A 127,301-nucleotide genomic window follows, 5' to 3' on the forward strand; every position below is an offset into this window, starting at 1 on the left:
AGCACATCTTGAGGCCGAATTCACACGGCCGTGTTCCGCGGCCGAAAGCTGTCCGTGGTATGCCGGGCTGGATTCCTGTTCAGAGCAGGAGAGCACAGCGTCATTGGTTGCTATGACGCCGTGCGCTTCATGCCGCCGCTGCTGTACAGTAATACACTATACGAATGTATTACTCGACAGCATCGGCGGCATGAAGCACATGACGTCATAGCAACCAATGACGCTGTGCGCTCCTGGTCTGAACAGGAATCCAGCCCGCGAAACACGGCCATGTGCATTCGGCCTGAAGGTAAGTGCCTGCATTGGCTTAGTGATGAGCCTCTGTGTTCTGGAATAGAGAAGGCCACTGTGACACTATCCACGATGGTTGGACAACCTCAGAGTGGGAGCATAGATCTGCCTTCATTATTATTATTATTTATTATTATTAAAGCGCCATTCATTCCATAGCGCTGTACATATGAGAAGAGGTATACATACATAATACAGACAACTGCACGAAGCATAAACAAGACGAGTTACAGACTGGTACAGAAGGAGAGCGGGCCCTGCCCATGAGGGCTTACAATCTACATGGTATGGGAGAAGGACACAGTAGGTGCGGGTGAAGTTGGTCATGGCAGTATAGAGGCAGCAGGGTCACTGGTTGTAGGCTTTAGAGAAGCAAAGTGGTCCCACCTCCTTGTCATGGCATTTCATATTTGCATATAGGCACTGTCAATTTCTGGGTGCCATAAAAGCTGCCTTACTCAGGGGACCAGCAGGATTTAGCTGGTGTAGACAGTCAACATTCTTCAAAATGGTGACAGTTCCTCTTTGAGTCAGGTGAGTGATAGCAGACTTAGGCCTCTTTCACACAGGCGTGTGAACCGCATTTGCGGATCCGCAATACACGGGTGCCGTTCCGTGGGCATTCCGCATCACGGATGCTGACCCATTCACTTGAATGGGTCCGCAAATGCGGAGATGCGGAATGGTGCGGAACAGAACCCTACGGTAGCACTACGGAGTGGTTCCATGGGGTTTCGTCCCATACTTCCGTTCTGCAAAAAGATAGAACATGTCCTATCTTTTTGCATAACGGCCGGATCGCGGACCCATTCAAGTGAATGGGTCCGCGATCTGCTGCGGCTGCCCCACGGACTGTGCTTGTGCATTGCGGCCGGACAAGAGCACAGATGTGATATAAATGGCATATAACAGCTATACAGATATTGCACAATTTCCTTCCTACTTTACGAGGATTGTATTTGCAAATTCCTGTACAGTGCATATCATGATCCTCCATTGTTGTCGTCTTGTTACGTTGCGTGCTTTTGAATGTTTACAGATTCATGCCATTGATTGCCTTCATTCACATACCTAAAAACAATGTTACAAGATACACAATGAAAATTATGGAAACTTAATATTACATCAACAGATGACTACAGGACAGGTGGTGGAGGAAGGGTTAAGTCAGCCCCCCCCATTCATCAGCCAGAAGGAAGTGCAGCTACACATAAGATATGCCATAAAAGTGCAATAGATGTGGGTCCCACCTATCTCAAGACCGGGGGCCATTTTGCCGGCTGCAGTGTATGGAGAGGTGGCTGGCATGTGCAACTTTTTGAGCTTCTTGCCACATTTCTAAGGCTACTTTCACACTGGCGTTTTGGTTTCCGTTTGTGAGATCCGTTCAGGGCTCTCACAAGTGGTCCAAAACGGATCAGTTTTGCCCTTAATGCATTCTGAATTGATTTGGATCTGCTCAGAATGCATTAGTTTGCCTCTGTTCCGTCTCCATTCCGCTTTGGAAGCGAACACCAAAACGCTGCTTGCAGCGTTTCGGTGTCCGTCTGACGAAACTGAGCCAAACGGATCCGTCCTGACACACAATGTAAGTCAATGGGGATGGATCCGTTTTCACTGACACAATAGAAAACGTATCCGTCCTCTATTGACTTTCAATAGTGTTTAAGACGGATCTGTTTTGGCTGTGTTACAGATAATACAAACGGATCCGTTCTGAATGGATGGATGCGGTTGTATTATCTGAACGGATGCGTTTGTGCAGATCCATGACAGATCCGCACCAAACGAGAGTGTGAAAGTAGCCTAAAGTAGTAAGAAAAGGGGAGGGCTTGGAAGGGGCGATGCCCCTGTGTTCCCCCGGATTTACTATAATTAGCACAAGCCTACACCAGCCCCTATCTGGCATAGATTTGAATTTGTAGCGCACGGAGTACCAGAGGTGCCTCTTAATAAATTAGGTGCATCTCACTCCAGTTCACATGAGATCAAGACAGGTGTAGGAAACATCAGTGATACATCTCTCCCACAGTGGATCCAAATGCATCCTACTGATCATTCATTTCCATTGGGAAAGATTTATCAAAACTTTTGAAAATGAAAAGAGGAGCAAAAATAATAATCAATCACCTTCCAGCTCTCATGTTTTTTTTTTTTTTATCGACTGCTATCACTTTAGATGCTAAATACAGAACCTCGGTGTCCTGAAAGCATAATAAATCCATGCTGAGGCTTGTAGTCCTACAGCAACATCCTCTTGATGTGCCTGAGTGACGCTAGAGCAATAGTTGTTAGGTGTGACAGACATGGTAACATCTTTCTATCTGAGGAGAAGCTTATAGTTTTACCGTCCGCTGTCATCAGACATATGGCGATCTGTCACGGTTTTGTGATGCGGTTATTGGCGTCGCTGTGAAACATGTAAGATAAATGTGTCTCTTATGTGAAATGTGTGACTGTGGTAAAAAACGCCAACATTTTTTTCCAGTACACCCGCAGCTGTCTATGTAATATAACGTGACGTAGAGCACCCCGCCATTGCATCTGACCCCTCCTGCAGTCAGTCCCTCTTTAGGACCTGTGCTCACCTGTTACTATCTTCACATCTATACAAAGGTTGTTCTCATACACGCCCTACTGCACCGTGCTAGTCCTCCTAACTTTTATCTCCAAGAACCTTCACCGAACACTTTGCCTGTTCCTTTCCTTCCTTCTCAACCTTCCAAGCTTTCCAGCCCTCCCTCACTTCCTCCCCTCACCTCCCCCTTCTATCTCAGTAGCCTCTGTCATCCATCCCACCCTCATCCCCTCCTCTCACATCTCTGCCCTCCCCTATGCCTCACCTTTCCACTTACTCAGCCGGCCTCTCCTTCCCTTTCCCCTCCCTGCTTCTCTTACCTCTCAGCCTCCCTATTCCCCACCTCTCCCCTCTCTCCTCCTCTCACCTCTCCCACACACTCTTCCTGGTCTCTTTATGGATGGAGAGAAGTTTGAGCAGCAGTTTACCCAGACTGCTTACTTCTTCCTGAACTGACAGTGCCCTTCTTGAGGGACTCTACCTGCACTGAAACTTGCGGCACTACCATCATTTCTTGCATTGAGACCTTTATTTTCATGAAGGAGACATCCCATCTGTACTACTCGTGTGATCCTCTAAAAACTTCCATCCTCTAGAAATTCCTCTGAGATCCTTTTACTTGAGGACATTTCGTCATACTTCCAAGAAGCTTTAATTCCTCTTGAGAGAGCTATCACCTGCTAAGAGACATCTACATCCCAGAGGCTTTGGGCACTTGCAGATCACACACCTGGGATGACCAGGAATCGCATACAGTCAGGGTGTGACGGAGATAGTCTGTGCTCCTGCAGGCAGGGTGCACCAGTGTCGTATATTGTGTAATTTTCTACATTTGTGTCGTTGTGCACTGAGCTTTTGGATATCGTTTTTAATCTTGCAATTGTGTCAGACGGAATCGGTGGTGGTAGCCCATCATGGCGGTACAAGAAGGCTTGCAGTATGGCAAGGCAGACTTTGTTCTTATGGACTCTGTCACGTTACCAGAATTCATGGATAACCTGAAACTCAGGTAAGTACACCTACTTCCAGAAACGTCCTATGCCCTTATTTCACATTGTGGAATTTGTCCCTTTCAGTAGTAGATGGAATGTACAGTATTTTTTTTATCCTTTGTGCATCATCATCATATTTATCTCTTCAGTAGCTCCAGCAATGGTAAAAATATCTATGGTGGCTTTGAGGGATATAGGTTTTATGAGACGGAAATGTCAAGGATGTTGCAAGCTGTGACTTCATCCAATGGTCGCACCGTGTTTCCACTAAAGCCATAACTGCTCTGCCATTTCCACCTGATTTGTATATTTTCCCTTCATCGTACACCCATATATCCGTGTTTGACAGGACCCTATTAAATGTCTAAAAGTCATGTTTAGTTAATAGACCGGGCGTTGTAATCAGGTTCCCCTCTTGTAGCTAAAGCCGAAAACTGCTTCTTTTCTATCTCCTGGAACTGGAGGACCATCTAATATATAACAGGGGTTGTGAACATCAGTAAACAGCAGCTTGTTGATGGTTTCCACTACAAAAACTGAAAAATAATGAAGATATACAGTAATACATAGATTCAGAATTTTACACTTGCCATTATTAGGCACACCTACAGCATTTCTCCACCAAATGAATCCACTGTTCCCAATGTTTACTATGGCATGACAAACACCATGGAGGAATTTATTTAATACTCCATACACCAGTTTTAACTGGGGTAAGATGTACCAACGTTATTAAGAAGCGCATGCTCTCTGGGGGTTTGTGCGGTAGTAAATCAATGCTAGCAAGTACCTGGTGCAGATTTCTGTTGTAATTTACTCCAATTTTGTTAGGCTACTTTCACACTAGCGTTTTTCTTTTCCGGCACAGAGTTCCATCCTAGGGGCTCAATACCAGAAAATAACTGATCAGTTTTATCCTAAGGTTATTTTCACACTTGCGGCAGGACGGATCTGACAGGCTGTTCACCCTGTCGGATCCGTCCTGCCGCTATTTCGCCGTGCCGCCGGACTGCCGCTCCATCCCCATTGACTATGATGGGGGCGGGGGCGGAGCTCTGGCTCAGCATGGCGAAAGGCTGCCGGAGTAAAAGTACTGCATGTCCGACTTTTTCGTCCGGGGGGCCTCTCACCGCGAACTGTCGTGCTGCGCCAAAGCTCCGCCCCGTCCCATTATAGTCAATGGGGACGGAGCGGGGGTCCGGCGGCACAGCGAAATAGCGGCAGGACGGATCCGACAGGGTGAACAGCCTGTCGGATCCGTCATGCCGGTAGTGTGAAAGTACCCTAATGCATTCTGAATGGAGAGCAATCCGTTCAGGATGTCGTCAGTTCAGTCTTTTTGCCTTTTCAGGACAGAGATAATACCGCAGCATGCTACGGTTTTATCTCCGTCCAAAATTCCGGAACACTTGCCGGAATACCAGATCCGAGTGTTTTTGCGGTCTAAGCATTTTGCGGTCTGAGCATGCGTAAAAAATAAAAAATAAATAAATGCCCGATCTGTTTTTCCGGATGACACCGGAGAGACGGATCCGCCATTTCAATGCATTTGTCAGACGGAGCAGGATCCTGATCCGTCTGACAAATGCCATCAGTTTGTATAAGTTTTGACGGATCCGGCAGGCAGTTCCCGCAACGGAATCCTCTGCCACAAGTGTGAAAGTAGCCTTAAAAGGCTTGTACAACCCTTTACAAGTCATGGCCTATCCTAAGAATAGGCCATCACGGTCTGATCAGTAGAGGTCCGACACCCTGCACCCCCACCGATCAGCTGCTCTGCAGTAGTTTCCAGCGCCAGAACTACTTAGCTCCGTTCGATGTTCAGTGGACGAAGCTTGTTACTGCAGCTCTGCTCCCATTGACGTGAACGGGAGCTACGCGTCAATGGCCAGCTATGTCACTGCACAATGAATAAGGCTACTTTCACACTAGCGTTTGGGGCTCCGCTTGCGAGTTCCGTTTGAAGGCTCTCACAAGCCTCAAGGCAAACGGATCCGTCCAGACTTACAATGTAAGTCAATGGGGACGGATCCGAAGTTGACACAATATGGCTCAATTTCAAACGGATCCGTCCCCCATTGACTTTCAATGTAAAGTCTGGACGGATCCGTCTGAGCAACTTTCACACTTAGAATTTTTTTCTAAAATATAATGCAGACGGATCCGTCTGAGCAACTTTCACACTTAGAATTTTTTTCTAAAATATAATGCAGACGGATCCGTTCTGAACGGATCCATCGTCTGCATTATATGAGCAGACACTAGACGGATACGCTCTGAACGCAAGTGTGAAAGTAGCCTAAAGCTGTGTAGTACTGGCATGGAGTGTCGGAGCTACTGTAGAATAGCTGATCCGCTTGGGTGTGGGGTGTCCGACCTCTACCGATAAATCATGATGTCCTATTCTAGAAATAGGGTATCATTTGTAAAGAGATGGACAACCCCTTTGAGCAAATAATGGTAAATCTGTCGAGACATGTAGTTTCCCCCATTCCACTCATGTGAACTCTGCGCCTGTGACAGGACTGCACAGCATTATAATAATTTATAATGCTGCGTGTCTCTGCCTGACATCGGCTGCAATGATTTGTACTAATGGCATTATGTGAATACAAATCATTACACTGGATGTCAGGCAGAGACACACAGCATTGTGATGCTGTGGGGTTCTGTCACAGGAAAAGTGTCTAGTCCAGGAAATCATGCTCCCACACTGAGTGTGTTTCCGCCAATGGACACGATCATCTGAAATTGCCCAATCTCTTTTTTGGTCATTGGCTGTCCAGCAAAACCAGCATGCGGTTTTTGGCTATGCTGCGATTTGGCAATTGTAAAAACACCCTTGACCTTTTCCACATTTTTTTCAGGTTACACCCACCAAAGAATGTATTTTATTGGGATTTTATGTGATAGACTAACACAAAGTAGCAAGTATGTGCGAAGTGAAAAGAAAACGATACATGGTTTTCAAAATTTTTAATAAAAAAAAAATCTGGAATGTGTTGTGGGCATTTGTATTCAGCCCCCCTGAGTCAATACTTTATAGGACCACCATTCGCTGTAATTACAGCTACAAGTCTTTTGGGGTACGTCTCTACCAGCTTTGCACATCTAGAGGCTAAAATTTTTGCCTATTTTTCTTTGCAAAATAGCTCAAGATCAGTCAGATTGGATGGAGAGCGTCTATGAACAGAAATGTTGAAGTTTTGCCACAGATTTTTCAATAGGATTTAGGTCTAGACTTTGACTGGGACATTCTAACACGTGAATATGCTTTGATCTAAACCATTCCATTGTATCTGGCTCTATGTTTAGGGTCGTTGTCCTGCTGGAAGATGAACCTCTGCCCCAGTCTCAAGTCTTTTGCAGCCTCTACCATGTTTTCCTTCAGGATTGTCCTGTATTTAGCTCTATACATCTTTTTATCAACTTTGACCAGCATCCCTGTCCCTGCTGAAGAAAAGCATCCTCACAGCATGATGCTGCCACCACCATGTTTCACGGTGGGGATGATGGGCTCGGGGTGATGCGCAGTTTCAGCCATAACATAGCATTTTGCATTTAGGCCAAAAAGTTCAACTTTGGTCTCATCCGACCAGAGCACCGTCTTCCACATGTTTGCTGTGTCCCCTACATGGCTTGTGGCAACTGCAAATAAGGCTTGCTTTGAAAAATGGCTTTCTTCTTGACACTCTTCCATAAAGGTCAGATTTGTGGAGTACACCACTAATAGTTATCCTGTGGACAGATTCTCCCATCTGAGCTGCAGATCTCTGCAGCTCCTCCAGAGTGACCGTGGGCATCCAGAGTGACCATGGGCTGCTACTTTAATTAGTGATCTCCTTGCCTGGACTGTCAGTTTAGGTGGACGGCCATCTTGGTAGGTTTTAATTTGTGCCACACTTCTTCCAATTTGGAAGGATGATGGATTGAACAGTGCTTCATGAGATGTTCAGAGCTTGGGATACTTTTCTATAACCTAATCCTGCTTTATACTTCTCCGCAACTTTATCCCTGACCTGTCTGGTGTGTTTCTTGGTTTTCATAATGCTGTTTGATCACCAGTGTTCACTAACAAACCTCTGAGGCCTTCACAGAACAGCTCTAGTTATACTAAGGCCTCATGCACACGACAGTATTTTTTCACGGCCCGCAAAAACGGGGTCCGTAGGTCCGTGATCTGTGACCGTTTTTTCGTCCGTGGGTCTTCCTTGATTTTTGGAGGATCCACGGACATGAAAAAAAAGTCGTTTTGGTGTCCGCCTGGCCGTGCGGAGCCAAACGGATCCGTCCTGAATTACAATGCAAGTCAATGGGGACGGATCCGTTTGACGTTGACACAATATGCTGCCATTTCAAACGGATCTGTCCCCATTGACTTTCAATGTAAAGTCTGGAGTTGTTTTATACCATCGGATTGGAGTTTTCTCCAATCCGATGGTATATTTTAACTTGAAGCGTCCCCATCACCATGGGAACGCCTCTATGTTAGAATATACTGTCGGATATGAGCTACATCGTGAAACTCAGATACGACAGTATATTCTAACACAGAGGCGTTCCCATGGTGATGGGGACGCTTCAGGTTAGAATATACTGAAAAACTGTGTACAGACCCCCCCCTCCCCCTGTTTTTAACTCATTGGTGGCCAGTGCGGCCGCCCTCCCCTGTAGTTAACTCATTGGTGTCCAGTGGGCCCCCACTCCCTCCCCTGTAGTTAACTCATTGGCGTCCAGTGGGCCCCCCCTCCCTCCCCTGTAGTTAAATCATTGGTGTCCAGTGGGCCCCCCCTCCCTCCCCTGTAGTTAACTCGTTGGTGGCCAGTAGGCCCTCTCCCCTCCCTCCCCCTCCTAATTAAAATAGCCCCCCCCCCTATCATTGGTGGCAGTGGAGAGTACCGATCGGAGTCCCAGTGTAATTGCTGGGGCTCCGATCGGTAACCATGGCAACCGAGACGCTACTGCAGTCCCGGTTGCCATGGTAGCTTAGCAATTTGTAGAAGCTTCATACTTACCTGAAGAGCTGCGATGTCTGTGACCGGACGGGAGCTCCTCCTACTGGTAAGTGAAATGTCTGTGCGGCGCATTGCCTATAGCACAGACCTGTCACTTACCAGTAGGAGGAGCTCCCGGCCGGTCACAGACATCGCTGCTCGCAGGTAAGTATGAAGCTTCTACATACTTGCTAGGCTACCATGGCAACCGGGACTGCAGTAGAGTCCCGGTTGCCATGGTTACCGATCGGAGCCCCAGCGATTACACTGGGACTCCGATCGGTACTCACCACTGCCACCAATGATAGGGGGGGGGGGCGATTTTAATTAGGAGGGGGAGGGAGGGGAGAGGGCCCACTGGCCACCAACGAGTTATCTACAGGGGAGGGAGGGGGGGCCCACTGGCCACCAATGAGTTAACTACAGGGGAGGGAGGGGGGCCCACTGGCCACCAATGAGTTAACTACAGGGGGGGGGGTCTGCCCCCTGCTGCCTGGCAGCACCTGCCAGGCAGCAGGGGGCAGTCATGTACACAGTTTTTCAGTATATTCTAACCTGAAGCGTCCCCATCACCATGGGAACGCCTCTGTGTTAGAATATACTGTCGGATCTGAGTTTTCACGAAGCTTTTATGCAGACGGATCTTCGGATCCGTCTGTATGAAAGTAAACTACGGCCACGGATCACGGGCACGGATGCCAATCTTGTGTGCATCCGTGTTCTTTCACGGACCCATTGACTTGAATGGGTCCGTGAACCGTTGTCCGACAAAAAAATAGGACAGGTCATATTTTTTTGACGGACAGGAAACACGGATCACGGTCTCGGCTGCAAAACGGTGCATTTTCCGATTTTTCCACGGACCCATTGAAAGTCAATGGGTCCGCGAAAAAAACGGAAAACTGCACAACGGCCACGGATGCACACAACGGTCGTGTGCATGAGGCCTAAGAATAATAGTTACTAATTAGGTGACTTCTGAAGTAATTGGTCACACTAGATTTTATTTAGGGGTATCAGAGTACAGGGGGCTGAATACAAATGCACACCACACTTTTCAAAATTTTTGATTAAATAAAATTTTTAAAACCATGTATCATTTTCCTTTCACTTCACGCATACTTACTACTTTGTATTAGTGTGTCACATAAAATCCCAATAAAATTAATTTGTTTGTTGGTGTAACATGAAAAATTTTGGAAAAGTTCAAGGGGTATGAATACTTTTTTCAAGGCACTGTAGCAATTACCCTCCTTTGCTCCACTGATGAATGTTTCCACCTTTTTTTACTGTTCAACTGCATTGACTATAACGCAGCTGAACAGGAAAAGAAGCTGCCGCACCTGATGGAGACCCTGGTGGAAGATCCCGCAGTGTGTGCGAGCGCAGGGGAGACAACGAAGTCAGTGGAGCGAGGGAGGGTAATTACTATGTAGAATATCTCTCCACAACAGGTAAGTAAAAAGTGCTTGTTAGGGAAAATGTGCGGCGATCCCCTTTAAGTTAAAAATCGGTAGAATAAATGCACATTTACCATTTTATTACAAGATTAGAATGTAAAAAGGACATATGGTTTGCTGCTATATACATGGACATCTACTCTACTGACAGTCTGTTATACAGATGTGACAGATGTTCTACAGTTGTTATTATGTAGAAGACATTTTTCCCATGAAAAACATGGATAAAATAATTGGTAAGTAGCTCAGCTTCAAATGATTCATAACAGAGAAGAAATACTTCAACTGTTACGTTCTGCCCAACAGAGTATTATGGCGACATGGACACCTAGGGGGTCATTAAATTTGGGAAGTACGCCACTTTTTGGCGTACTTTTGTCGCAGATTTGGTCACAAAAGGTATTTGCAGCGTATAGGTCATCAGGTGCATGATGATACCACTTTTTCACAAAATAAGCGGCGCCATACATTATACCCTGCTCTATTGAAATAACATACATTATAGGCTCAGGGCTGATAAGAGGCTACCCTGTAATCACTTGTCCTTCAGTAGTCATGTGTCGTGATGGGCAGCAGAGTAGTTCACCACTGGAGGACTACATGCAGAAAGCTAAACTATGTGAACAGAACAAGCTGGCAAGAGACCGTTCTCAGGTGCACTGGTCCATGTTCCATCCAGACAGCAATGGATTGGAGGAAGAAGAAGAGAGTTGGCCATCATCTACTTCTGTACAAGATTTAACTTACGCCTCTGTATGATTGCACGGAGGATCTGAAAAAGACCCCTGTGAGGAGGAGGCGTAACTTGAAGTAAACGTGACCATCTAATGGGTTAAACTATGTAAAACAGGAAATGTATAGGATCTGTAAGGTGGGGAATGTGATGGCCTGCAGACGCATTGCAGAATTGTGCCCTGACTGCATTTTTCTCCCTCTCTGCAGCCCACTTATTAGATTAACACACCTCATTCCTCATGCAAATGTCATTTAGTATAGCTGCTTGCTTTCCAGCCTCCCTATAATACAGCGGAGTAAACCTGTAAATCTCCATAGAAAACCCTAATATATTCTCCATGTTTTGGTCTTATTTTTAGTGATGATCTGCAGGACTCGGTCCTCCTCCTCATTCAGCCGGTCCGCCCCGTTCTGCCCCTGCTCTCTCTTGGCACTGAGTCATAGGTGTACGCCAAGTGGCATTTTCTTGTGATTTAACGTCTGGGAGCTCAGGAACCGGATAGGAAATGACGATGCAAGAACACAATCCCTATATTGTCACTGCAAAATGTCCACTTCTTTTTCCTTAACTTTTTGTTTATTCTTTCTGATTTAAAAGGGTAAGCGACTCCTCCACGAGACGTCGGAAATCTTTTTTTTTTTTTTAAACGATAGAAACTGTAATGTTTGCTTGTAAAGAGCGGCAGCTTTTTTTTTTTTAGAGTTGACTAATGTCAGTGACATGTTTGATTGACCTCCCTCTCGAGTCCAAAGTGTATGAATGGTAACGACACACTCATGCAGGGGGGCAGTGTTAAATCTATAGGTAGGATTTGGAAATCATTAGCCTGATCCTTTGTTCGCAAGGACTTTTTAGATACTTGTGAGCTGGAACTTTTGAAATATTGAGTTGCTTTTCTTGAAGACACAATGCACTTTCCTGTGTGATTGTGTTGGACAGTGTAAGCATGAAGGAGTTGTAAGCATGAAGGTCTTTTTTGGCACAAATGCCACCTATGGCCCTAGTCTATGCCTGGTGTATTGCAAATCGTCTTCTTCAGGTGACTAGGGCTGAGCTGTAATACCAGACACAGCCATGAACAAGAGTGGCGCTCTTGAATTTTGGACTACCTCATACAAAACCTCTCTCATCAGGATACGTTACCGTTAAACATCTCAACAACGTCCTTTCAAAGACGTGTTAGTTGCATGCTAGCATCCACTGAATATCCCCACAAAGTTTCTAACCCCAAAAAGCCTTGATTAGAAGCGGTCGACGCTACAGTAATGTGCTGAGGATAGGCTATAAATGTGTTTCCTCTCATAAACTGGCATTTTGGCAGGATATGCCATCAACCTCTGGGACCACCGTGGATCTTGACAACGAAGGGGCTGCAGTGCTGATTCAGCACTTTGGTTGCTTCACAGTCTTTCCCTGCGTAGTGGCACCCCAGCCACCTGCTGCGCAGCAGAACTGCAGCACAGCTACATTTGAGTCAGTGGGGCTGGCTGCAGTGCCCTGTGCAGTCAGGTGGCTGGTGTGCTGCTACTTTCACACCCGCGTTTTGGCTTTCAGTTTGTGAGATCCGTTCAGGGCTCTCACAAGCGGTCCAAAACAGATCAGTTTTGCCCTAATGCATTCTGAATGGAAAAGGATCTGCTCAGAATGCTTCAGTTTGCCATCGATCAGTCACCATTCCGCTCTGGAGGTGAACACCAAAACGCTGCCTGCAGCTTTTTGCTGTCCGCCTGATGAAGCAGAGCCAAACGGATCCATCCTGGCACACAATGTAAGTCAATGGGGATGGATCAGTTTTCTCTGACACAATATGACACAATAGAAAATGGAACCGTCCCCCATTGAATTTCAATAGTGTTCAAGACGGATCCGTCATGGCTATAGAAGACATAATACAAACGGATCCGTTCATAACGGATGCATGCGGTTGTATTATTTTAATGGAAGCGTTTTTGCAGATCTATGACGGATCCGCAAAAAATGATAGTTTGAAAGTAGCCAAAGACTGTGAAGCGACCAAGGTGCTGAATCAGCACTGCAGCCCCTTAATTCTCAGAACTGTTGGGGGGTCCCAAAAGTAACCCCTACCAATCATAAAGAGATGGCATAATACCTGTTCAGGTAGTGAGTTCTTCTCATGGTGGTCCAGTAGAAAGCCTAAGTTTGATGGTGGACAGCAGATGGGCAGGTCAGTATTTCGTATAGTTGCAAACAATCCTGAATTTGCAGACACTGTCCCCAATTTCGTCTCTTTCACACGAGCGCGTCCCTTGCAGGAATCACGCTGCATGCTTTTTGTAACAGAATAATACTGACATAAAGCTGTCAGTATGATTCTGTTACAGAAAGATCACGCAGAGGCACACAGTATTATCAATCACGATAATGCCATGCGCTTCCTAAGTCCAGAACGCACGATCACTCTCTCTCACACGAAGCGTGATTCTCGCAAGGGACACACTCGTGTGAAAGAGCCCATAGTCCTTGAAAATTCTGGCTTTCCAGGGCCATAAATGGGTTGTGTAATCCCCACCTATAAACATGTGGTTCAGCATGGTTTGGGGTCATTCCTTGGGGTGAGGTCTATTTGTCCCCAATTTACCAACTGCAGAGTTGGTAAGCATGCTTTCTTCACTCATACATCACATACATGTATCTGATTGTCCAGATCTTGCTACATTGAACAACAATGTGAACCGTGATGTGACCAAATATCGGTATTACCTATACTCGGGTCATGGTCCCCTCATACAGTATCAACCAGCTTTACTGTTCAGTGGCTTTCTGAAATTCTCTCCGACAATTTTATTACATTCTTGTCATAAAAGACTTGCTCAACTCCTACAAAGAGATCCAAAGGTTCTGTTTATTGCCTCATTTATCTCCTGCAAACACTGGAGTTGGTGACTTACAAACCCTGTAAAACTTTATATAAGAACCTGTCGGGATCCGTATGCGTTGTCTAATCTTCCTTAAATACTAAACGCCCAGATAAACAACACAAAGCCGTCCGCGGTTACTCATTCCATCGCTGACACGTCTTAGCTTCTGGGTGGTTGTTCCCGCCATTGTTTAATCTGACACCTCCTGTGCCATTGTCTTGTCTTTTAATATAGAGATTGAGAAAGTAAAGTGTCTTATTCGCTGTAAAGGCCGTATTACACCAACAGATTATCTGTCCAATCAGACCAATAGTTGGTGTGTAATAGGCCATGTGACCAATGATCTGTTGGTGTAATACAGCCCTAAATAAACCGAATGTAGAGTTCACCACTAAATCTAATATATATGTGACTTACATGAAGGCGCTTTCATGAAATGGCAGAAGGTGACTTGTATTAACCCATGTGTGCAGTCATGTACTGTATGAGCTGTATCATTGATTAGGCAATTTATCTGCCCGTGTAAAAGAATTCTTGGCCTGCAAAAGAACACATTGAAAAAAAACCCTCAGTATGCATCAAAGGCATAGAAGGTATAGTATGGTCCGTAGACATACTGTGTGGGTGAAGTATTATGACCTGTACAACTTGGACCTTGCATGACAGTGCAATACGTCCTTGTGTGAAGTCCTAAGGACACATTTCTTTGCACTTACAGCACTCAATGGAAATGTGAAGCTTTGCACTAGGGCAGGGATGGGCAAACTACGGCTCTCCAGCTGTTGTAAAACTACAAATCCCATCATGCCCTGCTGTAGGCTGATAGCTGTAGGCAGACTGGGCATACTGGGAGTTGTAGTTTTACAACAGCTGGAGAGCCGCAGTTTGCCCATCCCTGCACTAGGGAGTCATAAGATATCTGTGCACCACAGTACAAGCTGTATGCAGAGGTAGATTTGGCCGCTACACAGACAACGCAATTGCATGGGGCCCCAGAGATCACCTGCCCCCGGAAGCCTGGTTCCCCCAGCAGAGGCACCACTTTCAGCTGTCCTCAGGATGCAGATACAGTTGAATACAATGATGAAGCAGTGAGCCGTTAGCTCCCTGCTCTACCATTCACCCTGCGATCAGGTGTAGTGGCGGCAGACGCGATAAAGTGATGTCATCACTCCTGCTTTGCCTAGCTATCATGTGGCTAGGAAAGTATTTCTTTTGGAGACACTTAAAGAGCACTATATTGTGTTGGGGGCCCCATATTGTTTTGGGTCACATAAGGGCCACCATATTGCATAAGGGGGCATTATGCTGTGTGAGGGACACATACAGTGCATCACGGACATATGAGGGGTCACCATATTTGCAGTGTGATGGAGTAGAGCTTGGCAGTGCAACAGGTCAAAGCTTATCTGTGTGACAGGGGCCCCGCCTTTGCCAAATCTGCCCCTGGGTCCATGCATACAGTTCTGCTTTTTGCAGGAGCCCTAACACTGTGTTTGATTTCATGGCGGCTCTAAGATTCTGTAAGCCATGTGCCATGGCTCTCCAGTTGAGCTAAGCCCCAGTCCTCGTGTGGCTGTTCACTGTTTTATAGAGTTGGCTAAAGGCTCCCGTTACTAAAGACCCATTTACACTGGGCAAACTGTCCATTCCCGATAATTGCCTGATCTCTGATCTGAGGGGAAGAGCTGCATTTACATGCAGCAATCTTCCCCTCTGGACAGGGATGAACAATTACTACTGTGATCAATCGCCCACATACATTCATTGTTTACCAGCAATTTATACCTGATTGAGCAGGGCAAGCAATACTTTTATATGCTGCATAAAAGATGGGATTTATCGATGGCCAAGCTTTTGCTCATTCATCTGGTGAACTGCGGTACCATTTACACAGGACAATTAGCAAGAATAAGTTAACACTTATTCCCGATAATTGCCCTCATCCTCCCCTGTGTAAAAAGGCTTTAGGAAGACTTAATTAAGTTATTTTTGTAGCTTTTGTACATCGTAGTTGGCCTTCTAATAGGCCAAAGTCTTGGTGTTTTAAACCTGTATTTTTCTATATCTCTGCTTGTATTCATTATCATGTTGGAGTTTTTTTTTACCATCACAGAATAAATAAAAAAATTGTAGTTCCATTTGCTGAAAAACGCAATCAATAACTAACTTTTTCACTATTTTTTGTTTTCACTAATCATTGGAAAAGTTATTATGCATTTTTGATTTCGGAATATACATGACTCGTAAGTTTGTTCTAAAGAGTTGAGATAACCTGATGGGACAACCCTTCCATAAGTGCCCAAAATGTCATAGAGGGAAGATGTCAACATAGGGCAACCTGTAGATGTTGCATCTAGCTGTAGGGAAATACTTGCTTGGCTGACAGCTATTCCTCTCGGCTCTCCCCTAACCTGAGATAAATGTGTTGTGCGTGAGGAGAGGGGAGTAAGCTACTGCCAGACACTTCTGCTGGCGATTTCTCTCCCAAGAGAGCAAAACGATCAGGCATATGAATATCAGCCAGTCCTGCTGAAATTATTGGGGTCTGCCAACATTTAAGGAGTTATCCAGGAACGGATAGTGATGACCTATCCTCAGGATAGGTCATCATTATCATATCAGTGGAGGTCTGATTCCCGGCATCCCTGCCGATCAGCTGTTTCAGGGAGCTTCCACGCTCACCGGAGCTCTGGTTAGCACAGTCAGCTCCCTTCAGCTGTTCAAGCACAGTGCCATACACAGTATATCAGCTGTGCTTGATATTGCAGGCCTTTCCCATTAACGTGAATGGGGCTGAATGTCACACTTCAGTGTGGGAGGTAAACACCACACCGAGCATAGGAGGGAAGGGGGGGGGGGGGACAGGGAATCAGGCCTTAGAACTAGGGAAAGAAGATGGACACCTCCTAGTAAAACCCTAACCAAAATCCTGACTGACTATCAGTATGAACCGACCCCATAGGTAGGTGTGTTCATATGCAGGAATATCTAGAGCCCTATATAGCCGTATAGGACCCTGGTACTAATGGCAGGGACCAGACTACCTGTTCTTTCAAAAGGAAGGACGAACAAGAGTCTCCCACAGGTCTAATACAAACAATAAGGAATTGCAACACACAGAACCCAAACAAAATACAAAAGGGAAAGGAAAGACTTAACTTCAAAAGGGCTATGGAAGCGCCACAGGTCCAACAGAAGTTATAAATCGCACAGCATTGTGGGAGAAGCAACTATAAATAAGGAAGGTTAAATGACCAAATTAGCAACACCTGGAGGCAAGGGGAGTGGCCATTACAAGAAACAACACAGACGCCTATTGATCCACAAGGAAAACCTGTCAGATCAAACCTCGCATTGCCAGTCTCAGTTCTCCTGCCACTCACTGTCCCCAGGACGTCCGTATGTCTCGGTACGTCCGTGACACTGAGCTGCAACTAGGTCATGTGACCAATGTACGATGACGTCACATGGTCTAGGAAGAGGCCGTGGTGCTTCTTCTAACAGCTGATCAGCGGGGTCCAGGGGGTCATACCCCCACTGATCTGATATTGAGGCAGTAGGCATCAGGATCTCCAGGAATCTAATACCTATGTAGGATGTTGGACCCTCACTAAATTAAGGGCTCTTTGACAAGGACAAACCGAACTGGCAGTGAACAGTAATGAGAACATTCATTCCCGGTCATTGCCCCCTCATTAGTTGAATGTACATGCAGTAATTATTGCTGATGCATGGAGATGAGTGATCATTACTGCAATTGTTCATCCCCATATCATTTCTTTGCTTGTGTGCAGTACCTGCCTGATGGTAGTTGGGGTGCCCAGCGTATGATATGAGTCAGAAAACCAGGCCAGAGATAGAAGAATAAATGTCTCTCTTTATTATAGTCCAAAATAGGGGTCATAGTAGCTCCAACAACAATCTGGCCACAAATTATTTCCCTAGATTGCGAGGTATAGAGGCTGGCAAAGTGGCAAATAATGGCACTCATAGTATGCTATCCAGCTAAAGTCTTTCACTAAAATCTTGGGCTGGTAACTGTGACAGTTATGGCTGTAGTGTCCACTGCAGGATACAGGCACATCTGGCCAGGATGTGGTTAAATGTGAAGGGTGTCTTAACTGTAATCCCTTCACAAGCAGCAAAGTCTAGTTTTCTATAGTCGCAGGTTACCTAGTTGACTCTTATGCTTGGCCATGCAGATTCAAAATTATTCTTTATTTCTCTCTCTCCTGCTGTAGCAGAAGTAGTAACTCTTGCAGAGATCTGTAGAACCAGCACATTCCTGCCCCTCCAGGGAAGTGTGTAACAGGATGTTTAACCCTGTCTCTACCAACCATACTGGTCATACTGTGTGTACATTACATTACAATACATACCCCCTGGGGTACTGCACACATCCCTCAGGTGATATGTGGCGCCTTCGCATTGCCTAAAAGTCTTCATAGGAATGTTCCTTCCTGAACTAGTGCTTTGCCAGAACTGATGCTTGACATGTGTAAAAGAGTCCTAACACGCTGTTTGGACCAACCAAGACTATTCATGGAAGAATCAGACATTCAAATTAAGATTTATTTTGGCGTCACCACCTATCCTCCCCATGTAGAAGAACATTTTACCTTCATTAAAATGAGATAAATATTTGTAATGCAAACAAAACGTCGCTCTGAGCACCATGTTTCAAAGAACATCTCTTACGTCACTGTATACTGTTTTGTATATTTCTTTTCAGAAAATCCAGAGTAACATGAATATGTTCTCATGAATGGTGCCTGAGAATAAAAGAATTCATATTTTAACTTCTCCATTTTCTATAATGTAATGGTCTAGTATCTGCAGACCAACAGGGTGGCCACAAAGTTTAGGCAGCTAATTTCTGAACAACAACCCAGATGTACATGCACATAGATGATCTTGATTGTCCATTTTGTAGGTCTGCAGCGATGACAAACATCCATTTTAAAAAATTAGCTTTTTTGTATTATTGTAGGATTAAAACCACAGACTATTCCTGAGGGTATATGAAATCTTTGGTCTTAAAGTAATAATAAAACTTAGAAGTGAAAAGCAAATTTGAAGGCATGTGATGTAAAACCATAGACATCTGTTTGGTTCGACCATGATGTCACCTAACTGTGCCTTGCAAATCAAAAATTGGCAGAATTTATGCTAAACTAATGTTGGCCATACACCTTTAAATGATTGTGGCCAGATCCCACATGGGAGGGTCAGTGTGACAAAAGACTATAGATCTACATCCCCAAGCAATACATTTCTTCCAGATCAAACACAGAGCAAGGGAGCCTTTATACGTAAAACAAACCATACTTCAATTCAGATAAAAGGTAAAAAAAAAGTTTTTGCGATAAAAACATGTTTATGGGGACCTCCTGGCTGTTCTCTGATCAGATTTTGGGACCAAATATATATTGGCCATGTTTAATCTCCAGTCCTTTATTTCAGCTGGAGATAATCTGGTATCACCTCATTCAAATCCTCCCACTGAAATGTACAGGACTGCTTGGCCGAGCAGGATGTGCTTGCTTGTGGGGGAGTCGGGAGAACAACTTGGAATAAAAGTTAATCAAACTTGTTGGTTTTGTCATCTGATATGTATGAAAGCCTCTGGGCATCTTGGGTTTCAATGGTCCTGGTTGATCTCTCATTGATAAAACATGCACAATCACTATGGAGTCAGCTGAATGGGTGTTGGCAAGCTGGTGTTGAGGGATATAGCTTGCTTACCCAACAGAAATCTTGCTCATTGACCAACTTTAGTCCAGTATGATTGACGAGGCATATTCTGTTGGAATGATGATATAGGGGCCTTTTTAAACTAGTTGTTCAGGTACATAAAAGATTTTCCAGAAACATTTAGGGGGATGTTTGTAGCATGGTAGATCAACCCCAAGTCTAAAATGCTGTTGTACCAGACACAACTGTTAAGGTGGATTTATATGGCCCAATCTTCGGGCCAATTATAGGAAACAAATGTTCCTATGAACTCTCGTCCCGATAATCGTTCAATAAGGTGCCGCAGATCACCCAATGAATGAGTTAAACGTTTGTTCATCAGGTGGAATGATCGGAGGTGCAGACACTTCAGTCATCGTTCCCGGGCAGCAGATTCTGCCTTTTAAACAGCAATGAATTTGTATTGGGTTGAGTGATAGCAGCAGCCATCGCTCATCCTCATACTGTGGAGGTGATCGCAGCATGTAAATGCAGTGCTTTACCTCCACTTAATCAGGAGCCGACTGTCGGGAAGAAATGCTTAGTTCCCGACAATCGGCTTCTCCTCCCGCCATGTAAATCCACCTTTAGACTGGAGTGTTCCTGTCTCTGGACAAAAAGGACAACATTTTGTAATGCTTCCTTTTTAGAGGTGGAAATCTTAGGGCTCCTGCACACAACCATATGTATTTTGCGGTCTGCAAAACAAAGATCCGCAAAAAAATACTGATGACGTCTGTGTGCATTCCATATTTTGCGGAACGGAGCAGCTGGCCCATAATAGAACAGTCCTATCCTTGTCTGTAATGTGGACAATAGTAGGACATGTTCTATCATTTTGAGGAAAGGACATATGGAAACGGAATGCACAGGGAGTAACTTCTGTTTTTCTTGCGGACCCGTTCAAATGAATGGTTCCGCATACGGTCCGCAAAATAAATGGAATGGAATACGTTTGTGTGCATGAGACCTTACTAGGGATAAATTTGTGACTGCTTTAGCTGGTGGATGCAGAGGTACACCTCTGGAGTGTGGAGTGGTTACATTTTAGATTGAGGCCGTCGTGTTATCATTTAGAAAGAAGGAAGCGCATTATTCAGTGGTCTTTACCTCTTTTTGACGCTAAACTCTCAATTTATCATGAATGCCTCATTACATTGTATGGCTTTGACTTTGCAACTTTAGGAGTTTTCTAATTCTTCTCCTCGCTGATGAAATCAAAGATATTGCTATCTTCTTGATGGGACGTTTTCAATAAATAACTAGACAGTAACTGATTTATCTTCAGGATGTGTTATTACCATTGATTGCATTGTAAATGGGGCTTTTTACCTTGTCTTCTGAAGCTGTCACTAACATTTTGCAGGTTTATTACAAGAAGGTATTTCTTCCACAGTTGATCATTATCATAAGCTCCAATGTGGTGAGAGAATTTTTCAAGAGTGATGGAAGTGTTGCCAAACACCTGTACTCACTTTTATTTTCCAAGAAAGATTTGCATTATTGTATCTGTGTGTCTTGTGTTTTTATACTGAAGTTTAAAACCTAAAGGAGAAAGCCGCCATGCGTGGTTCCTTTTTGCCCTGTAGAAAAAGGCTGTTTCTTTACAGCTCCCGATGGGTGCTGCTAGACTCTGAAGACGTCTGAGGCGCCATGGGTCACTGGTGGGCCAATGTGTATTTCTGCACTCAGAGCCTGACACTCCACCAAGAGTTGCACGAGGACTAACCCCATTGTTCTTCAATGGGGCTGATTTGCCTGACTACATGATCCTCCATCAACAGCCATTTTATGGACAGGACCTTTGTGTGGACAGCACAAAAGACTTGACCAACAGGGAGGAGACATTATAAAATATAGAAAATGGAGCAGAATTTCAACAAAGGCTATATCAGGCAATATCACTAAGGAGCCAGCCTCTTTAAGGTCAAGAACATTTAAGATCATGCAGGCAGGGGCGTAGCTAAAAGCTCATAGGCCCTGGTGCAAGAGTTCAGCTTGGGCCCCCGTCCCTCAGTGCTTGTTGGCAAGGGGCAGGGGAGCACGTAGCCTTCCTGCTACCAGAGGCAAATATTGAAAGGGCACCCCCTCATGCCAAATTCTTAACCTAACCCCTCCCCTCCAGCCAGAGGTATAAATTGACCAGTATGCACGTTCTATAATGTCAGTGTCTTATGTGGCAAAAGGGTCTTTGGGCCCCCTCAGGCTCCTGGGCCCGGTAGCGACTGCTACCTCTGCACCCCCTATAGCTACGCCCCTGCATGCAGGATAAGGTTTATAAGGTACCGCTCGTTTATGGCAACAGACTTTACTGCTGTAGAAAGGGTTTCTTGCCTCCAGCCTCGCCACAGTTTGAGATGGACTGGCCGTCTGGGTCTGGATCTAGATCTGCATCTCGCAGTGGGGACTTCAGTACTGTGTTTGCATGCCTGTGGTTATTCGGAAAGATTGCAAAGTGTTGTGAGCGAGTGAGACTTGGGGACTACTGCTACTATCAATTACCACTGCCTATACCAAACTGGGCCTGGTCATTGACTCCACCATCCGCCCACCTGCCCCTGCATCTAACCTCCTGCCTTGAACACTGCCAACTATCCACCATCAAGGGCACTCCGACTACCACCAAAAAGGTGTCCCAATGCCAGGGGAAAGGGTGCAGCCTTCATTCACTGCTTGGCCCAGAGAGAGCTGGGGGTGAGGACTGCCACCCTGACAGCTACTACTCCCATCATTGCAAATTCCACTCCTCCTATCCTAACCTCCCCTCCGGGTGGCTGCACGCGTTGTGACTGATCAGTATCTTATGCGTATGGACTGGTTAACCAAAATATGTGCATTATCTAATTAGCCTATAGTTCACTGGTTACTACATCTGGTCAGTAGAGTTTTGTGCAGAGGAAATTATATTTTATGGTTTTCAGAGGCAAAGTCCAGACTCCTCTGAAATCATCCGGTGTGTGTCCTGTCTGCATTACCTGTTTACTGAGGTAATAAAAGTATTGCAGCCTTGTTCTGGGTACAGATTTTACCCTTGAGCGAATACCCTTTGAGCTAGAAGTGCTAAAGGCGTCTTGCTATGTATTACCGGAATGACATCCATTCATCCTTCCGCCATCACATGGTTCTTGCAGGCGCGTTTCCTGGCAGCGTGTTCTGTGTACACAGCTTTTTATTCCTGTACAGGGCACTCGATACATGATACAATAGAAAAACACGTAGCTTTTGTGAGCGGAGCTCTTGAATCTTTTGTGTTGGTTTAACACTTACCGTTCTGTATCGTCATTCACGCTAGTAGTGGCCTGCCCTAGTTTCACATTAGACCCATTATTGTCGGTTGTCATTATCCTGCTAAGGATATGTTCACACTTCTATCAGGAGAGAAAAAATGTATTTTTTTTCCCCCCAGTAAAATGATGGAGACCATTAGAGAATCCTCATGGATCCCATCATAAATCAGTGGGGCCTGTCATATGATGTATTCTGCATTCCATTATTTTTGTTTCTCTGCTCCTACTGTATGATGGCAGAGGTGTGAACAGAGCGTGAATCTGATATCCCCTCCATTTATCCCAAGAATGGGATAAAACTGCTGAAAAAAACACAACTTTTTATTTGCGCCATTCTCATCCATTAAACATTGTACTCTGACCTCAGACAAAGGAGAAGTAATATGTCGGGACTGCCGGGAGTCAGACCCCTGCCGATCTAATATAGATGACCTATCCTAAGGATAGGTCATCAATATGAAAAAACCCGGAGAGCCTCTTGAAGCTAACCCCAATACTGTGCCTGTTGTGCTCCCTCCAATGTCCACAAACACTATACTATACACTAAGACTGCCCTCATTAGTAATGGTGCCCCCAATAGTGATAATACTCCCCAAGATAGCCCTCCACATTGCGCCAAATAATAATAACGCCCCTAAAGTACTCTAGTAGTAATAATATAACCATAATGCTCCCAGTGGCTCTAATGTCCCCCTGTAGTGCCCCCCACTAGTTCCATCCTATAATGCTTCCCCCCCCATAGTGCCAATATATATATATATATATATATATATATATATATGTTCCACCATAGTGCCAGTATGTATCTAATGCTCCTCCATTCCGCCACAGTAGTGCCAAGTATATATAATGATCTCCTTCCCCCATCCCTGGTACCCCCAGCAGTGTGGACATTTTGTATAAAAAAAGAAACCTGCCTCCCTCCCGTCACCCCGCCGCTGTCTGTGATGCAGACCACAGTTTTATCTGTGGCTTATGTTGCTGCGTTCTGATGCATGCTGTCCCAATGACATCACCACTCCTACTGCGGGTCTCACGTGATGACGTCATCATGCGAGACCCAGAGCAGGTGGTTGCAGTGATGTCATTTCGGCTTCTTGCTCTCACAGGCTTGAGGGCTAGTGGCCTGAGGCTTGTGAAGTTGGACCGCCATGAGTGTGCCCCCCTTTATGGGTAGTAAAGTGGCACCCTAGGCGGATGACTACCCTCTCCTATCAATCATCCCGGCCCTAATTCAGATTCACATTACTGCAGGAGGACTACAAGAGAGGACTATAACTCCCAGCATATCTATTATTTAATATCAGAGCACATTACTGTGGGAGGTATAAGAGGATGGGACTACAACTCCCAGCATGTCCAAGCCGTTAGTATGTAATATCAGAATAGATTACAATAGGAGGTATAAGAGAAGACTACAACTCCCAGCATATCCAAACAGTTATTATGTAATATCAGAGTACATTATAAGAGAAGGTATACAACCCCCAGCATATCCAGGGTGTTGTAATGTACCCTGATATTATATAATAATGGCCTGGACATGCTGAGAGTCGTAGTCCTCTCCTCATACCTTCTCTTGTAATGTACTCTGATATTACATAATAGGAGGTATAAGAGGAAGACTACAACTCCCAGCATTTCTTTGGCACTTACATTGAATCCATACTTCTTTACATGCATCACTGATCTTCTTCTTCTTCATTACTTTACTGCACTGCTGAGCTCCACCTCCTGTTCTGGTCACATGAATGCGAGGTCACTGCAGGTCCTTCATCCCCTCTTCTCTGCTGAGCTCCGCCTCCTGTCTTGGTCACATGATGGCGAGGTCACCGCAGGTCCTTCATCCCCTCTTCTCTGCTGAGCTCCGCCTCCTGCATCTGACGTTATGGCAGGTCCTGTCAGCACTGTGGTAATGATTTTTCTTATATGTGAGGGAGGGGACCTTACACTGCATTGTAAAGCCAGGCTGTTCAGCTGTCCGCCCGTTTGCTTCCTCAGACGTTAAGCTGAACAGCAGAACTGAAGCAGGGTGCCCCTTAGACAATAGGGACCCTGGGCAATTGCCCAGTTTGCCCCCACCCCCAACGCTGACCCTGCATAATACGTAGGCCTAGACTTAGTTGTGGGGCAACAGCGATTGAAGGTGTGTGGATAACTTTAAAGGGGTTTTCCCAAGACTAATGTAAAAAATGTAAATATTACATGACAATCTCTTTCTAACAAACCTAGGGTTCGTTCATACGTCTGTAGGTGTTTTGCAGTCTGCAAATTGTGTATTCACAAAACACGGACACCGGCAATGTGTGTTCCGCATTTCGCGGACCGCACATCACCGACACTATAATACAAAATGCCTTTTCTTGTCCGCAGTTGCGGACAAGAATAGGACATGTTCTATTTTTTTCGGGAACGGAATTGCGGATCAGGAAGTGCAGATCCGGAAATGCGGATGTGGACAGCACATAGTGTGCTGTCCGCATCCGTTCTGGCCCCACTGGTCCGGACCCGAGGTGCGGACGTGTCAATGGACCCTTAGAACCAGCCCTGTACCTCACATGGATCCAGAGATCTCCCCATTCATTGCTCTGCTAGAGTTACAGTTGCAAGAAAAAGTATGTGAACCCTTTGGAATGATATGGATTTCTGCACAAATTAACTGTTACCATGTTTTTATTGAACACGCCATTGACACGTGCAGGTGGAAAAAGTATGTGAACCCTTGGATTTAATAACTGGTTGAACCTCCTTTGGCAGCAATAATTCAACCAAATGTTTCCTGTAGTTGCAGATCAGACGTGCACAACGGTCAGGAGTAGAGTTGAGCGAACACCTGGATGTTCGGGTTCGAGAAGTTCGGCCGAACATCCCGGAAATGTTCGGGTTCGGGATCCGAACCCGATCCGAACTTCGTCCCGAACCCGAACCCCATTGAAGTCAATGGGGACCCGAACTTTTCGGCACTAAAACGGCTGTAAAACAGCCCAGGAAAGGGCTAGAGGGCTGCAAAAGGCAGCAACATGTAGGTAAATCCCCTGCAAACAAATGTGGATAGGGAAATTAATTAAAATAAAAATTAAATAAATAAAAATTAACCAAAATCAATTGGAGAGAGGTTCCATAGCAGAGAATCTGGCTTCCCGTCACCCACCACTGGAACAGTCCATTCTCAGATATTTAGGCCCCGGCACCCAGGCAGAGGAGAGAGGTCCCGTAACAGAGAATCTGTCTTCATGTCAGCAGAGAATTAGTCTGCATGTCATAGCAGAGAATGAGGCTTCACGTCAGCCACCACTGCAACAGTCCATTGGCATATATTTAGGCCTAGCACACAGGCAGAGGAGAGAGGTCCCGTAACAGAGAATCTGGCTTCATGTCAGCAGAGAATCAGTCTGCATGTCATAGCAGAGAATGAGGCTTCACGTCAGCCACCACTGCAACAGTCCATTGGCATATATTTAGGCCCAGCACACACACAGGCAGAGGAGAGAGGTCCCGTAACAGAGAATCTGGCTTCATGTCAGCAGAGAATCAGTCTGCATGTCATAGCAGAGAATGAGGCTTCACGTCAGCCACCACTGCAACAGTCCATTGGCATATATTTAGGCCCAGCACACACACAGGCAGAGGAGAGAGGTCCCGTAACAGAGAATCTGGCTTCATGTCAGCAGAGAATCAGTCTGCATGTCATAGCAGAGAATGAGGCTTCACGTCAGCCACCACTGCAACAGTCCATTGGCATATATTTAGGCCCAGCACACACACAGGCAGAGGAGAGAGGTCCCGTAACAGAGAATCTGGCTTCATGTCAGCAGAGAATCAGTCTGCATGTCATAGCAGAGAATGAGGCTTCACGTCAGCCACCACTGCAACAGTCCATTGGCATATATTTAGGCCCAGCACACACACAGGCAGAGGAGAGAGGTCCCGTAACAGAGAATCTGTCTTCATGTCAGCAGAGAATTAGTCTGCATGTCATAGCAGAGAATGAGGCTTCACGTCACCCACCACTGCAACAGTCCATTGGCATATATTTAGGCCTAGCACACAGGCAGAGCAGAGAGGTCCCGTAACAGACAATCTGGCTTCATGACAGCAGAGAATCAGTCTGCATGTCATAGCAGAGAATGAGGCTTCACGTCACCCACCACTGCAACAGTCCATTGGCATATATTTAGGCCTAGCACACAGGCAGAGCAGAGAGGTCCCGTAACAGACAAGCTGGCTTCATGTCAGCAGAGAATCAGTCTGCATGTCATAGCAGAGAATGAGGCTTCACGTCACCCACCACTGCAACAGTCCATTGGCATATATTTAGGCCTAGCACACAGGCAGAGCAGAGAGGTCCCGTAACAGACAATCTGGCTTCATGACAGCAGAGAATCAGTCTGCATGTCATAGCAGAGAATGAGGCTTCACGTCACCCACCACTGCAACAGTCCATTGGCATATATTTAGGCCTAGCACACAGGCAGAGCAGAGAGGTCCCGTAACAGACAATCTGGCTTCATGTCAGCAGAGAATCAGTCTGCATGTCATAGCAGAGAATGAGGCTTCACGTCACCCACCACTGCAACAGTCCATTGGCATATATTTAGGCCTAGCACACAGGCAGAGCAGAGAGGTCCCGTAACAGACGATCTGGCTTCATGTCAGCAGAGAATCAGTCTGCATGTCATAGCAGAGAATCAGGCTTCACGTCAGCCACCACTGCAACAGTCCATTGTCATAAATTTAGGCCCAGCACCCAGGCAGAGGAGAGAGGTCCCGTAACAGACAATCTGGCTTCATGTCAGCAGAGAATTAGTCTGCATGTCATAGCAGAGAATCAGGCTTCATGTCAGCCACCACTGCAACAGTCCATTGGCATATATTTAGGCCTAGCACACAGGCAGAGGAGAGGTTCATTCAACTTTGGGTAGCATCGCAATATAATGGTAAAATGAAAATAAAAATAGGATTGAATGAGGAAGTGCCCTGGAGTCCAATAATATATGGTTATGGGGAGGTAGTTAATGTCTAATCTGGACAAGGGACGGACAGGTCCTGTGGGATCCATGCCTGGTTCATTTTTATGAACGTCAGCTTGTCCACATTGGCTGTAGACAGGCGGCTGCGTTTGTCTGTAATGACGCCCCCTGCCGTGCTGAATACACGTTCAGACAAAACGCTGGCTGCCGGGCAGGCCAGCACCTCCAAGGCATAAAAGGCTAGCTCTGGCCACGTGGACAATTTAGAGACCCAGAAGTTGAATGGGGCCGAACCATCAGTCAGTACGTGGAGGGGTGTGCACACGTACTGTTCCACCATGTTAGTGAAATGTTGCCTCCTGCTAACACGTTGCGTATCAGGTGGTGGTGCAGTTAGCTGTGGCGTGTTGACAAAAGTTTTCCACATCTCTGCCATGCTAACCCTGCCCTCAGAGGAGCTGGCCGTGACACAGCTGCCTTGGCGACCTCTTGCTCCTCCTCTGCCTTGGCCTTGGGCTTCCACTTGTTCCCCTGTGACATTTGGGAATGCTCTCAGTAGCGCGTCTACCAACGTGCGCTTGTACTCGCGCATCTTCCTATCACGCTCCAGTGCAGGAAGTAAGGTGGGCACATTGTCTTTGTAGCGTGGATCCAGCAGGGTGGCAACCCAGTAGTCCGCACAGGTTAAAATGTGGGCAACTCTGCTGTCGTTGCGCAGGCACTGCAGCATGTAGTCGCTCATGTGTGCCAGGCTGCCCAGGGGTAAGGACAAGCTGTCCTCTGTGGGAGGCGTATCGTCATCGTCCTGCCTTTCCCCCCAGCCACGCACCAGTGATGGACCCGAGCTGCGTTGGGTGCCACCCCGCTGTGACCATGCTTCATCCTCATCCTCCTCCACCTCCTCCTCATCCTCGTCCTCCTCGTCCTCCAGTAGTGGGCCCTGGCTGGCCACATTTGTACCTGGCCTCTGCTGTTGCAAAAAACCTCCCTCTGAGTCACTTCGAAGAGACTGGCCTGAAAGTGCTAAAAATGACCCCTCTTCCTCATCCTCCTCCTCCTCCTCCTGGGCCACCTCCTGTTCCATCATCGCCCTAAGTGTTTTCTCAAGGAGACATAGAAGTGGTATTGTAACGCTGATAACGGTGTCATCGCCACTGGCCATGTTGGTGGAGTACTCGAAACAGCGCAACAGGGCACACAGGTCTCGCATGGAGGCCCAGTCATTGGTGGTGAAGTGGTGCTGTTCTGTAGTGCGACTGACCCGTGCGTGCTGCAGCTGAAACTCCACTATGGCCTGCTGCTGCTCGCACAGTCTGTCCAGCATGTGCAAGGTGGAGTTCCACCTGGTGGGCACGTCGCATATGAGGCGGTGAGCGGGAAGGCCGAAGTTACGCTGTAGCGCAGACAGGCGAGCAGCGGCAGGATGTGAACGCCGGAAGCGCGAACAGACGGCCCGCACTTTATGCAGCAGCTCTGACATGTCGGGGTAGTTGTGAATGAACTTCTGCACCACCAAATTCAGCACATGCGCCAAGCAAGGGATGTGCGTCAAATTGGCTAGTCCCAGAGCTGCAACGAGATTTCGCCCATTATCACACACCACCAGGCCGGGCTTGAGGCTCACCGGCAGCAACCACTCGTCGGTCTGTTGTTCAATACCCCGCCACAACTCCTGTGCGGTGTGGGGCCTGTCCCCCAAACATATGAGTTTCAGAATGGCCTGCTGACGTTTACCCCGGGCTGTGCTGAAGTTGGTGGTGAAGGTGTGTGGCTGACTGGATGAGCAGGTGGAAGAAGAGGAGGAGGAAGCCGAGAAGGAGGAGGTGGCAACAGGAGGCAAAGAATGTTGCCCTGCGATCCTTGGCGGCGGCAGGACGTGCGCCAAACAGCTCTCCGCCTGGGGCCCAGCTGCCACTACATTTACCCAGTGTGCAGTTAGGGAGATATAGCGTCCCTGGCCGTGCTTACTGGTCCACGTATCTGTGGTTAGGTGGACCTTGCTACAGATGGCGTTGCGCAGTGCACACTTGATTTTATCGGATACTTGGTTGTGCAGGGAAGGCACGGCTCTCTTGGAGAAGTAGTGCCGGCTGGGAACAACATACTGTGGGACAGCAAGCGACATGAGCTGTTTGAAGCTGTCTGTGTCCACCAGCCTAAATGACAGCATTTCATAGGCCAGTAGTTTAGAAATGCTGGCATTCAGGGCCAGGGATCGAGGGTGGCTAGGTGGGAATTTACGCTTTCTATCAAATGTTTGTGAGATGGAGAGCTGAACGCTGGCGTGTGACATGGTTGAGACGCTTGGTGACGGAGGTGGTGGTGGTGGTGTTGGTGGTACATCCCCTGTTTGCTGGGCGGCAGGTGCCAACGTTCCTCCAGAGGCGGAGGAAGAGGCCGAGGCGGCAGCAGCAGAATAGGCCGAGGCGGCAGCAGCAGAAGAGGTAGCAGGGGGAGCCTGAGTGACTTCCTTGGTTTTAAGGTGTTTACTCCACTGCAGTTCATGCTTTGCATGCAGGTGCCTGATCATGCAGGTTGTGCTCAGGTTCAGAACGTTAATGCCTCGCTTCAGGCTCTGATGGCACAGCGTGCAAACCACTCGGGTCTTGTCGTCAGCACATTGTTTGAAGAAGTGCCATGCCAGGGAACTCCTTGAAGCTGCCTTTGGGGTGCTCGGTCCCAGATGGCGGCGGTCAGTAGCAGGCGGAGTCTCTTGGCGGCGGGTGTTCTGCTTTTGCCCACTGCTCCCTCTTTTGCTACGCTGTTGGCTCGGTCTCACCACTGCCTCTTCCTCCGAACTGTGAAAGTCAGTGGCACGACCTTCATTCCATGTGGGGTCTAGGACCTCATCGTCCCCTGCATCGTCTTCCACCCAGTCTTGATCCCTGACCTCCTGTTCAGTCTGCACACTGCAGAAAGACGCAGCAGTTGGCACCTGTGTTTCGTCATCATCAGAGACATGCTGAGGTGGTATTCCCATGTCCTCATCATCAGGAAACATAAGTGGTTGTGCGTCAGTGCATTCTATGTCTTTCACCGCTGGGGAAGGGCTAGGTGGATGCCCTTGGGAAACCCTGCCAGCGGAGTCTTCAAACAGCATAAGAGACTGCTGCATAACTTGAGGCTGAGACAGTTTCCCTGGTATGCATGGGGGTGATGTGACAGACTGATGGGGTTGGTTTTCAGGCGCCATCTGTGCGCTTTCTGCAGAAGACTGGGTGGGAGATAATGTGAACGTGCTGGATCCACTGTCGGCCACCCAATTGACTAATGCCTGTACCTGCTCAGGCCTTACCATCCTTAGAACGGCATTGGGCCCCACCATATATCGCTGTAAATTCTGGCGGCTACTGGGACCTGAGGTAGTTGGTACACTAGGACGTGTGGATGTGGCAGAACGGCCACGTCCTCTCCCAGCACCAGAGGGTCCACTAACACCACCACGACCATGTCCACGTCCGCGTCCCTTACTAGATGTTTTTCTCATTGTTATGGTTCACCACAACAACAAATATATTATTTGGCCCAATGTATTGTATTCAAATTCAGCGGGATATAAATTTGAGGCCTAGTATTTAGGCGCTGGGTGACCGGTATGGATTTAGTGACAGAATTAGACTTGGAAATGCACAGAAGCGTGTGTGTGAAGTTATTCTGAATGACCCAATGTGCACCTTGAATATTATATACCCTTTTTGGGATAGATTTCAAATAGCTCTGATATAGCAGGAACCACTAAATTATGAAATTGCTAAATTGGGAATTGTACTTCAACCCAGAACAAAAAATGTGCTTTGACGGGCACTAAATAACTTTCCCAGCTACAACAGTACAGCGGTAACGAGAGATTTAGAGGGATTTAAATTTGAGGCCTAGTATTTAGGCGCTGGGTGACAGGTATGGGTTTAGTGACAGAATTAGACTTGGAAATACACAGTAGCGGGTGTGTGTGAAGTTATTCTGAATGACCCAATGTGCACCTTCAATATTATATACCCTTTTTGGGATAGATTTCAAATAGCTCTGATATAGCAGGAACCACTAAATTATGAAATTGCTAAATTGGGAATTGTATTTCAACCCAGAACAAGAAATGTGCTTGAACGGACACTAAATAACTCGCCCAGCTACAGCACTAGGGACAGATTTAGCTGGATATAAATTTGAGGCCTAGTATTTAGGCGCTGGGTGACCGGTATGGATTTAGTGACAGAATTAGACTGGGATATGGCCAAAAAATGAACAGACTATTGCTGGTTAAATGCACTTGGTGTGACAGCTTCACCCTGATGTAGGCTTTAGCCAAAAAACAACCACACCATTGAGGGTTAAATGCACTTGGTGACAGGCGCAGCTTGCCCCTGATTTTGTATATGGCCAAAAAATGAACAGACTATTGCTGGTTAAATGCACTTGGTGTGACAGCTTCACCCTGATGTAGGCTTTAGCCAAAAAACAACCACACCATTGAGGGTTAAATGCACTTGGTGACAGGCGCAGCTTGCCCCTGATGTTGTATATGGCCAAAAAATGAACAGACTATTGCTGGTTAAATGCACTTGGTGTGACAGCTTCACCCTGATGTAGGCTTTAGCCAAAAAACAACCACACCATTGAGGGTTAAATGCACTTGGTGACAGGCGCAGCTTGCCCCTGATTTTGTATATGGCCAAAAAATGAACAGACTATTGCTGGTTAAATGCACTTGGTGTGACAGCTTCACCCTGATGTAGGCTTTAGCCAAAAAACAACCACACCATTGAGGGTTAAATGCACTTGGTCGCAGCTTGTGCTGGCGCACCACAAGACACAAAATGGCCGCCGATCACCCCAGAAAAATGAGACTGACAAACGGTCTGTGCAGCCTAAAAACAGTGAGCAATTGAGGATCAGCAGCTCAATGATCCACAGCTGCAGATCGATCAGTTAATCAAGTCCTTTGGAGGAGTTAATCTGCCTAATCTCGCCCTACTGTCGCAGCCGCAACCTCTCCCTACGCTAATCAGAGCAGAGTGACGGGCGGCGCTATGTGACTCCAGCTTAAATAGAGGCTGGGTCACATGGTGCTCTGGCCAATCACAGCCATGCCAATAGTAGGCATGGCTGTGATGGCCTCTTGGGGCAAGTAGTATGACGCTTGTTGATTGGCTGCTTTGCAGCCTTTCAAAAAGCGCCAAGAAAGCGTCACAAAAGCGCGAAGAAAGCGACGAACACCGAACCCGAACCCGGACTTTTACGAAAATGTCCGGGTTCGGGTCCGTGTCACGGACACCCCAAAATTCGGTACGAACCCGAACTATACAGTTCGAGTTCGCTCATCCCTAGTCAGGAGTAATTCTTGACCATTCCTCTTTACAGAACTGTTTCAGTTCAGCAATATTCTTGGGCTGTCTGGTGTGAATCGCTATCTTGAGGTCATGCCACAGCATCTCAATCGGGTTAAGGTCAGAACTCTGACTGGGCCACTCCAGAAGGCGTATTTTCTTCTGTTTAAGGGCTCTTTCACACTTGCGTTGTCCGGATCCGGCGTGTACTCCATTTGCCGGAATTACACGCCGGATCCGGAAAAACACAAGTGAACTGAAAGCATTTGAAGACGGATCAGTCTTCAGAATGCGTTCAGTGTTACTATGGCAGCCAGGACTCTATTAAAGTCCTGGTTGCCATAGTAGTAGTGGGGAGCGGGGGAGCAGTATACTTACCATGCGTGCGGCTCCCGGGGCGCTCCAGAATGACGTCAGAGCGCCCCATGCGCATGGATGACGTGATCCATGCGATCACGTCATCCATGCACATGTGGCGCCCTGACGTCACTCTGAAGCGCCCCGGGAGCCGCACGGACGGTAAGTATGCTGCTCCCCCGCTCCCCACTACACTTTACCATGGCAAACAGGACTTTAGCCTCCTGGCAGCCATGGTAACCATTCAGAAAAAGCTAAACGTCGGATCCGGTAATGCACCGAAACGACGTTAAGCTTAAGGCCGGATCCGGATTAATGCCTTTCAATGGGCATTAATTCCGGATCCGGCCTTGCGGCAAGTGTTCAGGATTTTTGGCCAGAGCAAAAAGCGCAGCATGCTGCGGTATTTTCTCCGGCCAAAAAACGTTCCGGTCCTGAACTGAAGACATCCTGATGCATCCTGAACGGATTTCTCTCCATTCAGAATGCATTGGGATAATCCTGATCAGGATTCTTCCGGCATAGAGCCCCGACGACGGAACTCTATGCCGGAAAAGAACAACGCAGGTGTGAAAGAGCCCAAAGCCATTCTGTTGTTGATTTACTTCTAAGTTGTCCAGTTGCAACACCCATCTTCTGTTGAGCTTCAGCTGGTGGACAGATGGCCTTAAGTTCTCCTGCAAAATATCTTGATAAACTTGGGAATTCATTTTTCCTTCGATGATAGCAATCCATCCAGGCCCTGACTCAGCAAAGCAGCCCCAAACCATGATGCCCCCACCACCATACTTCACAGTTGGGATGAGGTTTTGATGTTGGTGTGCTGTGCCTCTTTTTCTCCACACATAGTGTTGTGTGTTTCTTCCAAACAACTCAACTTTGGTTTCATCTGTCCACAGAATATGTTGCCAGTACTGCTGTGGAACATCCAGGTGCTCTTGTGCAAACTGTAAACGTGCAGCAATGTTTTTTTTTTTTTACAGCATTGGCTTCCTCTGTGGTATCCTCCCATGAAATCCATTCTTGTTTAGTGTTTTACATATCGTAGATTCGCTAACAGGGATGTTAGCATATGCCAGAGACTTTTGTAAGTCTTTAGCTGACACTCTAGAATTCTTCTTCACCTCATTGAGCAGTCTGTGCTGTGCTCTTGCAGTCATCTTTACAGGACGGCCACTCCTAGGGAAAGTAGCAGCAGTGCTGAACTTTCTCCATTTATAGACAATTTGTCTTACCGTGGACTGATAAACAGCAAGGCTTTTGGAGATACTTTTATAACCCTTGGATAAGAAATACTGGGCACTCTCAATATATTGGGACCATACGAATTTATTGATAAGTGAAATATACACTTGTGAGTAACAATAGATAAAATAGCCTAACTACCAAATAAAAAGTTTAAATACCAAATAAAAAGTTGATACCGTAAAATATCAAAATGCATACAAATATCCTAAATACCAAGTAAAATCCACCTAGGTTCGGGTTAATAATACATATACGAATATGTAGGGCGGGATGGTACAGTATTAGTGGCTCAACGGTAGGTATACCTGTATTATTAGTGAGGTCAGCAAGGTCAAAGAGCAGTAGTCTTTAATAGTAAAACTTTGCCTTTATTTGTACAGTATCAGATTCTTACAACTGTCTTATGGAGGCTCTACCTATCACAGCTCAGGAGGCAGTTGAAGGATGAGACTGAGCATGTGCGACCTTCTCAGTGAGCAGGACAAAGAAATAAGAAAAAAACTAACATCTGGTGGTGCTATACATTTTATTGAATAACTCAGTGGCTAATGCAGCTATAATGTAATAAAATGATGACAAAAAGTCCATAAGTGTTTTGTGGTATGCAAATTGCGGATCCGCAAAACATGGATACCGGCCTTATGCGTTCCTCATTTTGCAGACCGCACATGGCCGGCCCTATGATAAAAATGCAATTGCGGACAAGAATAGGACATGCTCTATCTTTTTTGCGGGCCACGGAACAGTGTACTGTCCGCATCTTTTTCAGCCCCATTGAATGAATAGGTCCGCACCCGTTCCGCAATTTTGCGGACCCAGAACAACGAACGTGTGAATGGACCCTTATGGTGTAGAATCGGCCAGCTTTTCCCGTAGCTAGATATATCATGATGGATACTTACAGCACAGAACAAAGATATTGGGCTGGCATCTCCCATTTCAAAGGTAATTCTCCTCATATGTAATCTTTGTTTCTGGTGTTGTGACCGCACACTTACTCTGCAATTAGCCAAATCCTAAAATAGACAGGGGTGACTATGCTTCAGGATGGGTGTGCTCATATAACCATTTATGCTCCAGACTGGAAACCAGCTCACATAGCAGGTGTCCACCAAAGATCCACTGCTTCAGCAATTACTATCGACAGTCCATCAACATCGAGACTGGCACAAATGACATAAGTTCCCAAATCCTGTCATTGTGTTTCAGATCATTTCCTGTGACTCGTCCAGTTCCTTCTCTGCTGCGAATACAGGCGTATAGACACACCGGAAGTCCTCGTTAAAAGGGGGTCTCCACTTTGGACAATTCAAAGCCCCTTGACAAAAAGCTCATAATAAAGTGCTCCTGTGCTGGTTCTTCTAATGGTCTGCTGTAATTGGCAGAGAAACCTGTCAGTAATCGCTCAGTTTTTCCCTGCAGCGCCACCACAGGAGAAGTGAAGCATTACACAGTTTTTTATCAAATCAATTGTCTTTGTAAAGCAGGAGAGGTCCTCTGTATAACTCCTGTCCACTCTGGCCCAGAGATGAGGACCCCCCATAGGGTATATAGGGTTGTCTAAACTATATAACCCCTTCAACATTAAGATATATAGGGGCGGACACAGACAGTAGTGGGCCCCTGTGCAACAATAGTATGTCGGCCTCTTGTTGTTTTAGCTAATTTTTTAAAAGAGAAGGTCTCATCATGGTGCAACATATCCCTTAGGCTGAATGCACACGGCCGTGGAACACGGACGTGAGCGGTCCGTGGTATCCCGGCCTGACATCCTGCTGACAGCAGGAGCGCACAGCGTCATTGGTTCCTATGAAGCTGTGCGCTTCATGCCACCGCTGCACTACAGGAATACACTCGTTGCAAAACTACAACTGCCAGCATGCCTGGACAGCTTAGGACATGTTCTAGCATTTGCGGCGCAGTGTCAGACTCAGAAACGCATGGAAGGGCTTCTATCTTTTGCGCAGCAGAGGCACAGACATGGAGGCACATGGAAGGGCTTCCATGTGTTTGTGTGCTTCCGGGTCCGTGCCTCAGTGCCACAAAAGATAAGACATGTCCTATCTTTTGCCGCACCTTGAGGATCACAGACCCATTGAAGTCAAGGGGTCCACACCAGGATGTAAAGTGCACACGGCCGGTGCCCGTGTTTTGCGGATCAGTGGTCCGTGTAAATTAATACAATAAAATATGAGGCAATAACATTTGGGGCAAGGGGGGTATGCCACCCAGGCTAGACATTCTGGGGGGAGCACTATTCAGGGATGGGCCCTTTTGGGGGAAAAAATAACCCTTGGCAGAGCTAATGTGGCTGACGAATGTAAGTGCTTCTTGTCCCAAAAACTGAAGGCAGGACTTCACTCAGTTATTGCACACAAGGATTCAGGAGCATGGTCACATTTACATTTTTGGCTTGAGACAAGCTTACGGTAAATTTAGGTCAGTGTGATCCGTGTATTCTGATGAAGATTACATGGTAGGGACTTTGAAATGTTTCATTCACTTAGTTTATGGAGCATATAGTTAGTGGGCTTCATAAAATATACTCAGCGGTGGACATATTGGTGCATGGGCAAATACAGACACTGCCGCTTTCCTGCCCAGCCCCTAGTGTCTTATTTGTTCAGGTAAACAATGATTATAATGGAGTCTGAAATGTGTCATAATAGCTGTATTTAGGATTTTGTGGGTTTTCTCCATATAGTAATTTAAAGGCGTATTTCCATCTCAAACATTTGACACATGACCCCCATTATGTTAGGTGAAGCAGCCCTTTCATACAGGCAGAGAGTGAGTATAGAGGATGCCATATTTTATCTGGTACCACTTTACTTGAATAGAGAGACGCACGCATTTTCCTGTTAAAGGGGTCGTGCACGCAATATATATTGATGACCTATCCTTGGGGGGGTTGACACTCGTCACCCCTCCAATCAGTTTCAAGAAGAGGAGGCAGTCCATGCGAGCGCCTAGGATTGGATCCATTTGCATTATCTGTGACATAGCCAAGATGGATCGGTCTTGAACACCATTGAAAGTCAATAGAGAACGGATCCGTTTTCTATTGTGCCAGTGAAAACGGATCCGTCCCCATTGACTTACATTGTGTGCCAGGACGAATCTGTTTGGCTCGGTTTCATCAGACGGACACCAAAACACTGCAAGCAGCGTTCTGGTGTCCATCTCCAAAGTGGAATGGAGACGGCATGGAGGCAAACTGATGCATTCTGAGCGGATCCTTTTCCATTTAGAATGCATTGGGGCTGAACTGATCCGTTTTGGACCGCTTGTAAGAGCCCTGAACAGATTTCACAAATGGAAACCCAAAACGCGAGTGTGAAAGTAGCCTTACTTGAATAAATGTTTCTCCAAACTGTTTACAGGCTTTATCTTGGTTCCAGCAGGCGTTAGCATTAACTGTGGCAGGCAAACTCTTCTCTGCTACATCTGTTTCTCTCTGGCTCTGCTGTGCTCACAGGATGGTTATAGAACTCCAGCTTTTTCTTTATGCTGTACTTAACTTTGTAGTCTTGTCTGCAGGGGCGTAACTACCATAGCGGCAGACCATGCGAGTGCTATGGGGCCCAGGTCAAGAACGGGCCCAGTATTAGTTGGAATTATCCCCACTTCTACTGGGGGTGAAAACTTGGTTAGGACTCCTATCTCTAAAGGAACAACTTTTAGCAAATGAAGAAGTGGAAAAATGGGTCCAGGGGTCATTGAAAGGGGTTTAGGCAGAAACCCTTCTGTCCCCTGTGTGTGTTTGATCCTTGCTATGGGGCTCTTACCTTCTCTATGTACGCCACTGCTGGTCTGTCTCTAGATTTGTCCAGGGAAAACTTTCTCCTCCTGGCTCTTGAGGCTTCAAGCTGTGGCCTCCATATCTAGTAGAGCTGAAGGTGCTCTAGCTGGCTTGGCAAGGCACGTGCATCTGCTTCTTTCCCCTAGCAGGGGGTAAGCTAGACTGACTTCTAACTACAACTCCACCCTCCCTGCAGCAAGTAGGACTCGCCCCCCCCCCCCTACACACACACACACACACACACACACACCACAGAGTGAGGGGGGGGGGGAGAATAGAAAGGAAAGCTATATTCTATGTACCTGTAGCTCTGCCATTTATGCTGCCACCTGCTGGTGAACCAGGCATATTACACTTGAACACAACAGTTGCATAGAAATAGATATGCACATTATACATGGTAATAAATACATAGAATGACATTAGGTTAACCATAGGAGATAGTAGCGAGGTGCAGAAGTGGTAATGCCATTCTGGGGCGTTACATAAGTATTTGTAATTAGACTGCACCGCTGCTGCAAGGGAGACAACCCACAGTGTAATGAAGAGGAAGCAGCGCTCGCATCGATTGCCTTTTCTTCAAACAGCTGATCGGCGTGACCCCCATAGATCACCTACTGGGTCACAGGATCCCTGTTCTCAGAAAAATGTCAGTCCCAGAGTTTTTCCACTTTGGTTCGTGATGCAGACCAAACACGCCCATTAAAGTTTATGGGTCTGTGAAAACCACTGATAGAACGTGGATGGCATCCATTTCTGTCAGCGGTTTTCACTGACCATTAGTAGGACATGCTTTGGAAATCCACTTTCAGCCTAGCAGTGGGCAAAGAACAGACACGAGGACCAAGGTCACAGACGTGTGAATGAGGAACCCTTGATGCTTTCACTTAGCCTAAACATTTAACCCTGCAGCGGCTCCTCAGAATGAGTTAAAAAGGTGCTGGCAAAGGCCTGCGCAGGAATTCAAGTCTCTCTTTTTTCCTCTGTGGAATAAGCCAACTGTACCACAAAAATGTTCCTTCTAAGTGGAAACACATTGCAGGATCGGAGAGGCCGGGTGGAGCTGTGCACGTGGATCCATGTAAATAGATTTACACATATAAAGAAGAGGATCGTGTGCTTGTTGTCTGAACCTGGTCACATTGCTGGACGAGAGGAGCAGAAAATGCGCCGTATGTCGCACGTCGTGCCTGCAGCCTGTTCTTGTGTGGACATTGGTTTAATGGATGTCATACATAATGCATGATACTCTGGGTTTATATACATATGCTTAGAGCGTTGTGCGCGTGTTGTATTTATCTATAGGATTTAACACTACAATTCCCAGTAAGCATTGCAGACTTGTTAGGCCAGTCAGCCGTCTTATCCAAAGGCAGACACTGAGAAGACAGCATTTTCTTTTTCTTAAAGGGGTTTTCCAGGATTCCTATTATTTTTATTTTTAAAAATATATGTAGTTGCTTACCTCATGTATATCTTCACCATGCTTTTTTCTATTCAGTTTTGACTCTTCTGACCCCTTTTCACCATGTCTGTAAATCACTCTGGTTTGTTTCCATCCTGTATGTAGCATTTCATGATTCCTGTTGTTGTATCCAACCAAACCCATGATGCACTTCTCCTTTCTCTGCCACAGCTCCAGCACTGCCCTTAAAGGGGTTCTCCGGGAATTTAGAAAATGAAAATACTTAAATATTACTTTATTGTAAATATATTCCCATATACCTTTCATTATTTATAATGGCTCATTTTGTTTAGGGAGCAATCATTAGGAGAAACAAAATGGCCACTATCCTAATAATACACACAAAACCTGTCCTCATCATACAGGAGAACATGTTACTTCTGAGAACTGATGTAAAGAGCTGCCTCATCCTCCTCTCCTACTTGTCAGGGGTTATGATCCTGAATACAGATTATAAGAACTTTAACTGAATCTCTGTGGGAATAGAGGAGACATGAGGTCACGAGGAGACATGAAGTACAGAGAGGACGGACAGGACAGACTGTGGTAATGGAGACTGCATACAAATGCTGCTGCTCATTATCCACATCACCCCCACCCTCCTCTCTCTACTTCATGCCCCCTCATTAACTTCATTTCTACAGAAATGCTGAAGATCATATTAAACTGTATTCAGGATCACAGAAGAAGATGAGGCAGCTCTTTGGCTCACTGCTCTGAAGTAGCATGTCCTTCTGTGTGATTAGGACAGGTTCTGTTTGTACTAATAGGATAGCGGCCATTTTATTTCTCCTAATGATTGCTCTCTAGACAAAACGAGCCATCATAACTAAAGAAAGGTATTTAGAAATATTTATAATAAAGTAATATTAAGTATTTTTATTTTCCTAGTTCCTGGATAACCCCTTTAACAACATCCAGCTAGTTTATAGCTCCTCCCATCCAGCTATTTACATAGACACTCCCCTATCACTGCCCCACCCATGGACATAACATAACAGGAAATAAGAAAGAGCTGCATGGACATGGTCATGTGACCACAGGCCAGAATGGAAGATAGAAGCAATAAAGGTAAAAATATAAATAAATAAAATATAAAAAATAAATAAAATATACAGCTACTTTCTTAAATGATTAGTTTAAAAGATGTTGATGCAGATCCGAAAACCCCTTTAAAGACAATCTGCAGGGTCCTGAAACAGTCTAGTAACAATCTGGTGGAGAAAACGGGCGTCTTTTGCCTGCTCTGCATACCTCCCAACCATGCTAAATCTGGCAGAACAGTCCCATATTTCAGCAGCTGTCCTGTGGTCCCTGGATAGCTGAGATATGTTCCCATCCTGAGGATGCAGATACAGTTGAATGTAATGGTGAAGCAGAGGGCAGCCTGATTCAGCAGTTACTTCCCTGCGCTCTCCCCAGCAGCAGGCACAATGCTGTGATGTCATTTCGCCTGCTGGGTGTGTTGGAGGAGTGCAAAAGCTGGGAAACATTCTCCGGCTGGGGAATCGGCCTGTGCACATTTGTGCCCAGCTCAGCAGGTGCAATGGCATCGCCACATTGTGCCTGCCGCTTGGGAGAACAGGAAGTGCTCTGTTGATTGGGGGAATGGGGCTAGGTGAGTATTACTGGTTTTATTGTATTAACACTAAGGAGCAACACTACTGTACGGGGGCAAGATTATTGTAAAGCGGCATAACTACTGATTGGGGTCACTAGGCCATAAATACTGTGTTGGGACATGAAGAGATATAACTTCTGTGTGGGGGCATTATGAGAGCATAAATACTGTGAGGGCACTAAGGGGTATAACCACTGTGAAAGGGGCACTAATGGGGGCATAACTACTTTGTGAGGACACTATGGGGCATATCTACAGTGTGGAGGCACTAAGGGGACTGGATGTGTACAGATAGGCATTGGACAGAGATAAGCATGGCTTAGTGTGAAGAAAAGAAATTGCAGTGGCGTGCTACGTGTCCTGATGCTATTGTTCCTCTTTGCAGGGGCGTAGCTATAGGAAAAGCAGGGAAAGCGGCTGCTTTGGGGCCCTGACCCCGAAGGGGCCCATCCAGGAGGAGGAGGACTAAAAATTTTTGTCAGGGCCCCCTCAACAGTATTACACAATGAAATGATATACAGTGACAGTATAGACAGTGTAGAAAACGGATGGAACAGCTGCCGGGCCTGGTCTGAGAGAGCGATCTTTACTAGCCACAGGAATGGGGGCGGCATGAATGGAAGGGGTTGTGAAAAAATTACTGGGGGAGGGGGCCCCATTCAAAAATTTGCTGTGGGGCCCAGTCATTTCTAGCTACACCACTGCCTCTTTGGATTATTCCAAAGTTAGGAGGTATAGAGGACATCTCTGTACCTTTGTCTATTAAGAGGTGGGACTTCAGCTAGTTTCAACAACAGGGAACCTGCCGGAGCCCTCTGGACGCTACCTGAATGCCACAACCCGGAAAATATGCTGAGAATTGGCCGGACAAATACCTTCGTTTCTCTAGTCCAACCTCCGGCACTCCAGCTGTTAAAGGGATTCTGTCACCAGTTTTTTGCCCCTCCATTTAAAAATATGGTTATGTTCAGGGAGCTTCAGTGATTCCTAATGTGGTCTTATAACTGAAATCTGTAGGCTCATTTTGTCTACAAAACGTTATAACTAACCTGTCATTCATCCAACTAAGGTGCCCAAGGGGATGTGCATATGTGGCATGTCTTCCAGATGCCGCCCGCACCCGCCGCCGTTCGTGCCCTGCTCCTCCTTTTCTGACATCAGCGCCGCCTCAGAATCCTTTGTTACGCCTCCGGCTCTCCCTCACTCCCCCCTCCTTCTTCTCTAACATCTCGCGCGTGCGCACAGGCTGGCGCCAGTGTTCAGGTCATCGGGAGGTTGAGCAAAGTGCCGGCGCATGCGCACTTCGCTCCATGAAGCCGAACGGAGAAGTCCGCACGGGCGCATCAGGCACAGGCGAGATGTTAGAGAAGAAGGAGGGGGGGGTGAGGGAGTTGGATGAATGACAGGTTAGTTATAACGTTTTTTAGACAAAATGAGCCTACAGATTTCAGTTATAAGACCACATTAGGAATCACTAAAGCTCCCTGAACATAACCATATTTTTAAATGGAGGGGCAAAAAAACGGTGACAGAATCCCTTTAAACTACAGCTCACAGTATTCTCCATTCACTACGATGGGCATTTTGAGAACAGCCAAGCAAGTTTGTGTGCTGGTCTGGATATTGTAGTTTCACAACAGCTGGAGTGCCAGAGGTTGCTGACCCCTGCTCAGGTCCTTCACTATAACCAGAGCAGGGACCATGGTTTCTGCAGCAGCAAGCTACCTCCCATATAAGACTGCTATAGCCACATCTTCACTAGATGTACCAGCTCCAATCTCCTTATCTCTACTCTTATTTGGCACCAGGTAGTTTGTTTTCCACTGTGGATATGGTAACTGGTGGTTTGGTGGTGACTCTTCTCTTGGGCCAAGCATTATTCAGCTGTGCGCTCCTATAACCTTCATGGTACTGGCTTGGCTTACTGGGAACCTTCTTGGATGTTGTACTACAAAAGAACCAAGTACCAGGTACTATATGGAACAGTGGCCTAGTAGAACAATGGAAAAACAGGATAGAGTGGGTTACAGTCGAGCCAGTTCCATGTAATGGAAAAGGGTTTTTTTTTTAAACATTTTTTTCACATTTTTTCCAATCTCTGTAAAGAGTACAGAATAATTAAATAAGAGGTGATACAATGAGAAGAGTTATTAGTATACTTCTGCTTATTTTGGTAACTTTAGTGTCCCCGCCATCTTCTGCGATTCTCAAGGCCTCAGGAAGTACAGAGCAGCTTATGGGTTAATTATTGTAATTTCTAGGGTGGATTTTATATTATTTTATTATAGTCTTTAAGAGAACAATTTGAGAAGTAAAAGCAGAGCTGTACGACCAGGGAGTGGTCACATTAGACAGCATGCGGAGATCAAGGAAGTGTTTGTCATGTACAAATTACCTGTCAGGCAAGAAAACGTATAGGAATAGCACAAAAGTACAAGAGCCCTTCCTCATTTGTCAACTACTTGTCTTAAAGTGCGCCAGTCGCCTGGGCTCAGGGGAGACAGAGGGTTTATCCCATGATTAGTGTAAAAAAATATAAATCAGACATAGTACATGGCAATCAGCTAGAACCAGCCCTGTACCTAGGATGGCTTCACCCCAGAAAGCCGGACCTTACCGCCCACGCCCCCAAACAGATAAACCACCCCCCTTTTCCCTGAAGCCACGCCCTATCACAGGCTATAAAAAAAACAAATTGAAGAAGAGATAAGAACTTTCTGAGGGGAGGGTGAGTTGGGGGCAGCCGGGGTGCTTCTCTCCCCCTCAGTCAGCCATGTCTGCGGCTCTAGTGACTGGGGGTGGGTAAGAGAAGCCTCAGTCATTGCTGCAGCTCACGTTTAGACAACCCAGTGCTGCTCTCTGAGCGTGAGCTACTGAAAGGGTGGACATCCCTGTGTCCGTCCAGGCACTGCACCAGAAGAAGGACAGGGAGCCTGAAAACCGGACGTCTGGCCACCCTACCTGTACCTCACATGGATCCAGAGATCCCCCATTCATTTCTCCAATTACTCTACTGAATTTATTTCAGACTGGCAGCTCAGAAGGCATGTCCTTTCTGCTGCAGCTCTCCCCCTATTACAGCTCGGGGGTGTCCTTTCTGCTGCAGGTCTTTTCCTATCACAGCTTAGGAGGCATGTCCTTTCTGCTGCAGCTCTCCCCCTATTACAGCTCGGGGGTGTCCTTTCTGCTGCAGGTCTTTTCCTATCACAGCTTAGGAGGCATGTCCTTTCGCAGGGGGTGTGTTCTTTCTGCATGCAGCTCTCTCCCTATCACAGCTCTGCATGACTGCTCTCCTGTTGGACAGGCCTATGATAGAACACATTATTGTAATAGCCCATAGTAAATGTGAGTATCAGTGGGGGCGGCAAAATTTTTCAGCAGATACTAAAATACAGGAAGTTTTGCTGCCTGTATCTGTGTATGCAAAGTGCCCCATAGGATGACTGCAAAAGGTTAATTACTGTAAAAAGGGTTAATTTTAAGGGGTTATCCCATGAATACTGTAAAAAATGAAAATCAGACCTCATATAGTACATGGGAACCACTTTTTAACAATGCTATCCAGAGATCTTCTCATTCATTGCTCTGCTAGATTTATAGGGGAGTGTCTTTTCTACTGTAGCTAGGGGGGCATGGTCCATGCTCTGCCTATCACAGCTCAGGAGGTGTGTCCATGCTCTGCCTATCACAGCTCAGGAGGTGTGTCCATGCTCTGCCTATCACAGCTCAGGAGGCAGTTAAAGGATGAAACTGAGCATGTGCGGCCATCTCAGTGAGCAGGACAAAGAAATAAGAAAAATACAAGCAGCAGGTGGCGCTATAAAGATACATTTTATTGAATAACTCAGTGGCTATACAAAAATTTTAATTACATGCAATTACAAAAGTGTTCAGATCCAGGTGCTGGTTTGAAAACTGTAGAATATTTTTCGTGGGACGACCCCTTTTAATGTTGCTACGTTAAATGTTGTGATTTGTTGTTACCGTACTTATTTCCATATGCACTGTGTATACCTAATAGCAAAGTATGGGCAATATATAGTTTAGGGCGGGTTCACATTAACGTTATGAATTCCGTTATTGCTTTCCGTTATAACATGGTTAAAACGGAATTCGTAAGACGGAATTCAAATCGGAAACCTTTAGAGGCATTCCGTTTTGATCCGTCATAATAGAGGTCTATGGGCAAAATAGTTCCCGTTATGCAGGACAGAAAAGAAAGTCCTGTCGACAGGACTCCTAGGGCTCCTGCCTGAAGGTAGCTTGTCCCCTATCATGTGGCCAGCAGATACTTTTTATTGCTGGGAAAACTCGGAACTGGATGCAGCCCGAGACAGCCAAGGAAGCAGTGCAGAAATCACGTGATCAGCACCATCTTATGTACTATCAATAATGAGACCACAGCTCTCCAGTGTTTACATAACCCACACATGGGCCACAGGAGGTCTTCAACAGAAGGGCCTCCGGTAAGGGCAAATACAGTTTTATATGCCACAACATCATGTATGGCCTTTTAGGATGTTTTGCGATTAAAGTGATCAATTCCTTTAAGTACCATCTTTTCAGAAAGTTTACCACAGATGAATCAGTGGTTCCTGCTGTGCTTGAACTGTATAGAAGAGTGGTATTGTCTATCTACCTGCTGCGTGGGAGCCTGAAAGTACGTGCGATATTAGCATAAGTTGCGTGGTTATATGCAAATCGAATTGCTGAATAGCGTGATCACGAGTAAGTGCTGTCGTTTTATATCAGGATCACTGTAATCTAGTATCCGATAATCCAGAAATTCTGATAGTCCACCACTTGTCCCCTTTTGGCAGGTTCTTAAATATTCTGGTCAGCCATTCTATTGTTATCTCTGGTTCTAGGAAAGCTGGATAATTACCAGTACTGCCATTATTACAATTCCTTCACTCAGTGAATCTGCCTAGTTTTTTCATCAGATCTGTAATAAAAATCATATTGGTGGTCAACCAGCTTTCTGCTGAAGCATACAACAGTCTTGAGATTATGTTCAGGATATAATACTTGTCTGTAGAAAAGATCGTATGAGCGTGGTCACCTTTATTTACATACCTATGTATTCCCTGTAATATAACAATTCTAGAGCATGCTTTCTTATAATTCTGTTATTCCTCCTAGAAACCTATGGCTAAACTGACCACTGGATGTTATCATTTGGGGGGGGAGGGGTCCCTACACAGACTGACATTGTCCAATCAGACCTGACAGTGTCAGACAATTTAGGCCTCTTGCACACGGCCGTTGTGCTCCCGTGGCCGTATATACGGCGGTTCCGCAATACATGGGGCACCGTCCGTGTGCATTCCGCATTACGAATGTGGACCCAGTCACTTGAATGGGTGCGCAAATCCAGAGATGCGGTGCTGTGCGGAACCCCACAGAGGCACTACGGAGGGCTTCCGTGGGGTTCTGATACGAGCTTCCATTCCGCCAAAAAAATAGAACTTGTTCTATCTTTTTGCAGAACGGACATATCATGGACCCTTTCAACGGTCAAGTGCAAGAGGACTTAGGGAGACGAGTATAAGGATACTGGTAACACCCAGTTGTTTACTTATTCATATATTTCTAGGAGGAATAAAAGAGGAATGACACATTACAGATTGACAAGAAAAGAGGCTCCAGGATTGCTGTGTCATGGGGAATAAATGTATAAATATAATCTAAATGTAAAAAGTTTGTGATTATACTGTATTACTTACCTTGTTTTGATCCTGAGCTACAGCCTGCATTATACATTTTCTGGTCACTAATGGAAACCATCAGCAAGACTGTCACCACTTAGCTAAGCTCCTTTCTTGCAGCTTTCTGTAGATTAAATTACAGTAGAGTGCCTAGTAAAAGGATGATGGTTCCCAAAATGCAAATCTCTACATTCTTTTTTTACAGTGTTGTCCTAGGGTAAGGCCAAACGATGCGACCACCTGCACGCCGCAGGCTACACCCACCCTAAGCAAGCAATGGCAGCACTATTTTGATGTGGGTGGGCATGTCTTGCTGCACCTTTTGGTTTTACCCTTAGGCAGGGAGTCAATAGTGCGCCTTCCATTGCTATCATATGGAGCATTAGTCAGGACAGGATGTGTGTGTATTCAACTAGCAGACTACCCTTATCAATCAGTCTGATGAGAGTACTCCTGCGGTGGTGGTGCATGATTTTACCAGATTCCACCACCATTCTCCTTATGTACCACTAAATGGTATGAATACCCAGCCTATTAGATCACACGCTGGCACAGCCGGAGCCCACTCTGCTCATTCATTCCTTGCCTTGAGGGGAAGGTAATCAAGAAGGGTTTTGTAATCTAGAAGGAACGACTTCTCCTCCTGCCGCACCCCAGAACAGGATGGGAGAGTCTCCAAACATCGCGCTGTCACATATTTCTTACACAACCTGTAATTTTTATTCTTCTGCCACTTGGTTTTGGCCAATTTTAACTGGTAGTTAAAGAATTATATTTACATCACGTTTTTGCCATCCGTTTAATGTATGCAAAAAAACGTATACATTAACAGATGCCTCGGCCTAATTCACTATAGAGCTCCATTGTAAAAAAAAAAAAAGGATATATTAACGTATAAGTTTTTTTTGCAGGACTGGATGAAAAGCGCAGTTACCACAATTTTCTGGAATTCTGGAAAGTCCATAAAAAAAACCCCCTTTTTTTTTTTTTTTACAGTGGAACTCGATGGTGACAGATGCCACAGTATCTGTCATAAGTTGTTTTTTTTTGTATACATTAAACATATGACAAAAACGTGATGTGAACCCAGCCTAATACTACTGCTGTTTGCATGGAAATATTGTAATGGAACCGCCATGTGCAACTGTTTGGATAGCTTAGGCTGGGTTCACATAATGTTTTTCCCATTCGTTTAATGTATACAAAAAGCGTATACGTTAAACAGACGCAGACTGATGCCATACAGTGGCATTCTTTCACTATAAATTTCCATTGTAAAAAAAAGTATACTTTTTTTTTTTACCAGACTCTGAAGGACACAAGAACGTGCTGTGCTGCATGTTTGTATCCTTTTTTTCTAACGTATATGTCAAACGGAGGCGTAAAATGTGATGTAAATCCACCCTTATTCTGTATGCTGAGCCGTCGTGCAGGTTTTCATTTATTGTGTGTGAATAAAAACACCCAAAACCTTGAAATTCAGATGTTACTGCTGTTAAAGCGGTTTTCCGAGATTTTACTACTGATCCTGGGGAAAGGTCATCAGTATCTGATCGGTGGGGGTCCGACACGATTAGTTGTTTGAGAAGGCACCAGTGCTCTGGTGAGCGCCGCCGCCTTCTCACAGCTTTTCCTAGACCAGTGACGACACGTTCATCAGCCACATGGCCTAGGAGGAGCTCTGCCCCAGAGAAGAAAACAGGGCTGAGCTGCGATACCAAGTACAGACGCTATACTATGTACGGCACTGTGCTTAGTGAGCACGGAGAAGGCCGCAGCGTTCACAGGAGCACCGGTGCCTTCTCATACAGTTGATCAGCGGGGTCCCGGGTGTCGGATAGGTCATCATCGGTGGGGGTCGGACACGCTGATCAGCTGGTTGAAGAGAAGGCAGCTTGCCATGCGAGCGCAGCATCCCTTTATTGCAATTACATCTAAGCAGTCCCATTCACTTCTATGTGACGGCTCCTTCCTGTTTAAATGTATGGGAACAAACTGTTCCATAGAAGTGAATGGGACGTTCATCAATATTAAAATCCTGGAAAACCGCTTTAAGCATTGTTTAAACTGTCATGATCTAGTAGTCACATCTCTGGCCAGAATTTGCAATTGGCAGCAGAAAATGTAGGCTCAGGCACAGCCATGGATAGATGATTTATATTTTTGGGATAACCTCATTAATGGGGTTTCCTCCTTTTTTTTATTTTTTTATTTGCACCTCAGCCACATGCACTGCTGCAGGTAATGACTGGCCTGAACGGTTATGTGCTTGGGGACATGTCACTGCTGAGGCCAGTCACTGGCTGCAGTGGCCGATGTGACAGCTGGAATGGTGGAGCGTGGGGAGATGGTGAGTATGGATTGTCCAACAAGTTCAGCTGGCTGTGGTGCAAATAAAAAAAAAAATATCTGGGCAGCCCTTTTAACCACTTGACAGCCCCGTCACAGTGATCTGCGGCGGCACGGGCATACACTCCCGCCGCGACGTAGAAAGTCGTGCGGAGGTAGGCTCTTATCTGTGATCTGAATGCATAGCTGTATTTCCGTGCTACCGCAGATCGCTGTGACTGTGTTTTCATTAGACAGATGTACTCACAGGGAGGTGTGCAGTGGCCAGCGGGACCGGTGTGGTTGTAATACATGCTTGTAGCACTCTGCTACAAGCATGTATTACATTGAAGAAGTTGAAAGCCGACAGGGAGCGCTTTTTCTTATGTAAGAGCGCCACCTGCTGGCTTTAAAGGGAATCTGTCACTAGCATATTAGCAAAAATCCATGTGAATCCATGTGTAATAAAGTACCTTATTTCCATATGTCTTGTTCTTTTTTTCTGCGTCTTGTCATTTCTTTAAAAAAACGCTTTTATGATATTCAAATGTAAGGAGCCCAGAGGGGCGTTATTCTTTGTCCACGGTGCCGGCGATTGTCTGCGTGATAAGACGACTGAGGGCAACAGCTTCAACAGCGTCACTAGGCATGCACCGATCCCAGTGACGGGTTCGCTGTTTCCTCAGTCGTCTTATCATCGCGCAGGAGTTCTTAGTTTTCGTTGTCTGACATGGACGATATCGGTCATTAAATCTGTGCAGAAGGTCTCCTGTAATGTGCTACCTGTTCATGTAGACTTGGCGTTCTTGACCTTTATGAGGAGGACATTGGGTATTTGACTATTAAAAGCACATTGAGTCTGAATTTTTGTACCGTTGAGTAGAGTAAGCTGTGAAATGGCACTATATGGAGATTCAGTATGCCTGACCTTCAGCTTGTCCACGTCCCTCAAGATATACACGTGTCTAGTCAGAGCTTCGTGTATCCCAGTTATGGTGACCCAGGAGGTGTTAGACTGACCCTTTAACCCACACAGTCCTATTAGCTTGCTTCCAACCTTCCCGCTGGCTCTGGGCCTCTCTCTCTCTCGCTCAGTGTGCTCCTGCTGACTTTGAGGTATAAAGAGGCATTATATAAAATTTGGGAAAGGAAACTCAACCTATTTATAGCCTGTATTCCAAATCCATTTCAGCTTTCCCTGGTTTTAACCCCAGAGCCGCCTTGAGGTTTGCAGCTCTTGGTCACTGTCTGCTAGAAATAGCAGTGGTCATTTTCTGAAATTTTAGCTTTGTGGCTGGGGCATGAGAGATGACTGGATGTCATTAGTCAAAGTCTGTTTTATGTTTAAAGGGGCAGTAGCGAAATTAGAATTATTATGTGCCGTCAAGTTGAGTTTTACTCCTGGCAACCCTACCCGCAGTGTTCATCCACAACGCCCTGTCTTCTGTTTGGTGCCCAGGCTTGTCAATGCTGTGTTGTTTTATGCTTGCATTCCTCTATTACATTTTGTCACTGTCCGTCTTTCTCTTTACTCTTATCCTTCAGGCTTGTCATTTGGGTTTCAAGTCATTTGGGTTTTGAGTTGGTCAGGTTCTCAAAGATTTCTGCTACTCTCAAAATTTTACATGTGTCAAAGCATTCCTCGTCCGTTCTGCTTCTTACTTGTGAAATTCAGCAGGTTGCAGGGGAGGCACGATGGCTTGCTGGAGGCCAGTTGGGTATGGGAGTGGTGGTGGATGAAGATGGTTGTAGTCCTTCATGGGGGCTAATCCCTCTAAAGCTCCCTTGGTTGCACATGCAGTGAAAGAAGGGTGTACCTTTTCTTCCCATGGGGCACACCCTGGTATTGAGGCCCCTGTACATTGGTAGTTGGGGTGGCCTTGATGTTAAAGGTTTTGGCCACTTTCTGGTTATTGTGACACTTACTAATAAAGTCATTGTTGAAATTCTGCGCCATTTTCTATATTTCATGAGGTACGGTATGCTAATGTGACCAGGCAAATCACCTTCATGTGATGCAAAATATTTGAATGGAGGAGACATCACATGGAGGTGACATGACTCTCCATCAGCAGCCATCTTATGGACAGGACCTCCGTGTGAACAGCACAAAAGAATTTGCAAACAAGGGAGCATACCTCATGAAATATAGAAAATGGCGCAGAATTTCAACAAAGGCTGAATTAGTAAGTGCCACATAACCATCTTACAAGCCCTTTAAATGTGTGTGGTAATGGGGTGCAAGGCAGGAGGACAGGTGCAGGGCTGGAGGAAGACTGATGGAGTCAATGACCAGGTCCATTAGGTTGCAATAAATAAAGTCTTTCTTCACTGAGCAGATGATGAGAGTAGTAGTTCTGGAGTATATTACAGAGTAGGCAGATCCTGGATCCGGATGGCCAGTCTATCTTAAAGTGTAGTGGATGCCGAAGCAATATACCTTTTCTACAAGCACTAAAGTCTTATTGCCCTAAATGTGCAGTACCTTACTGTCTGAATCCAGTGCACTGCACACTTTGGTGGTTCTAAACCTTCTGAGATGTTTGGTCTCTTAGGGTTGGTGTTTCCTGGATTAGGCTTCTCTTTGGGCCTACTTGGCAAGAGCTCTCCCATGTAGATTTTGCCCCTAGCTTTACTCAACTAAGACTCACACCAGCCAGGGGGGCAGGACCAGCCCATCACCATGGAAACTAGCCAGGGTTAACTGTTTGTTGTTCATTCACAACCATTTGGGATGTGCACAGTGCATAAGCAAATAAGTGCTTTTAACAACGTTTAAAGGGGTTGTCCGGGTTCAGAGCTGAACCTGGACATATCCCTATTTTAACCCAGGCAGCACCCCTGACTTAAGCATTGGAGCAGTTCATGCTCCGATGCTCTCCTTTGCCCTGCGCTAAATCGCGCAGGGCAAAAGCATTTGCTGGAGTTCTGGTGACGAACTAGGCTCTCCATAGGGCTGCCAGGCGGAGGCTTCCACACCCAGCAGTGAGCCCGGTGACGTCACCAGCACTGATAGGCGGGCTTTAGCGCTGCCCTAGCCTGTAAAACTCATTTTGGTCTAAAAATATATTTTTTCAATTGGTATTTATTTACTTTTTTAGCAGTTTTCTTTTTTAATAAAAGGTGAAGTTTTAGTCTCCTCACACAGATTAAGGCGCTCACCCCAAAGCCTAGTTGTGAGGATCTTACTTTCACTTTCAGCCATCATCTGACAGCTGTAGTCCTTATCTCCAAACTATTAACATCTCATAAACACTTATGTAAGCCATATTCTTATCAGTAACGTAAGAATTGAGCTATAATGGTATTTATGAGCTCTTATAGGAGATCAGAGATAAGCTTCACATAAGCCATCATTTGAGCTCCCAGACGGGACACAGTGTAAACAGGGCCTGCTAACAGAGAATCTCCACCCTGTACAGAGAAAGGAGCTTACATTTTTTAACGAAGCCGAATTGAAAAAAAGTTTTTTAGCTTAAAATGAGTAGAATGCAATAATAAAATTGCCCCATAGCCTTTAACTATTGAAAAGCAATTAACTTTTAGCAGTGATCCACTGGACACTGTATACTGCCCACATCTTCCTTCTGTAGAAAATCATTGAAGATACTCAGGGTTGGACTGGCCTGAGTACCAGAGGATCCTCCGGTGGGCCCAGTTTCTGAAGCCTTTGTGGGCCCCAAAGTTCCAGGAGAAAAATCCCATTTGGAGCTAATTGCTTGCCACTAGGGTCTATATATTAGATTTTATTGATGACATAGGTGTTGGGCCTGAGAATCATTTCCTCTGGTGCGCCCAGGTTACCTCATTCCAACACTATAGATATTGAAGAGAAAAAATAATATTTTGTCTTTTTTTTTTGTGCCCTAATAATATGTTATGTGAATATTATTGCTATAGAAAGAAAACACACAGGGTCACCTGTGGATGCTAGTAGAGGCAGCTGTGACCCTTTCCAGTTGAGACCTCTGACCAGATCTGAAGAAGACCTGCTTATACAAACTTGCAGAATGACATATGTAACCTGATCGTTTGGTCCCATTGTAAAAACTGGCATGGAGTCCACGTGATTAGGTCCATCTCAGGTGGCTAGGTGTTTCAGGATTTCAGCTACAATTATCTTGATTGATGATGTAACAATCATACAAAATGGGGCATTTTCTTCTGATCTTTCCACCATTTCTCTGCCCCGTGTGTGTTATACCCCTTCCCTTAGCCTCTCAGTACTCTACATGTCTTTTTGCACACTCCATGTTCACACTTGCTCTTTTCTCATGTGGAGCCCAACATCTTTGTAGAAAAAAGCATGGAATAAATAGGACAATGACAGTATTATAAGGGTTAGCACTTTTCTGTTTGCTGTAGAAGCAGTTGCAAGTCTTGACCCCGGTGTCCTCTATCATGATATGATACATGATCATATCCAATAGACACTTCATTTTGAGTAGCATCTACATAACACTACAATGTTTGAGGCAAGGTAGGATAGATTAGTGTGCAGTTTGCAATTTTTGTGGTACATTTTATATATCTATTGTAGAACAGCTCCCTCTTGTGGGGCTATAGCTGACATGGCAGTTTATTAACTTTTTTTTCTGACATCTTCAAGGGAATATATCAACTTTTTTTTTCTAAATCAAACCAGATACTGAAAAGTATTATTTTTTTCCATTCTGTTTTTATTTTCTGATTGGAGATATATCATTTCTTTTTATTCTGTATACATGAATATGGGGCCGCCATTTTTTCACACTATCTAGCTTTCAGTTTCACACTGACCAGTCAGGTTGCTGTTCTGACGGTTTGATGTGTAGCCCTTGTCTCTAAATTCCTGGCAACTCATAAACACATTATAGCTAAACTCTTATCAAACTAACAATAATATGGCTTAAAAGGGTTGTCCCATAAAAATAAAAATAAATCTACCTTTTTCAAACCAGCCCCTGGATCTGAATACTTATTTAAAAGGGGTTGTCCGGGCTTTTAATATTAATGACCTATCCTCAGAATTGGTCATCAATATCCGATCGACACCTTGCATCCCCGTTGATCAGCTGTATGAGGAGACGGCGCTCGCAGTGCGCCGCACACTATGTCTCCCGTCTCTCTTCCAGTTCACCACTGCTGTCTGACCCCCGCCGATCTGATATTGATGACCTGTCCTGAGGATAGGACATCAATATTAAAAGCCTGGACAACCCTATTAATTGCACTTAATTAAAAATTTAACACAGCCACTGCGTTATTTACTGAAATCCATCTGTATAGCACCCATGCCCTTTTTTTTTCTAAATTCTCTATCGTGCTCACTGAGGTTGACATACATGCTCAGTTCCATCCTTCAACTGCCACCAGCTTCAGCAGAAAGGACACGACCCCTGAGCTGCCATCTTGAAATAAAATTAGCAGAACAATTGTAGCAATGAATGGGCAGATCTCTGGATCCAGGGCTGGTTCTAAGATGGTTAAAGACTGTCATTTACTATATGATATCTGATTTTCATTTCCATTAAATTAGTGTTTATGAGCTGTCAGGAGTTCAGAGATAAGGACTAGAGTTGTCAGAGTAGCAACCTGACTAGTCAGTGTGAAACAGAAAGAAAGATACTCTGCAGATAGACTGAAACTTAAGGTCCATTCACACCTCCGTAAGTGTTTTGCGGATCCGCAAATTGAGGATCCGCAAAACACGGACTCCTGCAATGTGCGATGTGCAATTTGCAGACTGCACATCACAGACACTATAATAGAAAATGCCTTTTCTGATCTGCAATTGCGGTCAAGAATAGGACATGTTCTATTTTTTTCAGGAACGGAATTGCGGATCCCGAAAAAATGGATGCAGATCCCGGAAATGCGGAGTCGCATCCATTCCAGCCCCATTGAAAGTGAATGGGTCCGCAAATTGCGGAATGAATGCGGACCCAAATTACGGACGTGTGAATGGACCCTTAAACCTGTAGAACAAAAGCTGTTGAACATTTTTAATAAAGACCAACTGAAATAATTGAAAACATGATTTTTTTTGCCCAAAATGAGTAAATTGCACTCATAAAAAAAAATTGTTCCCAAAGGTGGTGTTAGCCTTTAATTGTTATTTCTTGTCTGAGATAACAGATTATTCTCTTTCTTTTGGTGAGGTTGAGACTGGGACATGTTCAGACTCTATAGTGTGCTCCTGCATTTGGCCTCCTATATATACATTCCTAAGCCATAAGCAATGAATGATCAAGCCTCCAATATACAGAAGGGAGTGTCAATATTTCCCCCACCTGGCGTATTAGACACCCCAGGAAAGTATTTTACATGTTTTACATGTGATTTGTATTGGCCTCTCCTTTATAAAAATTCTGCATACAGCAACGAATGGCCTATGGTCAGAGTTATCGGTATCGGTTAAATAAACTGCTAATAGTCCTGGAGATTTTTCTGTCGGTTAGCTGGTGTATTACGTCTTTTAAGAATGCAGGGTGCCTTTGTCTTACTCAAGGTTGTCAGAAGATTGCTGTAATATCTTAATATCTTTTTATTCTTTTGGTTCAGGTTTGAGAAGGGGCGTATCTATACATTTATCGGGGAGGTGGTGGTCTCCGTGAACCCCTACAAGAGTCTTCCAATCTATGGGAAGGATACAATAGAACAATATAAAGGAAGAGAGCTGTATGAAAGACCTCCACATCTCTTCTCCATCGCAGACGCAGCTTACAAGGCCATGAAGAGACGGTGCAAAGACACGTGCATAGTAATATCAGGTACTATTGCTGTAGTCACTCTTCATCTTTTGTGTCACAACATACTAAATGCTATCAAGACCTGGTGGGCTATTATATTAAACACCACTATGAGGAGCACAGCAGTTGATACATATAACAATACATTGAACTCAATAATTGAGTAGTATGCAATACATTCCTTAGCTCCCCCTAGTGCTGACAGCAAGCAGCCAATATCATTCAAATGGGTTGTCCAACATTTGTGGAAAAATGACCAAAAGCTCTGCATGTGAGGAACAGAAAGTACTTAGTAGATACATCTCACACTGAACCATCTCCTCCATTCTTGCCTGTCTCCTCCATCCTTGCCTGAAACAGCTCCTGGATCTTCAGATATCAACATCTGGTTTGATGTGTTCACTTGGGCAATGACTGCCACAGCGGTGACAGATGGGTGACACGTCACCACTGTGACAAGTCATTGGCTGCAGCGGCCACACAGCCCTCATGAAACAGGATCAGGTCTATATGATTCCTACTGCTGGTCCGGCCATGCTGGGGGGTCTGCAAAAAAGGTCCCCAGAGGTGAACATTGTTGACTTTTTCATCCTCATCATTTTTACCTCCTGTAGGTATTCCGTATTCATTTAATTCTATACTGGCTTATTTTTTGTATTGCAGGAGAAAGTGGTGCTGGGAAGACTGAAGCCAGTAAATACATAATGCAGTACATAGCCGCCATTACTAATCCAAGCCAGCGAGCCGAGGTGGAGAGGTATATAACCAGACGGCCCTGCTAAAATCTGTTTTTATTATTTCTTGGACACCATATAGATCCACTGTCTCCTATACAATTCCACAGGGTGAAGAATATGCTGCTTAAGTCTAACTGCGTCCTAGAAGCATTTGGAAATGCTAAAACTAATCGCAATGACAACTCCAGCCGATTTGGAAAATATATGGACATTAACTTTGACTTCAAAGGGGATCCTATTGGGGGACACATAAGTAATTACCTATTGGAGAAAGTAAGCAACAAATACTGAATGGTGGGAGCACTGTGGTGGGTGTTTTGACCATGCTAAACTTTTCACAGCACCAGGTGGGGGCTGGGGAGAGCCAGACAGATGTACCTTTTGTGAAGATTTTCTCCTCAGAAGTAGTTTGAATATGAAGTTTTATTCTGCCAAACCTTACTCCTGCAAGTGCCCAGGGTGGGGCTTCATTGTCAGGTGCTTTTTCCATTAAAGCGCTTCACAGCCTCTCTGTGCTCTTACTAATAGATGTACTGGTCACCTGGTTGGATGCTACACCTGTCACTCATAGCAGCTCAATTTAGCGAGCACTTGACATTGAAACCCTCCACTTGGCATTTGCAAGAGCAAAATCAGTCAAAATAAAACTTCATATTCACACTACTCCTGATAATAAAAGCTCCACAAAACGTATAATTGTATTGCTCTCTCCAGCCCCTACCTAGTGCTGTCAGCAGTTCTGCATGGTCAAAACTGCTGACAGACTCCCTTAAAGTCTTCAGTTTCTATAATAGAATTGTCCATTTATATGCAGTGCTGCTGGGGTTTAAACTTGTAGTTATGGCATTGTATATATTAATATGTTCTACCATTTAAAGGTCTGCTATATGGCCTATCTGATGAATAGTGGTCAAGTATCAAAGACCTATTAACTTATCTTAAATGGGTTGTCCCATAAAGGTCACTTGTCACCTATCTACAGGAATGGAGCGGTGGTCATTCAGGAGAACTGTCCCTCCATTCAATGCACTGTTCTAAAGATTGAATGGAGTGGCAGTTGGAATGCCCACTACTGTATTCAAACTCCTCCTTGCATCGAGGAGGAACAGAGGTGGCTCTGGACCCAGTTCAAGTGATCGATGGGACCCCCAGCAATCAGAAATTTTATCATTTGATAGGTGATAAATATTGTGTAGACACCCCCTTGAATTAAAAAAACATTGCCACTGGTCCTGATGAAAAATCTGTAATAAGCTCCCGCCTACCACTTGTCATTTATAATATTGGTGTCTTCTTATGTGGCAGAGGGGCCTTTGGGCCTCCTCAGGCACCGAAGCCCAGGTGCGGCTAGCACCTCTGTACCCTCTGTAGCTGCAACCCTGTTGCTAATGTGAAATAGTTAGTGAATTCATATTTCCATGTCTTTTCTTCTAGTCTCGGGTGATTGTTCAGCAGCTGGGAGAGAGGAATTTTCACTCCTTTTATCAGGTTGGTTTTTCCTGTTGATTAGAAACCTCAGTATTCCATATGAACTCATTTTTCTCTCCATATGTCTTCCTACCTCACAGTACATTCCTATATGATGCACAAAACAACAATTTCTTTCACACTGTACAGGCTTAGAATCTATCCAACCTGTCTCTTCATAGTGAGAGACGGGAGGGTGCTCTCTCTTTAAGACTCCATTCACACGTCCGTAATAATGGGTCCGCATCCGTTCCACAAATTGCGGAACGGGTGTGGACCCATTCATTCTCTATGGGGACGGAATAAATGCAGATAGCACACAGTGTGCTGTTTGCATCCGCATTTCTGGAGGGCGCCGACGTTCTTCTGGTCCGCAGCTCCAGAAAAAATAGAGCATGTCCTATTCTTGTCCGCAGTTGCCAGGGAATGCTAAAAGGGGAGGGGAAGGAAATTTTATGTGACCAGGTGACAAGAAAGTAGCCCCATGACTAATCTAATATGGCTATTTATGGCTATTTCTTATTTTGTAAAGGGAGGAGAAGGCAAGTACATTAAAGATTGGACTTACAAGTCTGCACAAAGTTACTGCATATAAGGATTAAAGGGGTTCTCCAAGATTTGCTAAAATCTGGCAGGGAGCAGGGGGCTTTATAGATTTAAAAAAAAAACTTAAAGAGGTTATTCAATGACTAATGTAAAAATGAAAATCAGACATCATATAGTACATGACAATCTCTTTCTAGCAAAGCTAGAACCAGCCCTGTACCTCACATGGATCCAGAGATCTCCCCATTCATTGCTCTGCTAGATTTATTTCAAGCTGACAGCTCAAGGGCAGTGTCTTTTCTGCTGCAGCTCAGGAGGCGTGTCAATGCTCTGCCTATCACAGCTCAGGAGACAGTTGAAGGATGAAACTGAGCATGTGCGGCCATCTCAGTGAGCATGACAAAGAAATGAGAAGAAGAAAAAACAGCAGATGGCGCTATACAGATACATTTTATTGAATAACTCAGTGGCTTCGCAAAATTTTTAATTACATGCAATTACATGGCCATTATATCATTTGTATCTGGCATTTTTAGCAATTTTCCTCTGGACATAATGAACATCTAGTTTGCAGTTCTCCCAGACATGATCCTTCCCCAAACAGAATTCAAAGCATTTTTCAAAGTGAAAAGCAATAAGCAGGGGGGAGGAGAGGTAAACAGCTGATAACATAAGAACTAGACATTTTTCACTGATAAAACATATTGCAAAGTTTCTCGTGGTCGCTTGTACTATTGATTTATGTAAAGTTTTGTGAAAGTACAGTGACTCTTTTTAAAGGTAAGTAAATGTTTTATTTTCTTTTACAAAGCCCTTTGTTCCCTGCCAAATTCTAACATATCTTGAAGATATCCTGTAAGCAGCCAAGTCACAACCAAATCTTATACAGTCCCTTGGAAATAATTTATTTCCTGCATCTCTAATTCATCATCAACATACAATGTTAGATTCTGATTTTCTTTTTATCTTTCTAGTTGATATTGGGATCACCTGAGCAGACCCTGCGTTCCCTTCACCTCCAGAAGGATCTCTCATCTTACACCTACACCCGATCCATGGTGCAGATGAAGGTGAGAACAGGTTATGAAAATATTACCTTTTAAACACATGAGCCCAGTGCCAATCCAAGTTCCTAATATTTTGCCCATAACTGTGATGGCTACGTACAATACGTACCTAATGCTATTCACCTCGCTTCTCATCCAGTCTTCCGTAAATGATGTTGGAGAATTCAAAGAAGTGTCAGAAGCCATGAAAGTGATTGGGTTCAAACCAGAGGAGATCCAGACTGTCTACAAAGTCTTGGCTGCTATTCTACATCTGGTGAGTAAGTAAGTGTGAGTATGTGGTGGAGAAACAGGAAAAAGTGTCAGTGCAAACATTACAGTGCGGTGAATCAGCTGCTATTGAGGATTGTTCAGAAGAAGTGTATGAAAACTGTCAGAACTCCTCTACAGCTGTGCAAATATACACATCTAGTGCAGCAATAACATAAGTCTATCATGCTAGAGCCAAGACATATACACACTGGTTTACAGGACCCAACCAGTAATCCACAGTATTAGTTTCCCTTATTAAAGGGGAAATACAGTAAAAATGACGTTCTGATAGATATTGTGACGGACCGCTTGGCACCCCCGACTGGGTGCCTGCGCCAATCGATGCTTCCTAGTGCTCACCAAGTACTTCCAAGCACTCCACCAGACACCATCAGCACTGCCAGTGTTACAGCTTGGCTGGGGTCTCGCTGTCCTCCACCCACCCTGGGCCCAAGACCAGGATCCAGCTTCCAGTGGGTAGAACCGTGTTGTAATCCCAGGGGAGTATAATACCGATAGCACTCCCCAGAGTAAATATAGCTGTTCCCTCCACACATGAGATGAGACTCTATGTTGAGGGTGAAACAAATCAAGAACTCTTTATTGAAGACCAACTCAGTATATATACAGTTCACTCAATCAAGCATGAACAACATGCAAACAGACATCCCCTCCCCAGTGTCTTAATGAAAGAATAGGGATAGAGGAGGCACATGTGATGGGATTATCTCCTGAGTGTATCATAGGGTGATCTACTGCTCTACCCCGGAGTCAGCTACTCCTAGAGTCAGCTACAGTGCCTTGCAAACGTATTCACCCCCCCCCCCCACCCCCCGACTTTTTTCATGTTTTGGTGCCTCACAACTTGGAATTAACATGGATTGTTTGAGGATTTGCATCATGTAATTTACAGAACTTTCCCACAACTTTGAAGATGTTTTTTATTTTTTTTATTGTGAAGCAAACAACAAATAGGACAAAATTACAGAAAAAGTCAATGTGCATAACTATTGACCCCCTGAAGTCAATACTTTGTAGAGCCATCTTTTGCGGCAATCACAGCTCCGAGTCGCTTTGGATAAGTCTCTATGAGCTTGCCACATCTTATCACTGGTATTTTTACCCATTCTTCCTTGCAAACGGCTCCAGCTCCTTCAAGTTTAATGGCGTGCGCTTGTGAACAGCAATCTTTAAGTCTGACCACAGATTTTCTATTGGATTGAGATCTGGGCTTTGACTAGGCCATTCCAACACATTTATATGTTACCCCTTAAACCACTCAAGTGTTGATTTAGCAGTGTGTCTGGGGTCATTGTCCTGCTGGAAGGTGAACCTCCGTCCTAGCCTCAAATCATGCACAGAGTGCTACAGGTTTTGCTGAAGAATATCCCTGTATTTAGCACCATCCATATTTCCCTCAACTTTGACCAGTTTCCCAGTCCTGGCTGCTGAAAAACATCCCCACAGCATGATGCTGCCACAACCATGTCTCACTTTGGGGATGGTGTTCTTTGGGTGATGTGTTGTGTTGGGTTTGCACCAGAGATAGCGTTTTCTTTGATGGCCGAAAAGTTCAATTTTAGTCTTATCAGACCAGAGCACCTTCCTTCATACATTTTGGGAGTCTCCCACATGCCTTTTCGCAAACTCACAACGTGCCTTTTTGTTTTTAGCTGAAAGTAATGTTTTTTTTCTGGCCACTCTGCCATAAAGCCCAACTCTATGGAGCGTACGGCTTATTGTCGTCCTATGTACAGATACTACAGTCTCTGCTGTGGAACTCTGCAGCTCCTCCAGGGTTACCTTAGGTCTCTGTGCTGCCTCTCGGATTAATGCCTTCCTTGCCTGGTCTGTGAGTTTTGGTGAGCGGCAGTCTCTTGGCAGGTTTGCTGTTGTGCCATGTTCTTTCCATTTGGTTATGATAGATTTGATGGTGCTCCTGGGAATCATCAAAAATTTTTTTTTTTTTTTTTATACTTAACCCTGTGTTAGGGTGGTAGTGTCAATTGAAGCTCACCTGAGTCAGAGGACACCCGAGCTGGAAGTATGGAGTCCAGTGGCAATGGCCCGCAGAAGCAGGAGGCAGGTAGCGTGGTCGATCAGTCCGGGTCGGCAGCAGAGAGGGCAGCGAGGTAACAGCAGGAGTAGACGGAGGCGTGGTTGGTGGTAAGCAGTGAGTCAATGCAGGCGGCAAATCAGCGAGGTCAAACGGTCCAGGTTGGCAACGAGGGTAAAACAGCAATAGTGGTGGAGGAGCAGAGAGGAAGCTTGCTACAGGCTTGGAGGCACAATAACCAGCAAAGGGCTGGGTTCAAGGGCTGGGTTTTATAGGGAAGTAGCAGGTGCAAGAGATTGGAATAATCAGCAGGTCAAGGCAAGGACAAGAGAGGTAGTTAGAAGTTAGCAAGAGAATAGTCCAAGGAGAGACGGTAGCCTAGTGGGTAGAGCTACCGCCTGGGACATGACTGGCCACGGGTTCGAGTCCTGACAGTACTCCCCCCCCCCTTCCAAGGTGACCTCCGGGCACCGCAGGGGAAGGTTTGTCTGGGTGACTCAGATGGAACTCCCTGACAAGTCTGGGGGCATGAATGTTCTCCTCCGGTTCCCAGGAGTTGTCTTCTGGAGGATAGCCTTTCCAGGAAATGAAGTATTGGATTTTGTCCCGGTGGAGTCTGGAATCAAGGATCTTAGAGACAATGTACTCCTCTTCGCCTTGTACCCTTACTGGTGGTGGGGGGGGGGGGGAGGATGGCGGCCAGGGAAGGTGTTCTCTACAAACGGCTTGAGAAGAGAGCAATGGAAGACTGGTGGAATGTGGGAGGTCCAGTCGGAAGGTGACTTCATTAATCCGACCAGAGATCCGGAAAGGCCCCAAGTATTTTTGGCCCAGTTTCTGAGCAGGTACCTTCAGTCTTAGGTTTCTTGTGGAGAGCCACACTTGATCTCCTATCTGAAAGTCCGGAGCGGGTCTACGATGTTTGTCTGTCGCCCGCTTAAAGCGTCTCTGAGCCTTAAGGAGATTATTGGAAATGTTCTCTTGTGCCTCTTGTAAATTTGCCAGGCGTTCGGCCACAGCTGGAAGCGTGGAAGTGATGGGCAGGCGTGGGATGAAAGCTGGATGCAGGCCAGTGTTGGCGTAGAAAGGACTGTAATGAGTGGAACTGTGTTCCGCATTATTGTAGGAAAACTCGGCCGTAGGAAGGTGGTCCAACCAGTCATCCTGCAAATAAGTGATGAAACAACGTAGGTACTGCTCGAGGGTCTGGTTCGTTCTCTCTGTCTGCCCATTAGACTGGGGATGGAAGGCGGAGGACAGGTTTACCGTGATCCCAAGGGCCAGGCAGAAGTCTTTCCAGAATTTAGAGGTGAATTGCACTCCTCAGTCAGAGACCACATCATCTGGAACCCCGTGTAACCTAAAGATTTAACGCAATACCAGGTCAGCCGTCTGTTTGGCGGTGGGTAGGCCCTTGCAGGGGATGAAATGCGCCATCTTGGTAAGGCGGTCCACGACAACCAAGATGGTGTTCATCCCTTTTGAAGGGGGTAGGTCAACTACAAAGTCCATAGAAATTGAACCCCAAGGGCGGGAGGGGATGGGGAGTGGTCGCAGCAGCCCCACGGGTGAAGAGCGGGGAGTCTTGTTGCGGGCACAGACCGTGCATGAGGAGACAAACCTTTTAGTATCTTCCTTATATGACGGCCACCAGAAGGAGCGGGACAGGAGTTCCTGGGTCTTTCTTGTACCTGGATGGCCAGCCAACTTGGTATCGTGGTTATATTTTAGTACCTCGAGCCGTGCCATTTCTGGTACATACAGTTGTCGATCCAGGTATACCCAGAAGCCACCCTTGAGGGTGAGGTTGACGTCTTCTGCTGGGTGGGTGAGGAAGGGGTCCTTTTCATAAGCCTTCTTGATTGACCCCAGGAGTTCCTTTGGGTAGGTAGCTCCCAAGACCTTTTTCTCGGGTAGAATGCTGGCTTGGCCCTTGTTGTCCTGTGAAGGTTCAGAGAACATCCTGGAAAGGGCATCTGCTTTGCCATTCTTCGACCCCGGGTGATATGTGATAATGAAATTGAATCGAGAAAAAAAAAAGGCTCCATCTGGCTTGTCTGGCGGAAAGCCTCTTGGCAGAACGGATGAATTCGAGGTTTCGGTGGTCAGTAAACACAGTTATGGGATTGATGGCCCCCTCCAATAGATGTCTCCACTCCGAGAAGGCATCTTTGATTGCCAGCAATTCCTTATTCCTGATGTCATAGTTCCTTTCTGCGGGGGACATTTGGCGAGAAAAGAAGGCGCAAGGGTGTAAAAGCATCTTTTCTCCCGTATGTTGTGATAGGACAGCGCCTACTGCGGTGTCGGAAGCGTCCACTTCGACTGTGAATGGCAGTTCGGGATTAGGATGGATCAGAATTGGAGCAGACGTGAAGAGGGATTTGAGCTTGGTGAAGGCTTCCTGTGCTTCGGGTGTCCAGGAAAAGGGCACAGTCTTTTTGGTTAACTGGGTAATTGGAGTAACGATTTTTGAGAAGTTCCGAATGAATTTTCGGTAAAAGTTGGCGAAGCCGACAAACCTCTGTATTTCCTTTTCATTCTTAGGGGGAGGCCAATCTATTACAGCCTGAATTTTCCGAAGATCCATACTCAGCCCTTCCGGGGAGATGATGTAACCGAGAAACTGGGTGGTGGTCTGTTCGAACTCGCATTTCTCGAGCTTGATGTAAAGAGACTGCTCGCGGAGTCTTTGTAACACCCTGCGGACATGTTCGCGATGTTGTTAGAGATTTTCCGAGAAAATTAAAATATCGTCCAGGTATACCACTACGAACAGATCTAGCATGTCCCTAAGGACGTCATTAATGAAATGTTGGAAAGTGGCTGGGGCATTGCAAAGTCCGAAGGGCATAACTAGGTATTCAAAATGTCCATATCGTGTGCGAAAGGCGGTCTTCCATTCATCCCCGGGGCGAATGCGAACCAGATTATAGGCCCCTCGAAGATCGAGCTTCGTAAACACCTTAGCTGCCCGGAGTCTCTCGAGAAGTTCCGAAATCAGGGGGAGAGGGTAACGGTTTTTTACCATAACATCATTCAGCTTGCGGTAGTCAATGCAAGGGCGTAGAGAGGAGTCTTTTTTCTCCACGAAGAAGAAGGGTGCTCCCGCAGGGGAGGTGGAGGGTCGAATGAAGCCCTTCTTTAGGTCCTCGTCCAAGTAGTCCTTCAGGGCCTTGAGTTCAGGCTCCGAGAGGGAGTAGATGCTGCCGAAGGGTATTTCAGCCCCAGGTAATAATTCAATTGGGCAGTCGTATGGTCGATGCGGGGGCAGCTTGTCTGCGTTTTTTTTGTCGCAGACATCCTGAAACTCGCTATATTGTGGAGGCAACAGCTCCTTGACAGTTGGTTCCGAGATGAAAGATTCTTTGGGCATTGGGGAAGCAGGTTCATGCAGACAGTTCGAAGAGCAGAACTCGGATGTGAACTGTAGACAGCGGGTTTCCCAGTCCACCGACGGGTTGTGAGTGGCTAACCACGGGATGCCCAAGATCACCGGAAACTTGGGGGAGGCAATCAAAGAGAAGTGGATCGTCTCGTGGTGGTTGGTTTTAATGTGGAGCTGTAAATCTGCGGTCTGATGTGTAACTGGCCCCGAGGAGAGTGGAGACCCATCCACCGTTTCCAGATCGATGGGGGCTGTCTTGGTTACAAGCGGAATGTTATTCTCGTGAGCAAAAGTTAGATCCATAAATTTGTCGCCAGCTCCGGAGTCGAGCATTGCAGAACAGAGAAGTCGTCGATCCCCGATGGTAATGACAATTGGAATGGTGAAGTGGGACCCGGTGGCTGCTAACTCAGTTGTCTCTGTCGTCACCGGTGGGGTTGCGGCCTGCCACTGCTCTCGCAGTTTAGTGACGGCAATGGTTCTGCGGGATTTGTTGGGGCATTTGATGGCAATGTGCCCTGGCTCCCCACAGTAGAGGCAGAGGCCTTCGGCCAGTCGTCGTTCTTTTTCTGCTATGGACAGAGTCTTGCGCACTGCGTCAACCAGCATTGGCTCAATGGGAGGTTGGGCGACCTGCTGGGTAGTAGAGGAGAAAGAGTAAGTGGGTCTGTCGCCTTGGAACCAGAGCCTTTCTTTCCTTCTCTCGGTGAGCCTCTGATCAATACGGACACACACCTGAATGAAGTCGTCCAAATCATCCGGGGCCTCAAGTCTGGCTAGTTCATCTTTGATCGCCTCCGATAGACCTCGCCGAAATTGGCTCCTTTGAGCAGCTGGATTCCAGTTGGTGTCTGAGACCCAGCGGCGGAACTCGGCGGCGTACTCGGCGACAGAGCGTCTTCCCTGTCGAAGACTGTGTAGTCTTGCCTCAGCTGTCGCACAACGATTGGGGTCATCAAAGACCTGGCTCATAGCTGTGATGAAAACATCCAGATCGTGCAGCAGACGGCTATCGATTTCCACGTATGGAGACGCCCATGCCAGGGCCTCGTCCGTCAAGAGGTTAACAATGAACAATACTTTCTTCTCATCAGTGGAAAAGGGGGCCGGATGCATCCGGAAGTAGATACGGCACTGATTGAGAAAGCCCCGGTACTGGCGACGCTCTCCATTGAATTTCGAGGGTAGTGGCATGCGGGTGTATGCAGCCGCGCCGCGTACGTCCAGGAGTTGCCGTTGGAGCTCAATGATCTCCCCCTGTTGACTCTGTACCTGGCCTTGGAGTAGTGAAAATTTCTCCTGGTAGGTGGTGCCGAACTCTTGCAGCTCAGACACCTGCTTGCGCAGGGTGGCCATTACGGACTCCATTTTTTTTTTAGGCTGGTTATTCTGTTAGGGTGGTAGTGTCAATTGAGGCTCACCTGAGTCAGAGGACAACCGAGCTGGAAGTATGGAGTCCAGTGGCAATGGCCCGCAGAAGCAGGAGGCAGGTAGCGTGTTCGATCAGTCCGGGTCGGCAGCAGAGAGGGCAGCGAGGTAACAGCAGGAGTAGACGGAGGCGTGGTCGGTGGTAAGCAGTGAGTCAATGCAGGCGGCAAATCAGCGAGGTCAAACGGTCCGGGTTGGCAACGAGGATAAAACAGCAATAGTGGTGGAGGAGCAGAGAGGAAGCTTGCTACAGGCTTGGAGGCACAATAACCAGCAAAGGGCTGGGTTCAAGGGCTGGGTTTTATAGGGAAGTAGCAGGTGCAAGAGATTGGAATAATCAGCAGGTCAAGGCAAGGACAAGAGAGGTAGTTAGAAGTTAGCAAGAGAATAGTCCAAGGAGAGACGGTAGCCTAGTGGGTAGAGCTACCGCCTGGGACATGACTGGCCACGGGTTCGAGTCCTGACACCCTGACTTATACTTCTCAACAACATTATCCCTTACTTGTTTGGAGAGTTCCTTTGTCTTCATGGCAGTGTTTGGTTAGTGATGTCTCTTGCTTAGGTGCTGCAGCCTCTGGGGCCTTTCAAAAAAGGTGTGTATATGTAATGACAGATCATGTGACACTTAGATTGCACACAGGTGGACATCATTTCACTAATTATGTGACTTCTGAAGGTAATTGGTTGCACTAGAGCTTTTAATGGGCTTCCTAACAAAGGGGGTGAATACATACGCACATGCCAATTTTCGGTTTTCTATTTCTAAACAATAGTTTTATTTATATATTTTTTTTTTCGCTTCACCAACTTAGACTATTGTGTTCTGATCCATCACATACAATTCTGATTAACAAAACATTGAACTTAAAGAGATTCTATCATGAGATTTTAGCCCTATAAGCTATACATATGCCCATGTCCGTACTAATAACATGAATCCTAAACTGGCCTTATTAAACCTGCTTGTGGCTCTATTAGCAAAAAAAAACGTTTTTTATAACCGGTCAATCGCCTACCTAAGGTGCCAAAGGGGATGTCTGTTAATACAGGGTGCCCAGCCGTCTGGTGCCCAGCGCCTCCTTCCCAGTCTTAATCGCCGCCCTCCTCACCTCAGCACCGCCTCTGCTCAGTCTGATGCACCGCGGACTCCTGGCAGCGGCTTAGTTGAGCCGGCGGCTCATGCGCACTTCGCTCAACGAAGCTGCTGCCAGGAGTCCGCAGCGCATCAGGTTGAGCATAGTGCGCAGGCGCCGAATCTGGCAGAGGGCCGGCCGGATCTGGCGGAGGCTGTGCTGAGGTGAGGAGGGCGGCGATTAAGACTGGGAAGGAGGCGCTGGGCACCAGACGGCTGGGCACCCTGTATTAACAGACATCCCCTTTGGCACCTTAGGTAGGCGATTGACCGGTTATAAAAAACGTTTTTTTTTGCTAATAGAGCCACAAGCAGGTTTAATAAGGCCAGTTTAGGATTCATGTTATTAGTACGGACATGGGATTATGTATAGCTTATAGGGCTAAAATCTCATGACAGAATCCCTTTAAGGCTGTAATGTAACAAAACACGAAAAAAGTCAAGGGGGGGGGTGAATACTTTTGCAAGGCACTGTATCTTAATCCCATCACTAACACATTCATTGGGAGTCTCAGTGCAGAGTTAACTCTTTTGGTGTTGCGGGATTCACACCCTGGACCTTTAATGGGCAATAGGAAAGATGTGGCCTATAACTCCACACATAAATCAGGTTAATAGTTCCTTGTAACCCCAAGAGGTCTGAAGGGGGTCTCCATAGTTCTGGGTCCATAGACCATAGGAAGGAGGCTAGTCCTTAGGCTTCTTCAGCAGCCCCATTGACGGTTCAATCCGTCACAGATATATGGGAGATCACATTAGTAGTCTGTGATCTTGGACCACCTTTGATTTGGACCCTATGGAACTTTCCATCTTTGGCGCTGCTAAAAAAGTTCTTGTGTGGAAAATCTAATTGTCTGAAATCTCTGTGCAAAACCAAAGGGTTTTAACACTCTGTGGAAACTTTTTATGCTGAAAATCGGTGGTACTCAAAGATCACAGATATCATCAATTTGGTCTTCTCAAATCGGTCTATGACATATCAGAAGATGATTTTGACTGGATTTCCTCTTGAATTAAATGATTCATTAGGAATGTAATTCAGTAGTTCTATGTGTATCATTCATATGTAACTATACTGATAAAGTATCCTAGACCGAAGTGCATCTAACTGGTACCAGTTGGTTTTCAACATTCAAGCTACCAGTCTTGTACAATTCTGCACCTTTAGTAAGTCCCAAACTGCAGGGAAACACAAAAGTTGGCTTTTTATAGTTAATGTTTCTACTTTGGCTGCTATGATGGTCTCTAAAATAACTATGCATGCGGTCACCGTCTGATTTTAATGTTTTTTATTTTTTTTAATCCCTTTATCAGGGGAACCTCAAGTTTGTTTTGGATGGAGATACCCCCCTGATTGAGAATAGTAAAGTTGTGTCCGTAGCTTCTGACTTGCTTGGCTCTAAATATGAACTTCTGGAGAAGGCTCTTCTGTACAGGACTGTGGCCACCGGCAGAGATGTTATCGACAAACAGCATACTGATCAAGAGGCTAACTATGGCAGGGATGCCTTTGTCAAGGTACAAACTGACTGGCTGCGAGGGTGATACAATGCTTGAAGGCATATGTCACTCCATGATGTTGGGATGAATGATGATTATATACGTTTACAGGCCATCTACGAACGTCTTTTCTGCTGGATTGTGAGTCGTATTAACGATGTCATTGATGTAAAGAAACAAGATGCTGCTCTCCATGGCAAAAACACAGTTATCGGTGTGCTGGATATCTATGGATTTGAGATCTTTGACAATAATAGGTATGAAGGCTTCCACAGATATTGGCAATTTTCTGATTCAATGGAGTCACCTTTTCTTTTTTTTTTAAAGCAGCCATATTAGTTGTCACTTTTGGTTAAACGTATCAGAAACTGTTCGGAAAACTAATGCTTTGTCATAGAACCTGATGACACAGTGACTGTTCTCCATCAGTTTCTGAGAAGGTTTCCTTTGGAGGTCTAGGTCCACCCTCCTGTCAGTCATGTCAGTTTCTAGCATGTTAATTCTTTCCAACTTATTGCCACTCCTGTAATAATATAGTCCCTTAGGTGAGGTATAGGTAGCATTTTTTTTTCAATATTACTTTCCACTCCAGTGATCATGTAGATTGTAAATGATTCTTTTATGGAGACTTTATCTTATGACTGGACTATTGTCAGGGGCCAGTATTGGTGCACAGTACGAGCAGTGGGGACTTCTGATAAGTCTGTATGCCCTAATAGCACATGTGTATGGTCAAGGGAGGGAGCCAGTATAAGACTTGGAATTGTGGGCTCTACTTTATGCTTCTAGTATGAAGGCAGCAAATTATGATGTCTTTAGTTTCGAATGGCCTACCTTCTAACTTTTCCATGTCTTTCAGCTTTGAGCAGTTCTGCATTAATTATTGTAATGAAAAACTACAGCAGCTGTTTATTCAGCTTGTCCTGACCCAGGAGCAGGAGGAATATAAGAGAGAAGGGATTCCTTGGAAGCACGTAAGTAGGCACATCATTGACCAGTGAGAAGAAATAGCTCAACCTTTGCAGTTTCTGAGCTCCATTTCAATAAACAACTGTGTTCAATAGCGATGATGACCTGGTGGCTTTTGGTTCCTCATTCATCTCCATTTTATACTTCCCACAGATTGATTACTTTAACAACCAGATCATTGTGGATTTGGTTGAGCAGCAGCATCGTGGAATCATATCTCTGTTGGATGACGCCTGTATGAATGTTGGAAAAGTGACAGACCCCATGTTCCTGGATGCACTGAACAAGCAGCTGGGAAAACATGCCCACTACTCCAGCAGGAAGGTAATGATAGTAAAATGAAGGATAGATGACAGTTTACCATAAAGCCACTCAACACTCTAGTAGGCTTTAGGACAACACTTATGCTCCTCATTATGCCATCTGGCTACTGGATCCTCCTGGGATCAGCTATTATTGCAGAAAAAGGGCAGTGTATTATACCTTTATCTTCTGACAAATTTCACCAAAACTAGAGGCACCTTTCACAGCCACTCTCTACTCTGAATAACAGAAGGAAGTCCCCAGGTGGGTATCCTCCCTCTATGACTTAAAGGGGTTCACCAGGATTTTTATATTGATGGCCTATCTTCAGAATCAGCTTGGCAGGGGTCCAACACCCCACAACCCTGCTGACCAGCTCTGTGTAGTGAACAGAGCTGGTTATTGCACCGCTGCTATCAATGAAATGAATGTATCAGCACTGCAGTAACCAGCTCTGTCCACTACACAATGGACGGAACTGTGTAGTGCCTGAGCTACTCCTAAGCAGATGATCATCAGGGTGTCGAACCCCGTAGACCATTAACATAAAATTCTGAAAAACACCTTTACATACCTACTGTATAGCACCTCATGTGGTGGATTTACTTGAAAATATATGCTCTTTCTGCAGCGGACCTTTGGAAAGTGTGTGGAGGAAGGGAGTGGTAGTAGCAGCAGTAGTGGCTCTGAGGGTGGTGGTAGTACTCACAGGTCACGGTGACGACCCCCATTCTTACACTCCCAAGGGTTGTGCAGTGATAGAAGGATGCACTCTTTCTTACTTGGGGACACGCCCTGGTATTGGGGTGCCCTTGATGTTGGATGTTTTGCTGTTGTTTGCAATAAATAAAGTCTATCTTTACTAGATTGATAAGGATTGTAGTAGAAATAGAAGCAAATGTCACAGTGCAATATTCTCTCAATATCAGTGTATAGAACACAGCAATGATTGTGGTGAATGAACTGATGATTTTTTTTTCTGGTATTGAGCCCCTAGGACGGAACTCAGTGCCGGAAAAGAAAAACGCTAGTGTGAAAGTACCCTTGAACAAGCACAATACCTTGCTGTCTGAAACTTTTCAGTTTGTCAGTTGTATACCTTCTTAGATGTCTGGTCTCTCTCTTTCTCTGGGTTCTTTAGTAGTAGGATTACTTCCGTGGCAACTGTATGCTCAGAGACAAGGGTTCTCTGAGCTTGGGCCTAGCTGGGCAGGAGGTCGAACAGATATGTCTTTCATCCAGGCTCCTTCAGACTAGACTCTCTCAACACTAACTAGTCAGGGGGCAGACCTAGTCTATCTCCTGACAACCTAACACAAGATGTTAGCCATATGTTGTCCATAAAATGCCATTATGTGCACGTCCATAACAAATCACAACCCATAACTCAAGAAACATTGCATTAACTCTGTCACTGGTAACTAACCTTTTGCAGTAGACCTTCTGGGGTACTGCATTTGTCTAATACAAGACCTATGTGGGAACTACCATGGCCCAGTGGTTAGAACTGCTCCCTTGTAGCTCTGTTGTCCAGGATTTGATTATGATCATTGGCATACTCTTCATGGATATTTTATGCTTGCACAGCTTTCCTCTGTCTCTACAAAACGTACTATTAGGTCAGCTATCTTACTATGAAATTAGCCCTAATGTGTGTAAGATGGGGGAATTAGATAGTGAGCCTTCCAGCAGGCAAGGACCAATATGAGAGAGTCCTGTTAGCACTATATAAATGAGAGGAAATAATTATCGGAGTTTAAGACCCCATACACATTAGTCTATTTTTGGTTGAACACACCATGACTCACCCAAGTCACTGAATTTCAGCACCCAATCCTTTTGTTCTCCCAGGTGATCAAGCAATGCCATAGGTGTCTGACAGCAGCTTTCTCCCACCTCCCTATTGAGTACACATGCACACTCGGCCCAACCAAGTGTGTATGAAGAATCGGGAGAGAGTTGTTAGCTGAACAAGCATTCGGAGCATGGTGTATGGACACCTTTTCTTTTAAAAAGTCTTGTCTTGTCCAAAAGTAGTGGAGAACAGGCTGATTTCAGCCATCTGTAACTTCTTGGATAAAGTGCAGCCCAACAGAACTTACATGTTAATCTTTGTAACTTTCCAGCAGCTGATTGAAGATTTCTCGCTATGCTCAGTAATAGGTAGAAATCTGTCAATCAGGGGCTGGAGGGCGGGGGACATTATGAATGTCATTGGGCTTCCTGCTGGCAGCAGACTTCTTGCTGACTGTGCGCAGTAAATTTGTAAATCTGCTGCACTTTACCACAGAAGTGATGGAACCATGAAATCAACATCTCCGAGAGAGCAGCATAATGCAGCTGACAGGTTCCCTTTAATAGCGATGATGTCTACATAATTCTTAAAGGAGTTTTCTGGGAGTTCAATCTTGATGGCCTATCCTCAGTGTAGGTCATCACTATCAGATTGGTGGGGGTCCGACCCCCGGCACCTTTGCTGAACAGCTGTATGAAGAGGCTACGCTGCTTCGTTGAGCGTCACTGACTCGCGGCCTTTTTCTAGACCAGTGACACCATGTTCATCAGTCACATGGCCAATGTGCAGCTTAGCCTTATTCAAGTGAATAGGGCTGAGCTGCAATACCAAGCACAGCCACTATACAATGGGTGGCACTGTGCTTGGTGGAGGCCGCAGCGCTCACTGGAGAACAGGGGCCTCTTCCAACAGCTGATTGACGGGAGAGTGAGTGTAAGCCATCAATATCAAACTCACAGAAAACCACGTTAATATATTTGTGGTGCCTTGGAAGCTAGTACAATATGTTCTCCTCCAGATGAGTATAATTTTAAGGTAACCGTTGTATAAAAGTAATTATCTCTCTCTCATTTCAATTCCATTAATGGTCTCCGTGGTAAAATAAACTGTAAAATGTGGATTCATTGCCATTATCAGCACAAGGAACACACGCCGACTTGATTTTTACATATTCCCTTTGTGGTTATTGTGTGTATCTGCCATGACGTTTGTCATTGACGACACTGTAAACATGCTTCACCCTGCTGAAACAATGTATTGCTTCTTCCTGCGTTTGCATCTTTTATTCTTGCACTTCAGGTTCCTTCCTCTGGCATGACCGCTGAAATACAAAGAGGGAGATTTATCAAAACTAGTGCAAAGGAAAATGGGCTTAGTTGCCCATAGCAACCAATCAGATTCCACCTTTCATTTTCAAAGCACCTTTGGAAAATAAAAAGGATGAATCTGATTGGTTGCTATGGGCAACTAAGACAATTTTCCTTTGCAGACTCAAGGGGATTATCATAGCCCGCCTGGACCACGTGCGATACCAATAGCAGACACTGGAAGATTTATCAAAACTGGAGCAAAGAAAAAATTGCTTAGTTGCCCCTAGCAACCAATTAGATTGATCCTTTCATTTACCAATGGAGCTCTGAAAAATGAAAGGTGGACTCTGATTTGTTGCTAAGCCAGTTTTCCTTTGCACCAGTTTTGATCAATCTTTCCCACCATGTTTCTCCAATTATGAAGTTGTCTTCTTCCACTTTGGTTCTAACCCTGTATGTTAGAGGTTCATACAGTCACCGGACAATATCTGCTTGAAGTTTATATGTTCTCCTTGTGCAGGTTTCCTTCAGTGCTCCTGATTCTTCCCACACTCCAAAAACATAGCAACCAATCAGATTCCTCCGTTCATTTTTCATAGCTTTTTTGGAAAATGAAAGTATCAATTTGATTGGTTGCTGTGAACAGTTTTCCTTTCTACCATTTTTCATAAATCTCCCCCACAGTTTTCACCTATGACATGGCCTCTGAAATGTAGTATTATTTATTTCTTTGACATAACTTTTAATTCAACAATATTAAAATGATATGCTATCACGCCCCTATGAGAGGCTAGGGAGCTATATCTATGGCTCCCTTTCCTTCTTCTCCTAACAATTTTTGGATGGCCATATAGGTGTGTTATAACTGGTATCACCTTGCCATCCTTAGAGGAAACAGTTTATCACACTGTTGATGATTAGTGGTTTGAGCTGGGACCATTAATATCCCCACCACAATCTTCCCTCAGTAGTTCTGCCTAAGTATCCTGATTAATTCCCCTGATGATTGGTTTTTTGGAATATGAAACGTGCATGTAGGGACTGGGATTAGGATAGGGCCATATCAGGGGCAGCACACAGGGAAAGGTTCCAGACGGGGTCGCCCTTCTAAGGACGAGTGCCCTGTGGTGAGGCTGCTCGAACATCTAGTGGCTGGGGTTATACCACCACAGGGCCATATTAGACCCCACAGTCCCATGAGTTATTGCAGCATATAGTATTACCTGAATACTGGCTGCCTTCTGGATCCTGACGACAGAGCGGTAGGAACAAAGGTTTCCTTATGAAGTGCCGCCGTGCACTCAGTTTCTTAGATGGTTGTTGTCATTTGTGACTCTTCATGAGTAGCTACTTGGTTCTATAATAGCATCTAAGGGCCTATCATTTTAATATTGTTAAATTAAAGTTATGTTTTAGTGTAATAATTGATCACCGCTTTGGTTGGTTTTCTGGATTCTTCAGTGATTGGTTGTATAGATATCGCATTATGTCTTTTCTTGTGTGATTTTTCTTTCTTTCTTTCACACACACCATAGGGGCGGTTTTATAGGAACCTTCCTGTGTTTTTTTTTTAGTTTGGGGAGAAACGCAGGACACAAGCTCTGCAAGAAACAGTGCTAACCACTGAGCCACCATGATGCCTGTGGTGTTCCTGAAATGGGAGGATTAGATTGGGAGTCCCAGACAGGGCCTTGCGTGAGTGATTCTAATACCGATAGATTGCAATGTGGTGGCATTATAGAGATAGCAGGTCTTAAATTACTCAGACAGTGTTAAAAACAGGAGGGGTTGTCTGATTTCAACAAAAAGACCCCCAATGTTGGGAAATGCAATAAAATAATAAAAGTTGGCAATTAGATCCAGCGCCACCATTTCAGTTCTTCACGCTGGGGTTTGTTTAACACAAGACAGCTGCAGCCAATCACTGACCTCAGCAGTCCACTAATGAGACCAGGGATTGGCTGCTGTGGTCATATATATTTTTTTTTTACCTTCCTCTGGATCAACTTGCAGGATGACAGGCCGAACTGGATGGACAGATGTATTTTTTCGGCCTTATTTACTTATGTATCATCTTACTATGTTACTATGAGCTGACGCAACGTCTTTTCAGCAGTCTGGTAAACAAACTTCATAATGGTGGCGATGGATCTAATATGTAACAGATGACACCCCATGACTGCTAGCCAATCTCTGACTTCAGCAGTTCACTGCTGAAGCTAGTGACTGGCTGCAGAGGTGACATGGTGTACACGCAAGGCCTTTGCTGCAGTCTGGTAAACAACCCCCGGCGAGGAGCACCAAAGCGGCGGCGCTGGATCGGATAGGTGAGTGATGGACTAAAGTTGCTTTAATTACTCTGTAACATTTCCCACCATTGCCTATCATTGCTTAAAACTTGATAAGCTCTTTTAATTACTTCATAGTATGTATCGTTTTAACCTAAAAATAACTTATAAAGGGGAAATTATGAAAAATCATGTATTGTATTGTAGATGTTCTTGAGCTTTCCAGCAGAGGGAGCCAGAATCCCAACTGACTGCATTGCCAGGGTTGTGCATGGATCAATCCCTGGAAGATGATGTCATGTCTAGCCAATGGACAATGTGCACTGCTGTCGCCTGATTTACACAGTCTGCAGGCCTATTGGTATTCCAGACTTTAAAGCGTTAGACCCTAACACTTTGCTGTGGAATGTTTCGGGTCTTTTTTCTTCAAAAGTCAATAAAACAGAGAACACTTCTAAGTATCTTTATCATTCAGCAAGTCCTAAGTATATAACCCGTGGGAAAGGGATGTTACTTGATCTAAACAGAGTTAGACCAGCATCTCCAAACAATATAAAAAAAAATGATGTTCAGGTGCACGCTACCATGGCTACAATGTAAAAGCAAACAAGGACTACAAGTAGCAGCACATTGTCATGCATCATGTGATATAGCTGGATTCTACATTGCCCTGAAATTCTGAAGGCCAAAATCCCAAGTCTGACAGTGTAGACCCTGTCTGTTGTGCTACATACAAGGCATAGGTTCCATAGGTGATATATAAACTGACCCTTGGCAATCTTGGCTTGGCAGACACTTGACGTGACATGATGCCCCTACGCTACAAAGTTTTTCCCCACTATCCCAGAGCCCAGATGTGACTGCAACCTCTGCCCTCCTATAGTTATGTCCCTGTGCCAAAATGTCATTTCAACTTTGATTCCCATCGGTCGCATAGTCTTCTAATTTGGAATCCAGTCATTTTGAATACATTTTCTATACCTGTTTGTTTATTATTTAAATATATATTTATTTATTTATTATTCATTTATTTTCTATTTAGGCTACTTTCACACTTGCGTTCGGGGTTCCGCTTGTGAGTTCCGTTTGAAGGCTCTCACAAGCGGCCCAGAACGGATCCGTACTGCCCCAACGCATTCTGAGTGGATAAGGATCAGTATGGCTCCATTTCGCCTCCGTTCCGCTCAGCAGGCGGACACCCGAACGGTGCTTGCAGCGTTTTCGTGTCCGCCTGGCCGTGCTTACAATGTAAGTCAATGGGGACGGATCCGTTTGACATTGACACAATATGGTGCAATTTCAAACGGATCCGTTCCCCTTTGACTTTCAATGCAAAGTCAGGACAGATCCGTCTGACTAACAATTAGACTTAGATTTTTTTCTGAAATATAATGCAGACGGATCCGTTCTGAACGGATACCGTCGTTTGCATTATAGGTGCGGATCCGTCTGTGCAGATACCAGACGGATCCACTCCGAACGCAAGTGTGAAAGTAGCCTTAACTGTCCTGAAAAAAAATCTGCTGCTATATAGAAACCATCAACAAGCAGATGACCTACCGGTAATTAATACTACAAGGCAATGTTTCACACGGTATTTGATCTAATGACTGTCAATGATGTTGCAGTGACGTGACACTGTCAGATATTTGGTTGTAGGTTGCAAGTGACTTTGCTCTCATAGACCACAATGCAAGTCGGGTGTGACTGTGACTTACCTGCGACTTGGCTCTGTTTTTTACAGCAAGTTGTACAAATATTTTTTGTCACTCGATTCTTCTGAGACTTTGTCGCAAGACATATATCGCTGTGTAGCCCCAGACTTACACATAAACATGGACCATATGATACCTAATTGTTGTGCTAAAATCCATTTATTATTGCATTTTACTCATTTTTGGCTAAAAGTCATATTTTCAATGGCCTTTAGTAAAAAAAATATTGAGTCATTCTCTCACAAAGGGTTAATTGTTTTTCTAACTGTGTGACTTATTTCTAAACTACTAATTAGAGGTCATAAACCCTTATATATAAGCCACATTGTTATCAGTACGATAAGAACTGAGCTATAATGAGTGTTTGTTTATAATGTCAAAGAGCAGAGATAAGGAGTCTGTCAGCTCCCCAAATGACGGAAAAGACAAAATCCACAGGCTGCTAGTTCCGCATCTCAGCTATGTACACATAAAAAAGGATTCCATATTTTTTAATTAAAAAATTATTTTAGCTCAAAATAAGTACAATGCAATTATAAAATAAATTGCCCCCAAAGGTGTACATAGCCTTTAAGATACTAATCTGAAGTCAACAGCAGCTTGATGGTGCCTTGCTTGTAGCAACATAGGGTACTTTTATTTCCATGTTTTCAGATTGTCTATGTCCTAATCCTCCTCATGAAAATGGATGATTTACTATTACCATTAGTTTTCTATAACGTATTCATATTCTGTCTTTTTAGGTATGTCCAACAGATAAAGCTCTGGAATATGACCGGGATTTCCGGATCCGCCACTATGCTGGAGATGTTCTGTGAGTATTGGAACCCACTGCGTGACACTGCAGTGACATCCCATGATGAGTCTTGGAGACATGTATGTGGAGACATTGTTTTGGTTATGGTTTCCTAGTTAACCATATATTTTCCTTCCAAACAGTTACTCCGTGGTGGGATTCATTGATAAGAACAAAGACACCCTATTCCAGGACTTCAAGAGACTCATGTACAACAGGTGAGAAGAAGCAGTGGTGTCCTTGTGTGCTCACTATAAAGAAGCCCTAGAACAGATGGATCTGTCACTTGTTACTGTTTGTCACCAATGGTCCTGTTTATTCCCTCATGAAAGGTTCTGAATTTTTCCTTCATTCATGCACAGCGTTGCTTTCAAAGATTTTACTGGTTACACTTTGAAAGAGGTAGAAGCCCATCTCCACCCCTCTGTCTATCATGTCACCTAACACCATATTTATTGCATACGATAGATCATAAAAATGAAGAATATTTGTCATTGACATATTGTTAAAAATGATCCAGTATGGCAGCGCTGGATGTATAGCAATGTGCACATGTCCACCTAATGAACTGATTGCTGGTGGTCACACATCCTCAGTTCCACTACCCTAGTTTACAGCAGAGAAGGTAGTAGACATAGCTTTCTGTCCTTCTTATCAGGACTGGGCCAGAGCCTCCACAGTAGCATAGCGATACAGGTGTGCACACGTCCACCTAATGGGCTCAGTGCTGGTGGTCACACATCCTCAGTACCATTCCCCTACAGCCAGATATCTGCATAGTAATCATCTGTTCACAGCAGAGAAGGTAGTAGACATAGCTTTCTGTCCTCCTTTATCAGGATAGGGTCAGAGCCTCCACAGTAGCATAGCGGTACAGCTGTGCACACGTCCACCTAATGGGCTCAGTGCTGGTGGTCACACATCCTCAGTACCACTCCCCTACAGCCAGGTCTCTGCATAGTAATCCTCTGTTCACAGCAGAGAAGGTAGTAGACATGGCTTTCTGCCCTGCTTATCAGGACTGGGCCAGAGCCTCCACAGTAGCATAGCGGTACAGCTGTGCACACGTCCACCTAATGGGCTCAGTGCTGGTGGTCACACATCCTCAGTACTACTCCCCTACAGCCAGGTCTCTGCATAGTAATCCTCTGTTCACAGCAGAGAAGGTAGTAGACATGGCTTTCTGCCCTGCTTATCAGGACTGGGCCAGAGCCTCCACAATAGCATAGCGGTATAGCTGTGCACACGTCCACCTAATGGGCTCAGTGCTGGTGGTCACACATCCTCAGTACCACTCCCCTACAGCCAGGTCTCTGCATAGTAATCCTCTGTTCACAGCAGAGAAGGTAGTAGACATGGCTTTCTGCCCTGCTTATCAGGACTGGGCCAGAGCCTCCACAGTAGCATAGCGGTACAGCTGTGCACACGTCCGCCTAATGGGCTCAGTGCTGGTGGTCACACATCCTCAGTACCACTCCCCTACAGCCAGGTCTCTGCATAGTAATCCTCTGTTCACAGCAGAGAAGGTAGTAGACATGGCTTTCTGCCCTGCTTATCAGGACTGGGCCAGAGCCTCCACAGTAGCATAGTGGTACAGCTGTGTACCAATGTACACATGTATATAGCAATGTGCACACGTCCACCTAATAAGCTGAGTGCTAGTGGTCACACATCCTCAGTACCTCTCCCATACAGCCAGGTCTCTGCATAGTGATTCTCTGTTCAGAGCAGAGAAGGTAGTAAACATAGCTTTCTGTCCTTCTTATCAGGACAGTGCCAGAGCCTACACAGTAGCGTAGCGGTACAGCTGTGTAGCAGTGTGCATATGTATATAGCAATGTGCACACGTTTACTCAATGAGCTGAATGCTGGTGGTCACACATCCTCAGTACCACTCCCCTACAGCCAGGTCTCTGCATAGTGATCCTCTGCTCTTTGCATAGAACGTAGTAGACAGGGCCAGAGCTTCCACAGTAGCATAGCGCTACATCTATGTAACAAACATGTTCAGTCACTCTCCCCACATCCAGGTCTTTACATAGTGATCCTCTGTGACCAAGTAAAGGACCAGAGCTTCAGCAGTAGCATGAGAGTATAGCTGAATAGACCCTTTCTGCAAGCAAAGTAAGAAGGACTATATCTTCAGCTGCCAGAGGGGGCAGGAGACTGATTCAGTTGAGAGCCCGCTCCAACAATACAGATTAGCAGCACCACCAAGGGGGACATGCAGAAGCAAAACATGATAAAAAGTTTTTTTTATGTTATAAACAATGTAAAATACTTTAGAACAGCTATTAACATTTCAGGACTTTTTGTATAAAACTGATTCATGTGAAATAACCTCTTTAACGGCCATCCAAGCATTGCTCTGTGGTAAAAGGAATCAGCAGGATTGTGAAACTAAAGGGAATCTGTCACCCTCTCAAACTGTTTGCATGAAGACATAACTGTTGTTTACCTGATTAAAACACTGTTTTTCTTTTGTTTACCCCGAGGCTCCATTCCCATGTTTGTAATACTTTTTCTTGATATGCAAATTAGGACTTTGGTGCAAAGAGGGCATCACCATTGCTCATGTTTAACCCAAGCTCCACTCATTTCTCTGGCCAGCCCCCCCCCCCCAACTTCTTTGATTGACAGGGCCATGCAGTGACAAAGCAGCCAGGGAGGTGCTGACCACAGAAATAAATGTAGCTTGGGTGCAACAAGAGCAATGGTGATGCCCTCATTGCACTAGATGTCAAATTTGCATATTAAAAAAAGGTATCATAACTCAGGAACGAAGCCTCAGATCAACAAGAGGAAAACAGCGTCTCAGTCAACAGACCTAAAAGGATAATTATTAATGATGTCTTTTAAAATCAATACAGGATAGTTACAACTTACTAAACATCTTTGTAATGGGACTCTAGTTTGGTTGGGGCAATTTCTAATGTATTGTTATTACCCATATTGCTTCCTTTGGTGGCTAGATTCGTATTTCCATTACATTGTACACTGCTCGATTCCATGATAATGACCACCCTGCAATCCATCAGTGGTGGTCGTGCTTGCACACTATAGGAAAAAGCGTCAGCCTCTCTGGTGGCTTGGACTGTGGGAGCACACATAGGCCTATAGTGAGCAAGCACGACCACCAGTGATAGATTGCAGGGTGGTCATAACCATGGAAACGATCAGTGTATAATGTGATGGAAAAATAAATCCAGTCAGCAAAGGAGGCAATATGGACAATCACAATACATTAGTAAGTGCCTTGTATTACCTTTCTCTACATGATAAATGCTATTTGCTGACGTGAGACAAACCCTTTAACTTTTTTTTTTTTTTACTTAGTGCTAATCCTGTGCTGAAGAATATGTGGCCAGAAGGGAAGCTAAGCATCACCGAGGTCACCAAACGTCCACTGACTGCAGCTACATTATTCAAAAACTCTATGATTGCCCTTGTGGACAATCTGGCATCCAAGGTACAGTACAAGGAAGAGGAATGCAATGTGTTATTGCTGTGTGTCCTCAGAATATTGGAGTAATGACCAGTCTTCACTATTTTAATTGAAGACTAAAATTCTAAACTTTCTAGATAAATCATATAATGTATTAGGAGTTGAGTTTTGGTTGCTCCATACAGAGCTCCTACGCTCCTGTACAGTACACATTGGTATGCTAAGTGGAAGCATTTGTTTCCATATAGAAAGAATCAGGGTATATACTGGGGGGGGGGGGGGGGGGGGAACGATGCCAAATCCACTTCAGGATTACTTGTGGGGTTTTTTGGGATGGCATTTTTGACGTGGAAGTTTGAATGTGGATTTGGAACGGAATGTGCACCAAGAATGAACATGTCACCTCTACTTTCCACGCTGCATTTTTTTAAACTGCGGAACGGGAATAAAAACATGTAAATTGATAAGTGATCAATTGCAGGCGCTTTCAGCTCTGTATTTGGATATAACATCCACACCAAAATCCACGTCCAAAAACTCTCTGTGAACATACCTTCAAACAGCTTGAGTAAAGGCATTCCATTACTTATAGTGATATTGAATTAAAAGCCTATATTGTAGTCCAGAGCTGCATTCCCAATTCTGCAGGCTTCAGAGCTGAAATCTCTGTCGAACTCAATCTTCGCAGAACTTGCTCTGGTGATTTACATTATGGAGCATGTAGCATTTACACTATGGACTGTACAGTCATCTGATGTAGGAAAAGCTTTAGGTTTCCATCTAACCTTCTGTTATCTGTGGTGATGTCTCAGGAGCCCTACTACGTCCGCTGCATTAAACCAAATGACAAAAAGTCACCATCTCTGTTTGACGAGGAGCGCTGTAAACACCAAGTGGAGTATTTGGGCTTACTGGAGAATGTCCGTGTCCGACGAGCCGGTTTTGCCTACCGCCAGGAATATGAGAAGTTTTTGCACAGGTAAGTGTACTTTTTCTTTTTACGTCTACGTAGAGCATTATGGCAATCTAGGTGTCCTTCATATTTGGGGGAGAGGGGGAATACTTTATCTTCATGGAGGAAATGTTTATACTTTGAGTTGTAGCCTTCATTCAACATCCATCTTCCTTGTCCACCTGTCCAGGTACAAGATGATCTCCCAGCTGACGTGGCCAAACCATGACTTGCCTTCAGACCAAATTGCTGTACAAAAACTCTTGACTGAGTGTGGTTTCCACCAAGATGCTGCCTATGGTAAAACCAAAGTGTTTATTCGCACTCCACGTACCCTGTTCTCCCTGGAGGAGAAGCGTAGTGAGATGTTGATCAGAATCATCCTATTCCTGCAAAAGGTATGATGGAATCCACAATGAGGTCTGGTCAATTTCTTTGACACGTTATGTACTATACTAGGTATCTAAGTGAATTCTTGTTATTCCTCCAGATGTGGAGAGGAACACTGGCCCGCTGGAAATATAAGAGAACAAAGGCAGCCCTCACAATTCTGCGCTACTATAGGCGCTACAAAGTGAAGTCCTACATCCATGAGGTGGTCCGTAGGTTTAACGGAGTACGGAACAGCAGAGATTACGGAAAGAATGTAAAATGGCCAACACCTCCTAAGGTGCTTCGACGATTCCAAGAATGTATGCAGAGTATCTTCAACAGGTACAGAAGGAGTGGCATTGAGTTAGTAGTCTGTCATGATGTCGCCAAACCAACAGAGCTTGCAATCTCTTTTTGCAGATGGAGAGCGTACCAACTAATAAAGAGCATACCTCCTGCTGACATACCAAAAATCAAGGCTAAAGTTGCTGCGTTTGAAAGTCTCAAAGGGCACAGAGCTGATATGGGCCTTCAGAGGAGCTGGGAAGGGAACTACTTGTCATCTGTAAGTTCTTTTATATGAAACATGCCCATCTTTGAAAACTATTTTCAAGTCATTTTTTATACTTTACTTATGTTCAATCTTTTCTAATTTACAATTTGTATTGCCCTCCAGAGCGGCATTTACAATTCTTCAGGCTTCAGAGCTGTAATATGACAGCATTCCTTGCTGGCTTCAAAAGAAATATTAAAAAAGTCTCAATGACGTTCTTTCCCCTTACAGAAACAAGAAAACAGCCAAGGTTCAGAATTCTTTGTATCTCGGGCAAGTGAGCTACAGAGAAAAGACAAGTTTATGCAGCCTCTCTTCTCCTGTACCGTGCGCAAGGTGAGCAGCTCTTGACATGTTGTTAAGAATTTAAAGGGGTATTCCCATCTGGGGACCTTCATGGCACATCGTTACGATGTCCCATCAATGTCAGATAGGTGCAGGTCCCACGTCTGGGACCCGCTCCTTTCTTCAGAATGGGACCCCTTGATGTGAACAGGGAGTAGCTGGGCATGCGTGTCCACCCTCCGTTCAACCTGGCATGGTGCTATGAAAATAGTCGAGTGTGCTTGCTTGGCTGGTTTTAGAACTACCATTGAGATGAATGGAGAGCACGCCGTGCATGTGCAGTGTGCTGTCCTTCACTTCTGGGTCCCCATTCTCTAGATAGGAGCGGGTACCTATCTGACATTGATGGCATATCCTAGCAATATGCCATCAGTTTCCCAGATGGACCAACGCCTTTACTAAATCTCGTTTTGTGTGATTGTTTAAATGGAACGCATCCATCTGCATGATGCATCCAGATCCCAACATACACATTAGATAAGTGGTAGCCGAACCGTCATTTATCTAATGTACAGTATATGGTGGCCTCCCAAGTCTGTTCAAGTCTGTTCATTTTGTTCTTGGAGAAATTTGCCACCGACAGGAGGTGTCTGGCTGCGGCTTCCTCTCTCCATTCAGGACACATGCATGCCCAGCCAAGCTGAGCATACATGTGTATACGGGGGTCAAGAGAGAGAGGGCTGTTGCCAGATATCTCATGTGTATGGCTAGCCTGATGTGGCAGTTCATTGTCAGGAGGGAAGCCCTCCCTAGCGGAGGAGACCGTTGCTGTTACATGCAGCAATCTCCTCCGCAGCATGGGAAGGAGCGATCACTATGCCACTGCTTGTCCCCGTGCTGTATAGTGGGTTGCCGGTGGCAGATCGCTATTAGACAGCACGATCTGCCGCCTGCAAACAATAATTTTTTAACATGTCAAAAGATTTGGATTGCTTGTTCATTGGGCGGTCGGTGGCGGTATTACACTGCCAGATGATCGCTAACATTAGCGATTATCTACCAAAAAATCAGGCAGTGTAATACACGCTTTAGTGGCAATGAATACCTGTGTGAATTGGTGAATAATGACTGACTATGTCCTTCTCTTATTATCTGATTGTCTCCCCCTTTTCGTCACACAGGTTAACAGGTTTAATAAAGTAGAAGATCGCGCCATCTTTATAACTGATAGACATCTGTACAAAATGGATCCCAGCAAGCAGTATAAAGTCATGAGCAGCACACCGCTATATAATGTAAGTGATGAATGCTAGCTACATGGGGAATGTTACCTGGATATGTTTTATGGCTTATCAGCTTAGTTGGATCTATGTCTGAATAAAAGGGGTAGTTAAAGGGGTTATCTCATTATTAATGTAAAAAATTTAAATCATACATAGTCTATTACATGGAAACCTCTTTCTAACAAAGCTAGAACCAGCCCTGTACCTCACATGGATCCAGAGATCTCACCATTCATCGCTAGAATTATTTTGCTAGATTTATTTCAAGCTGGCAGCTCAGTAGGCGTGTCCTTTCACAGAGGGCGTGTCCTGTCTGCTGCAGCTGGTGGCCGTACAAGGATAGAACTGAGCATGTGCTTCCATCTCAGTGAGCAGGACAAGGGCAAGACAGCAGGTGGCGCTATATAATAGATTTCATAGAATAACTCAGTAGCTATAATACATTTTTAATTACATGCAATTAAAAAAGTATTCAAATCCAGGTACTTGGTTAGAATATAATTAGTGGGAAAACCCCTCCCATGAACAAAAGCAGTATGTTTTGTACAAGACGTACAACAGCTAACACTTTTTTCTTATCAGCAGCAGGGGGTTATATATTCTACATTTTTTATTTATACATGTATTAGATGGCAACATACTTTTGAAGGTTTTATATCTCTTACACTGGAATTGCTAAGAATATGATTTTATGTATATATACAGTGAGGAACAGCGATTTTGTAAGTTCTCCCACTTAGAAATCATGGAGGGGTCTGAAATTTACATTGTAGGTGCATTCCCACTCTGAGAGACAGAATAAAATAAAAATCAGGAAATCACAATGTATGATTTTTAAAGAATGAATTTGTCTTGTCCACTCCTCCACACAGATCTCCTCTACATCTGTCAGGTTTCGGGGCTGTCGCTGAACAACAAAGTTTCAGCTCCCTCTAAAGATGTTCTATTGGATTTAGGTCTGGAGACTGGCTAGGCCACTTCAGAACCTTGATATGCTTCTTACGGAGCCACTCCTTGGTTATCCTGGCTGTGTGCTTTGGGTCGTTGTCATGTTGGAAGACCCAGCCACGACCCATCTTCAATGCTCTGACTGTGGGAAGGAGGTTGTTGCTCAAAATCTCACAATAAATGGCCCCATTCAACCTCTCCTTAATACAGTGCAGTCGCCCTGTCACCTTTTTTTTTCCCCTTCAAACACGATAAGTGAAGTTTAGGCCAAAAAGTTCTACTTTGGTCTCATCTGACCACGTGACTTTCTCCCATGCCTCCTGTGGATCATCCAGATGGTCATTGGCAAACTTCAAACTGGCCTGGACATGTAATGACTTGAGCAGGGGAACCTTCCGTGCAATGCATGATTTGACACCATGACGGCGTAGTGTTCTACCAACAGTGACCTTTGAAACTGTGGTCCCAGCTCTTTTCATGTCATTGACCAGCTCCTCCCTTGGGCTGATTCCTCACCTTTCTTATCATCAGTGATACCCCACGAGGTGAGATCTTGCATGGAGCCCCAGTCCGAGGGAGACTGACAGTCGTCTTTAGCCTCTCCCATTTGCTAACAATTGCTCCAACAGTTGATCTATTTTCACCAAGCTGTTTGGCAATTGCCCCGTAGCCCTTTGCAGCCTTGTGGAGGTCCACAATTTTGTCTCTGGTGTCTTTTGACAGCTCTTTGGTCTTGCCCATGGTAGTAGTTGGCGTCTGACTGACTGTGGGGTGGACAGGTGTCTTTAAAGAGCTCAGACAGGTGCTACTAAGTTAGATTGAGTGAAGTAGAGGTGGACTTTTTAAAGGCACAGTAACAGGTCTTTGAGAGCCAGACTTCTTGCTGTTTCTCAGATGTTCAAATACTTATGTTCAGCAGTGCAAGACAAATACATTCTTTAAAAATCATACAATGTGATTTCCTGATTTTTTATTTATTTTTTTCGGTCTCTCAGAGTGGGATTGCACCTACAATGTGAATTTCAGACCCCTGCCTATCCAAGCCCCGAGACCCACTTTTTTCTTGCAGAACAGATAAAATGTGACCGCTGATGAAGATCTAATGTGACCGAAACGTCTGGTCTAGAAATTCTGTTTGTACCTTGGAAACAAATATTGGGCAGTTGGATGAAACTACTGTCAAACGAAATAAATACTTTGAATTGCAACACTTAGGGCTCTTTCACACTTGTGTTGTTCTTTTCCGGCATAGAGTTCTGTCGTCGGGGCTCTATGCCGGAAAAATCCTGATCAGGATTATCCCAATGCATTCTGAATGGAGAGAAATCCGTTCAGGATGCATCAGGATGTCTTCAGTTCAGGACCGGAACGTTTTTTGGCCGGAGAAAATACCGCAGCATGCTGCGCTTTTTGCTCCGGCCAAAAATCCTGAACACTTGCCGCGAGGCCGGATCCGGAATTAATGCCCATTGAAAGGCATTAATCCGGCGCATTACCGATCTGACGTTTAGCTTTTTCTGAATGGTTACCATGGCTGCCAGGAGGCCAAAGTCCTGTTTGCCTTTCGTAAAGTGTAGTGGGGAGCGGGGAGCAGTATACTTACTGTCCGTGCGGCTCCCAGTGCACTTCAGAGTGACGTCAGGGCGCCCCGCGCGCATGGATGACGTGATCGCATGGATCACATGATCCATGCGCATGGGGCGCTCTGACGGCATTCTGGAGCGTCCCGGGAGCCGCACGGACGGTAAGTATACTGCTCCCCCACTCCCCACTACTACTATGGCAACCAGGACTTTAATAGCGTCCTGGCTGCCATAGTAACACTGAACGCATTTTGAAGACTGATCCGTCTTCAAATGCTTTCAGTTCACTTGCGTTTTTCTGAATCCGGCGTGTAATTCTGGCAAATGGAGTACACGACGGATCCGGACAACGCAAGTGTGAAAGAGGCCTTAAAATATGTGTGCCTCAATTTCACTATATGTACGTTGGCTGCCCTTAGCCCTTGATTGGCACCAGAGCCTATCGAATAGAATGCGGTTCTCCACTTCAGCACACATACAAAGCAAATTTCCTTGTGAAATTTGGCAAAGCAGCCTGATATTTATATAATCTCTAATAATTACTGAATATGACTTACAATAATAAAGATTATTGACATGTTAAAGGGGTTGTACAAGATAAGGCTACTTTCACACTTGCTCTTTTGCCTGATCCCGGTAGGGATCAGCAAAAGCGTTTCTGTTTTTTATAATACAACCGGCTGCATCCGTTATGAACGAATCCGGTTGTATCTTCACTAAAATAGCCATGACGGATCCGGCAGTAAAACCATTGTAAGTCAATGGGTGCCAGATCCGTTTTCTCACAATAAAAAATTGATCCGGCATTGACTTGGCATTGTGTGTCATGCTGGATTCGTTTTGCTGTCCAATATGGGAATGCAATGGTTTTCTGTCTGGTATAGAAGCGCAACCAAATGGAACTGAATGCATTCTGGTGCATTCAGTTCAGTTTTGTCCCCATTGACAATGAATGTGAACAAAACGGAAGCGTTTTTCTCCGCTATTGAGATCCTATGACGGATCTCAATACCGGAAAAGAAAAACACAGATGTGCCCTTTGGCTATGTCTGGTGGGGCCCTTTTACATGGTCTGAGGATCAGGCCACTTATCGGGAACAAATGTTTGTACGAACACTTGATCCCGATAATTGGCCCATGTAAAGGTGTCAACAATCACCTGAGAAATGAGCAAAGGCTCATTTGTCGGTTGATGGCGTCTTTCATGCGGCACCAAAATTCATTGTATGTTCGCAGCACATTACTCTGTTAAATAATATGCAAAATGAATGGGGGACAGACGATTGTAATATAATTGTAATGATCATTCGTCCCTCTTCCACTTTGCATTGGGCCCTTTAAAGGGGTTGTGCCACAAAACATATTCTACGTTTTTCCACCCAGCACTTGGATCTGAATACTTTTGTAAGTGAGTGTAATTAAAAATTTAGCACCTGAGCTATTCAATAAAATGTATCTGTAAAGCGCCACCTGCTGTTTGTTCTTTTCCTTATTTCTTGCCCACCTCACTGAGGTGGTCGCACACGCTCAGTTTAAATCTTCCACTGCCACCAGCCTTATCTTCTGTTAGAAGCTGTGGCAGTTACAGGGAAAGAGCTACAGCAGAAAGGACACTGCCCCTGAGAAAAGAATGTGCCCCCCAAGCTGCCAGCCTGAAGAGAATCTAGCAGAACAACTGGAGCAATGAATGGGGTGATCTCTGGATCCATGTGAGGTACAGCGCTGGTTCTTGCTTAGAAAGAGATTATCATGACGTCGTATTTTCATTTTTTACGTCAATCATGGAATAACCCCTTTAAAAGAATCAGCTTTTCTATCATTGAACGGTGCTCATCATTGGAATGGCATCGGCCTGAGTAATAGGACCCTAATCCAGTTCACGTCACTGGGGCTGAGATGAAATACCAGATGCAGCCCAAGGACAAAAATGGTGGTGTTTCTGGGATAAAAAGCAGACCCTTCCCTACAATCCTTTAGGGCAATATTTCCATGTCTCCCCGTATAGAATATCCCTCCTGTCTTCAGAACTACCTTAATGACAGCTGAGGGCTTTATTCCAGCTGTCGGGGTCCTCGGACCACAAGTCTGATCATGTCCACAGTGAAAGCAGATATTTTGCTTTACAGAGATTTCTTACCTATCAAATGACACTCCCCGGCGTCCCCCACCACATTAATGTTCACGGCCACAAGCCCAGATTTACAATATTGTTAACCATATCGGGGCTTTTTTTCTCAGAAACGCAGACTAATAGTGTAGAAAATACATTGGCAATAATAATGGGAGTAAAATTCCTTTTATTCTGGCATCAGATTTCCTTCTTTGGCGCTTAGCATGTATTTCTGCAATCGGTGTGTGTGCGCCTTCACTCCATATATATCCAGAGGACATGCTAAGAGCTGTCTCTTCCTTTCATACCATGAATTATTAATTGAGGTGTGTAACAGGAGGGATGAGAGAGTTCTTTAAAGGAGTATTCCGGTTACTAAATAGGAGGGGATAGAGGATAACTAACTGACCGCTGGGACCCCCTCTGAGGTGCCCTGCCAGTCCCATAAAGAATGAACTGAGCAGCCGGGTGCATGCTCAACCCGACGATCTATCACACCCCCATTCTAAGCCAGTGTTCAGACCCACACCAATCAGTTAGTTATCCCGATCCTGGCCTAAATACCCCCTTTAGTTTGGTCCTGTATGTTCACACAAATGCAACTGTTTGAGCACCCCCCGTTCTGCCGAAAAGCTAAAGACAACTTGTCCACTCTTATGACATGCCTCTTAGCCCATGAAATACCAATTCTAGACCATCTTTTTCTTAGAGTTCTGCATTGTGCCATTCCTCTATTTCTCCTGCAAATGAATGAATAAATTGACAATTAGGTGTTACCAATTCCAAAATCAATGGGGCCGGGGCGTATTCTTATACCGTGTGCTACTGTCCAACCAATGTCCTAACGATAAAGGATTGGTAATTCACAGTTGCTCATTTAGTCATACATTTTCAAGGGGAGTAATAGAGGAACCCCACAATATACAGTTTAAATTAGGAATGAGCGACTTCGGATAAAACATCTGAAGTCGATTCGCTCATCCCTAGTTTAAATCAAAAAGATGATCCAGAATTGATATTTTATGAGGAATACAGGTAATAGACCTGACCCTGGAAAGTGTGTCATCTTAGCCAAATCTTACCAGGAATGCTATATTTCTGCAGGATTTGATGCCTCATTACTGTTTAGCTGCCAGGTTCTTTTTTCTTAGCGGACAAAAAAATTGCCTTTTGAAAAAGTTCAACCAGCTGTATAGTCTTTTTCTTTTAGGTCGCAGCTGTAATTTACAACATGCAATTTGGCAATGGGTGTACAAACGTTTGCACGCAACGCTAGGTACAGCCATAATGTGGCTGCATATAAGTGTCTATATTACAGTCGCAAATCCTGGTCTGACAGCAGGTGTAATGATCTGAACATACAGCATTGGTTTGTGCCATTGGACCCGCAGTCAGGCCGGGATTTGTGGCTGGAATACGGACGCCCACGTAACCCACGTTACGGCTGTCTGAACAAGGCCTTACATAGACATACTAAATCCAGTTATTGCTATCCCATCCCTCCATAAATAATTCATCTTGTACCTCTGAGGACTGTACATAATGCATATTCATCAGACACAGTGTCTTTGTTTCCCTTCTCTTCCTACCTTCTAATTGTATGGATTAGATTGGCATGACCTGATGGGTAGACTGGTACCCGGTCATATCTGCAGGGAGTAGTGGAGATGACGGGAATGAGACGAGGAGGAGGAAAATATAGAGTAAAGAGGCTGCAATCATCCACATTGGAACATGCAAGCTACTCCACGTCCAAAAGCATCCCATTACCGTGACAACTACTTGGGGGATGGGGTTACCATGGAGATCTCCATGGAGATTGGATCAGCCGATGTCTGGTCCAGGGCTGCTTTCTTTCATCTCGTCCTACAGAGATGTCTGCTTTCACTACTAGCAATCATTTTCTGTGCAAATCTCCTCTTTTCAGTTGTCTGGCTTTTTTTTTAAATATTTTATTCCCTATTTTTTTGACAATTTTTGCTATATTTACCTCACAATTAATAAGACTATCTGCCCTAGTGAAGAGGTAAACCAATATTTTGGGATTTATGATAGCATCATAAATCAGAAGAACCTAAGAAAACGAAAGAAGGCGTTAAATTGACCCGCGGGAGGTTTTCCATGGGATTATAGATTAACTTGAGACCCATATACTAATGTTTCAAATAGGACACATGGACACAATTATAAATGGATAAATTAGGCCACGGCCAACTTTATTAAAGAACAGCTCAAACATTAGATAACCATATAAATTTAAGATTAATAACAACCACTGAATTAGACCAGCCGTAAGCTCGGCCTAAATACCCGAATCAACTTGTCCGCTCGCCACTTATTGATGAGCGACTTACCCCTCCTTCTAATAAAGTGGCCGTGACGGAACAAAAAAGGGGAGGGCGGGATGGGCAGCTGAACCAAAGATGAGGCTTGGCAGACAGCCTAATGCTGGCAACCACCGTATTATATACAGGTTTTCCAACACCACCCCAAACCTTTTCACCAATGCCCTAACTGTTGCTGGGTACCATAAACTTCCCAGCCTCAGCAACAATCCCACCATAGGGCATACCAATTAGCCAATCCCCTGTAATATGCCCCAACCCGGCAACCATGTTAAAATTAGCCAACTTGACACTAATTTTGGCGGGAAAACTCCCGCCAAAATGCTCTAAACAATCTATGGGATAATTATAATCCTATGTAGATCCCTCCAAATAGGATTCTCGGGAGCCCAACACTCTTTAATGGGAGGGTATTATGTCTAAATAGGCACCGACTCCTTTATACCAGGGATCCAGCTGCTGTGAAACTACAACTCTCAACATGCACACTTACTGGGCTGTTTTTGTAACTCCCACAGAAGTGAAAGGAGGATTCTGGGAGTTATAGTTTCAGAACAGCTGGAGTGCCGGAGGTTGCTGATCCTTGCTTTAGGGCTGATACACACGACCGTATGCAAAACATAGATCTGCACAAAATACGGATGATGTTTTTTTTTTTTTGCGGATCCATTGTAACAATGCCTATCCTTGTCCGCAAAACAGACAAGAATAGGACATGTTCTATCTTTTTTTGTGGAATGGCCATGCAGAAACCGAATGCACAATCATTTCCGTTTTTTGGCGGCCTCATTAAAGTGAATGGTCCCGCATACCCGGAACGGACACAGAAAACAAATACGTTTGTGTGCATCAGCCCTTATACAAAGCACAGAAATATGGTAGGGAACCTTCTGAGAAGCCTTCGTCATAGACATTATATGGAAGAGGAAACATGGGACAGTATCTGAACCAGAACGTCCAATATTCATTTATAATTGTCGGACACCACCCCAAAATTTTCATTCCTCTTCTCCCTGTGTTGGGAAATTTGGCTTGTTAAATTTCTGAGGTAAAAGGGTTTGGGCCAATAATAGTCGTTCTATTTGTGGCTTTATTGACTGACTCATAGGAAATAATTAGTGTAAATGTGAAATGTCATCACTAATTATTCCAGAGCAATCCTACATGTGACAGACATGTACAAAAGAGAGAGAAGCGTGTGTTGCACATCTCTGGGCCGTATGTATTAGATGATGGGTGTCATTTTTTAAATTTGATTTAAATTAGAACTGGCTTAGTTGCCCATAGCAACCAATCAGATTCCACCTTTTATTTTCCAAAGAAGCTGTCAAAAATGAAAGGTGGAATCTGATTGGTTGCTATGGGCAACTAAGCCAGTTCTGCTTTACATCAGTTTGATAAATGACCCTCGATGTGTTTAACCAGTAATGAAGAACATCCTTAGGGTCCATTCACACGTCCGCAATTCTGTTCCGCATTTTGCGGAACGGAATTGCAGACCCATTCTTTTCTATGGGGCCGCACGATGTGCAGCCCGGATCTGGAAATGCGGACCTGCACTTCCGGGTCTGCATTTCCATTCCCGAAAAAAATAGAACATGTCCTATTTTTGTCCGGAATTGTGGACAAGAATAGGCATATTCTATTAGTGCAGGTGATGTGCGGTCGCACATTGCCAGGGGGCCGTGTTTTGCAGATCTGTGGATCCGCAAAACACACACGGACGTGTGAATGGACCCTTAGAGGGCAATCCCAGAAATACCCTAGTATAATCTGCCTCATATTACCTGTTTTATCCCTTTACCTGCATGTGGTCGAGATGCATTTCCAGGCACAGCCCATGGACAGGAGTGGCGCTGTTTCTAGAGGGAGAAATAAGTAGACCCACTCTTGCCCATAAATTGTGTGTGGTACTACACCATTCACTTGAATTGGTCAAAACTGCAATACCTGGCACAGCCCATTGTCACACATTTGTCTGGAAAAAGTAACCCTTTTCCTAATCTTAGAAATTTGAAAATCATACATAATCTAGTACATCTCTTTCTAACAAAGCTAGGACCAGCCCTGTACCTGACATGGATCCAGACATCTCCCCATTCATAGCTCCATATGCTATATGTATTTCAAGCTGTCAGCTCATGGGCGTGTCCTTTCTTAGGGGTGTGCCTTTCTGTTGTCGCTGGTAACTGTTGACGGATGTATTATGTGCTTTTGTCTCAGTCAGCTGGACAGAGAATTAAGAAAAAGATCAAACAGCAGGTGGCGCTATACTGATAGATTTTATTGAATAACTTAGTGGCTATACTCAATTTTCAATTGCATGCAATTACAAAAGTATTCAGTTCCAGCTGCTGGTTTGCAAAATGTAGAATATTTTTCATGGGACAACCCCTTTAAGAAAAGTGATTTGAACAGGTTTTCCAGCCCAAACCTAATTGGATAGTTAAAGGGGATGTCCAATAATTAATACTTATCACATATTCATAAACTGCGGCATTGCATATGCCCAACTGTTGCTTCATTTGAAAGGTGGACACAGGGCTCCTATTCTTTTGATAGGTGGAGAACCCAGCGGTTCTGTAAACAGGTAAAAAGTGCTGACTGTGGGACATCCCCTTTAAGTCCTAATTTAAGTCCTAACCATCCTTGCTTGCCACTTGGGACTCTTTCCTCCTGACTCTTCTGACGTATGGTGTGGTGTGGTGGAAGCTGGTTGTGTAACAGAAGATGTCAAGCTTGTTCTGCATCATGTTGGTGGCGGCTTCTCGGTTTAGATACCTATCTATTTTGGTGGACCCGAGAGGACTATCTCTTTAGTGTCTGACTGCTCTAAACCACAGATCGATTCCTCTTTTCTTCCACAAGGTTTCCGGTATCAGTGTGACTGATGGGAAGGACCAGCTGGTGATTTTCCACACAAAGGACCGCAAAGACCTTATTGTATGTCTATGTTTTGCTGGACAATCCCCTCAAGACAGTCGTGTGGGAGAAGTTGTTGGAGTCTTGGCCAACCACTTCAAGAAGTAAGTGTGCTGTGGCTGACATACCTCATAAATTCTATCGAACACTCGCATCCTTCATGTCGGGTTTCTTTTCAGAGATTCTGTAAATCACTAGATTCTGAATCTGATCTGTCTAGTATCACCCTACACATCCTGATGTTGAGGACATGGACATATCTGCACCCTTCCAATATTCAGGACAGTGCAGCCTGTACATTTACAATGACCTTTGCCTGAGACATCGAGAAAACAGTCAATGTGTGCACTGGACCATTACTCTCAATTACAGCCTCTAAATTCACTGGGGACAGGAGGGCTAACTGCTAGTGAGTGTAATGAGTGCTCATATCTACTGATTCGGCCTTCTCGTGTGTATGTCATAGACTACCTTTCACGTCAGTGAGGTCAATAGGGTTTGTGGACCCCTATAATTAGTAGATTGATATGTACATTTATATCTCAAACCTCAACCACCAGATCAGGGTTAGGGGTACATTCAAGGGAATGCACTGACCTCCTTCTGCTTCAGTGAGGTCAATAGGGTTTTTGGCCCCCGAGATGATTAATAAATTAATATATACATTTATACCTGGAGCCTCAGCCACCAAATGAGGGTTAAGGAAACAGTCAAGGGGATGCACTGACCACTTTTCACTATGTTGAGGTCAATAATGAGTAAATTAATATATACATTTATACTTGGAGCATCAGCCACCAGATTAGGGTTAGGGGTACAGTCAAAGGGATGCACTAACCAGACAACTATCTGAAAGGGAGAGATCAGATCTGGAAGGGTTTACTAACGTGCAAATAATAATCGAATCCTTCCTGTGATATTTCCTCAATTTCACATTTCTGTGGTTCTCCAGTCATTCACATCTTCCTTCACCCCGCTCAGGGCTGTTAAATAATATCATGAGTGACACACACAGCTGAAGAAGGGTCCCATGCCACTCCCTGTCACTTCAGTTCATTCATGCTTGGCTTTCAGCTGTCTTCATTACCTCTTCTGTCACCCATCTGCTTCCTCCCTATCCTTCTTCCAAAGCTGTCTGCTCCTTTCCCCTCATCTTCATCTTTTGAAGCTCCTGTTACAACATTTCACATACATGTTCTATGGCGTTGTATACTTATTGTGACCTCTTCCTTCATTTGCTTTCCTTACCCTTTAAGAAAAGGGGGTACTTGGTAGGAGAGGAGTCTGATTGTTTCCATGGCAGCTGCATCAGTCTCTGAATAGATCTACAGAGAGGATGGAGAGCTTAACAAGCTCCACTAAAAAACCCTGGTCAGCACCAGGCAGCCTTCCAAGCTCTGTGTAGCCATCAGCTCCCCTGCCCCATTCTCTCTCCTCCATCCCCCTCCTTTCATCTTCTGCCTCTGCCTCTTCCTCCCCCTCCCCCCTCCCCCCTCTCTTCTCGCTTTCTCTCGGATGAAGACTGGTCACAAGGGGCACTCATGGAAAGAGTTTCCTAGAGTCACAACAGCACTTATTGCCAACATGCCGGCTTCTCAGGTCTAGGCTTGGCTCATACATTGAGCAGAATGTCTTCTCGTAAGGGGCATTAAATATTTCTCTCTTCCTTCTTTACAGTCCTCCCTACGCCTTTGTTAGGAGACAATATAAAAGCACAATAGATAATGTTCCATCATTGGTGATTAACTAGATCTTGCCTATATAATTTGCAGTGTGATTACATGGTATTAATCACTCTCAGAGTCACCTTTCACCTTGCCCATGGGTGAAATCATATGCTGGCATCACCCACATCCTCTATTTTAGGCAGCTCACAACAAAATGATTTATCACGCGCCCAGTTTTATTTCTTCAGCCTCCAAGGGAGAAAGGAGATCAACTCCTCCAAGGGAGAAAGGAGATCAACTCCTCCAAGGGAGAAAGGAGATCAACTCCTCCAAGGGAGAAAGGAGATCAACTCCTCCAAGGGAGAAAGGAGATCAACTCCTCCAAGGGAGAAAGGAGATCAACTCCTCCAAGGGAGAAAGGAGATCAACTCCTCCAAGGGAGAAAGGAGATCAACTCCTCCAAGGGAGAAAGGAGATCAACTCCTCCAAGGGAGAAAGGAGATCAACTCCTCCAAGGGAGAAAGGAGATCAATTGTGGCCACCTAGTTCTGAAAGTGTCTATTGCTGGTCAACAACGTATACGCTGTGCCTGAAAAAATAATATCTTAAAGGCTAGGTCCATCACTGCAACCATTTTTGGCTGCAATCTATTTAAAATAAAATAAATGAAGCATCTTTTAAAAAGTCTTGATAAAAAAATCTGCCATCAAATTTTTTTTGTAAACTGTGAACACAAACAGGTCTGCATACAAAAAACAATAGGCATTGTCTAATCAAGGCTTTTTTGTCTATATTTTATCTTAAATGCACTTTCGCTGCAAAGGTGGTCATCCCATACTAATTAATCTTTCATGCACAGAGTTTCAACTGTTGCCTGGTAATAGGCACTGCCAGAAACAGGTGACCACGACTGATCTCTTCACTCCTGTGGAGACTAGAGTAGTCACCAGCCAGTCTGCAGAGCTGACATGCATTGATTTAAAGGGGTTTTCCATGCTTTTGATAGTGATCACATATGCTTAGGTCAGTGGACCCCGGCATCCATATTGATCCACTGCTTTTGGCCAGCAGCTGAACTGCAGAATGCTGCTTCTGGTTCCATACACTGTTTTCTCACCTGCAGCTGCCCAAAACAGCTGATCAGAGGAGTGCCACGTGTCCTCCCCAATTAATTACCTATTCTGAGGATAGGTCATCAATATCTAAAAAGTGGAAAACCCCTTTAAGGAATCTCAAATAATGATAATAATCATTAATTAATGGCAGTTAAAGGATATGCAGAGAGTGGTGCCAGAACCAGTATGTTTTCAGCAATTTGTGACTAAAGAAAAGGTAAAGAAAATTTTGTCGGATGCAGAGGATGGGGTCACATGTCTAAACATACAGTCGCAGGGTCAAGATGTTACACAAGTTTCCAATGACAATTATCATTCTGCAACCTCCGATGTGATACCTCTTTGTGGTAAAGCAGATATGTTACTGTGTGCCCTTGCGCCTGCACTGATGTAAGAGGATATTGGGACAGAACTTCCTTTGTGTCATGTCAGTGTGTGCCATGAGCGGAGTCCCATATGTAATACAGTCCATTCAAGCTATTCAGTTTCTGTTATAGGTGGACACAATCTTTAAACCCAATTCAAGATTGTTTTTAGTGTCAAAATCTGTGCTTACAGCACCCCGCTGTATAGTATGCTGGGTGGGTTGCCTAGCAACCATCTGGCTTCCTCTCTTGGTGACTACTATTTCATTGCATGTAGCTGCATGCACAGAAGAGATCACAGGGAGTTCTGTCTGCAAATCATGTCCTTCCTGTTGTGCGAAGGAGGACACAAAATTAGGATAAACAACCCCTTTAAGTAAATATTGGTTCAACCTATTAAATGGCTGTCATAGACCCCATATATAGAGAGCGGATGCATTTGATTTAGCTCCAAGCCAATGCTTTAGAGCAGGGATGCTCAACCTGCTGCACTCCAGCTGTTGCAAAACTACAACTCCCAGCATGCCTGCACAGCCTACAGCTATCATCCTACAGCAGGGCATGGTGGGAGTTGTAGTTTTACAACAGCTGGGGGGCCTTAAGTTGAGCATCACTGCTTCAGAGATTACTTCTGGTGTTTTTTTGCGCATGAGTGTCTACTTCTCCATTGAGCTCTATGGACTGTCAGAGATAGACGATCGCTTGCACTCGGCTATCTCCAGCAGTCCAATAGAGATTGAGTGCTGACACTCATGCCTGTCTGCTGCTCCATTCAAAAGGAGTATATGGACCCCCATTCTACTAATCAGCAGGGGCTCCAGCAGTTATAGGACAACCCCTTTAAGACTCTATGAGACATGATTTCCATTTGCATCATGGGGAGATTCCATGTCATATATTTTATATTCATGAGCACAGAACACGGAAGGAGTTATGTCTTGAGTATATCATTAAATGTGTATTATGTTTCCCTCTTGACAGTGAGAAGAGGCGTCTCCAGGTCACCGTGTCGCACCCAGTCCAGTGTAGCCAGCACGGCAAGTCCTGCTCCATTACTGTGGAAACCAAGATAAATCAAGCACAGCCTCACTTCAACAAGAGCCGTTCCGGCTTCACCCTAAGTGTGCCAGCCAATTAAATCATGTGCCCCTTCCTCATATAGGGATACCGAGTATCTCAGCTCCGTGCCTTAAATAGCCAACCACCCAAGTGCACTTTGGGCAATGGGGGACCGGTTCCCCCAGCAACTCTGTTGAGGTTTTTCAGCCTGCAGCTGACTCTTTTTATATAATTATGTGCTGCCTGGATAATTTTTCTTATAATGAATATGTAGATTTCTCAATTCAGTGGCGCCAAATCATTGGTAATTGTCTAGACTGTCAGTGTATATGTCATTTCGTAGACACGAGAATGACAACACCTTTGGACATGCGCAGGTGCATGGTATCCAAAGTCAGATGTCTTGTACAGAAGTCAATTGGGCCTCAGAATATCATAGCCAGAATGGACCAAAGGCTTCCCCAGCATATGGATGTCTCACCCTCTGTGGCAGAACCAGTGGCGTTCTCCTTGTAGCAGTCTACTGAGCAAGGGGCCATGGGAAGATGTAAAAAGGGTGGTACTCTCATTGGGGAGCAATGCTTCTGTAAAATGAGAGGTACGGTAATACATATCTGGAAGCAGAGGCGATATCCTTTTCATGCAGGTCTCATCTTTTATAAATGGCTTTGGCCGGGTTTATCCGCTTGTCAATGTATTTAGCATTCCGTTATTCTCATGATACTTAGGTACTGAACACGTGTATCAATGCAAAAAAATGTCATATAATTCTGCCAGGATGGTGCTTTCCTCCAATAAATGTAAATTATTTAAGAACGTGTGAATCTTGGTGGTAAATTAATTTATATCCTGCGAAAAAATGAAAATATAATTAGAGATGAGCGAATTTCAGGTTATGAAATTCATTCACGCTTCGTTTACTGGTAAAAGGTGAATTGCGTTATGGATTCTGTTACCACGGACCATAACGCAATTCTATGACAGAATGCCTTTAGAGGCATTCCGTCATAATAGAAGTCATGGGGCTGCAAAACGGACCCGTTGTGCAGGAGAGGACTTCTATTATAACTGAATGACTCTAAAAGCATTCCGTCCTGCGTTCTGTCATAGAATTGCGTTATGGTCCGTGGTATCGGAATCCATAACGCAATTCACATTTTACCACCTTTAACGAATTTCAAAATATGAAATTAGCTCATCTCTAATTTTAATAAATCTGTGTTTTAACTGATATTAAAGTGATTCCAGTTTTGTGATATTGATGACCTATCCGCAGGATAGGCCCTCAGTATAAGATCAGCGGAGTCCTTCTCCCAGCACTGCTGCCGATCAGCTGTTTTGAAGCCCTGCATCCTCTTCAGTGTTTACCTACACACCATCTTTATTGTAGTGGCGGCACAGTGTAATTACAGCTTCCTCTCCCATTCAAGTAAATTGGATTAACAGCTGTAAATTACCCTACGCCGCCACAACAATGTAGACAGCGTGCAGGTAAACACTGAAGAAGGCACAGCACTCGCACTTCAAACAGCTCATCTGTGATGGTGCCGAGAGTCGGACGCTCACCAATCTGATATTAATGACCTATTCTGAGGATGGTCATCAATATTATGAAACTGGAAAACCCGTTTAAGGCCTCATGCACATGACCATGTCTGTATTGAGTTCCACAAACCACAAAATATGGAAACCTTCAGTGTGCGCTCCACATTTTTCTCACTCCCATTACTAGAATTGACTATTTTTGTCCACAATACAGACAATAGGACCTGTTCTATAATTTATAGAATGGACATATGTACGTGGACAGCACACAGATGACACCCATGTGCTGTCCGTTTTTTTAGAGTGCAATCCGCAAAAAATGTGGATCGGACACGATGCAAAATACAGTTGTGTGTATGAGGCCTAAAAGAGTACTTTTGCCAGGACAGCCGCTTTCCATATGCTTCCTTTGGGCCTTCCTATACAGGGCTGGGCTGGGGATCTAAAAGTATTCCCATGTTGTAGGCAAGTAGAAAAATAAACAGAAGGTGGGGCAACACAATTGGACAAGGCCAACACAAGCCAGAAGTAGACAAGGCCAACACAAGCCAGAAGTAGGCAGGGCCAGCAATACCATAGTGTAGCACAAAATACCGCCCAAGCAAAACCAAATACCACAGTGCAGCATAAAATACTGCCATATCACCATAATGAGGATGTTACACAGTTGAGTTCAGGAGGGCACCTGCGACTGATGGCCAGATTCATAAGTATCTGATACACCTACATTAATTAATGTTGAGCCCATCAGATCGTTATGTGCCTGGCCAGCAGCCATGAGGTGGGCTTGTGCGCCCCCCTGGGCATCAGCCCTTCGGGAAATTTACTTGTAGAGTCTATGGCCAGTCCACCACTGCTCCTATATTAGTGGTTTTGGTGGACCTGGCCCGTTCAAGCATTACAAATTTAAAGAGGTACCATGTAATATCTATCACGAACGTTCCCGTAAGATCGGTAAAACTGGCAACACATGGCTTGATCTAACAGGTTTTCCTTGTGGATCAATAGGCGTCTGTGTTGTTTCTGGTAATGGCCACACCCCTTGCCTCAGGTGTTGCTAATGTGTTCATTTAACCTTCCTTATTTATTGTTGCTTCTCCCACAATGCTGTGCGGTTTATAGTTTCAGTTGTGGATAGCTGGTGTGTGGATCTTGGCAGAGTTTCTGGTGTTTCAATCGAAGTTAAGTCTTTCCTTTCCCCTTTTGTATTTTGTTTGGGTTCTGTGTGTTGCATTTCCCTATTGTTTGTATTAGGCCTGTAGGAGACTCCTGTTCGTCCTTCCTTTTGGAGGAACAGGTAGTCTCATCTCTACCATTAGTACCAGGGTCCTATAGGACATTAGGTATTCCTACACACCTCCCTCTGGGGGTCTGTTCATACTGGTAGTCAGTCAGGATTTTGGTTAGATTCACGTGGTTTTCCACTTGGGTTTGGGTGTTTCTGTGCCAGACTTTATGCTAACATCACCATAGTAGTTTATGGTGTTAAATTAACACTGTTAATACAATAACTGGAGTGCCAGCACTGCAAATATAAGATGATGACGGCATGGTAGATGCTCCTCTGGTGCAGAGAGGTGAAAAGAAGTGCTTCATTAATGTATAACACCTAAATAGTTAATATTTGTAAAAAAAAATAAATAAAAAATGCTGCATTATGCAAGTAGAACAGCTAGTGAAAGATTCACCTGTCACTGGCAAATCTCTAGAGTTAGACTATCGGGTTATTTAAGGAGCTACTTGGAGATTTACCAAGAGAGCCGCAGACATGAGCAGAGCACGTGCAAATCTTATGGATTATAAGTACAGGCTGATTTCTTAGACAATATTATAGCACTGCAGGGCATTGCAACACTCAGACAATGGAGAGCGTAAATCTACCGTCAGGGTTATTTTAAGGTGGACACAATAGAACAGCTTCTTTTCTATAACGCTAAAATGTAACACACTAGTTCCAGGTGCGACTTCTGCAACATCACTTTCACTTGACCCCAAAAAAGGCACAAATGTGCTTTGTGGTTTCTCCGAAGCATAAAATACAAAAATAGCATAAAAACAACATGTTATAACATTCACGTAAAGCATTCTGTACCTTCTCCGGTCTTTCAAGTTCTCCATTGTCTTGTCCAGCTTCATCTTAAAGGTCAGCAAGGGCTCCAACCATGCAAGATGTCACCTGCACTGTCCATTCTCAGCAGTCTCCATCAGACCGTGAAGTTCTATAACCAATCATCAACTAGTTTGGAGATTAGTTTTTCTGAAGTAGAGCCCCAAACCCCACATTTTTTTGATCCTGCTGGTTTTTGATAAAGGTTCATTTTGTTCTCTCCATGCCTGGTGAGTGAGTGCACTCTGACTAATCTCGGTCATATACTGCTCAGTCTTCCTTATAGCGCTACACACACAACGGAATTATTATTATTTTTTTAACCCCTCAATGGACATTTTACTAAGCATTCTGTAGTCAGAATGCTATTATTTTCCCTTATAGCCATGTTAGAAGGAAAAATAATAACATCTACAGAACACCTAACCCAAACCCGAACTTCTGTGAAGAAGTCCGGCTTCAGGTCTGGGTACCACATTCAGTTTTCTATCACACGCATGCAAAACGCATTGCACCCGCGCGATAAAAACTGAACAACATAAAACGGACATAAATTGTGTGCGCACTCGCGTGGGTTTCCTGCAATGCACCCGGAGCAAATCCAGGACGCCCGTCTGAAAGAGGCCTAAATGTATTTGCAAGTGCGATTTATGCAGTGTTCTATATAATTTTAATAAATACACTGTAAGGCTCCATTCACACGTCCGTAGCGTGTTTTGCGGATCCGCAAAACACGGACACTGCAATGTGCGTCCCGCATTTTGCGGACCGCACATCGCCGGCACTAATAGAATATGCCATTGCGGACAAGAGAAGGACATGTTCTATGTTTTTTTTTTCAGGAACGGAAATGCACACACGCCAAAGGCCCTATTCACACGTCTGCAATTTCGTTCCACATTTTGCAGAACGGAATTGCGGACCCATTCACTTCTATGTGTGCGGATCCTCACTTCCAGGTCCGCATTTCCGTTCCCGAAAAAAATAGAACATGTTCTGTTCTTGTCCGCAATTGCAGACAAGAATAGGCATATTCTAATAGTGCCGGCGATGTGCAGTCCGCAAAATGCGGAACGCACAGTGCTGTGTCCATGTTTTGCGGATCCGCAAAACACGCTACGGATGTGTGAATGGAGCCTTAGGCGAGTAAGGTTATGCTGGCTACTGTTGCTGGCTTCACTCTAGCTTCCACCATTGTGACCTACCTTACACAGTCATTGTGCTAATTTCATAATACGTGTTTATGCAGTTAGAGCTTTGCTTTTCTGATACCTCTGCAATCTCCCCATCACAGATTTTAAAGGGGTTTTCTGGAACTTATTAAGGCCACTTTCACACTAGCGTTTTGGCTTTCCGTTTGTGAAATCCGTTTCAGGGCTCTCACAAGCGGTCCAAAATGGATCAGTTTTGCCCTAATGCATTCTGAATGGAAAAGGATCCGCTCAGAATGCATCAGTTTGCCTCCGTTCAGTCTCCATTCCGCTCTGAAGACGGACACCAAACGCTGTCCGCCTGACAAAACTGAGCCATTCGTCCTGGCACACAATGTAAGTCAATGAGGACTGATCCGTATTCTCTTACACAATCTGGCACAATTGAAAAAGGATCCGTCCCCTTTGACTTTCAATGGTGTTCAAGACTGATCCGTCATGGCTATAGAAGACATAATACAACCGGATCCGTTCATGACGGATGCATGCGGTTGTATTATTGTAACGGAAGCGTTTTTGCAGATCTGTGACGGATCCGCAAAAAAAATGCTAGTGTGAAAGTAGCCGAACTCTATCTCCTATATCCTAAAATGTCAAATCAAGTCTCTTTGTAATATATTCTGAATTTGGCTACAGCAAATTTCCCTAATTCCACTGACGTCACGTCCATCTGGTCACAGTGGACTCTTCCGATTGATCTAGTCATATACACAGGCAAGGGTTCATATTCTTTTGACAAGCACTGTCCTCTGCCTCTGCACCCCTGCTCCTTCACCGAGGCTCTTGTCCCCGATCAATTGTTCATGCTCTATATACCCACTTGAGGTTGAGTGGGTAGGACAAGAGAATGAGCAGGGTGTTGCTGGTGATGGCTAAGTTACCAGCACTAAGAATAACAGTTTTGGTAAGATGGCAGTCAGCGACCCAATGTGTAAACACGCAGAAAAAGTATTTGGGGTACAACTGCAATACTCAAAAGTGACATTATACATATTCAGATTAAGTTTCCTAAACCCCTTTGATACAATGTTGACTGCCTGCAGCCACTAGGAGGGAGAGCTTAGTACATACTCTATTATTATATTACTGTATGTAATGTTGAATGTAATAGTACACAGTAAACTCTTAGTCTCCCTCTAGTGGTGGATGCAGGAAGCCAGAGTTTTACCACTTAACTATGTGAACTGTAAAATACACATGTAGTCACAAAGTAAATTTCAGCCATCACCTCTAGTGCTATGTGACAACATATCCCTGATGGGAGTTGATTAATGGGACCTCAGAAACCCTGGTGTGAACATTACCAAACAATTTCCCCTTTGCTTGCTTGATTCAATAAATCCCAAGGACCTGTATGGAGAAAGCCTTCCTTTTCGATCTCTAAATAGCTGGATAATTGGGGGTCCCAGTAGCCCACATTTACTTTATACATCGTGCTTATATTCTGGATGCCCTGGAAATGATGGCGTTGTCCCATGAAAAAACACATACAGGACACGGTTTGTGAGTCTTTATTTCATCCTCACTGTACAAAAATAAATAAAAACACAAAGTTAGACAAGGGCCGGAAGTGGTCACCTCCATACCCTGCATTAGCGTCATTCATACACAAAACTACATGACTACTTCATGTAAACCAGGAGATGCTACAAGTGAGATAACGTCAGACAAGTACTCTGCCATGTTCATGCCAAAACATTGGTACAAGAAACATGCATACCCTGCGTACATGTGTGGGCTGGGATTGGCTGTCATGCACTCAGTCACGCAAATACATATTTATAGATCTATACTTATATCACACAGGCAGATGCCAGGTAACATGCCAGTTTGCAGTCTTCCCACAATACCCAGCAGAGGATACTATGTTACAGCCACTTAGAGATTTTGTGCACATCACGACAGCGTACACGAGGTACAGCGTTCAAGCAGTGGGGATGCCTTGAGGCCCAGGCCAGTGATATTATACATGGTCAGAAATTGCATCCAGAAAGTGCTATCATTCACTGTACACAAGATGGGCCTTAGGGTGCCCCAGTATTCAAGTACTCCATACTATAAGGTAATGGAGATCTATGCCGAATCTAGAAGGCAGGGGAACCAAGCAACGTTCTCAGACTTAGGCCTCTTTCCCACGGGTGGCGCGTGTAAGGGCCGGATAGGAAGCGGGTGCGTCGCGGGAAAATGCGCAATTTTTCCGCACAAGTGCAAAGAGTTTGAATGCGTTTTGCATGCGCGTGAGAAAAATCTGCATGTTTGGTACCCAAACCTGAACTTCTTCACAGAAGTTCGGGTTTGGGTTAGCTGTTGTGTAGATTTTATTATTTTCCCTTATAACATGATTATAAGGGAAAATAATAGCATTCTTAATACAGAATGCTTAGTAAAATAGGGATAGAGGGGTTAAATTTTTTTTAAAAAAATAATAATTTTACTCACCTCATCCACTTGTTCGCAAAGCCCGGCTTCTCTTCTTTCTTCAGGACCTGAGTAAAGAACCTTTGATGACATCACTGCGCTCATCACATGATCCAACACCATGGTGATGGATCATGTGACGGACCATGTGATGAGCACAGTGACCACCACAGGTCCTTTTCCTCCTGGGCATCAAAGAAGACGACAGAAGAGAAGTCGGGCTCCATCCCTATTTTACTAAGCATTCTGTATTAAGAATGCTATTATTTTCACTTATAACCATGTTATAAGGGAAAATAATAATGATTGGGTCCCCATCCTGATAGTGACCTAGCAACCATGCGTGAAAATCGCACCGCATCCGCACTTGCTTGCGGATGCTTGCGATTTTCACGCATCCCCATTCACTTCTATGGGGCCTGTGTTGCGTGAAAAACGCACAATATATCGCATGCTGCGATTTTCACGCAAGTGATGTGTGAAAATCACCGTTCATGTACACAGCCCCATAAAAATGAATGGGTCTGGATTCAGTGCGTGTGCAATGCGTTCACCTCACGTATTGCACCTGCGTGGAAATCTCGCCTGTGTGAAAGAGGCCTAAGAAGTTCTAGAATAGGTCAACATTTCTTGGATTTGGCTTCCGATTAAAATAGTGCAATTATAATGTTGATTATGGGTAACAGCAGAGGAAATTATTCTCAAAGCCAGGGTAGATGTCAGGGTTCACAGTCTTTAGGTTGGCCCCATGTCACTCCTGCGAGATGTCAGGGCTCATGGCATTTGGGTTGGCCCATGTTACTCTGTCAACATGTTTAATGGCGGTTGACAGGAGGCCAACTATAACTTGGTTGCTCATGGGCCCACGTACATGAAGTACCAGCCTCTAGCCTTGCAAGCAAGTGATAAATCTGAGCAGAAAGTGACATTCACCCACTTATAAGGGATTGTCCTCTGCTGGACCTAATAAGTCCCGTCGTTTTTGGACTTTTAAGTTCCAAGCTGGAAGGAAAGTCCAGCCCTGGGCTGGAGATGGCAAGATGCAGGCACATATAGTAACAGCAAATACCAAGCCACACATATGACCCAGCAATGACTGACCACAAACCTTGCATTACTTCCAATAGTGGCTGTATACATAGATCCAAAACCTCTACATAACATACTCTTATTCAGAAGGGTCAATGTGAGCTGGCAACCATTGACCCTTATTGCATTATTAAGGCAGATCCAGTTTTCATGTGTCCTATATGAAACTAGTGTAATGCTATGTTCACACAACAAAATCTGCAGAAGAAAAATCAATAGCAGATCAGCAGCCGATGTAGCTGAAAACAGGTCATTCTTGGTGGCCGATTTCTAATTTGACGGCAGTTTTAGAGTTTTTACATGCGTTTTAGAAGAGTTTTTTGTTGAAGATTTGGATGAATTTTTAGAAGAAGTTTTAGAAGCGTTTTTGCCACAGTTTTTTTTTATCCAGTTTGGCTGGGGTAATCCAGAAGCATTTCTGGTGGCACAAACGCTGCTAAAACCGCTAGCATATTTTCTGCTTCCCCATTGGCTTCACTGCAAAAACCACTATCAATCCACGTCTAACAAGAAACATGCCACTTCTGAAGTGGATTTGAAATTAGTGGCAAAAAATGTGCCATCTGCACATGGTGTTTTTTTCCTCAACTGAAGTCAATGGGAGGCTGTTGGTGGCGTTTTGATAGCAGAATCCATGGCAGAAAACCACGGCATTTTCCACTATGGAATCTACAATAGATTTAATCGTGTGAACATCCCCTAACTGTACAACCCAAGTGTACATATACCTGGATCAGAAACCTGTATCCTAACAGCAACGGTAAAAACATCACCATACACGTGAGCACCACTTTTCTCTAACACTGAATGAGTAACAAACTGGGAATCTTAGCCGTTTCCTCATCTGCAGAAGTGTGGAAACAAGACATTATTGGCACATATCTGAAGTATAGCTCATCTAGACGTGAGACCCATTACATTGCAAAAGTGCATCATTTTCCATTTCATGCAGGATCTAGGCAAGTTTATGAAACAATTCAGAAAATGACCTCCAATAAATGGTTGCACAAGATGATTCGCGCCACTCTTCTTCATGTGTCTGGTAGTCAACTGCAATACCAGACAAGATTGTGCCTGACGTGGTGCTGTTTCTGGAAATAATTTCCCTCAACCCCTTTAGTGATGCACACACATCCTTCAGAGCACATGCTTATGTGGTGGATTGGTCTTCTGCATGGTGCTAGGTTCACCCTTCATTTATTACAGGAGGGTCCATCTTTTGGATTTCCCAGTAACCGCTAAAGTTGATTAAACCCTCAACAAACTACTGATCAAGACACTTGAGAAGTTTAACAGAGCCATAGGGGTCTAGTCCATTTCCCACCAATCTGGTATTAGTTTGGTCCTGGGCTCTGGTTACTAGTAATGAGTTACATATATCTTTTAGGCTTCACTCAAGTAGCTAGCTACATAAGTCAAGATAGGCAGGGTCCTACCTGCAACTAGAAGAGGCATGTATCCACATAACAGCAGGAATTATGGAGTACCTAAATAAAAGGCTACTTTTTATAAGTATGGGACAAATATATTTGAAGACATGGCCAGGAAGGTCTCTCTGCCACACAACCTGAGCCATTTCACAGTGATAAAATTCTATTTCAGCATCTTAATGTTAGTTCAGTTCAGTTCACATTCCAGGGATATAGAGTTTTAGCGCATCCATTAGGTCCGTAACATGTCACCCAAAGATAGTGACATCATATTAACTCTTCCAGACACTTTCTAAAATGTCTGGATCCTACAACGGGCTACTATCCATCTCATGCATACACATAGCAGAGGCAGACATTTTATGTTGACAACCAATTAGAGACATCATATGGTGCCTATTGCATCACCAATGTCCGTGTTTCCAAAGTGCATTGTAGTTCAACCAAAAACATTACTGTCAAAGGCTGAACATGCTTGCTTACAGGAATGATTTATATTACCAGGTCTACTTAGTATGGTCCAGTGATCTCCATCCTATAGCTTCCCAGCAGTTGCAAAATTACAATTCCAAACATGCTCTGATAGCATGTAAATGTCAATGCATAATGGGGGGTGTCATCTTGCAACCACTTTTGAACCACAGGTTAGAGACCACTGTAGTTCCAGGAGGGATAAATTCAAGCCAAGATAACCTAATATAAACAATGAACTAGTCCAACCCTGTCCTTACACCTGTTCTCACTTTTTATCTACAAACAAATTACTTGACTTGTTCATAAATGGTCTTGGCACGACGACCGGTTACTTACTCTTTCAATTCTCCATAAAGAGACCAGCTGTGTATGGAGACCTGTTGGCAATGCTCCATGGGAAAATATATGCAAAGAGGTATCTCCCAGGGAAAGAACCATTTTCTGGGAGTGGCTCCCCATAAGTCTGTAACTTTTTAACAGGGCTTGGAATATGACAAGGGAAAATAGCCAAGCCAAGTATCTATCCATAAGCAAAACTATAAAGGCTAAACCAAGTTTTTCCTAAGTTGTTAAGTACAGAGCAGTGTCAACCCTGTTCCTCAGACCGTCGAGTCAACTGGGTATCCCAATTTCATAGACTCTTAACTGGTTTAGCACAGCATATGGATACATCTACAGGACTTGGTGTAGGGTTTCTAGGTATCTTTCTGTCTACAAGCTTTAGGAAGCGGAGTGTTAAGCTGCCTTACTCTTGTGAGTGCAACCATTTACAGTTCCTACTGTGACCTAAATAGTTCTAGAGTTCATGCTAATCCTGCCCTGCCTGGCATTATAGGCACAAAACAACTGGTCTGGAGCTTTTATGCCAGCAGTTGGTGACTAAAATTTCACTAGGCGATAGCTAGAGACCTAGCAAGATGTGGATTACAAAGGCAGGAACACAGATGACGAGACTTGCTGTACCTCTAATATGCCAGCAATGCTTATCCATTTTACTCATCCTGCAGAGCATTGCAATGTGTAGACCTATTCCTGCTTGAGACCAGTCAAGCAGTAACACAATATAAGAGACTGTCTTTTTCTGTCTTTCCTTCGAAACACAAAACTAAGCTAAATAGCCTTATCTCAATATGACCCCAACACAGTCCCTTCTCCATCTCTGCCAGTCCTTGTAGTTCACCGGTCCAACCCAATCAACAGTCGGTTCTTCTCTTCTTGTACACCTTCAGCTTTTAGGTCAGCAAAGATTTGAGTGAAATACTGGGGGTCAGCATTGATGCGCAGCATCTTTGGGCTCATCAGTCCAATGACAGAAAGGCAACGGTCCCAAAAGGCCTCCTTTGAGCTCTCTACAAGGAAGGGCTTTAGTGGGTAGGAGATCTCATTGCCCATGTAGGAATATGAGAGATAGACGCAAGTTAACAAAGATGCCTGAAGTTCTTGTTCACTGTTCAACTCAGAAGATATAACATCTCGACACAGCATGTAAAGAAAGACTATATTGGCTGGGGTGATAAAACCCTGATCTTGCCACCCTTGGAGCAGAAGAGATCTGTCAACACTTCTTAGCCACAGTATGGGCTCTGTAGGGGAAAGATGCTTGAGTTTGTAACACCTTCGACACAAAAACTCCCCTAAACATCTTAGCAGCTCGCTCGTGGATGCCTGCACCACCACTCGCTTCGGAGACGAGTGCACTTGCTGCTGTTGGACGGATTTGCAACCAGAGGAAACAGAGTCTTTAGTAATGGAATCTCTAGAATCATGTGTGAAGCTTGATGGATTTGAAGGAGACAAAGACTTTTTCAGATTCTCATTGTTGAGATGAGTAACATTATTCTGGTAACTACCATTGGTTTGACCCTTCTTCGGCTGTCTCTTCTTGGATGAGACAGCCACAAGCCTCTTCCAGGGCAAGACGGAGATAAAGGAATGTCTCTTCAGAGATTTTCCATTCTTGCTGTTCTGGACGGCAGTATAATGGGCTACACTTGAGCTCCCTTCAAAGAGTCCTGCCTTGCGGTAGCTTGGGGACACTGAGAGGACAGTCCCCATGATTTATCACTGTTCGGTGTGCCGCCCTTGTGAAAGAGGATACTACTTGATATTTAGAACATTTCAGATATCAATTCATCCCTGTTCTCCTAAAATTAAGATGCCTGGAAAAGAAGATGAAATAAATGTTTATTTCTGAGGAACTAAACATACAGGAAAACAATATATAGGAAGATCCTTGCAGTGGAATAGCTAGCTACATGTAAGCCTAGATGAGAAATCACAACTACATATAAAACGGTGACGGTTATGAATCCCTTCATGTTAAGACTTGTCTTAGGGTCTATGACAGCTCAATTGAATAACATTTTTATGTTACAGGATTGTCATATTTAGATGTATTTCTTGTTGCTTATATAGCAGATAGGTTGTGGCAGAGAATGGCGTGGCCATGCAATCCATGGCAGTATTCTATTAGTTCATTGTTAAGGGGTCCATCCATGGTAAACTCGCAAAACTGCACACCCATTAATAATGAACAGCGAATAACTAACCCATTTTTAATGAGCTAATGGAAAAACAGCCGCATCTGACATGGCCGTGCTGATCTCGGCTAACCACCATCTGTGTCTCAGTTGCATCACTCCTGTCCTGTTGGGCGATACCCTTTATCTGTATGTAAACTCTGTGCATTAGTGCCTGTGTTAATAGTTGTCTGCATTCCTATGTGTGTGTGCATCAATGACTCCTAAATTAATAGCTCCTGTCCTAGAAGTGAAAACAGCAATGAGTCAGCTGCAAATTGCTGTTGTCTGCATTGTCCCATCTACAGGTTTGTAACCCAACTGCATCTGATCTGGGCGCAGCTGACAGCTCCATATTTACTGCTGCATAAATAATAATCACCTCTCACCAGCATGGAAAACCCTGCTCCTAACAATACAGAAATATGTCACCATGCAGCTCTCAATATAGACAGGGAGATAACTCCACTTATTAAACATTAAATTAAAGGTAACAAAATATTAGGATTATCATTTACATAAAGTTTCTCATACTTGGATATAACATCAAACGGTGCAAGTGTCCAAGTGAGGAACAACCCAAAACAATGGTGGATCTAATCGCCCTGGCATCATAGGTTTGACTACCCATATCAGGTTACCCAAGTAGCAGCTCAACAGAATGATGTATCATCCCTAATATTAATTGTGTGACCATCAAAATTATTTCCAGAGGACATAGATACATTGAAAATCACATTGATGAAGTCTGATCTTGGACCATTACTGATTTCCAGAATGGGACTCTATGGACAGATGAAACACCTTTAATTTCTGTTACAAATTTCTGAAAAAAGGCACGTTTGTGTGCAAGAGGCTTAAATGACATAAATGGGGCTGACTTGCAATACCACCCCCAACCTGTGGGCAGGTGTGGTCTATTTATTTTTTATTTTTTTACACTGAACTACCACCTGGACTTAATCACGAAGCCCAAGTGCTGATGACTAAGTATCTTAGATATAACAAAGGAGTCACGTATTTTCCTTCACTTTCCAGTAATTTTTAAAACCAGTTTAACTTCTTGGTTTTTGGTGAAGGACAATAGAGTATACAGGAAGTAAACTGCCTTCCCTCCCCCCAACCTGAAATCCAGCAATCGTATTTGAACCAAGTGACCATATTCTCCAATAATATGGACTAAAAATGCTCATTTTTGTGTTTAAATCAACATATTACAGTCAACTATAGTTTGGCTGGTGATCCTTGGGCACATCAGGGGAGATGATTCTGAGGACCCACCTTTCATCTGTAGAGCACATGCACAGTCACGGGACACTTCATCTATTGGCAAGTATTTAGGGGGTAATTGGTAAGAATGGTCTTAATAACCCTGTGTCTGTGAAGGTTCTCATTTATCCAGGTCATGGTATATCTGTAAAGAATAAATCAAGGCAACTGGACATACTGTAGATTTCTTGAATCTGTGAAACGTTTTCAAGAAATCTACAGTAAGTCCAGTTGCCTTGATTTATTCTTTACAGATATGTATTAACCCTGTGCGCTGGCAGTGGATCCGCCGAAGTTAAGAAGAGGCACCAGCTTTTACCTAACTTTGGCACGTACACCGCTGGTCTAAAACTATACCAGCTTCCTTGCTGGCTTACATTTAGACCATTTTCTACCCCTAAAAATGGCAAGATAAATGAGACGGGCCTGCCAGCTCGTCCCCTTCCCCACACCCTTTTTTTTTTTTTAGACCTTCGCGCCCCAATCTGCACCAGAAATACGCCAAAAATTGGTGAATTTCTGTTACTAAATGATCCCCTTAGTTCCAAAGTCAGCTCCAAATATGTCATATATTGTCATTTCAGAGCCTAAGCCTACTGGAGGATCCTCTGGTGGGCCTGTCTGAATCAAGCTCACAATTTCTGCTGTCATAATTTGAGTTTTCAATCCCACATACGGGACAATTTTATAAGAAGCTAAGTGGATTGTGTAAGGAAAATCAACCCCACAGAGATATGTCCTGGTTAGGATCAAACCCATGGATCCAAGGGAACAATGCTAACTATGTTAATATGATATTTACGTTCTGGACACACCAGTTCTCCTAGTCTAGTAGTTCCAGGAATTGTGAAGTTTTAGTACTGGCCTTGGTTGGCCCATATATAGAAACATATAGTGGGCAGCACTGTTGCCTTGCAGAGTGGGGTCTTGGATTTGAATCCAACCAAGGACAACGTCTGCATGGAGCTTGTATGATTGCATGTGTTTCCTCCAAGTACCCTGGTTTCCTCCCACACTCTGAAAACATACAGATAGGTTTATTTGGACTGATGTGAATGAGGACAGTGCTTCCTGAATATGGCCTAGCTTCATAAAGAATAATTAGAGTATGGAAATATCCTGAAATTAGAGGTATTAAAAAGGGATCTTCCAGGATTACAAAAACATGAGTGTTTCCCCAAAAACAGCACCACATCTGTCCACAGGTTGCCTGTGGAATTGCAGTTAGGACTGTATTTTCTTCAAAGGAGCTAAACAGCAATACCAGACACAGCCCATGGACAGATGTGGCAGTGTTTGAGGAAGAAAGCAGTTATATTTTCCTAATCATGTACAACCCCTTTAAAACAGACACTAAATATAGATCTATAGGTCTGTAGATCTGTTTTTCATAAGCTTGTGTATATTGTCTACCATATTACACTTTTATGAGGAGGAAGATAGGAGGGGCGTTAGTCCACTGAGTAAGGGCTCATTCACACGACCGTGGTTTGGTTCCGCAATGCGGCTCGGTTGCGGACCTTTTCACTTCAATGGGGCCGCAAAAGATGCGGACAGCACTTCGTGTGCTGTCGGCATCTGTTGCTCCGTTCCGTGGCCCCGCAAAAATTATAGATCATGTCCTATTCTCATCAGTTTTGCGGACAAGCCTAGGCATTTCTATAAAGGGCTGTCCGTTCCGCAATTGTGGGGCGACATTCGTGTGAACAAGCCCTAAGGCCTCATGCACATGACTATGTATTTTGCAGTCCGCAAATTGCAGAACTGCAAAACGGATACCGTTTGTGTTGCATCCTCCTGTTTGTGGACCCATTGAATTCGATGGGTCTGTGGTCCTCATTTTGCAGACAAGTATAGGACGAGCTTTTTACGGACCAGATATACATATGAGGAAAGCAAACGGATCATCTGTGTGCTTTCTGCAAACGTATGACCATTCCACAACTTGGTAGAACATGTCTGCATGATGTGGATCATGGACCCATTAAAGTCAAAGGTTCTGCAAAAAGAAAAAAAGAAAAAAAACGCGGATGGCACACCACATCTGTATTTTGTGGATCACAAAGCGGATACGGTCGTGTGCTTAAAGGGAAACTGTCACCGGGATTTCTTGTACAGAGCTGAGGACATGGGTTGCTAGATGGCCGCTAGCACATCCGCAATCTCCAGTCCCCATAGCTCTGTGTGCTTTTATTGTGTAAAAAAAACTGATTTGATACATATGCAAATTAACCTGTCTTTGACTCATCTCACGTACAGGACTCATCTCAGGTTAATTTGCATATGTATCAAATCAGTATTTTTACACAATAAAAGCACACAGAGCTATGGGGACTGGAGATTGCGGATGTGCTAGCGGCCATCTAGCAACCCATGTCCTCAGCTCTATACACAAAATCCAGGTGACAGGTTCCCTTTAAGACCTGATATTTGTTAATATATTGGAGTGAATGAGGCCTATGTGGTTGTATATCTACAGGAGAAAATGCAGACAAAGGGCAGCATTACGCTGTTCATTATTGCTTTAGCAAAAACAATGGCCACCAATGAGAATTTAAAAAACACGGATAAGAGACGCAAACAATGCCAGCGTGATGCTGTGGAATGAACGGTACGTGCAGTTTTAATGAACAGCAAGCGTACAGCCAGGGGCACCAGCTGCCATGACAGTGCTGGGTGGGAGCACATCAGTGAATGCAGGATATTACGGTGGGGGCTGGGGTGATGGATAGTGGCAGATCTCAGTGAAAAGGAGAATTGATGAGAAGGACTAAGAGGAAACATATTGATGAGGGAGGGGGGCAGGATATGTAACGGAACGGGGGTTATGTAGAAGGGGAGAAGAGATCCATGCGTGACCATATAACCCGATTTTCATGCAATCACATGTCACGATACACAGAGGTTAGTAATAAAGGAGCCATACATAGCACGAGAAGATAATCAGAGCTTCTGACAGGAAAAGCAATTGGTTCCAAGCAATAGTCACTTAGGAATTATCGACTGGTGGCAATGGGGATGATAAACCTTAGAAAAGACTATGCAAGCGTGCGGTTTACAGACTATTCCGATATTGTGCCGTCTGCTTCCCAATCGATGCATACATTGACAGTCATGTATGTGAACATATGGAAGCCAGTCCCATAATACAATTTTCTATACCGCAGGGGTGCACAACCTTCTTTGTCAGGGCTCATGCACACGACCATGGTTTTAGTCCGCATCCGATCCGCCTTCACTTCAATAGCACACCGGGTGGTTGGGGGCCACACATAATGGTATCGAGGGCCAGATCTGGTACACCCTGCAATAGAGGCTACATATATTGGTGCCTCTATATCTACGCTGAACACCTCACGAATAGTCCTATAGATGGGATGCCATACACAGGACAAGGATTTATCCCTCCGTGGACTATACATGGAGCACCTACCTTCCTGTCGGCCATTGTTCAGCAGACGTATAGCCACAGTAACCTCATTATTATGTGATCTCCATTGTTCCTCCCTCCCATTTGCAGCGGTTCTATGGCTTGTTACAGTTAATTATATGAGGGGAGGGGGATGGGGTCTTCTGTAAAAGCCCTCAGGGAATAACAAGAGCATTACTGACAGACACAACGTCAATGAATTACCAGCACCCCTTCTCTTAGCCCCCTAAACACCTACCTCTAACGCCCTTGGGTCCATCCAAGGTGCTGCAGGTACCAGGTGTGCAGGGTATTCAGACCTTGTTCTCTCTGGGTGGGATCTTGGAGGATAGCCGGTTCTTCTCCAGGCTTTCATCCATGCAGGTTCTGATCTGGGACTGCAGATGGTTCTGCTGGACAGGTTGAGGAGAACTGCAGCAGGCTTTCATCCAGGAAATGTTCTGCCTTTTCTTCACCCTTTAAAAGCTAAATCTGCAGTTTGGTGGAGTCCCGGTAGGTTCCTGCTGCTTGTGATGTGCCCCAGATGACACCGAGTGGCAGATCTCCTGACCTCAGCAGTTGTGAGCAGCCTGTTCCGCCTTGATTACACGTGTGAACGATTCCACAGTGCCGCAGCGGCCCAGAGCCCATATTATAGCATGGTGTATAGCTCTAATAGGAATAATACATAGAGGCTGAGCTTCCTCCTGCAGGACTGTATGAAGCCAGCATCTGAGGGACTGACAGATTCAGCACAGGCTTCTGCTCCTCCCAGGAAACAGCTGCACTTCCCAGCACAGCCCATTGCAAGCTCCAGGCTCTCATTCATTCCTCTCGTGACCATGCACACAGGGTTAGAAGGGAATGAGAGGAATCCTAAGCCACAGGGACCATGTCAGCAGCACCAATAATAATAAGAATAGTTTGCAAATCACCACTTTAATAGGATATTACACTGCTAAAGATCCATCTATGTGGCAAATAAGGTGGTCAACGCTGTTAGCAAAAATCGGTTTAAGGGCACGTTCACACGAATACGGAACCATTCATTTCAATGGTTCCGCAAAAAAAAAAAAAAAAAGAATGTACTCCGTATGCATTCAGTTTCCGTTCCATTGAAAGATAGAACATGTCCTATTATTGCCCGCAAATCACGTTCCATGGCTCCATACAAGTCAATGGGTCCGCCAAAAAAACGGAACACGTACGGAATGTACTCCGTATGTCTTCCATATCTGTTTTTGCGGAACCATCTATCGAAAATGTTATGCCCAGCCCAATTTTTTCTATGTAATTACTGTATACGCCATACGGATATACAAAACAGAACTGGAAAAAAAAAATTAGGAAAAACCGGATCCGGGAAAAACGGCCTGCAAAACACTAAAAAAGACATACAGCCGTGTGAACGAGCCCTAAGGGTCCATTCACACATCCGCAATTTTGTTCCGCATTTTGCAGAACAGAATTGCGGACCCATCCATTTCTATGGGGCTGCACAGTGTGCGGCCCGGCTCCGGAAATGCAGACCCTGCACTTTTGGGTCCGCATTTCCGTTCCCAAAAAAATATATAATTGCGGACAAGCATAGGCATATTCTATTAGTGCGGTCCGCAAAATGCGGAATGCACATTGCCGCTGTCCGTGTTTTGCGGATCTGCAAAACACGTTACGGACGTGTGAATGGAGCCTAAGGGACACATTCCATAGATTTTCCTTTTCCCATTAACATATGCATTTCAGGGTCAGAGGTCAGCAAAATCATTCCAGCCAGTGGGGTTTGGTGGCACCCACATATAATATATTGCTAGCAGATGCATTAAAAATGAGGGCCCTTTCACATGGGGCAACAATCAGGGACAAAGACTTCTTCTCCTGCCTAATCATCCCCCCTTGTAAACATGCCACCATTGATTGTGGCATTACAAATGATGTTTTTTTGGCTGCACATTGCCCTGAAATCAGTATGAGGATGAAAAATTATTATTATTATACTCCTTTATATAGGGCTGACATATTCCGCAGCGCTTTACAGACTTTAGCATCACGCTTTCGCCCAATGGGGCTCACAATCTAAGACTATCGATACCTGCTGGGTATAAATGTAGGTAAGGACTGGCAAGCGACATGCTGTTATCATTGATCGACGCTCGCTACTGCTGGGCAGAATATTTGCGTAAAAGGCCCCTTTCAGACGAGCGAGTTTTCCGCGCAGGTGCAATGCATGATGCCGCGCCCGCACTCAATCCGGACCCATTCATTTCAATGGGTCTGCGTACATGAGCGTTGTTTTTCACCCATCACTTCTGCGTTGCGTGAAAATTGCAGCATGTTCTATATTCAGCGTTTTTCACACAACGCAGGCCCCATAGGGCTTCAGTGATAAACGCATCGCATCCGCAAGCAAGTGCGGGTGTAATGTCTTTTTCACTGAAGGTTGCTAAGAGATGTTGTTTTTCTATCCCGCACGTGAAAAACGCATTAATGCGCATTTCACTCACGCAATAAAAACTGGACGCAATCGCAAACAAAACTGATTGAACTTGCTTGCGAAATGGTGCGAGTTTTCCTGAACGCATCCGGGCCTAATCCGTCATGCTCGTGTGAAAGAGGCCTAATGGGAACCACTAAACTAAGGTCCTTTTGATCCAGACTGATGTTTCATGCAATTAATCAGGAATGAACCAAGCTTACCTAATAATTGCCTAATCGTCAGCCGAGAGGAGGGCTGCATTTTGATGAAGCAATCACCCCCGAAGTAGGGGGACAAGTGATCACTATTTTGGCACACTGGCAGTTTTACTTGGGAGTGGCGAGAGTCAGGCAGCGGGTTCATCCCTGGCAAATTTACTGAGATTATGATCCATTCGTTCCCAATAATTGGTGTGTAAAAGGTGTTGGTGATCATTTGCTTGTCAGTCAGGCCATTCGGGGGCATTTACCAAGACCGTTTTTTTTTTACACGGTCTTTGTTCACACTGCAGTTATTGAGAGCCAAAACCAGGTGCAGGTCAAAAATACAGAACAGGTGTAAATCTTTCAATTATACCTTATCTCTGAGTAGGCTTCACTACTGGGTTTGGTTCACAATAAGCCATTGATTCCCCCCCTCTGCCAGAGGATTTGCCTAATTTATGACAAAGTATGGTCCTTGTCATATATATAGGATGCACCCTCAGCAGTCCATGCACCTGCAGTCATTTTTACTCCACTTTGACATAATTGTATTATTCTACAAATGCTCAGCCCCGATAATTAGCCTGATTATGGGTATAACCACATGGCCATAAAGTCACAGCAGGCTCTAGTTAAACTAATTAGGACCCCACTGTTTAGGAGGTCTGTATTCTTAAAGGGTTTTTTAGAGATTTTCATAATGAAGTCCAATCTTCAGGGTTGGTAATCTCGTAGGGGTTGTGCACCCCAAAGAACAGTTGTAGTAAGAGTCCGCAGTGCTCCACGAGCGCTTCGGCCACTTCCGGGGCCATGTGACATCACATTCATCATTTACATGGTCACGGCACAGCTCTGCCCAATTCAAGTGAAGGCTGCAGCACTCACCGGAGCTCCAGTGAGCGCTGCGGCTTTCTTGAAATAGCTGAGTGGCGGGGATGCCAGAAGTCGACCCCACTGATCTCACATTGATGACCTTTCCTGAGGACAGGTCATCAATATATAATGACTGCACAGGGTGGGTGTAACCCATTGGTCAGGGATGAACATTTTTTTTTTTTTTTTATCAAAACGTGACTTTGTTGGCTGCAATTTTTTAAGCAAAAATAGCCACAGCCCAATGTTAGGTGTTAGCCAAAGGGAAATGATAAAACATCCAAAAAAGACTGCGTTTTCTGTAGCAGTGTGTTAGGGCTCTTTCACACGAGCGGATGCCATGCGGGTAATCTGCTGCGTGAATGACAGCCAAGCCCCATTCCGGACAGCAGACACGGAGCATTAGCATGATTAATAATGCTCCATGCCTCTCTGTGATCTCTTTACCACAAAATCACAGCGAGATAAAGTTGTCACCGTGATTGTGTAGTAAAAAGATCACAAAGAGCATTATTAATCATGTTAATGCTCCGTGTCTCTGCTGTCCGGAACGGGGCTTGGCTCTCTTTTACGCAGTGGATTCCATGCACAGGATCCACTCGTGTGAAAGAGCCCTTAAGGTTAATAATAGTCTTTTTTTTTTTTCAGCTTTTGTTTTCTTTTGCTTACAAAGAAATTCTTGCTCTTTCCTCTATACAAAATTATATGGGAAAACATCTGCAAAAAAAGGCCACACCCAAAGCATGCTGCAATTGTAAAAAAAAAAACAAAAAACTTGACCCAAATACTGCAGCCTGTTTGTCGTGCGTTTAACATTTTCCATGGATATTCCTGCCACATATGGAGCGAGAGTTTATTGGCTAAAACATGTTGCAAATCCCCTAAGAAACAGCAGAAAAAACTAGGTGCGACACCAACCTTACTGCTCTTTTTGTCCATACCACAACTTTTTTTTTCAGTAACATTTCTAAACTGTGAACCATGTTTTTTTTATCTGCGGTTTTTCCTCTTTATAGAAATGTCAAAATTCTCCCAAAAAAAACCACCAAAAGCCTCAGCATACTGCTTTTTATTTTAAATGTCGGAGAACCCCAAAAAAAAAAAAAAAAGGCCACCTAATTAGTAAAAACACCAATAGCAGAAGAAAACAAAAAAAGTGTCCCGCGTTTCATATTTCCCAGACTTTCACCTAAGATCTGGAACTGGTGCTTGTACAGTAAAAAACTGCACTAAACTCCAAAACTAAAATGCCATTAAAAACCCACCTTTAGGGTCCTTTTACCCTTGCAGATATAGGACAACATGTCCATGATTGCTCATTACTTGCACCTATAGTTAGTATCGGTAATACGATCTCTATGGCTTTCACAGGCGAACGTGCTGCCGACAACTTAGCATTGCTCATTTGTTGGGTGACAGGTAACATGCTTACATGGCGCAATGATGGTGTGTATGAATGTTCGTTCTTGATCATCAGCCTGGGTAAAAGGGCCATTACTTAGGGTCAATGATCATGGCTGTACAGTGCGACAATACAGTACCTAATGACGACTATGTCCAGCAGCATACTTCTAGATTTTATTACGAATCCATACAGAACAAAATATGTTCCATTGCATGCCGTGTTGTGTACATGAGTATGCCATGCATATTTTACATTGAAGTCAAATTAGAGCTATATGGAGATACAGTGATGTCGTTATGCCCCACTATTAGGGCTCTATACCTGACTTTTTCAGTGCGGAGGCACGGACCCAGAAGCACTTTGCAGTTTTTTAAGTCAGCTTCCGATCCGTGCCTCCGCGCCACAAAAAATAAGACATGCCCCATCTTTGGCTGCATCTTGTGGATCACGGACCCATTCAACGGGTCAGCATCCGCAGCACAGAGTACGCACGGCCACTGCACATATATTGAGGTCTGCAATGCGGGCATGGAGCCCTTAAAGCCTCATGCAGACATCCATGGAACACTGTCCGTGAGATACCGGACTGGCATTGCAGGAGTGCACATAGTCATAGCAACCAAAGACGCCGTGCGCTCCCGCAATGCCAGTCCGGTATCTCACGGATCGTGTTCCACAGATGTCTGCATGAGGCTTAAAGCGAATCTGTTACCAGCGACCTCCATCTCAAACTGTTTGCATAGACACAAAGCTGCAGTTCACCTGATTAAAATACTTTCTTTCGTTGATCTGAGGCTCTTTTCAGGAGTTATACTTTTTCTTTATGTGAAAAATCTGCCTTTGGTGCAGGGTGGGCGTCACCATTGCGTTTGTTCCACCCAAGCTCCACTAATTTCTGTGGCCAGCCTCTCCCTGGCTGCCGTGCCACTGCCTGGTCCTATCATTTAAAACACAGTGGGAGGGGCTGGCCACAGAAATGAGTGGAGCTTGGGTGCAACAAGAGCAATATTGAAGCCCTCATTGCACCAAAGACCTAATTAGCATATTAAGCAAAAGTATAACTCAGGAATGGAGCCTTAGATCAACAAAAGAAAAACTGTGAACCACATCTATGCAGTTAGATAGGGAGGCTGTTGGTGTCACCGTGATCTTGGACTATTATTTGCAGTAATAAATGAGTAGTATTGCAGAGTCCAGATCTTCATTTATTTTCCTACTGCCCCGCTCACCTACTGTCAGCACTTAAAGCCGCACTAAAATACATTGTCCGGACTGCTGTGCTATCACAATGGAGAGCAGTCCTCACAGTGTATTTCAGGGCAGCAGGGGGGGAAAAAAAAGCCTATATTACAAACATTACTTTTCGGGAAGAATACAGTGGTATATGGAGGCACCATACAATGGCTTATCTACAGCCCTGTAATACAAAACCATAGGGACTGCGGGTGGCCCCTTTATTATTCTGTATATTACACATCTTTGTAATAGATTCGCATTGCAGTTGTCTATTTTAGTTGCTCGTTAATCAAACTTAATATTGATAATCTAAGTTTGGATTATTTGAACTACAGTTGGTAATTGTCCTTGTGTTCACCATATGTATGCTACATGCATCCTCAATATGGCCTCCTAAATAGGGAATTCCGCAGGAACTACTATCACTAAGGCAGAAACCTTGAAGATCAACGACAAAATTGATGGTGGCTTCGAGTGTTGTCAACCAGATACATTTATATATCCCACATTGTTGAGCAATACTTAAATATGCTGAAACATCTATGATATGAACCTATAAACACGCAGTGAGAATTGGTTCTCGAGTCTGCAGGTCAGGTGTCATCCATGAACCAGGAAGAGAACCTGCTTCTAGTAATACAAAGCGACTTATAAAAAACACAGAAAAGAAAAAACCTAAACATAGTGGAATCTGTAAATTGAGAATACAACATATGTAACAGGAACTCGAGGTAATGAGACGAGGAAAGAGAAGGATGGCAAAAATCCCCATAATATAGAGGTGCAGAACTGGCCCGACCAGATTCTCTTTCAGAGAGACATGACATCTGCTCATGAACCTGAAAGCCAGGTTTTGGACATAAATACAACAGGTTCCCAGAATAAAAATTAATAAAAAAAAATCTCACCTTAGCAGACTGCATAGTGTCCCAATGACTTGTGTGTGAATTAACGGTCCATAATATGGAAGTTAGCATCTAATGGACCATGCTTTCTACAGAAAACATATGCAATATCTGCAGAAACATGTTGTCACGAGGGTGTCAAGACCCACGCCTGACTCCGTTATACCCGGGGTCAGTAAGTCACAGCGGTTGGCGGCGCGCTCTATGTAAGATAGGGCTGTTTCCTTATGGCAGCTTTCTGGGTTTGCTTTGCAACCCTTTTTGGCTCACTCAGGGATCCGTAGCTCCTTCTCCTCAGCTGTTCCTTGTCCAGCACTCCCAACCTCCTTATAGTCCCCTCTCACACTTCTCTGGTTGCCAGATATAGAGCTTCCTGCCTGGACTCATTCTCTGGTTGTTGGTCCAGAACATTTCCCTCCGGATCCCTGTTGGACCTTTGTGGTCTGCTGTGGTCGCCCACCTGGGTTTATATGTTTGTCTGTACTCTCCCTGGTGTTTCCCTCTTAGTGTCAGTGGTGCGGACTAGCGATCCCACCGGCCCGCTCACTATCTAGGGCTCATTTTAGGGAAAGCCAGGGTTTAGGCACGTGATCGCCGCACGGGTGAGGAACCCGTCTAGGGACGTCAGGTGCCAGCCACAAGGTGAGTCAGGGGTCACCACCTTTCCCTCTCCCTTGGGCAGGGCTTTCCCTTTTCCCTCCCTGTGCATGACGCCGGTCATTACACATGTCCCTGCAGAATATGTGAACCCCATAACATCTCCACCATATTACACACCAACAAAAGACCTTCAGCCTCATTCAGTTGGCAATAATATGGTCACAATCCAACCCGATCAAAGTGATCTATCATGCTGTCACATTATGGCCTTATGAATGAAGCCTAATGTTACTACGACAAAATTCTCCCAATACTGGTTTTGTCTGCAGTGGAGACCAGCTGCCCCTATTTGAAAAATCAGGGAGAGGGCTGTGAACCTGTAATTCATTCTAAGGCCTCATGCACATGACCGTTGTGTGTTTTGAGGTCCGCAAACCATGGATTGTGTCCGTTCCGCAATATGCGGAACGGCACAGACAGCCTTTATTATAACTGCCTATTCTTGTCCGCAAAGCACGGAGTGCTGTCTGCATCTTTTGCGGCCCCACTGAAGTGAATGGGTCCGCATACGAGCTGCCAAAACTGCAGCTCGGATGCGAACCAAAACAACGGCCGTCTGCATGAGGCCTAAGTGGTTTATAAAAAAAAAAAAAAAAAAAAAAAAAAAAAATGCATGGCTGGACAGCTGCTTCAAAGTGGTTGGCCCATGTCATACATTGAGCTAGGCTATGCCCCCCCCCCCCAATGTCTGATAGGATATCTCTAAAACAGAGCAGACAGTAAAGACCATCGATTTCTACATGAGTGCCAAAACAAGCCAGATGGCTCACTCTGCTATTTTGGGAAATCTTATACAAATTAATGGGAAGCATACTGCGCATTCACTTCCATAGGGTTGACGGAAATAGCCGAGCCAGCGATCTATTTTCGGCAGTCCCAAAGAAATAAATGGAGGGCGGCTGCAAAAGCACGGTCTGCGCTCCTCTTTTTGGGCCCATCATCAGGCACTGGGGGCATATCCTATCGATATGTCTCTCCAATGTATGAAATGACACAACCCCTTTAAAGAGGTTGTCTCATGGCAAAAACGTACCCCCTATCAACAGAACATGGGTTCGTGTTCCCCATTTAAACGCTGTGGCAGACACGCATGCATGGCTGTCGCTCCATTCAGCTCTAAGGGACTGCTGGAGAGTACAGGCGCTCTGCCATCTCTGAATGGAGGAGCAGCACACAGGCATTCCATTGAAATGGGGGAACACAAGCCCCCATTATCGTGACCAGCAGGGGCCTCAGTATTCAGTGCAGGAAGCCTTAGGATATGGGCAGCACTGGATGGCACATTGAGTCCCTGAGGCTTCATATTACAAAGCTGTAGAGACTGCATGAGCCGCCATATGGTGCTCTGTGTATAATCGTACTAAGAAATTATCTGCACAAAAATGCAGTCAAACTCCCCAAAAAAGATCTATAGGTGCCATATTAGTTCCCCGTATAACTTGCATATATCCTTAAAGGAATATGTCACTTCTCCTGACAGGTCTGTTTTAATACATACTTGCATTCCCAATAACGTAAATTGTGAGCATCTCTTCTTATAATGCTGTATTGTGCCGTCCCTATGTTACTCCTCCTAGAAGTTTGTATTATGGGTTAGACCAGTGTTTCCCAACCAGTGTGCCTCCAGCTGTTGCAAAACTACAACTCCCAGCATGCCTGCACAACCAAAGACTGTCCAGGCATGCTGGGAGTTGTAGTTTTGCAACAGCTGGAGGCACACTGGTTGGGAAACACTGGGTTAGACAATACCATCCATTGCTGACAATGCCAGACACATACTCCTTTGACAGGGGAAAATTATAGCACCCAGTTGA

At 44.7% G+C, this 127,301-nt stretch overlaps 2 protein-coding genes across 2 annotated transcripts; one reads left to right on the top strand and one right to left on the bottom strand.

The window, feature by feature from the left end:
* Window positions 1-3,178: 3,178 nt before the first annotated feature.
* Window positions 3,179-101,077, top strand: MYO1D (myosin ID). Its single transcript, XM_044297365.1, has 22 exons — window positions 3,179-3,878; window positions 56,321-56,529; window positions 57,172-57,265; window positions 57,353-57,518; window positions 58,680-58,733; window positions 60,233-60,328; window positions 60,465-60,581; window positions 69,896-70,099; window positions 70,193-70,338; window positions 70,941-71,055; window positions 71,204-71,374; window positions 79,205-79,275; window positions 79,401-79,475; window positions 82,594-82,726; window positions 83,515-83,681; window positions 83,845-84,052; window positions 84,145-84,368; window positions 84,447-84,591; window positions 84,811-84,915; window positions 86,046-86,159; window positions 96,002-96,159; window positions 100,184-101,077. The coding sequence occupies exons 1-22, from the start codon at window positions 3,784-3,786 to the stop codon at window positions 100,338-100,340; spliced, it is 3,024 nt and encodes a 1,007-aa protein (XP_044153300.1). The 5' UTR covers window positions 3,179-3,783; the 3' UTR covers window positions 100,341-101,077.
* A 6,960-nt stretch (window positions 101,078-108,037) lies between these two features.
* On the bottom strand, window positions 108,038-118,435 carry LOC122940641 (cyclin-dependent kinase 5 activator 1-like). Its single transcript, XM_044297319.1, has 2 exons — window positions 117,992-118,435; window positions 108,038-112,694 (listed from the first exon to the last, which is right to left on the bottom strand). Exon 2 carries the CDS (start codon window positions 112,588-112,590, stop codon window positions 111,712-111,714), a length of 879 nt encoding a protein of 292 aa, XP_044153254.1. The 5' UTR covers window positions 112,591-112,694; window positions 117,992-118,435; the 3' UTR covers window positions 108,038-111,711.
* Window positions 118,436-127,301: the final 8,866 nt, after the last annotated feature.

Source organism: Bufo gargarizans, chromosome 6 (genome assembly GCF_014858855.1).
Source record: "Bufo gargarizans isolate SCDJY-AF-19 chromosome 6, ASM1485885v1, whole genome shotgun sequence".
Classification (NCBI taxonomy): Eukaryota; Metazoa; Chordata; class Amphibia; order Anura; family Bufonidae; genus Bufo; species Bufo gargarizans.

What these genes read in the sequence shown, in the direction of transcription:
- LOC122940641 (XM_044297319.1), bottom strand. Translation starts at nt 112,590, where the DNA reads ATGGGGACTGTCCTCTCAGTGTCCCCAAGCTACCGCAAGGCAGGACTC.
- MYO1D (XM_044297365.1), top strand. Translation starts at nt 3,784, where the DNA reads ATGGCGGTACAAGAAGGCTTGCAGTATGGCAAGGCAGACTTTGTTCTT. An exon ending in GAGATCTTTGACAATAATAG is followed by an intron (nt 70,339 to 70,940) that starts GTATGAAGGCTT and finishes CATGTCTTTCAG; the next exon opens with CTTTGAGCAGTTCTGCATTA. An exon ending in TGGACAATCTGGCATCCAAG is followed by an intron (nt 82,727 to 83,514) that starts GTACAGTACAAG and finishes GTGATGTCTCAG; the next exon opens with GAGCCCTACTACGTCCGCTG.